Below are 144,179 nucleotides of genomic sequence, written 5' to 3' on the forward strand. Positions count from 1 at the left end.
TTCTCTCTTACTGTCTCATGCTCAGATCCCATGCTTCAGCAATCTCCGTAGGAGAGGGACATGGGGAAAAAACTTGGATGGGTAAAGTCCTAAGGATTTAGCCCCAGCTTCTCTGCCTCAGTGGCCTTGAATTCCAGATTTCCCTAATGGCTCCCCGCTGCCCCCTACCTGCCCACACCTAAAGGTCCCTGTCTTTTCTGCTTTTTTTGTGCTTCCTCCCTCCTTTACTCCTCCATCCAGGGCTCAGTGCCCTCTCCTCTGCAAACACATCCCTCCCTCTCCAGTTCCCTGGGCAGAGCTCTGAGGGGAGGGGCCGGAGACACCCCCTCCTTCTGGTAACCTCTTCTCCTGTCTGTGGAAGGGGGGGGTGCAATGTGACTCTTCCCTCTTTCCTCAACTTGGGGGTATTCTGGAAGAGGGAGAGAAATGGGGTGCTGAGTAGGAGAGGTGCTCTAGAGAGGGGCAGGTGCAAAAAAGGGGGCAGGGTAGGAGGAAGGGTCTGGCTCAGGGCCTGGTAAGGGGTAGGAGAAGGGGGAGGGGGAGAGGGAAGAAGCTCGGGTTACACAGCTGCTGGGGGTAAGGGGTGGCCCGTGCTCTCGGCTTATCCGCTGGCTTCAGGGAGGAGTAGAGCGCATATAACGGGAGCAGCAAGCGGGTGCTTGGAGCAGAGTCCTGCAAGGCTGCTTGGGACTCCCTCCTGCTTGGCCTTTTCCAGCGGGGCCGGCTGCATGAGGGCGCGGTAGAAACCGGGACCAGCACCTTCCTCTGCCGCCTCCTTTACCCTCCTCGGCGCAGGGTCCCGGGTTAGTCATGTTCCACCTGGGGGATCCAAGGACTCTCCTGCTTCTGGCCACTGCCCAGGCGCTGCTGATAGCTGCTGTCCGGTGTCAGGACGTGGATATCCGTAAGTCTCTCCGTTCCTTACCTTTTCTTGCAGCTTCGTCCCAGCGCGACGAGAGTCCTCCTGAAGCCCACTGGTCACTTCTCCCTACCAGCAGGTGGTACAGTAGCAAGTGATACCCGCCGCGGGCCTGAAGGGGATCAGGGACCCAGGACTCTCTCACCAGGCTGTAGTTTTCTCTTCCCTTTTCCCGAAAACTGGGGTGAAAATACCCTGGGGGGCTATCGCAGTGATGTCAGCAGACCCACGAATATTTCCTTAAATTCTGTAGGGGTTATTCAATGGGAAAAAAAAGTTTTCTTTCTGAGAGGGTTTGTAAATACATATTTTCTCTTTTTTCTCTCCCTCTGTCTCTCTTTTTCTGATTTTGTCTCTGTTTCTCTCTCTCTCTCTCTCTCTCTCTCTCTCTCTCTCTCTCTCTCTCTCCCCCCCCCCCTCCCCTAGTTTTCCACACTAACATTAGTTCAGGCGCCTCACACTTCTCGCCTGAACAGTTAGAGGTCAGAAAACGGGTCACAGCCCATCTATCTCTCGCGGAGAAGGGTGGTTAATAAAGCAACCAGGAGCCAAAGGGTTAACTTTCATGGTCTGGTAGGGGTGGGGGTTCAAAGGAAAGCTAAACAAAGAGTATACTCTGAGATAGACTTGCCACAAAGAAAGATTTTGGGGCAGCTTTTAGAGAACTTATTCTCTCTTCTTTAACACCACTGTCAACAAGGTGGAATCAGGACTCAAAGGCAATCTTAAGCCTCTTTCCTGCAGCATCCCAGAAGCCTTCATGGATTGCGCCACCCCCCCCCCCCCCCAACTCTCTCTTCTCTTTCTCTCGGCCACCTGAAGGGTAGAAAGCATTCCAGACTCACCAGGCAATTTACTCCAAACACCCGTTAAAATAGTCGCGCCCCCCCCCTTTCTGGGCTAGAGGTGGGGGTGCAGTACAAAGAACTATTTTGGTACAAAACTGGAACTCTACAACATCAGTGTCAAGAGGGGGTGGAAGGGGAGGCCAGTTGATTATGTCTATAAATCTTTTCAACTCGATGCAACTGGGGGGATCTCAAGGTTTACAAGGTTTAAGCCCAGATCTCCCGCAACCTCCCTTGCAACCCTATTCTGAAAGGTTCTCCAGTCTGGGATTTTAGTCAGGACAAACGAAGCCTGGAAAGTTTATTAGGTAGAAAGGATTTTTTTCTTTTCATATTTTTTTTCACGTGTTTGGGCACGTTTCCTATTGCTGGGATGCCTGCCCCTTCTTTGTATGTTACAGACTGTAAATCAATCTTAGAGGAAAAACTTTAAAGGAGGAAAAAGTCACTCTCCTGACGAGCACTCTCCCTCTTCCCTGAAAGCAGGCGGGGATTCCAGAAAAGATGTGGAATGCCGTCCTCCGGCACTCAGACGGAATTTCCATTCATTAGCTGGGCTGGCTTGCCAGGGAGAGCTGGAGTGGCCAGAGAAGTGCTCGCCATCAGGGGCACTTGGAAGAATAGATCAGGAGATATACGAGGCAGTCCAGTGATGTGGCATTTTCTACACGCAGTCTGAGTAAATTATGGTCTACCTTTGCCTGGTCACCGAATTGACACTTTCTCAAATACTCTTTTCTCAAACCACCCTAACTACCGGTCTCCGAATCAACTGGGCATTTGACCTAGTCTTTGAGAACTCCTTCCCCCCACCCCCCACCAAAAAAAAAATCCTTTCTCCATCTAAAAGTCCTCCATCCAGTGTCTTGAATGGTTTTCTATAAAGGCAAAGGGCTTTCGCTGGAGATGCCTGGGTTGTACCCATAACTTCAGGTTCCTCCACGGAGGCAATTTAGATAATGTTGCCCCAGAGAAGCAATATTGCCCGCGTGTCCTGGCTTATTTTCCGCTGCTCCCTCTGGTCCCAAAGACGTGACGTGGGGAACAGGAGCAGTTTAGAGACACGTCAAAAAATGTTAGAAACCTAGAGGTCGCTAATGCCTCCCCAAGGGATTGAAGAGTTTTTGGCTCGGGTGTCTTTGACCCACATCTGCATTTCAGAGTCTGCGCCTTCTAAAAGCTTTCTTCAGTTCAAGCTAGAGACCTCAATCCCCTATTGTGAAAGGTTTGTTTGCATTTGGGAGATTGGCAGCGATGGGTTCCAGATGGAGTTGAAATGTTGCCCGTATTTATTTTAAACTGATTCCTCGCAGAGACCTGTGAATCGGGCTCTGTGTGAGCTCAGAAAAGGCTCATTCATGAGAGGAGAGGTCCGCTGGGCTCCCCCAGGCTCCCACCCTTAGCACAATGTCCCCTCCCCCCCCCCCCCCCCCCCGCCGCCACCATGGGGGCTCCAGCCCTTCTCTGGATGGCAAAGACAAACAATTCCCAGAGTTAGCTTTTTTATAGGGCTCCCACAAAAGGGTAACATACAGTATGACCATAATTAGGGTAACCTTATAGGGGTCCATTGTGATGCTATCACCAGTCATTTATTAACAGTAATTATGCCGATTAATGGTGCTGAGCTCCTCTGTCCACACTTAAGTTATCCAGTTACTACATTGGCCCAATTTTAAAGCAGCAGTGTTTGTACAGAAGTACACTTCCACAAGTTTCAGGCATAGATATTTACTCTGGCTTTTCTTTTCAATATTTACCTGTGCTCACACTTGTCTGCTTCCTGAGGCGTCAACATGATCCTTAGAAAGAAAAAATATCAACAGTAGAACTATCCAGCTTTTCTTATAGATATCCACCCTTAACACAAGGCTTAGCCCCCTTAGTATTCTTAGAACAATGGATGCCTGATCCACCTGGGACACCAAGGTCAAACTCATCAAGACCAGGAAGCTGCATTCTAGTGTTCCCTTAACAGCTATATTTCACAGCTTCTACATATCACCAAGATTTGCTTACTCAACCAGGACTAGGAGTATTTCTTCTATGGAAAATGGAAAAGTAAAAATTCCTTTATAAATATGGTAATACTGTTTCTTCCAGAGCAGTGAGCCTGTCAGTCTCCTTTCTCTTCTTTGCTTTAGAACCTCTTATTATTCTGTCTTTGATACCCCTACTTTCAGGTTTTTGATGAGAAAACCAGTTCTGAGCTCTCCTGAGCACATGCTGCCAATGCAGCCAGCTCTTTGGCACAGTAAGTTCAGCTAGCTTGTCAACAAAAGGCTCCTTTGCAACACAAATTCCAGATGGAATGGGGCAGTAAGCAGAACTTTGCTTTGCTGTCTCTGTCTTTCTGGGCAGGATTGTCTAGATTTGACATGACTGGACAATCTGTATCCCTACTAGCAGCTGGGGAGCTGAATGTTGTGGAACTAGAAGTTGAGTCTTTCTAAGGAGGCCCAACTAAGTGAGGCATTAGGAACACACATGTTTCTTCCTTCATTCATTCTACAAACACTTTGTAGAAGAAGCTATTATGATGTACAAAGTATTGTTCTAATCACTGAAAGGAGAAGTTAAACAAAAATAAGACACAATTCTTGTTGTTCAGGGAAGGTATGTGTGAGAATTTTTGCTCTATTCTAACTCTTTAACTCCACATATCCTATTCTAACACAAATCAAAGCATTTCTGAGCATCTCCACTCCTCTCCACCCCACCCCCCACAACCTGGGTCCCTTAATAGGCATCTGATATTAGAGACTGTTAGTCTATTTTATTGAATCTCTGTCAGATTCAACAGAATGCCTTGGAGATTATATGTGGTTAGCCAACCCAGTAAAACCCAGAAAAAGGTAGGATAAACCAGACATTTCTCTGTTTCTATAAGAACTACCCCATCTCTCCATTTCTCCTTTGTAAATCACTTTGTGTTCAAAGAAATGCCAATCCTGCAGATCTCACTGGAGTTACATGCTTTCTTTCTCTTGCCTCCCCCACTCTGCCCTCTTTGTAGCCCAGCTACTAGGGAAGGGAGGAATTTCATCTAGTGAACCTTCTTGTGAACTTTCAGGGCCTACTCCCAAGAGCAGCTATTTCCAAAGGGCCTGAGAGACTGCAAGAAAACACCCAGTGCAGACTATTCTACTAACCTCCCTTCTGTTAGCTGTATTACTGGGTCTGGAAATTTCATTGGTGACAATATATTTGGGGTAACTACAAACAAATTCTTTGTTTTTCACTTGGTGGATGTACCTGAGGAAAAAGTGGGCTTTACTGAAGTTGAATTTATTTCTAAGATCTGAGTTTATATTTGATTTTTTGAATTGTAACAACGACTGCTACAACCTGTGCTATTATAACCCTATTTCTCTTTTTCTTCTCTGACTTTCCTCTTTCTCATCCTGTTTCCTTCTACATGCTTACCCTTCCTTCCCTTTGGTACAGAAAATGCAAAGAACTGTGTTCATGAAGGGCAGAGCTATAATAATAAGGAAATATGGAAACCTGAGCCTTGCAGAATCTGTGTGTGTGACACTGGGACTGTCCTGTGCGATGAAGTAATCTGTGAAGACTTGAAAGACTGTCTCAACCCTGAGATCTCCTTTGGAGAGTGCTGCCCCATCTGCTCAGTTGACCCATCCACCACCAGTGGTCGTAATTTATTTATTTCTTGTTTCATAAATAAATTACTTGCAATCAGAGCAAAAGCTTTCCCATGATGACCAGAGCCAAAAAGTAGGGAAGCTAGTCATCCATGGAGTGCCAGCATCTGGGATTGAAAAGAAAGGCTACTTCTTGCTTACCCAAGACCCTTGGGACCATTCCTCTGGCTAGTTGATAGAGAGAGCAACTCTGGCTAGTTGATAGAGAAAGCAAAGGAGTTTTCTCTCTCCCTTCCCTTCTCTACAATACCAGATCGTTACTGGTGGTACTGAAACTTAGTTTATTCAGTTGGCAGGTCATCTAATACCCTCTCAAGAGATCTGGTAATTACTCTATCCACAAAGATCAAAAGCTTTTTAGCCAAGCCACAAATCATGTCCTCCTCAGTCATACTCACCATTATTCAGAGAAGCTCCTTCAAATATAATCATCAGATTGGAAAAGAAAGCTTCTGTTGGCCAGTAAGGAGATCAGTTTTTCCTCTTTTAAGTACAGAACTTGGATGATTTCCTGACCCCTCTTTCCATGTACTTATTCTCCCAATCAAGGACAGTGTTACTAAGCAAAGAAGGAAGTACATTACAGAAGTCCTATGGGTGGAATTGTGTCTCTCTCTAAAGCAGACCAACATCCCCTTTCCTTTCCTCCTGCTCCCCCCACCCACTCATATTTACTCATTTATCTGCTCCATTTTTCCAAGGGAAAACAAGTTCAAGTTTCTTGATGGCCCCTCCATTTTCCCCTTATCTTCATTATTGCAGCATAATTTATGAGAAATAGAGGTGTTGGAGAAGCAAGAAGTTGTCTTTCTGTAACACTTTACCCACACTGACTAAATTGAGAACTCATTAATGAATAAAATTTCCAAATCATTTTTGAGGTGACCAGTGTGAGTGAAGTGTTGCTTGGTAATTACTAATTTTACTGGGGAAAATAATTGGGAAATTGTAATTTGGGATTGTACTGAAATGCTTTTAGTAACATTTGCATTTTGCTCTTTGCTGTGCTTGCTTGGAGGAAACGGGCACCTCTCTAAAGTAAGGCTTTCTAAGTAATCTTTAGCTTGAGAAGTTTGGGGAGGGGGATGGGAAGGGGCTTTCTGACTGGAGGCAAAATTAGACTGAACAAATCCTCCTATCTTGAGTGTTTCCTTTCTTTGTGGCTGATTAACTCTTCTCTTTGTTGCTTCACCACTATCTTACTTTGCTCATTCTGTGCTAGAAACCTTCTCCTGTTCATAGGACCACAATAGCACCCAGAGTCTGAACATCCTGACAATTAGGTTTATAGGAATCACTCAATGTTCTTCCTCACCAGATTCCACCCCCCATTTAATCCCTGTTTGTTGTTTCTTCTTTCCTGTTTTGTGTCCTCTGAAGGGTAATCATGTGTCTAATAAGTTTTATTCATTCACCTCATGATACTTATATTCTGTTTCATTTTTTCCCTTTCTAAATAGGGCAACTGGGACCAAAGGTAAGGTTGCTTTTTGTTTATTTTTAATCAGCACTTTTACTTATATTTTTGGAGAACTATTGTACTTGTTCTTTTTGTATATTCTTTTTTTTATTGGCAAGACAAATTGGGGTTAAGTGACTTGCCCAGAGTCACACAGCTAGGATTTGAACTCAGGTCCTCCAGACTCTAAGGCCAGTGCTCTATGCACTGTACCACTTAACGGCCCCCTTTTTATTTGTTCTGTAAAAAAACATCTCCTACCCCAATACAAGCTCCTAACTCTGAAATCAGAGATGTTTTGTTCATAGTAAACTTGTTTTGACTCTAGTTTGGTGGTGTTCCTGAAGTACAAGTATCTATAGATTTACTTTGCTAGGGTTGATTTATTGTTAATTGTCTAACATAGGGAATATTTTGCATTTCAGGGACAGAAAGGGGAGCCTGGAGATATCAAAGATGTAAGTTGTCAGTTTTCCTCTCCATATAGTCTGTTTCTCAGGGCCAATTGTTGTAAGGGCATCCTGTATGTGCTTTTTTCCCTAACTAATGGCTCTTTGTTTCTTTTTTTTTTTTTGATAAAGGTTATAGGACCCAAAGGACCCCCTGGACCACAGGTGAGAAAAATAGAGAAATGAACTGTCTAGCCCTTTCCCTAATTTAACATGATGCAATTCAACTTGTACAGTGCCTTGGATGTTATCTCACTGTTTCCTTCTCTTTCAGGGGCCTGCAGGCGAACAAGGACCCCGAGGTGACCGTGGTGACAAAGGGGAAAAGGTAAGGAAAAAAAAATCATCTGTTGAGCCTATTTGCTTCTCTGGTCCTTCTGTGGACTCATCACATGCCTGGTTACTTCCCCAAGGGCAACCTGTGGGCAGGTGGTGGTTCAGCCTTAGTCACTGAACACTGATCTCTTTATCTTTATTGCCAAGGGTGCTCCTGGACCTCGTGGTAGAGATGGTGAACCTGGTACCCCTGGTAATCCTGGGCCCCCTGGTCCTCCAGGACCCCCTGGACCCCCTGGCCTTGGTGGAGTGAGTATAGTTATTTGAACTATCATTCAGAGAACTGACCCATAAATGTATATTCTTTTTGGTATACATATTGATCTAGTTGGCTCCCAGGGATTTCCAGCAGTGACTAGATTCATTATGCAAGCTCTCCAGACCCTCCAGACTACAATTGAGTATAATATGATCTTTATTCAGAGTGAGGCTGCTTGATATAACTAGACAGTAGGGTTTTCAGTAGAGTAGAACTTCAGTTATCTAACTCCCCATTAATCCTCAGAACTGTGTGACAGATTGATTCTGGATGTGGGAAAAGTTGTCTGGATAGTTGTGTGCATTGAAAAAAAGAGTGACCAGTATCCTTGCAAGCTTGGGAGGTCGGTGCTCTTATCCAAATTTTACAAATGAAAATCCTGAGTGTTTCCCTGGCATATCCTAAATACTTCCCCTTTCAGATGGTCCCATGTCATTGGGGGAAAAAATCTTGGAATTAACAAATTACATGATTTCATAGCTTCAACATTTGCTGCATTTAAACAAAATTAACCTCAAATAAGTGCATAGAGTTCTACCATCCATTGCCAAAGCCTTTGGAGGTTAGAGACCTGGATTTCTGTCAGATCATTGATTGACTATTAGACTCTGAAGTCTTAAATCACATGAATAGTGTTTTTCTTTTATTTGTAAAATCTCTTATTAATGCACAATTATTTGATAATTTTTAAAAATTTGATTAACCAGTTCATAAAATTGAGTAAACATAGCAAAGGAACTGAAATATTATTGAAAAGGCCAAGGGTATGGTGATACCAAGACTTTAAAAGGCATTTCCAACTCTTTCTGTCCTCAGCAGATACTATCCAGTAGTTGGACAGTATCTAACAAATTTCTAACAAATTTCATTTCTTTTAAGAAATAATACAACTGACAAAATGAAGAAAATCAAGGTAAATATGAGAACCTAATGCAATGGAGTTATTTTACAGAATTTTGCTGCTCAGATGGCAGGAGGGTTTGATGAGAAGGCTGGAGGTGCTCAGATGGGAGTGATGCAAGGACCAATGGTAAGAAAGGCAGACATGAACTCAAATTGAAAGGATCCCATCAGTGAGTCAGAACTAGGGAACCTGGTCACTTCACCAGAAAGAATCCCTGCTAACAATAACGTCACTCTCCATTACTTAACAGAGAGAATGCTTGATCTTAAATGACTTAGTCTTTCTTCAGCTGAGTTCACTCTTTGTCAAATACCAAGTAGTTTAAATGAATTACCACAGGGGGTTGTGAAGTCGTGTTCATGATGGTGGTGGTTTGATGGGGAGGAGGTGTGAGTGTGTGGAGTCATATAGGCTCATTTGTTTAAGGGTTAACCTCTGTTGCTTTTGGAGGGAAGACTAGAGAATGTAGACAGCAGCTACTGTTCCCCAGGATCCCACAAGATTTTTAGCAGGAAATTTCAGCCCTGCGGTTTTACTTGGCACATGCTAAATGAAACTCAGAAACTTTAGTAAACATGGCTGATTTCCAGGAGAAAGTCAGACTGGATTCTCTTTCTGAATGGCTTCTATGAATAAAAATAGGTGGATGTGTAAAGAAGGAGGTCATATGAAAGAAGTGACTGATATTGAGAAGCCCCTGTAGATCCTTCTTCCACTGTAGAATTACCTCCTTGTTTCTTGTCTGGGCTTCTTGGCTTGGATACAACACATTGGATGATGGTGGTTAGGCATCTCTTGCTAAAGACCCTTGTTTTGTATTCCAATGCAGGGTCCAATGGGACCAAGAGGACCTCCTGGACCCTCTGGTGCACCTGTGAGTATAGTGACAGCCCTGATCTTTAATGCTTTTCAAATGATTTTTCAATTCTTTCTATACACTTCATATCACGAGTGGCTAACCCAAACTTTCTGGCTTTCCATTTTAGGGCCCTCAAGGATTTCAAGGCAATCCCGGTGAGCCAGGAGAACCTGGAGTCTCTGTAAGTATTCAAATATGGCCATGTCCCTTGCCCGGGGAATATTCACACAATACAGCATCATTGTCCCAATTACCAACTAGGTTTGGGACTTGCAATCATTTCACTTTCATCAAAGAAGCAAAGTAGAGACCACCCAGGAATGCTATCACAGCACTATCTTTTTTGAATCACTGTTGCTAACTTAAGATATCCCATTACAGTGACAAGATAAAATTGTCACACATTACATAGCAGGCTGAAATCTTTAGGTTCTTGTCATGAAATAAACTTTTGAAGTAATGAGTCACCTAGCTGCCTACAATAATCCCAGAGAACAGATTTTTAAAAGTACACCACATGATCACCAAAGTCAATGACCCGTATTTGAAACTATCTGGGTGAAGATAGTTTCTTCATTTGAAGCCAAAAAAGACCATGATATTTTTCTGGTTGTCACTCTAGAGGTGGCAATATATAATGAAGTAGGGCCAACAAGCCTGTAACCAGCCCTTACTGTGGCAACTGCAAATGCAGAAGAAATTACGCACCTTAAAAATCACCTGTTTTAATTACTTTTCAAAGAATTTGGGACTACTAAATGAGATAAAGGGAAGGATTAATTATGAAAGAGTTGTGATCATATTTGTCTTTCTTGATTCCCCCTAATGAAATCTTAGGAACCTATATTCTTCTTAGTATTATTCTCTTTATGAAACTGGCCCTTAGCAACCTGCTGCCCTGTACTCAGGTCCTATTATGTGACCAAAGATGTTTGCACCCCTTTTGCACCTCACCCTGATTGAACGCAAATATGATGGGGCTATACCTCAGGGTCATATGCTTTGAGCATGGCCCCCACTCTTGCTGGTGTCTATGGGTTAGGTTTATGATTATTCCTTTAACCAGTAACGAGAAGTCTCTGAGCTTCCAAGAACAGCTTTCATTCTCAGCAACATCTGCTCACAAAAAGGCAGTTTTGTATAGTTTTCTCCTACTGCTTTCCAGGAAAATGACATTTGCTTAAGAAGGGAGACAGAGAAGCTTTTTCCAAGTCTCTCTGAGTCCTTCCCCCTGACAATAGTAGTCAGACTCTTTATCAGTCCTTGCTGTTGTCTATTAAGTTGTGGGAGGTATCTGTCAACTAAGTGTGGCAAGTTCAGGATGTTATCTTTTTTTGTTTCTAGGGTCCTATGGGTCCCCGAGGTCCTCCAGGTCCCCCTGGAAAACCTGGTGATGATGTGAGTATAAAATAAAACTCTTATTTTGAGGGGAGGAGGGTGGAAACCTGTAAAAAGTATGCAGATGCTTATGTTATGCTTGTCACATAAACATAAACACCACCTTAATATAAAAGAACCACCATGTTGTTGAGTGCTGAATGCTTGGAAGGGAAAGAAACTGGTATACTTTAGGAAATAAATTATTTGACTTAATTACCTGGTGGGAAGGCAATACATTAAAGATAAGGATTCAAATTATATGGCCCTAATCAGTGATGATTATATTCTACAGTACAATAAATTTAGGAGTTCAAGGGATGATAGTCATAAACTGAGGGCTAAAGAGGACCTTAGAGGTCATCTAGTTCATCTCCTGATTTAATGGATAAGGAAACAAAGGCTTTCCTTAGGTTGTTGCTCCAGATATAGTGGAAAGAAAAATGCTAGTCAGTGGACTAGGAAATGAAAGGAAAAGACCTGAAAAGGAAAAGTGAGGATAGAAAAACACAAAGGAAGAATATGTAGAGAAAGATAAACTGTAATATCCAAGTGAGCCAAACTGAATTTTAAATGTGTTAGAAAATAGGCTGATTCACAATTTAGTAAACTAATGAAAATGGAAAAAATTGTATATATATATATATATATTATCATTTAATTGCTCATTACAGAGAAATGAGTAGTTTCTAGTATACATACTTTATTTCTCAAGAATGAATTCACATACCTGGGGTGATAGGGAGAATGAAGTAGGCATGGTCTCTGCCCTAGCTGAATAGTTAAGATAGATCTTTTGGATGACAAAGACATTGGAGTCAATTGGCAGGGTAAGGTCATGAGGAATTTGCACATTGTGAAGTAGCTGGCAAATAGGAAAAAAGAATTTTCTTTGGATGGTTACAGAGGGACTCTAGAAGTAGTGAGTTCTAAAGAGGAGTTTGAGGGATTAAAAAATATGAGTCAGTAACTGGGCAGAAAACTTCTCCAGACTTTGAAGAGGTGTGGAAAATGCATGGGACTGAAAATAAAAGGGCCATTCTGAGGGTCCAAGAGTGGTAATTATTCTGAAGTAAGCTTAGAGGTAATTCTTGTTCCTCTCAGGGTGAAGCTGGAAAACCAGGAAAATCTGGTGAACGTGGTCCTCCAGGTCCTCAGGTATGTCTGCTACCTTTCCTCATTCTCCAATACCAGTCTTTTCCTTAGAATGAAGTTAAGCTTCTCAAACCTAGGACCTCACTTTAGTTAGTTTATTTATATAAACACTCCAACATTTTTCAGTTAGGAAAAATTGCCTAGAAATATTTATAATTATCCTAACCCAGCAGTGAGGCAATATTTTCCCTATATTTCATTAAAACTCCTAGCAGTGGGAAATTCTACTGTCTCTTTTTTGAGAGACACAGAGAAACCAAATCACATGGTGGGGAAGGGACACAGTCACAGTCATGAATCTGGATTGTCATTCATCCTGGTTGCTTTCATGAGATTTTTCACCATTTCCTCAAAGTATTGTCCAAGATATAGAGTTTGTACCACCCAGAGCCTCTTTATTTCCTTTACATTTTATTTTTGGCTTTCAGGGAGCTCGTGGTTTCCCAGGAACTCCTGGTCTTCCTGGTGTCAAGGGTCACAGAGTAAGTATTTTTCATAAAAGGGGTAGGAGGGTAGTTGAAGGTTATGGTGGGGTAACTGGGGAAGAAAGAAAGAACTGGGGTGAAGGTAGGGATAGAGATAGTAATGCTTCCTTGTTTTCCAGGCATGTGACTGAATTTGCTCTCTCACTCTCTAGGGTTACCCAGGCTTAGATGGAGCTAAGGGAGAGGCTGGTGCTCCTGGTGCAAAAGTAAGGAAATAAAAAAGTATATTGATGCTTTGCAAGGGAACTTTTCCTTCAGTACCAATCTGGAATTTACTACTGCAGGACAGAAGCAGTCATTTCATATTCTGTGGACAGCTTTGTTGACAGTCTATTAAGATAATTCCTCTTCTTCATTCTTAGTAGTGACTTAGTAGAAGTAAAGAACATAGGGAACTTTTCAGCCTATGATGTTAATCTGGAGTATTTGTGATCAAATGGCAGGTTATGCAGACATTGTGTTTTTCCTGGTTTTTGCTTCCTAAGGGATAGATTCACAAATATTAACTTGTTGCTTCTTTTTCCCAGGGTGAAGGTGGATCTCCTGGTGAAAATGGTTCTCCTGGTCCTATGGTGAGTTTGAGTTTCATTTTTCAAGAGCTCTGGAGCTAGGTTTTTCCTAGCACCTGAACACACTGAGAAAAATCAAGCGTTTTTAAATTTACCATTTCATATCCCAGGGTCCCCGAGGTCTGCCTGGTGAGAGAGGACGGAATGGCCCTCCTGGTGCTGCGGTGAGTGTGAAGCCACATCTCCTTCCTCAAGGTCTGGGGGTGGGCAATATCTGGGCCTTTGGTTGACTACTATTCTGGAGGACAGAGCATCCTTCAGTCATTTCAGTTAACTCTATTGCAAAGGTTCCACCTACTCCAATGACATAGGTATATTCATTCTGAACTCAGTTCCTGCTTTGACTAAATGCATCCTGATGAGGATTATTACCCAGAGAAACTTGGGAAGAAACCTTTTTCTTTGATTTACTTCATCATTTGTTATTTTTCACCCAAGTGAACCCTTCTCTAATTCTGTAGTGCTTTCCTTTATTTATACTACCTTACTTCTTCCTCTGAATTTTCTAGACAAGGAATATTTTAAAGTGTTTTAGAGGACCTGAAAAACTCAGTTTGATATTGGCAGACACACTCCAATTAGTGGCATAAGCTTACCATTCCATGTTTTACTTTGCACAGACAGCTTCATAGAAACATAAGGAATTCTAGTAGCAGCTCAGATACCTTGGCAAAAGCTCCCGACTTAAATGGTTGATTCTTCTTCCAACATAATGATCTCTAGTTGAATCATACTATTAGCTATGGATCACATTTATGTGGTACTTTGAAGGGGTGTAAGGCATTTTTATATATTCTTTTATTTGATCTGCTACCTACAGCCCTGGGATTCCAGATTGCCATGCTTTTATTCTTTAAATATTTCAGAGGCTGTAGAGCTGGAAGAGATCTTAGTACTCTCTTAGTACTCTCCTAGTCTAATCTTTTCCCTTCATCATAACTTTAGATCATATTTATATAACAACCTCTGTTTTATAAAGCACTTTCCATGCAACAACCCAGTGAGGTACTACTATTATTTTCCTCATTTTAAAGTTAAGGAAACTGAGAACCAGATTATTTCAGATAAAAAGAGAAGAGACATCTCTGCCCCTTCATTTGGTGAATAGTTGTTACATGCTTGTTATTTAAATAGTATTCCTCAAGGAATTCTACTCTCTTTGCTTGGAAGGCAAATGAAATACTCACGTGGTATATGCCTTATAACTATGTAAGCTATATAAACTATAATCATATAAGCTGTGCAAAAGGGAGTTAATGTTACAAATATAAGTGAATGAGAGAACCAGAAAACAAAAAAACCAGTATGTGATAATGAAATTTAAAATGGAACATACTATGATGTTATTTAGCAAAAAGTTCAGTCACTGGCAAAAGACAAAAAAAGAATAGCAAAACTTCAATTAAAAAATGAAAATGTGGGGCAGCTAGGTGGCGTAGTGGATAAAGCACAGGCCCTGAAGTCAGGAGTACCTGGGTTCAAATCCAGTCTCAGACACTTAATAATTACCTATCTGTGTGGCCTTGGGCAAGCCACTTAGCCCCGTTTGCCTTGCAAAAACCTAAAAAAAAAAAAAAAGAAATGAAAATGTATTCAGTAAGCCTTTACTATGTGCTGGGCATTTGACTTTTGAAGGAATTTTAAAATTTATATGTTAATAATTAAATATGGACAAAAGAAGGGAGAGAATTATAAAGGCAAGGAATTACCTTTGGATGTGTTAGGAAATAAAGAGAGATGAGATTGGATATATTTGGGGGATTTGTTGAGGGAGGGCCTTGTATTCTAGGCTGAGAAGCTCAGCTTGAATAGGAGATCCAATAGGGTCCACCTTAAATGTTTGCCAGGGGGTTCATGGTGTGATGAAAATAGTGCTTTAAAATAATTATTCTTTCAGCTGATATACTTCCACCCCAAAGCTAAGGGATTTCAGCACCCTGAGTAGGAAAGGGATTGATTGCAACATTTCTCTGAGCAGTGGCTAACACTTAGAAATGCCACTGGCTGTACATTTGTATAGGGAAAATTGCCATTCAAAAGTTCATCAGTAAAATAATTAGGCATGACCTTGTTCCTTAGCAAGGACTGCCAAAGGGCATATTTGTAGCAGTGTCACTTTGTGTAAGGAGGATCAGACACTATTTAGCCTTAGCCAAGAAGTACTGCCATCTCTGCCAATTACCAGGATTCTAGCTTGTAGGTATTAAAGAGTACAAGGGATTGCTTTTTTGAAGGCTACAAGTGATGATGGCATTATGCCCTATGACCAGATGAAGAGGGAACTGTACATTTCCTCCCTCTTCTTTCTTGTTTCCACTGGTCCAGAAAAAGAGCCAGCATCCTCTTTTTGCTTCTCATTTCTATAGCACATTAGGATGTTACATTACAGCATCAGGATCTGGTTTCTTATACCTATTGGTATATACCTATATGTGAACTATACAAAACTATAACTCCCTACAGTTTCATCTCTCCTTATTTGGTCCATTTCTCCTAGGTGAACTTTTGGGTTAGAAAATTTGGCTCAGCTAGGTATGAAACAGTGAAAAGAGAAGAGAATAGAGAAGGCATCTCCTTTGCTTTGGACCCTGAAATTTGCCTGATAACTTCAATCTCAAAAAGCCAGTTCTCATACTTTTCCTGTAATGTTTGGCAATACCACAATTTTGATTTATGTCCCCTTCCCCATCCTCACCCCAGTTTATCCTCAGTTCCACTCTTGGGTCTGGGAACACTTTTCTGATTTCCCCCAATCCTCACATTTCTTGTTTCCATTTCCTTTTCCCTAATATTTCTCTGACATTGTCATTTTTTTCCCTATTGAATATCCTTCTTGTTTCACCTGGACTTCTAATCCCATAGTTTAAAATTCAACAAATATTTTATAACTATCTACTCTGTGCTAGCTTTCAAGGACACAAAGAAAAGTAAGTTCCTGTCTTCAAGAGTTTTCATTCTTTTCGGAGAGGTAATGGCAGTTGAGTATAGAGGGAAGAGCACTAGCTGACTCAAGTTAGAAACCCTGGGTTCCTATCCTGTCTTTGATATTTTACTACCTGTGTGACTTTGGGCAAGCCACTTTTCCTTAGTTTCTTCATTTGTAAGGTGAGTATTGGACTAGGAAAACCTCTAATATTTCTGTCCTCTTATAAATTTTATTTATGGGTTAATTTGAAGAAGGCATGGACTCTATCAATAAGGGGAATCTTCCCCTAGGAAGTGACACATGAATTCATCATTGAAGTAAGAGAGAGATCATGAAGGTGAGGTTGGAATGCCTAATAGAAGGAGATGGAATGCTGAACTGAAACAATAGCAAGGAGGCCAGTTTGTCTGAATATGTTAAAGGGAGTGACATGAGATAGGACTGAAAAGTTAGCCCAGAACCAAACTTCTAGGACTGGTCCATTTGGGGATGATCTTTCTGCATCCCAACAGTATTGACTGAGGTAAATGGAACTAATGACTGACCCTGCAGATTTTGCCTAATCACTATCTCCAATGTAGATGACTAGTTCTGTAGAAACTCTCACTAATACCTTTTTGAATCAATGCAACATTTTGCAAGGAGGTACACTATAGTACCAGACACAAACAGAACATGAGCTACCTGTTATTGCTAGAGGCACTAGTATCTTCTGCAGAATAGAACCAAATCAGGGTCTAAATTCATATTCTTGGTTCTAAAGAGAAGTGGGTAAGACCTAGACTTGCTTCCTACATTTCTAGTAGACACTTGCAGGTGCTTTCTTTGTGAACAACCCAGCTGTTTGAGCAAGGGATGTTCTTTATCTCAATTAGAATTAGACAAATCAAAATGTTGCTCAATTTTTTTGCCTCCTATCCGTATTAGGTCTTAGTAGAGGTTCATTCATTCATTCATTTATTTCAATTAATAGGTGTATTTCTTCTTTTCCTCTTTTATCCCTTTCAACAATTGAACAACAACAAAAATAATAAAAGTACACTCTTTTTCATATTTATATGTAATCTAACAAAGCAAATTCCACATTAGCCATCTATACAAATATATTCTGCATTTTGAGTCTATCATCTTTCTATTAGGAGGCAAATAGTATATTTCAACTTTGTTCCTCTGGAGTCATAGCTAATTATTGAATTGATCAGTGTTCTTAAGTCTTTAAAAACTGCTTTTTAAATTTTTTCTTAAAAAATTTTATTTATTTAAGATAATGGGGTTAAGTGACCTGTGCAAGGTCACACAGCTAAATAATTATTAAGTATCTGAGGCCAGATTTGAACTCAAGTTCTCCTGATTCCAGGGCTGGTGCTCTATCCACTGTGCCACCTAGCTTCCCTCTGCTTTTTTTTTATAATAGTATTGTTATTTTATAGATTGTTCTCTTGATTCTGCTTACTTTACTTTGTGTCAATTCATACAGTCTTCCCCAGTTTCTTTGAAACCATATTCTTTCATTGTTTCTTTTAGAACAATAATATTTTCATTACATTCATATTCTATAATTTGTTCAGTCATTCACTACTTGATGGATACCCCAGTAGAGGTTTAACAGTCATGAATTTGGGGGCTCCTCAGAAAAAGAGACAGATGTAGAGAGAGAGGGAGGAGGAGAGAACCTTTTTTCTTTCCAATAAGCCCTGCAGGGACCTATCTCTAGCATATATAGGGATCTTCTCTGGTGTCTCTTATAACACCACTTGTATTCCCCCTGTGGAATCTCCTTTAGAATTTTTTTTATTATTAGAAACATGAAAGAGTTCTAGGCAAACTCTTCCTCTTGTGTTTAAACCTCAGTTGAAATGTGAATTCCAATTAAGGAAAAAACAAAGTCACAAGACAGATGAATTACCTTGAATTTCAAGGATTCAGTCTCTTTAGCAAGTACCACAGTGCCTGATACCAGACAGAACACAAGATCACTTAGTGATTCTCTGTAGTGATTTTGGTGTGATCTAATCATTTTGCAAGGTGGGCTGAACACAGTGTGAATGAAGACGTTTCAAACTCAGAGTCCCTAAATTTTGTTCTGTTTTATGGCCACACCTTCCATTGGTAACATTACCCAAATATCTCCTAAATTCATGTTCTCGGTTCTGAAGAGAAGTGGATAAGAAAACATGCCCTCTGGGAAAATGACTCAAAATGATTGTCTTGATGGTAGTGAGTTGGTATTTTTACCTTTTATAAGTGAAACATATAGCCTATGTTTCTTTTTATTAAAATTTTATTTTAGTTTTACAATTATATGCATTCATCCATTTACAAATTTATGAGTTCCACATTTTTCTACCACCCACCCTTTCCTCCCTTCTCCCCATGGCAGCAAACAGTCCAGTATAGGTTGCATATGTACAGTCCTGTTTAACATATTTCCATATTAGTCATGTTATGAAAGAGGAATTAGAACTAAGGGGAAAGAAAAAACAGTAGAAAATAAAGAAAAACATAAAAGAAGTTTTAAAAAAGTGAAAAGAGTATCTATGCTTTCTTATTCCTAGGAGACTAATAACAAAGCCCAGTTTTATAGTATTCCAAGATTTCCCCCTCCCCCTCAAAACACAATTTGGGGTAGAAAAGCTTTTCCCCTCTTTCTGATGTTAACTGTGATTCCTCAATCTTTGGATATGGCAGTCAACTTCCTAGGACTTATTTCTAAGTTATAGGCATGTAGTCTTCATAAACAACTCTCTAAGGTAGATAGACAATTATTTTATTTATTTATTTTATAGTTGAGATAACTGAAACATGAAGCAATTTGTCCCAGACACATAGTTAGTAAATATCCAAGACAAGATCATAGAATTAGTTATAGAATGACTGATTTTAGAGATGGAAAGTCTTATAAAATTATCTGATCCAACTGTCTCATTTTACAGATGAAGTAACTGAGACTCAAGAGAAGTTAAGTTTCTTATTCAAAGCCATGCAGTTAGGAGTCCTCTGCCTATTTCATTACTCTTTCCATCATGCAGCATTGCTTCTAAGGAGCACAGGAGATAAATAAGATTACCTCTAGGGTTTGGTAATAATAGGTAATGAAAGTGCTATAAGAACCAGGGACAGCTCCATATAGCTCCCCTGAGATGACTTCTGAGCAATGAGGTGTCCTCACAGCGTGATGGTCAGGGTTCCCTCAAAGTCACTTAGGTAAATGTTTTTTTGACAGCAATGGAACACAGCTGCCCAAGGGTCAGAAAGAGCTGGGACTCACTTCTGGTTTGGATACTTAATGGGTGAACCTAGCCAAGTCATTTAAATTTGAGCATCAGTTATTTCATCTGTAAAATGGATTGATAATATTACCTACCCTGTAGGGCTGCTTGGAGTGTTAAATAAGAGAGAAAACACTTTGTAAAGGTTAGCTTTTCTTATTATTTAATTCAGGTAAGGTGTGATGAGAAGATATACAACCCTGGTCCATTTATGAGTTAATGTCGTAAACAGTTCTTGTACACATTGGAAGTGGGGCTCCAGACTGCTTATATCCACAAATAATATACTCTCAGTAACAGGCAGGATGAATTCAAATGGTCCATTGGTCTTTAAGTTTTCAAACCCAAATTGAATGAAAACAGGCATTATTTTCAAATAATATCCCCTTTCCTGTCTAGTTTAAATAATAACTTCCTAAATTCTTATATGTATGTTTGTATGCATGTATATGTTTGTCTGTGTGTTGGGGAAGAGGTAGTCTTTCCTATTGGGGTTTCCAGGGAATTGAATAATAGACTTCTCTCATTGACTCCCTTTTCCTTTTTATTTTTCACAGGGTGCTCGTGGCAATGATGGTCAACCAGGCCCAGCTGGTCCTCCTGTAAGTTGATTCAAAGTCATTTTTTGTTGTTGTTGGGGGAGGGCAGACGTTAGGAAATCACAGGCTTGGGAAAGCTTACTATTTATCATGTTCAGAGTCAAATATTCATTTTGAAGTCTGGAGCTGGGCAAGTGGAGGCCGAGGTGTTTCAGAGGTTCCCTTTAATGAGGACCTCTGTCTGGAGACCCCTGAGGGTATTGGCGTCTGAATACCTGCTGTGTTCTCTTTAACTGGAGACTATAGCCAGAAGTTTTGTAGAGTTCAGACAGGCTAGTGTGGGGGAGGGTGAGTAGAGGCTTTGGAGTTTAGTCCCTTTCCCAGCCAGAGTCTCACTCACTACTTTTCTTTTGTCCATAGGGTCCTGTTGGTCCTTCTGGTGGTCCTGGATTCCCAGGAGCTCCAGGGGCCAAGGTAAGTCTTTGCTGACAGATAACTAAGAATTTCAAAAACATCAATGAATCCTGCCTCCTTCTCCTCAAAAAAGAGGGGTTTCTTGAACCCCTTCTCCTTTTCAAGAAATCTTAATTCCCTACCCCCATTCACTGATATTCCCCATCTAGGAAATGAATAAAGCCAAGAATTTCTCTAGGGTTACCTGCTGGAAGGAAAAGCAAAGATAGCATGATAAACAACTGAAGGTAAAAACTAAAGACTTCAGCAAAGGAAAGGCAAGATAGAAAAATACAGGAGGAAAGGGAAAAGGGAGAGAGGAAAAGGTAAAGGGAGGGAAAGGTAAAGAGATCTCTTTCCACCAGTCTTAGGAGAGGAGTCTTAGGAGAAGCATCAAAAAGTAAAGCAACCAACAGGACCAAGTCAGAGTGGGAGGAAAAGGAATGATAATAGAATGGGGAAGCATCACTCCTTTCTTTCCTCCCTTCTGCTTTATTTCTTGCTTTTTTAGTCTTCTTTCTTTTCTACCTCAATTGGTATTCGTTGCTTTTATGAAACCCTGTTTATTATTTTTGTTTGTTTTGCTTTTTAAGTTTTTGCAAGGCAATGGGGTTAAGTGACTTGCCCAAGGTCACACAGCTAGGTAATTATTAAATGTCTGAGGTCAGATTTGAACTCTGGTCCTCCTGACTCCAGGGCCAGTGCTCTATCCACTGTGCCACCTAGCTGTCCCTACCCTGTTTGTTTTTAAAATAAATTCCATTGAAAAAGCAAACTATGAATTTGGCAAACAGGGACACTTCCAAATACTAAGAAGAATAGAAAAAGAAGTTTGTAGATAAAAACATATATTATCTGCAGTTAATATAATAATAGATAATATATAAAATACTAATTATATGAGTGGAAATATATACAAGTATGTAAATAGCATAATTCAGGAAGTTAGGAAATTACTTCTAAAACTGCTCTATTTATCTCTATATTCTTTCAAACTTTACCTGTTATCTTCTGTGCATTTTTAGAATGTTTTATTGATGCTTTTAAAATTTCTTTCCTTTTTGTCTTTTGACACATTTATCACTAGCTCTCCCTATTCTAACCAGTACCCTTGTTCAAAAAAACCATTATTTTGCATTTCTAGTCCTTGGAGTCTACATTGGTCCTAGACTTGATCAGATTTTTTAAATCTTTCATGACTGATTTCTTTTGCAGTATTGTAGCCATTGTACAGATTGTTCTGGCTCTGCTTACTTTATATGCTCATCTTCCCAGGTTTCCTTTTCTGACAGCACATTCCAATATAGTCATATATCATAATTCATTCAGCCATTTCCCAATTGAAGGGTGCTCTTTTAATTTTCAGTTTTGCTATAACAAACAGATAAATATTTTTGTACTTTGGGGTCAATTGCCTCTTTCTTTGATCCCTGTGGGATATAAATTGATATAGCTGGGTGAAAGGATATGCATGGTTTAATGATTTTTCAAAATATAGTTTCAAATTGTTTTCTAGAATGACTGGGTTCAGTTCACAGTTTCACTAACAATGCTTATCTTCCCATAAAGCCTCTTCAAAACAGTCATTTTCTTCTTTTGTCATCTTTGACAATCTAATGGTTATAAGTTGGAAACTTGTAACTGTATTAATTTATATTTCTCTTGTTATTTGGAGAATTAGGATGTGGTTGTTGATAGCTTACATTTCTTCTTTTGAGAATTACCTGTTCTTTTCCTTTGATTTACCTACAAGGGAATGGTTCTTATTCTTATGAAGTTGAGTAAATTACTTGTATGTTTTGGATAGCAGACCTTTATCTGAGAAAGTTGCTGCAAAGAATTTTTTCCTAGTTAACTACCTTCTCCTTCTAACTGCATTAATTTTGTTTGTGCAAACGTTTCATTTTTATGTAATCAAAATTGTCCATTTATTCTTTTCTTAAGCCTTTAAATTTTTTTTTGGGTGGGGCATTGGGGTTAAATGTTTTGTCCAAAGTTACACAGCTAGTAAGTGTCAAGTTTCTGAGGTCATATTTGAACACCATGCCTCCTGTCTCTAGGGCCAGTGATCTATTCACTGCACCTAGCTGCCCCAATTATCCATTTATTCTTCTGTGATCCCTTCTATTCCCTTTTTGGTCAATAACTCTTCTGTTAGTCATTGTTGTGAAAGTATCTTCTTTGTTTCTCAAATCTGATTATAAAATGACTCTTTCTATCTAGGACATGCATCCATTTGGATATAGTAGGAGATCTTGGTCTAAATCCAATTTTTGCTTTCTAGTTTTCCCAGAAGTTTTTGTCAGTTCTTTCCCCACTAGTTGAAGTCCTTGTATCTATCAAACAGTATGGCAATATGTTCTATTGTTTCTGGATTTTTTTTCTTAGTTTTTGCAAGGCAATGGAATTAAGTGACTCGCTGAAGGTCACCCAGACACAGCTAGGTAATTATTAAGTGTCTGAGATAGGATTTGCACTCAGGTCCTCCTGACTCCAGGGCCAGTGCTCTATCCACTGCACCACCTAGCTGCCCCTGGATCTTATTTTCTACTGATTTATTCTACTGATTGAATTTTTAATTTTTTAACCAGTGCCAAATTAGTTCTGATGCTTATTGTTTCATATTATTATTTAAGACTAGTACTGTTAGACTCCTTTCCTTTCCACTTTTTAAAATTCCTTTAAGATTCTTGATCTCTAGCTCTTCTAGATGAATTTTGCTATTTATTTTTCTATTTATACAAATTTTGGTATATTAATATAACAATGAATCTGTTAATTATATTAATTTAGATAGTACTATAATTTTTATTATACTTGCACAGATGTGGTTAATATTTCTCTTTTTGTTTAGATCTGAATTAATTTCTCTAAAGATTATTTTAGATTGTATTCATATAATTCTTGAATATATCTTGGATTCCCAGATATTTTATACATTTCTATACTTGCTTTAAAAAGAAATTGTTTTTCCTATGGTTCTTTCTGTTTTTGAAATGTTTCATTGACATTCTTTTCTCCTTTTTTTTTCATCACTATCTCTACCCCTCTCCTTATACCTTTCCCACCCCCCCCCTGAAAAACAAACAAATCTTTCTGAGTCATTTTAATAGAGTTCTTCAAAGATTAATAGAGACCAGTGGGAGAGTAGAGTACAGCTCCAGGAAAGGTCTCTGTGATTCAGGAGATAGTCCAGTGTGAAATTTCCTGGAAAATCTTGCTGAGTTTAGGCCAGAAGATGAATGCGGTCAAGTGGAATCAAGTTGCTTTTCTCTCCTGGGGTTTCCATGGCAACCAGACAGTGGCTGAGGCCCTGGGAGCCAGGTAAAGGATAGCAACTATGAAGAGGGAAAGGTGAAAGCATTTGCTTGACTTTTACAAAATAATGATTGAAAATGAAAGAGCTAAAGTTCTGAGAAGAGGAAAAGCCAAACCCAGAAACCTGAGTAGCCTTTGCCCTTCCTTCACATTACTGCCCTGTCTCTCTCCCTGAATGAATTTATTTTTAACAAACATGTTAAAAATTATAATCTTCAGAAAAAAATTGGTTTGTTTTATACTGGATTGCCAGGACTGACCTTGGCAGAAGTCTGAGGATTCACCCAGACTAGACATCCAGGTTATGTGATATCAGATCCTCTAGGCTGATAGAGTCTTTTGCTCCAGGACCCAGATTTACCCCAAACCAGTTTCATCTAGGACTCTGAGCAGCATTGGAAACATCTTAACTCTACCTTAGGGAAATTAATTTTATAAGGTTAGCTGTGGCATTAGAAGAAGATTAAATGGCTTGTTTGTGTGTATGTATTTGTGTTTGTATGGGACCTGGAGTTTCTATAATCTGCCTGCAACTGGCATATAAACTTTACTAGCTTGGTGACCAATTTCCTTCTCTTGTTATCTTCATTTTACTGATGATTCCTTACTTTTTTAGGGAGAAGCTGGTCCTACTGGTGCTCGTGGTCCTGAAGGTGCTCAAGGTCCTAGAGGTGAATCTGGTACCCCTGGATCTCCTGGGCCTGCAGGAGCCTCTGTAAGTGACAACTGCTCTCCAGCAAAAATGGCCTGGGAGGGATAGGGGGTTGGCCCCATGGATGAGGGGTACAAAAGACAATGAGGAGGCTGCTGATCAGATCAGGGCCTACTCACTCTCCAACTCCTTGATCATAGAACTGATCCCCTATCCTGAAAATCTAGAAAACAGGATTCTATAACCCTTAGGAGTTATTGGAATAGGTATTAACGCAGAGAAGAACCTCCAGACAGGAAAGGAAAAGATTCTTACCTCCATAACATCTCTCACATTTGTCTAATCCATCTTCATTTCTATGACTATCATCCTAGTTTAGACTCTTCTTACCTTTCCCCTAGACCAGCAGCAGGGAGCATCTGTATAAGACCCTTGAAATTATTTGGTCTGGTGCTGTCAGGGTAACCTCATGCAGGACTTGAAATTCAATAAATCTAGGAGGATTTTAGGGGTGAATTAATTAAATGTTTGACCAAATACAGCAAATTAATTTTTAAGTTTTTACCTTTGATGGAAAAAAGGTTCCCCATCCCTACCCTAGATCATTGCAATATCCTCCTAATTAGTCTGTTTATTTCAAATCTCTTCTTTTGCTCATTCTTGTTCAATAATACCAATAACTCCATTATACTATATAAAAACTCTATGATAATCAAATGGAGACTCCTCTGTTTGTCATTTAAGGTCCTTTATAATTTAACCCAAGCTATCTTTCCAGTTATATTATTTATTATTCCCTTTCCTATATTCTTCATTTTGGTCAAACTAGCCTCCTTACTGTTCCTCATACAACTCCTGTCTCTATACCAGAACTGTGCCCCAGGCCTGGAATAGATTCCTTCCTCACATCTGTCTCTTAGAATACTGATTTTCTTGATATTTTAGTTCAAACACTACTAAAAGAGACTTTCCTACACCTAGCTTTTAATGCTCTACATTCATTACCCGTTATTTATTTTTTACATATTTATAGCTGCACATATTGTCTCTTCATAAAAAGTAATCTTTCTGGGTCAGAAACTAGCTCATTTTATCTTGTATTCTCCCCATCACCCAGCATAATACATACTACACAAAAGATACCCAATAAATGCTTGATGGTTGATAACTTTCTTCATTGGGTCTAGTGTTTCTGTTTCTCTCACTCCCTTCCCCAAATGAAGATTACCACAGATTCTTTTTTTTTTTCACACTCCTGAACTTCACAGCAAATAAGATGAAATTGGAGTATCTTTATTCCTTTACTCCTAATGAGTCATAATCTATGTCCAGACAACCCTCCAGACACCTCTCCATTTTTACTCTTGATGCATCCTTCTTTCAATCCTAACCTCCTGGAAGTAATCAGCAATTTAAAATTATCTATAATAAAGTTATTTATTATTCTGAGGACAGTAATAGTCTTCAACCTAGCAATTATTCTCTCTATGATTGGAAAGTGGGTTCTTTTTCTGATGCTCCAATAATATCTCTCTGTTTGTAGGGCAACCCTGGAACTGATGGGATCCCTGGAGCCAAAGGATCTGCAGTAAGTGTTGACAGAGGTCCCTTCAGTTTAATTTCATTGCCCTAGGATGGGAATAGTCTAGTGATCTCTGAGTAGTGAGAAGAGATAGGAGAGATGAGGGAATGACTCTCAGGGAAGAGATTCAGAATTTAACTACTCTCTTTAAAATTATAATCTGAGGAGAAGAGATAGTTCTATTGTATATTGTTCACCCCAAAGTGTCTTTCTTTATCTAATTTTTTTGGAACTTGTGACAGTATGATCATTTCTTTTTTAAAAAATTTAAAATTTGAGAAGTTAGGAATTAATCATGGAAACCTATGAGTCCCCCATTTCTTCACCCTCTGGTCAGGGTGAACCTTACAGAGAAGATAGTATTTTAATGTTCCCTTTTCATGAGAGCAGGAGGGTGAATTTAGTACATGGGTTTATATAGTTATTCAAATCTAAACAGTACTATAGAGAGCAGAGATGGAAGTGGGAAGAGGGGAAGAATATGACAGTCTTATTCTCACTCACAAATTCCCTCTTATTTCCCACTCCAAAGTCCCTGGAATGGGGTATACATTCCCCTTTCTCCTGACTATTCTTTGCTTGATATTGACAGGGTGCTCCTGGAATTGCTGGTGCTCCAGGCTTCCCTGGTCCTCGTGGTCCTCCTGGCCCCCAAGGTGCAACTGGCCCTCTGGGTCCTAAAGGTCAAACGGTAAGGGCCACAAGCTTACACTGAGTCCCAAAAGGTTTCCCTTGTCACTGGATCATAAAGCATCCCATTTCTTCATTTGTGAATAATATAAAGAATGATGGATTTGGAAGTAGCAGATCTGAATTTGAAACATTTCCATAAGACCTTTGGACAAGTCATTTAACCTCTCTTAGTTTCTTCATCTATAAAAAGTGAGGAGTTTGGACTTGATAACCATTAAGTTCCCTTCCAGTCCTAAATCTACCATCTTACAATCTTGAGTCAGACCTGATCTACTTTTCAACATTACTGAATTTTGAGTCTTCTCTTCTTTGGAATCCCAAATGGTTTTTCACAGGCACACATACACAGAGACAGACACACATACACACACAAAACCATTTTCATTTTATAATAGATAACATTAAGAATCTTTCTTCCTTTTCCTTCAGGGAGAACCTGGTATTGCTGGCTTCAAGGGTGAACATGGCCCCAAGGGAGAAACTGTAAGTATTTGGAACTGAACCTAGGACCATTTTTTTTCTCTACTACTCTCCCTGTCTTGGAACCAGGAAACTAGTTCAGAACTCATACACTTGATCTTAGACAATCCAATCACCTGGAAACTTATTCCTTTTCTCAGGGCTATTTAGAAAGGTCATGAAGATGGTCCTTGACCACAGGCCAATTTTTGACCACAGTCTAAATTCTTAGGGGAATAACATTTCTGATTAAATTTTTCCTGATACCATAAGGAAAGGGCAAAGATAAAGTTATGTCTTTGCCTTATGCTTGAACCTTGGACACATTCCTACTATTTAGGGGGAAGATCAGGATGGTGAGGCAATTGGAGAATATAGTAAATAGAGAATAGAGGACTCAGGAATGAGTTGATAGCCGTCTTTAGGTTCTTGAAGGTCTGTTATGAAATAGAGGGTTTAAAGTTATTCTCCTTGATAGAGCAGAATGATAAATGGCAGACAGGAAGATTTAGGTTTGAAATCAAGAACAATTTAGCAACTATTGCTATATCCAGGAGAAAAATTGGCCATCTTGAGAGGTCATTATCTCCTCTTCCATTTTGAAACTAGCTGATTAGTTTGGGGCATATTGTAGGGGGAGTTCTTAAGTTATGTTGGATAAACTCTGAGGTCCCTTCCTGAATTTAGATTTCTTTAATCCTATTACCAAAATATTTCCTGGAAATCTAGGAATGAGGAACCCTAAATTTATGGTAGTTGGAGATTTTGAGTTTCATATCTGAATATATTCTATATTCTTGATGATCTAGTCTACTTACTCAAACTATAGAGGAGAAGTAAGGGTATCCTGGAATAGTGTAATCAGCCTCTCTCTCTCTCTCTCTCTCTCTCTCTCTCTCTCTCTCTCTCTCTATATATATATATATATATATATATATATATATATATATGTATATATGTCTGTTACATTAAGTTCAATGTCCTAGAATGTCTTAGAATCAATAAGACTTTGGTTCAGATGCTACCCCACCTCACTCCCCATGGTGGGGGTAGATGATAGGTAGATGGGAAGTCATATTGATTTAGAAAACCACATATCTGTGTTCTATTATATTTTTATTTATTTTGTTAAATATTTCCCAATTATATTTTAATCTGGTGCAGTCTATATGCAGAAGTGTTGCCAGGTACAATATAGCCAGAGGGGAGTTTGAAAAAGCTGAGTTAAGACACCTCACCTCTGGCTCAGATTTTATATTGCAATAAATGAACTGAGCAAATGGAATCGAGACAATGATTTATCTGTGGCAATTGGTCTTGGCCTCTTACTGTGGTACCATTGTGGAGATAGGATTAGGACCTTTCTTCCATAATTTCCAGGGATCCTTTTCTAACTTACGTTTATGGTCTAATTTTTTATTATATGTCCTTGTTATTTAGATAAATTCACTTAACAATTTTCTAAATGCTTTCTCTTTCTTTTTAATACCCATGGTCAACAATGTCTTAGTAGACTTTGACCTTGGCCCTCTCCTTCATCTTTCCTGTTCTGCATAAATTGAACCTTTGGATTTTTTTTTCTGGTTACCATATATACCATGGAAGTGTTCCATGTTCCTCTATGTCAAGTCCTAATCCAGTTTGGTGGAAAGGGTCTTCTCAACCAGTTAAATTATCTCCCAGGGATGAATTTTATCAGGACATCTTCTGTTCCCAGGAAAGGATATATGGGCTGAATAGATTTACCCAAATGACTACTACTATCCCTCCCCCCCCCCATCCCTGCCAAGAAGTATCCAGATTCTTAACAGTTTTTTCTTTTGTGTTTTCAACTCAGGGTCCTGCTGGGCCCCAGGGACCTCCTGGTCCAGCTGGTGAAGAAGGCAAGAGAGGTGCCCGTGGAGAGCCTGGTGCTGCTGGACCTGTAGGTCCTCCTGGAGAGAGAGTAAGTAGAACCTATTTACTTAAATCATGGAATGTGTTGAAAAAGCCACCAGACTGAAAGCTAGAGAGTTGGTTTCTAATTCTGGCCTCAACAGGGATTTTCTTTTGGGTGAATCTCCTTGACCTCTTTGTTCATCAGTCTCCCCTTTATTCCTTATCCCACAACAAAAACTGTAGATAATGATTTCTGCATCATTCTATGTGTGTCCATGTGATAATATACATGAAACTCTTTGACTCTCTCAATGTGAGGAAATAGGCTCAGAGTGTCATTTTTAACACCTTACCATGATCTACCCCTAGCAAGATAGAAGTCAAAAGAACCTTGTTGCTGGGCAGATACTCTTTAGTTTCAATGACCTGAGTGGCATCTGTTCTCACTTCTTCACCTTTCTTTTTTCTTCCCAGGGTGCTCCTGGAAACCGTGGTTTCCCAGGTCAGGATGGTCTGGCAGGGCCCAAGGTAAATATATTCTACTTTATCCTGAAATTTATGTGTCTAGCCTCAGAGTTTATTTGCCCATTCTGCTTTGGCTTCAGGATGAATGTTGTATAGATTTCCTACTAATTTCATCTTTTTTTTTTAACCTCCCCTTGGACAGGGAGCCCCTGGTGAGCGTGGACCCAGTGGTCTTGGAGGTCCCAAAGGAGCCAATGGTGACCCTGGCCGTCCTGGAGAACCTGGCCTCCCTGGAGCTAGAGTAAGTTCACTGACCTCTTTGGGCAAATGTTTCTAAGACACAGATATGACTTTCATACCCCTGAATCAGAGGTCATAGACCTCTGCAAAAGAGGTTCGTTAGAAACTTGCAAAACAGACAAAGACCAGAAAAGATGATCAGTGCCATAGTAATTGTCAGAAGGACTCAGTAAAATGGAATAATTTGCTTCTTCCAAGTCTGTAGAGACACATATGTACATTCTTCCTTTCCTTGCTCACTTCCACATCCTTTTGCAGATAGGATCTGCTCTCCAGAGTCTGAGTGATGCTAAGCAGCAGGGGAAAAAGGAACACCTAATCCTAACATCAAAAGCTGGCATTCAGGGGTGACTCTGGATGTGGGCTCCTTCTATTCCAAGAAGGCTATTGGAGTCAGATGCTCATTCTTTTGGACTCTGACCTTGCCACCTACCTCTTCTTTGCCCTATTTGGATCTAGTGATTAATTACTTTGGAATTAGAAATCTTGTTTCCATTGACTCCCCTTCTTCCCCTTCATGACCATCCTCTCTCAAGATTGTAGGAAGGACAAGGGGAAATATCATTTTACTTTGACCTCCTGATATCAATATTCTTTCCTGTACACAGGGTCTAACTGGTCGCCCTGGTGATGCTGGCCCTCAAGGCAAAGTTGGTCCTTCTGTAAGTTAAGTGTCCTTATTTTCTTGGGTTGATGACTGAAAGTTAGGAAGGAAGACTGATGTATGTCAGGAGAAAATACATTTGGGAATTTTGGGTAGGAATAATAAGTTAGGTATGGATGAATGGGTTGGGGGGGCAGGGTACAAATTGTGATAGACTAATTGACTGGTAAGACTCATCTAAGTAGCATATTCAAGAGTTATTTATTAGGATTTTGAGTGCTAGGTGCTGTGTATTGAATGGAATATGTGGGCCATGAGGAAGTTAATTAGCATTGAAAATATATTACTCCAAGGAAATTGTCCCTTTTCTTGGGGAAGGAGAAAGTCCAGGATATTTCCTTTTAAGATTAGGGCTTATGAGGCAACTATTCCAGCATGTGATTAATATAATAATTTTGAAACTAGAAAAGTCTTATGCTGAGCCCTTTATGGTTAAATATTGCTTGCTAGTTAAGGTTCTTGGCCCTTACCTGGTGTACATAGACTTGGAGGGACAATTTCTAGTGTCTGAAGTTGATGTCTTTTTTTCAGGGAGCCCCTGGTGAGGATGGTCGCCCTGGGCCTCCAGGACCTCAGGGAGCTCGTGGGCAACCTGGTGTCATGGGATTCCCTGGTCCTAAAGGTGCCAATGTAAGTCATAGCTTGCCTTTTCCCCTACCCATGTGAAATTAGCCCTCCCATCTTGTGTTCACTGCCATTTCTAGTTCATGAACTGCTAATCTTAAGTGATGGAAGACATAACTTTTTAAAAAAAAATTTATTTATGGCAATGGGGTTAAGTGACTTGCTCAAGGTCACACAGCTAGGCAATTAATGAGTGTCTGAGACTGGATTTGAGCTCAGGTCCTCCTGTCACCAGGCCTAGTGCTCTATCCACTGTACCACCTAACTGCCCCAAAACATCAGTCTCAATGTTATATGTAGTCTTCATTTTGTGCCTTCCATAACTTCTATGCTACATGAAGCCACTGAACCCCAGGTCTAGTGACACAATTATCCTTAGATCTATCTGTTCTTTAGATCAATTTTAATTTTCAGTGGTCAAGGGCATGACACTGAAATGCAGTGGGAGATTCTTAGACTATCCCAATCTATCTCCTAATTCAAACTGGATATGGAATTGCCTTTTGGGAGAATATTGTTCCACTGTATCAATCTCCCAAGAAGTTGACTTGACCAAATTGTTTTGGCTTAACTCAGGCCACCTGTCTACAAGACTTTCCTTTCTTTCTTTTCTTTCCACTAGGGAGAAGCTGGCAAGGCTGGTGAGAAGGGACTACCTGGTGCTCCTGGACTAAGGGTAATTACTCTCCCTTTATTGATTACCCCCACAGCAGTTGTGAGCGTAGGAAGGCAAAGAGGAGAAAATATTTCAATAAATATCAAGAAAGGAACAGATTGAGAAGGCATCTTTCATTTTGGCTATTGGTTATTTTTTTCTTACTGAGCCCCACATTGTGGTGGGACTCAAGAGAAACCTTCTGAAGGATCTGGGCTTTAAACATTGTCTACTTTAAGATAGTGGATTGGGTTATATACTTTCATGCTGGGAGAAGGATATGAAGATTAGGGAAAGATGTTGAAAGCTTAGCATTGTTAAAGAAAATTGGTGTGGCAGGAGAATTAATTTCAAAAATACAGTAACAAGAAAACAAATGGAATTGAGAAGGACACATTGGAGTTCAAAGAAAGAATAGAAGTAGAAACAGAAAGAGATAGACTGAAAAATGTCAACTGCTATAAGGGATGCTGAAAAAACATGAAGTTTAAGGATAGTTTATTGTTATATTATTGGAAAGTGGATTTTATTCATGGAATTATTAAACAAACAAAAAAAGAGACAAGGTCAAAAGATTGGAGATGAAGAAAATATACTTAAATCTGAAATTAAGCCTAGTTATATGGAGGAAGAAATGCTTCTTGAAGTCACCTGAGCTCACTTAACTAGCTTTTCTTTCCTTTTTTTTAGGGTCTTCCTGGCAAAGATGGTGAAACAGGTGCCTCAGGACCCCCTGGACCAGCGGTAAGCATTTGTCTGATCTCTCATGGATATGAGTATCAGGTTTTGAGTTTAGAGGAGGAAAATGTCACAGTCCAGCTAGAAATGTTAGCATATTTTGACCTGCACAGTTCCAGACATATAAGTCCTAACAACATCAATCACACCACACATGGCCATTGGGGGAATGGCTAGAGTATGAACCATTAGGCTCCTCTGAATTCCTTTCAAGGTTGACAGTGGTATAAGCTTCTAAATAAAGAGAATTGAAGCTTCCTTTTGGTATACATACCATACCTGTATATGCATATCTTCCCCCCCCCCCCAATACTGGAAAATACTGGAATTTCCTGGTTTCTACATTTTCTTGCTGTATTCTTTAATTCAAGGAACTGTCCTGCTGTGACTCCCAGCTGTTCATTAGTACATTCTATTTACTATTTTTCTTATGTCCTTCAGGGTCCTGCTGGTGAGAGGGGTGAGCAGGGTGCTCCTGGACCATCTGGCTTCCAGGTAAATATCAGATTCACTCTTTTTCCCAAGACTGGAATGGGTTATATGAGGATTGTTTCAGGACTACAGTGTATACTGTCAGAGGGAGATAGCACCTACTGGCTGCTGAGAGGGAGAAAAGGTTGTCACTACATTCTAGGCTCTAAGAATATTCATCTTTTGTTAGAGCCTGAGCCAAGGAAACAGATGGAGAGGCCTCATATTGTTTTGGGGGCCAATCCAGTCCTTTATCCTGTGTTTAATAAGTATCTCTTTGATTTCTAGGGACTTCCTGGCCCTCCTGGCCCTCCAGGTGAAGGTGGAAAACCAGGTGATCAGGTAAGTATCTACAAACTACTCATCTAGAGTTCTTTGCACTCCCAACAAGATATGTGAGGAGATATGTACCCTAAAGATGCTCTGTGATGAGAATTCTATCAAAACCCCATTTGACTGAGGCATGCTAGCATCCCTTCCAATACAGAGGCAAGCAATGTTAAACACCAGGCTTCCCCAGTTTCCCTGAGTTCAAATCACTCTTGGAGTCTACCTCTATGTGTCCTGAAGCAAACCACTACTTTAGTACCCATTCCTTATAACTTTTGGAAGCATCCTCCCCAACTTACATCCTTCTGTTTTTCCAGGGTGTTCCTGGTGAAGCTGGTGCTCCTGGTCTTGTGGGTCCCAGAGTAAGTATGATGTCTAATTGAGTTATGTTATAGCATAGCCCTGGCCATTTTTTGAACTATCTCCCTAGGACTTGAATTTCCCTTTTATCCAACTCTGAATCAGAAATTCTACTCAGTCACTCAAAGTCTGCTCTTTTTTTCTTGATTAATGCTATCTTGGTTAAGTGCCCCTGATTGCACCCTTCTTTATCTCTCCTCCTAACCCTCCTCCCCCCTTTGTAATGGGGGTGATATCCCTAATCCTGTTCCATACCCTGATCTTTCTTTGATTCTTTTCTACCACAGGGTGAACGTGGTTTCCCAGGTGAACGTGGCTCTCCTGGTGCTCAAGGTCTTCAGGGAGCTCGGGGTCTTCCTGGAACACCTGGTACTGATGGTCCTAAGGTAAGTGGGTCCTGAGGATTTAGGGGCAGGGTCTTGTCATGTTACCCTGAGATGTCACAAAGGTTCTACTTCTTCTTTCCGGAGGAAAGGATGGAAAAGAGTCCATAAAGGATAGAGAGCTGGAAAGAGTAGGAAGGGATAGAATGGGAAAAGGTAGTATGGGCAGAGAAAAGACTATGAAAACAAGTGAGAGAAAGGAAAGGAAAAGGACTCCCTTCCTGTGGAGTCTGATTGTTGATGTTTTACATCACAAACTCTTTCTGTTTAACTAGGGTGCTACTGGTCCAGCTGGCCCTAATGGTGCTCAAGGTCCCCCTGGTCTGCAAGGAATGCCTGGTGAGAGAGGTGCAGCTGGTATTGCTGGGCCAAAGGGAGACAGAGTAAGTACCAGTTCTCAAACATGGATGTGGCCCCTCTCTCTACCTCTCTATTCTAAATCATATCCCTGCCTAGTTCTTAAATATACCCCGGGGAGGGGTCCATTGTTGAGAAATGGAGAGCCTAGAATAGCAGCTTTCCAATATGACACCTTGGAAAATGACTCAGTGGCCTCAGAATGGGAAGGGATAGTGTCTGGTGATTAGGAATCTAGAAGTCAGGTCATTTGGCTTTTCATACCCACTTGGACACAAACTTGAGTGTATATGAACCTGAGCCAATTTCCCTGGCTTTGAGATCCAAGTAATGATGTTTCTTCCTCTTTGGAGGCCTTGGCTATCCTTTGAGACTTCTAGAGGCTATATAACTAGGATTTCCCTGAATGGAAGTACTTTTCCTCTCCTCCTATCATTGACCACAATTGAGATTATTCTGAATTTCCAGTAGCTTCCTTTTTCCCCATCTTCTTGATGAATTAAGAACAAGTCTCTGTGCCCCAGTAATCAATCACCTGCCCCTTGCTTCTTCCACACCTTCCTCTCTCTTTGAGTCACCCATGGTGCTCACATATATCTTTCCTTGGTTCCATGCTTCATGATGCCACTTCTCTCTGCCCAAATAAGCATCTTCTTCATCACTACCTCTACCCTAAAAATAGTCCCTTTTCCTTGCTCCCTAGATTTGCTCACACTCTTTAAGAGGGCCTCTCCATCTGTTTCCTCTCCTCATTTACACAGCCTCTTCTGTCCTATCTCCTTTCCATTTTACTGCATTCTTTCCAATTAAGCAAAGGACAGGGTTCCCTTATCAGCTGGAAATAAAGCTCTTCCAGGGCAGTCTAAAAATCCAGTCTGATTGTCAGTGTGAACAGTCTCCTTGACCCTTTGACCTTCTCATTGAATGCTTGGTCCCTTCTTCCAAACTTGGTCATCTCAGTAGATAGAAGTTGGGTCTGGGCATTGCAAAGGAGTACTCAGGCTTTACTTAAGAAAAAAATTGCAGTGGAGTGGCATTAAATTTTGTCTTCATTGTCTCAGGGTGATGTTGGTGAAAAAGGTCCTGAGGGAGCTCCTGGCAAAGATGGCGGCAGAGTAAGTAAAGGGAATTATATCAGATGACAAAATGTGGGAACAATCAGAGGGTATGATTGATATTGTCCCTGAATATTCAATCTCTTAATATTTAATCCCAGGGTATGAGGACAGAAGTCCAAAAGCTTTGGGGTGGTTAGTCCCTGTTATGAGTTAAGCAAAGTTAGAAACATTCTAACTGTGAAGTGGGATGCAGAAGAACAGACTGGAGCAAATAGGAAAGTTGATGAAGTCTGGGGAGTTCAAGAGAGTCAACTGGTTCATTAGCTGACTCTTTATGGAGGGCCTATCCTGTGTCTCGGAAGCTGTCCCAATATCCCAGAAAGTCTCACTTCTCTTATTTTATCTCCCTTTACCCTAGGGTCTGACTGGTCCGATTGGCCCCCCTGGTCCTGCTGGTCCTAATGGCGAGAAGGTGAGTTGTGATTAATTTATCTCCCTCAGGTAATATGTCAGTGTTCACAGGTGAAGGTCCCCACTCCAAATCAGGAGATTCTCCTCTGCATTTCCTCACTTTAAGCTCCCTAAATACTTATACTTTTCTCCTTGCTCATCACCTATGACCCTTCTGTCCCTTTGTGAACTGAAGTCACCTCCAAGGAGGGGATATTATTTAGCAGGGGCCATTAGAATGAATGATTGGGATATAATATGGAAGTTTCTATGAGTTATGGTGTCACAGGGTTTCTCTAAGTACCAATCACTGCAGATTCTCCATTTCCCTTCATCTGATTCTTTGTCTTCTTTCTAGGGTGAATCTGGCCCTCCTGGTCCTGCCGGAACTGCTGGTGCCCGTGGTGCCCCAGTAAGTTATTATTCCTATTATTGAGAAGAACTCTTCCCTGATCTCCTGCTCACTTTAAACCTGAATTAGCACTTCCACTCCCCTGGGAACTTTGGAATCTTTTTTCTATCTAACTGGTTTTTGGGTCTCTGAAGGTTGACTAGTAAATGTGCACTTTTCCTTCTTTCTGGGCCTGGGTGGGAGCTTGGAGGAAATGAATGTGATAAAACTGGATACTTGAGTTTCCTTGGTCATGGTGCTACTTGCTACTTATGACCTAAAAACTAGATTGTGCTGAAATATGCTGAAATGTGCTGAAAACTGGATTTGTTCTTTTGTCAAAGGACTCTGGAATCTTTATTTTATGACGTCCTTTAAAAGAGACCTTAGACAAGAAGTTCTTAACTTTTTTTGAAAGATGCCCCCCTTCTCTGAATAATATTTTTAAATGAATAAAAATAGATCTGATTATAAAGGAAATAAATTATACTGAAATATAGTAATAAAAATAGTAAAAACCCCAAGTTTATGGACTTCTTGAATATGTTCACAGATATCTTGGGGGTCTATGGATCCTTGGTTAAGAACCTGACTATAGATCTCATCCTTAGGACATGTCAGTGGAATACAGAGATCATTGCTTTAACATAAATTTAAATGGGAACTGGTCAGAAAAAAATTTACATTTAAGAAGTCTTAGTCAAAATGTAATTTTGTACCAACATATTGATCAACATCTTGATCAACATATTATACAGGACTGACAGTTCAGGTTTCTCATTTTGTCATCTGGGGAGAGGGTGATGCTAAATCCCAATTAGCATTCTCCCTTTTCTGTGGATTCCCCTCCCTGGCTAGTCTGGCCTCTTCTTGTCTTTGGGTACCAGGATGGGAACTAAGGCAACCCAATTTTGGAAACTTACCTACCTGCTCATTGGGACTCCTTGTGTTATAGGGTGAACGTGGAGAGACTGGACCCCCTGGCCCAGCTGGATTTGCAGGTCCTCCTGTAAGTAATTTCATCTATCCCAGGCATCATTGGATATTTGTCATTCAGTTCACTATGACCTCCAGAAAGGGATGTGGATTAACTTTCCAGGGCCTCTCTAGGCTCTCCTCTGTAAGATTAATTTTTTTCAAGACCAGACAATAGCTCTGGTTCCTTGAATAAACTCAGGGAGCATTTTTCAGGACACAGAATCTGCAACCTCAAGGCCAGAAAAACCTCTGTCTCTCTTAATCCTGAGCTTTCATTAGAGTTCTTCTGGTCTAGGTAGCTTAACCTCTCAGAAGGATTTTCATGCAGTTTCTTTGAATGGTTAAAAGAGTGATAATTATATAATGAAACATCCTCCCATTTCAATAAAGCCCAAAGCCTGTGGACCCACATGGTTTCATTCCTCTATAATTAACTTTCTCTCTATCATGGATGTGATATGGAGAATGTTTTAGTAGGCTTGTGTATTCTGGCACTTGTTCTGTAGGAGATGAGGAAGCAGAATAATGACAGAAAGACTTGAATAAAATTTTAATCTTTCTATTTTTTCCTCTCTTTATGTTTACTTGGTCTATGGGGTACTTTCTAATAAAACACACACACACACACACACACACACACACACACACACACTTTACACTGGAGAAAGGGTATCAACAATTTTCCTTATCTCTTATTCATGTTTCTTCCCTTTTATGAAACAGGGTGCTGATGGTCAGCCTGGTGCCAAAGGTGAACAAGGAGAATCTGGTCAGAAGGGAGATGCTGGTGCCCCTGGTCCTCAGGGTCCATCTGGAGCACCTGGGCCTCAGGTGGGTGACATATTCATTTCCAGGGCTAGAAATAAGCATCTGGATTGGGTGAGGATAAGCTGGGCATAAAAAGTCAAGGTCATGGCTACGGGGGAGGTTGATGCTGGGAAGTAGCTGCTACCTCCAGAACCTCAGCTAGTCTAGATGTACACTCCCCAAAGGAATCTCCATGGGATTGAGTCAGGTTTCCAATCAGAAATCAGTTTTCTTTTTCTTTTTTAAAAAATTTTTATTTAAGGTAATGAGCTTAAATGACTTGCTCATGGTCACACAGTTGGCAATTATTAAGTGTCTAAGGCTGGATAGTTGCCCCTCAGGAACCAGTTTTCTAAGATAGTTTGATCCTTTCATCTATACCTGGGGGTAGCCAAAGTTAGTATCTTGGTATCTGTATTTCTGAATCTAAAGGTGAAGCTCCTGGAAATATCAGTGGGAATCAGAGGAAGAGGTGTGTGTGCGTTGTGTGTGTGTGTACAGAATCAAGCAGAGACCAACTATTTTCTTTGTCTACAATGTATAGAACCAATTACTGCATCTCTGTAGGAACAGGGGTTGGGGTGATATAGCAGGTAAAACTTCCTTTTATTGTGGAAATCAAAAACTAGTAAAAAGATGAATATTGAAAATTCCCTTTGCATATAATTGGAAAATAAATTAATTAAAAAAAACTAAAACAACTTCTTGGAGCTGTAGCTTTGTGAGATACTGGAGATACAGAGATCTCCAAAATAAGAGATGCATATCTATCTGGCCTTTCTGTACTGATTCTCACGCTAAACATTCAATATTTATGAATCCATTGTCTGCGTCCAGAATTTTCCCTTTTCTGATTTCTGGTCCCTCAAATGAGGATCCTTTAAGATATGCCAATAAGTATGCCAATCTTACTTTCTCCAATTTACTTACCTCTTTCTTTTCCCACCCTAGGGTCCAACTGGAGTGACTGGTCCTAAAGGAGCCCGTGGTGCCCAGGGTCCTCCTGTAAGTATTATCCTGTCCCTTTTCTTTCCTTCCTTCCCTAACTCAGAAACTGGAGGGAGGGAAAGCTTGGAGAAGATTTAGGAAGTAAGGGAGAAAGGTCTGGGAAAATAAAGAGACATTTCTTAGCTCCGAGGAATCTCTGTTAGGCTTTGAAGTCACATGAAGAACCCCTGTAAGCATTTGGACGAGATGGAAAGGAATGGCTAGGTCTTGGGTGCTTGTCCTAGGGACAGAGCAGTTCTGTTATTCTCATTTCTGTTCTATTTATGTTCCTCTGTTTTGTACTTTGTCCTTGGGTCCTGCCAACTCCACAAAAGCAGGTTAGCAGTTTCATGATGGGGATTGGGCCTGTGTCCATGAAATAGCTCATGGTATCTTTTGGGAGCCTGCTCTCCCTTACTCTAGACTGCCTTTTCCTTCCTTTGTTCATCCACCCCTTCCCCAGGTGGGTGCAATTTTTGGGGAGCAGGCTGAGAATCAGAGCCCAGTGACTGGGCTCAGTGAGGTGTCTCTAATGGCAGCACTTGGGCCAGCCCCATGGACAGAAAATCTCCCATGTTCTGCCTTCTTCCCTCACAGCCCTGGGACCCCAAGCACAGGAGATTAATTCTCCAAGCTTATTCTAGGAGAGTCTTCCTAGGTCATAAGTTCGATGACTTCTCTTTTCTTACCTAGGGAGCCACTGGATTCCCAGGAGCTGCTGGTCGTGTTGGACCCCCAGGTTCCAATGTGAGTAATTCATCCTGATTGGTTTTTCCCTCTGCTTCCCAGGATGTGTGTGTTGGGGGTGGGGTGGAGTGAGGAGGGTGGTAGGACTGCATAGGCACCATAGATTAGAACAGTTCACCTACATCAGGCAATCAAAGAACTCACACTGAATCACCTTCTCTTTTCCTTTGTGGATATATGAACAGACATAGGAGAATAGAACAAGCAGGAAATATCTTGGTTGTGAAGACCTGCTCCCCTTAGAGCAAAGCCAACCCAACATAAACAGCTGTGGAAAGGAAGAGGAACTGACCCTTAAGTGGGGGGACATTTGTGCCTGATCCTTACCTTCTCCAATAGCTAGGGATAGCTCCCTCTAGAGAGTTTGAGACCAAATTCCCAATATGGAATCTACAAGTTCCTGATTCAGAGAGAAGAGTGGACTTAAGAACAGAGAAAGTTCATTCTTCATGGGTTGGACCAGATAGACCAGACCTGACAGCTTTCCCTAACTCAGATTCTTTGATTTATCAAGTATCTATATTTAAGGACTATGTGAATTTGGGGGAAAAAACCCAACCAACAACACAAGATGTGATCTCCTGCCCATAAAAACTTTTACTATCTAGCCAGAAGACAAGTGCATACAAAAAAGTTCATATATAAAAAAAAACTAATGCTACATAGCAGTAACTGAAAATGTCTCATGTTTTCAGTATTTTCTGATGGTACAAACTTACAGAAGTCCAAGGAGTTTCTAAAGGTGTCTCTTGAGAGAGAGAGAGAGAGAGAGAGAGAGAGAGAGAGAGAGAGAGAGAGAGAGAGAGAGAGAGAGAGCTCCCTCTGATGGACTGAATACTCCTGGCCAATTTCACAGGAGCCATATGATTTTAGGTTGGGTCTTGAGAGGATAGATAGAATTTAGGCAATTAGAATAAAGTCCTAGAGGCAGAAAGTAGACCATTCAAATAAGGGATAGTAGAAAAGAAGGCTGGAAAGCATTTTAGGGCCAGATTACTTTACATTGAGAAATAAGGAAGGCAGGGCTGGTTTTTGCAGGTCTTCTGAGTTTTCTGCTTAGGGAGCTGAAGGTATATTACATTCTTCCAAGGTCACTGATGACTGGAAGTGAGAAATCATGGAGACTTGGTCCTCATTGCCTATGTTTTCTTCTTAAGGGTAATCCTGGCCCCCCTGGTCCTCCTGGAGCTTCTGGAAAAGATGGTCCCAAAGGTGCTAGGGGAGACAGTGGTCCCCCAGGTCGGGCTGGTGATCCTGGGCTTCAAGGGCCTGCTGGAGCCCCTGGTGAGAAAGGAGAACCAGGAGATGATGGTCCCTCAGTAAGTCTTGTGACCTGATTTTCCTCTTTTTTTCTTGAATATGGTCAGTGTTTGACCCCCAAGGACTCAATTCAAATGTTCCTGCTCTGTCACTGACTCACTTCTATAACCAATAAATGGGATAGTTATTGGACTAAAGTGGAAAAGGGGAAGTGGGAGGGAGGATTTTTTTTGAGGGAGAGAAAAGAAAAGAACCATAATATTGGAATGTGTTGAACCCTAGTTCCTTGTGAAGTTATTCTAAGAGGATAGGTGTGGATTTGCTTCCCTGGATCAGCTTTAACTTTATCTCTTCTTCCTCTAGGGTCCTGATGGTCCTCCAGGTCCCCAGGGTCTGGCCGGTCAAAGAGGAATTGTTGGATTGCCTGGTCAACGTGGTGAAAGAGGCTTCCCTGGTCTTCCTGGCCCTTCAGTAAGCATTCATCTCTCTTGGTTATTGAATTAGACAGTAGCCCAGATGTTGGTGTGGAGCACTAACCAGAACCAACCATGTTTCTGGGATCCCATAGAATACGTATCAACCTCTTTCCCTAGATAGAAATTCTTTCCAAGGTTTCTTCCTACTTGTCCCACCTCCAACTGAGGGGATTCCTGATATATCCCTTTATTATCCTTTTCACTGAACTAACCCAAGTTCCAGTGTCTACAATAGAGGGTTGGGGAGAAGAGTGAAGAGAGATAGCTTCTGCTCGGGGCTCAACCATGAAGATTGACTCAGACTGAGACTGGCCTGGCCAACAACAACCCTTGGTTATTAGCTTTCCAGATCTTTTACAGCAATCAAAGTGAAAGACCATAGTCCTCTTGCAGAAAACTATAAGGGAGACTATGAATTCACCATCTATCTTCTTGCCCTTTCTCTAGGGTGAGCCTGGCAAACAGGGAGCTCCCGGAAGTTCTGGAGATCGTGGCCCTCCTGGTCCTGTGGGTCCTCCTGGCTTGACTGGTCCTTCTGGTGAACCTGGGCGTGAAGTAAGCAATGGAGCAACAGGAGAATAATCATGCTGTGGAGAAGGCAGAATTCCAACACTATCTCCTTTCTCTGTTCTAGGGCCCAATTTGTAATAGAAATAGTCATTAGGAGAGGTTATTAGGATAAATTAATTGTTGATTCCTAAGTAGCCAAGACTATAGATGGAATGGGAGGAGTTAGCAGTAGAGGATGACTGAATTGAATAGGACTAAAGAGGAGAGGGTGCACAAGTGCTCAGGATTAAGAGAGAGAAGGATTAAGAAGAAAGAAGGAGGCAAAAGTAAAATGAATGAGAGGAAGAAGGGGAACTTGAAAGTAAACCGACATGCAAGATCCATTCTTGAAAATTTGCTACCTAAATATCCTTGAGTGGGCCTGTGGAAGGACCAGCTCCACTACAAAGAATAGATATATTTCATAAATGTTCTATCAGAGGACATCTCAAACGACAGAGTACCAGGTCTGGGGTAGATAAAACTACAGGAGAGGGGAAAGAGGGGAGAGAGTGACTGGGAGCTCATTTATGTTTTCCTTTACACAGGGAAGTCCTGGTGCTGATGGACCTCCAGGCAGAGATGGTGCAGCAGGAGTCAAGGTGAGTGACTTTCCCATGAGGGTTATAGGAAAACAAGTGCACACAGCTCCTTGCCATCTATAACCACCTCTTAAGTACTTTTCCTCCACTGGGGCTCAAAGTATCTGCTTCTTGGTTGTAGGAGACCAAATTAAACTCAAACCTTGCACTGGTCTTGAGAAAATTGTTATCTCCTTATCTCTTCTGGGAGGAGGTGGGGAATGGGCCCTGGCTCCCCTTTGGCTTGTTTGGGCTGTAACTGATAACAGAGAGTGTCCTTTGAAGAGTCTTGAATTAAGGGAGGGCTTTCACTGTTCAGGACCTGAGTGTGGTTTTTCTCTCCTGGCAGGGTGATCGCGGTGAAACAGGTCCTGCTGGTGGTCCTGGAGCCCCTGGACCCCCTGGCTCTCCTGGACCTGTTGGACCAACAGGCAAACAAGGAGATAGAGGAGAAGCTGTGAGTGTCTTTCTTTCAAAGCATATCTAAGTTTGGCTATGGGGAGCCATCCAGCCACCAGGATGCAGGCATACCAAAGATGGGGACTATATTTATTGATGATATCCTGTCCTGTCCTGTCCTGGATTCTCACTTCTGGTCCTAGGGACCAAGACATCTTTTGGAAGGGTAGGGACTGAAAATTAGTTCTAAGTTACCTCAACTCAGCTGAGTCAAATTGAATGGGCCATGATAAACCTCAGTTCTGATACCTTTGCCCAAAGTCACAGGTGGGAGGTGAGGGAAAAGAATATTCTGACCTCTCTCTGATATTGTTCTGTTTTTCTCCCCAGGGTGCACAAGGACCCATGGGTCCCTCAGGACCAGCTGGAGCAAGGGGAATCCCAGTAAGTGCCTGAGAATCCTGTAATGAGACTTGCCAGGGACAAAATAGGGCCAAGCTTGCCTTTCCCATTTTGCCCTCCTGTCCAACTTTGGCTCACACTCCTTTGTTTGGTCTGTCTGCTTTCTAGGGTCCTCAAGGTCCCCGTGGTGACAAAGGAGAAACTGGAGAGGCTGGTGAGAGAGGACTGAAGGGACATCGTGGTTTTACTGGTCTTCAAGGTCTCCCTGGCCCTCCTGTGAGTACCACTGCTAATGGCTGTCTGCCCAGGGTCCACTTACCTTCTCAGGACCCACTTGGGCTTTTTAATGTCCTATAAAAGTAACCTGGGATCATCCTGGTTCAGACCCAGAGTTTCCTAAAGTTTGGAGGAGAGATAGAAGAAAAGGAGAATTCAGGGGATATTCTTGATGTAGGACACTTACTCTTACCTACCTATTTTGGTTCAAAGAGGGGTGCTCCCCTAACGACAGAGTCCTATCTATGTGCTGACTTCTGATTCTCTCCAATACAGGGTCCTTCTGGAGATCAAGGTGCTTCTGGTCCTGCTGGTCCTTCTGGTCCCCGAGTAAGTAGACTGGGGTTGTGGAGAAGGGGGGGAGAAAATGGGCTCTTTGCCAGATTTGTAACAAAAGAATCTCAAATGAGAAGCTAGATATTGCTGGGATCCTTGGCACATTAGACTCAATTGGATCTTACTTTTTCCCCGATCAGTAAGTGACCATGGTCCCATAAGTGTGTCCCTTTTCTCTACACAGCAGATGCCAATCCTCTGTCACTAAGTACATTCCAATGTTTTTTCCATTTCTAATTCTCTTTTTAACCCTTTGGATAATTATGACATCAAGCTAGATTTAGATAAGGAGGATCTAAGGCTGTGGTGAAGTTAGTTACGAAAAGAAGCCAAATAAGCCTCATTGACACAATTTGGGATACCATTAACCAAGTTTAATTATAACCAAAAAGGATCAAATGGTTAGTGGTTCACCAACTGAACATGAGGTAGTACCTCAGTCCTTTTTAAAAAATACTAATTAAGTATTCATATTATAGTAGGATTATTGATGTGTATGTGTATGTATGTATGTATGTATGTATGTTTGCCTGCCCCAGTTCTTATTATTTGCAGGACAGTCTCTTAGCAATTGGAGTGATATCCAATTTTGAGGCTTCTCACCATTGTTTTTCCTTGGTCTTCAGGGTCCACCTGGCCCAGTGGGCCCTTCTGGCAAAGATGGATCCAATGGAATCCCTGGCCCTATTGGTCCCCCTGGTCCTCGAGGTCGTTCTGGTGAAACTGGTCCTGCTGTAAGTGTCCCATCTCCATCATTATGTTCTAGAATTTATCCCAGGGAGTTTTCTGGAATCATAGCAATCATTGGGTCCTTACTCACCTGCTGCACTAAGTTTCCTGTGGTTTCCTAGGACCTTGGAAGGGCTCAAAGTTGGTGGAGGGCAAAGGTATGAGGAAACAGGGTAAACTAGATCCTGGCCGGTGTCAGCTACCATTCTGTTTTCTGGAGATGAACCCTCTCAGAACTTGGAAGAACACTATTTTCTTCTTTGTCTCTACCTAAAAGGGATGGGCTCAAAGAGAGCTGATTTTTTTCTGTTTGGTTCCTTGTTTTCTATGATAGGGTCCTCCTGGCAACCCTGGACCCCCTGGACCTCCAGGTCCCCCTGGCCCTGGCATCGACATGTCTGCCTTTGCTGGCTTAGGCCAGAGAGAGAAAGGCCCTGACCCCTTGCAATACATGCGAGCTGACGAAGCAGCTGGTAATCTGCGGCAGCATGATGCTGAAGTGGATGCCACCCTTAAGTCCCTCAACAACCAGATTGAAAGCATCCGAAGCCCTGAGGGCTCTCGCAAGAACCCAGCTCGCACTTGCCGAGACCTGAAACTCTGTCATCCTGAGTGGAAGAGTGGTGAGTATGGAAAGCAGGGACCATAGAAACTCAGAAAGGGCCAGGGTCAAATTTTATGGCCCTGAGGTTGCTATAGATCACTCAAAAGTTCCAGAGTTCCACTAAGCCCCAGGTATCTTGTTCTTGCCCCACCTGCAGGACTTCAGTAGACCCTGTTCCAACAGTCAGGACCTCCTCTTATGTGATCCTCTGCATGCTAATCTCTGCTGGGGTCAATTTGGTGGAAGATTAGAATCCAAACAGTTCAATTACTCCTCCTAGGTCACACCAACATTTTTTTCTCCATGACTTACTTTGAATTCTTTCTCATGTACCCTACTTGCCTTCCTTTCTCTGCATCCACCAGCATCCACTTTTTCTTTACTTGCCCTGACCTCCTCATTCTTGCTTTATTCTCTACCTTCTCCTTATGGTCTCTGTGGCCCCTACCTAGTTAGCTTCAGTCTAACTATTTCTGTCCCATGCTCACTGTAGTATTGCAAACTGCTCTGAGATCAGGTCTGATGCCAGCAGCCATCTTTTCTTGCAGGAGACTACTGGATTGACCCCAACCAGGGCTGTACCTTGGATGCTATGAAAGTTTTCTGCAACATGGAGACTGGCGAGACCTGTGTCTACCCCAACCCATCCAATGTCCCCAAGAAAAACTGGTGGAGCAACAAGGGCAAGGAAAAGAAACACATCTGGTTTGGAGAAACCATCAATGGTGGCTTCCATGTGAGTGCCTCCCAACTCTTTTGAGATGATTCATCAGAATTTTTATTCCCCTTACTCCCCTAGAAGTTTATTTTCTCATTTGTTTTGACCTTCCATTGGTCTAGGCTTAACAGCCAGGGAAAGGCAGGAATGATTGTCTTCAATTAAGAAAACCATCACTGGAGCTCAGACCTTCAAGACACCTGTTCTACCCAATGTCTCCTTTATCCTGAAACCTGAATACCCTTTCCCATACCCCAAAACTTCCATGATATGATGAGCCTCCTGACACTGATTTCTATCCTAACAGTTCAGCTATGGAGATGACAACCTGGCCCCCAATACTGCCAATATCCAGATGACCTTCCTACGCTTGTTGTCCACTGAGGGTTCCCAGAACATCACCTACCACTGTAAGAACAGCATTGCCTATTTGGATGAGGCAACTGGTAACCTCAAGAAGGCCTTGCTGATCCAGGGCTCTAATGACGTTGAGATCCGGGCTGAAGGCAACAGCAGATTCACATACAGCGTACTGAAGGATGGCTGCACGGTGAGGGTCCCCCAAATAAACAGAGTCAGATTGGTCCTCAGATCCTCCTTTAAGGATCCTCTTTCCATTGGAATAGAAGCAAAAGGTCTAAGGCTAAGTCTGGAGTAATGAAGGGAATTGACCTCAGATAAACTGTATGTAATTCAAAGTTCTTAACCAAGCTATCAGATATACTTTTGAGATACATGAGCACATATCAGATGTGCTTAGAATAAAAAGCACAGGGGCAGGAAATGTCTGACCTGTGGGCAGTATGACGTCCATGAAATCATTTGGTCTGGCATTGCCATGGCAACTGTAGGTGAGACTTGAAATTCAGTAAATCCAGGAGCTTTTTAGGGGTGAATTATTAAATGTTTGACCAAATATAACAGGCTAATTTTAAATTGATAATTTTGTATCCAAATGGCCCTTGACAGAAAAAAAAGTTTCCTCACCCCTGGAATAACATATAGGAAAAAAAAGGTATGATGGAAGGTTGGGAGAGATCCTCTATATTCTTCTACTTTTAATGCCTTTCACTTTTTTCAGAGGAACTAAGGATTTACATACAACTAGTGCTAAGGTTCTAAAGGTCTTCCTAGCCTAAAAGAGAGTCTAATTAAGAGATAAATGAACCCCACTTTCTGGGATCATTAAGTCTTAAATGAGACAAAAGAGAACTGGAGCAAGCAGGTGGGAGAAGAGTCTCCTCCTTGAAGACAGGGAATTTAAATGTAGAAGGCTTTCAACAAGCTAGAAAGGGGGGGGGGAGGGGGAGGGTTTGGATTTGACTAATCCCTGCCTAGAACAAAGAAGTCTTTCTATTGGAACCTTTTACTCAGAGAGCAATTAACACATCCACTAAACTTTATCTTTCCCTCCTCTCTTCCAGAAACACAATGGTAAGTGGGGCAAGACAGTTATCGAGTACAGATCACAGAAGACCTCCCGTCTCCCCATCATTGACATTGCACCCATGGACATTGGGGGAGCTGATCAGGAATTTGGTGTGGACATCGGCCCTGTCTGCTTCTTGTAAAAACCCAAACCCAGAAACAATCCAACACAATATGTACCAAAACCCGAAGGACCTGAGTACTTTACAATCTCCAGTCACTCTAGGACTTCTGCACTGAATGGCTGACCCCAATGGATGCCCATTCGTCCACATGCTTACATTTTGGACATTTTCCCCCCCTCCTATTCCAAGAGGCCAGAACTGGGCAGACCTCAAAGTAAAACCTCGGTGATCTATTTATTTATTGTCTTCCTGTAAGACCTTTTGGTCAAGGCAGAGGCGGGAAACTAACTGGTGTGAGCTAAAGCCCCCCAAGTGGCTGCCCCCAGCCAAACATGAACCCTTCAGGTGCCGGGCAGATGCAGGAGTTGTGTGTATCATACACAATGGTGCTATTCTGTGTCAAACACCTCTGTATTTTTTAAAACCTCAACTGATATAAAAAAAACCTTGTTGGAAAGTACAAGTTGATCTGAGCTTTGTTCTTTTATATTCCTTCAATCTCTCTCTCTGGAGGGATGGCCAACCAACAGTCTTTCTAACCTAAGACCTGCCCCACCTAAGTCTTGTGTAGTAGGTTTTTGTTTTTCAACCAAGATGAAGGAAAATGAGGACATACCAGCCTCATGCTTCCCTTGTTTAAGCTACCTCACACTAAAATGAAGCCTGTTTCTTCTTGTCAATCTTGGAGCCAAACAGAACCCAGTAGCAGAAATATACATTTAAATGGGATTTGGGAAGAGCCCTGTTTTGAGGATGACAGCATGGAACCCCCAAATTCTGGGTTTTCCCTCCTGGGGAAAGTTTAGGGGGAAAGGAGTGACAATTACAGCTTGTGCTTTGGGGATAAGAACCAAGTGTGGGCTACTGACCCCTGGGTAGGAAACATCAGGGAAACTTCTAAGAGAAGGGCAAGGATGGATGCAGGAAAGAAGCCAGGGGCAGTAGATGCTTAAGATACAAGTGAAGAATAGACTTTGGTAAGAGGTAGGAGTCCCTGCCTCTCCATTTCTGTTTTCCCCAGCCAGGCTTATGGATCAAACCCTATCCTCTCTCCTTGGCCTTTCCTCACCATCAAGGTGCTCCTTGCTTTCCAATGACATTTTGGGGGGGTTAACTAGAGAATAAAAATTGTCGGCCCTGGGGGTAAAGAGGGAGGCAAGGCAATCTCAGAAGAGCCGGGACCAAGGACTCTGCACTATTTTGTAAAATAAATTTCTAAAGATATTTGACAATGCCAATTTTAAGTGTCCTAGACTAGAGATCCTCAAACACACATATAACACCCTCTCCATGGATAGTTCTTGTCCTATCTCTGCCCTTTCTCCATTCCTTCTCCCTACTCTCTTCCTCTACAGTTAAAAAGTAGACCAATTTTCTTTTAAAAATAAAAACAAAAAGACACCTTTGTTGGATTTGTTTGTGTATTAATTTCCACTCTATGATGTAATCTTTGTTGAATGTTTATCTTACCTGGGATATTCCATGACAAATCAAATAAGACAAATAAAAAATGTTCATTAAAAACCAATAAATAAATGGCTCTTATTTTATGATAACCCACTGGCAACAAAGGCATCTAAATAAGAGGAGGGGTAGGACCCCTAAAAATAACCTATGGGGAAAACAAAAAACAAAAAGTCTTAATTGGGTCAGGAAAGCCCATATTGGACTAAACCAGACAAATTACAGAATTTCATGACCTCCTCCCCTACCATACTTCCAACAATCTGTCATATCTATTTCAGAATCAAGCTCAGAACCAATTAAAGACCATGCATTTTACCAATGAGAAGTGGCCACAATTGGTATTTGAGCCTAGGTCATACGATCCTAGTTTGTTGTCATTCTCTCATCTCAGGGGAAAAGGTGATTCATTTCAACACCCATCCTAGTCTGTGGTCCCCTTGATTGAATTCCTAGTTGCCTAGTACAAGAAAGAACAACTGATAACTCTTCCATGTGGGGCTGAGGAGTAAAACAGAGGATAAAATGAACAATCATTCACCAAGAAACATTTATTAATAGTCTCCTATTGGGCTAGACAGTGTACTAAGTGCTGGGTTATAAAGAAGGAAAAATATAGTCCTGACTCTCAGAGAGTTCACAGTCTAGTAGAAGAGGCAATATGCTAAAAATTACATACCAACAAAGTATAGAATAAATTTAAATCTACCAGCAGAGGGAAGACTCTAGAATTAAGAGGGATTTAAGAAGAGTTCTTAGAAGCTGGAATTTTTGCTGAGACTTGAAGGAAGCCAGGAAAACCAAGAGGCAGAGATGAGGAATAAGAGCCTTTCCTGGCATGGGGGACAGTCAGTGAAAATCTCAAAGATGGAGTGCCTTTTGAAGGACTGGATGTAGGAGATGAAAAAGAATGAGAAATCATGGATGATACATAAGTTGGATATGTGGATACTGACCACAAAAATATGTACAACTACTTATTCTATGCAACTATGGTGCTATGGATAGCATGTTAGACTGGGAACCAGAAGACTTGCATTCAAATTTTACTTGACACTTGATAGTTGTTAACCATAATCAAATTACTTATTTCTTTATGCTTCAGTTTCCTGGTCTGTAAAATGAGGGGATTGATCCAGATGGTTTCTGAGGTCCTTTCTATCTCTAACTATGATTCTATGGTAGTTCATTGGATAGAGTGCTGCACCCTGGAGATAGAAAGACTTAGCTTCCAAAAGTTCATATCTGGCCTCAGACACTTACTATATGATCCTCAGCAAGTTACTTAATTTTGTTTGCCTCACTTCCTCATCTATAAAATGAACTGCAGAAGGAAATGGAAAACCACTCCAATACCTTTGCAAAAAGAACCCCAAATGGTGATACAGAATCAGAAGTGACTGAAACAACTGAACAACAACAATAAAGTTTTCCTACAAATTTCCCATAGAATATCATCCTCCTTCAATATTCTAGAAGCATCCTAGACAAAAACTTCTGCCTCTATAGAAGTGAAAACCATCATTACAAAATCTCTTAGAAATCTTAAGAAGATTTTTCCTCTATTGGAGAAATTTTGGGACCTAGATCAAGAAGTTTTCTTGGATGCAAAAATAGAGGAAAAAAAATTTTTAAGCTTCAAGAATGATAAGTTCTGGAAGCAGTCAAAATGGTAGAGCAATACTATTTTTGCTTAACTCATATTACACACCTCTTTTCCAACAACCTAGAAATGTGCTATCTTGGATTTGGATAAAGATAGTCAAGAAAAAACTTGAGAATTACAACCTGGGAAGATAGAGAGGTGTACAGATATTGGAATGGTAGCTGAAAATGTGCAGGCTCCTAGGCAGAATTGTGAAAAGAGCAGAAGGACATAAAAAGATCAAAGTTCAAGTCAAACTTCCCTTTACCCTAAGTGCAGCAAACTCAACAGTAACAAAACAAAGTCAATAAACAGAATGGAAGAATAAACAAACAAAAAACTTGACCATCAAAAGTTCTTATGTTGACAGAGAAGTTCAAGACTCAAACACTTGAAAACATCTTCAAGTAAAACTTCCAAAAAAAGGTACAGATTGGACACAAGCCCTACAAAAATTTTTAATGGCTACAAATATATTTTAGATCCAAATAAATATGGGAGAAGAAATACTGAAAAAGGATGAGTCATTCAAGAAAATTATGAAAAGAAAACAACTTGGGAAAAGAGGTGCAAACAATTTAAGAAAATAATTCTTTAAAAACTAGAAATAGTCAAATTGAAGCTAATAACTCCATGAGACATCAAGAAATAATAAAAAATGGAAGAAAATGTGAACTAACTCAATGGGAAAAAACAACTATTTTGGAGGAGAGATAATTTAAGAATTATTGAAATGTATCTCCTGAATCACCTGAAAGCCAAGAAAAGCAACAAAAAGAACTTATACATCAAATTTCAAGAAAGTATAAAGGAAAACTATCTTAGAACCAAAGGATAAAATAGAAATGGAAAGCATTCATTTGATAGCTCCTGAAATAAATACTAAATTGTAAACTTCTAGGAATTTTGTAACCTAAATCTACAATTTTCACATCAAGGAAAAGCTACTGCAAGCAGTCAGAAACAGTTTAAATACCCAGTTACCATAATCAGGACCACACAAGGTTTAATAGCTACCACTTTCAAAAAAAAGGAAGGCTTGGAATGTGATATTCTGGAAGACAAATTATCTAAGATTACAACCAAGAATACTCTATCCATAAAAAATATAATATTATATAAGGAAAATGGATATTTAATGAAATAGAGAACTTTCAAAAATTTCTGATGAAAAGATCAGAGCTAAATAGGAAAATTGATATTTAAACCCAGGACTCAAGAGAAGCATAAAAAAAAAGGCAAACATAAGGGAGAAATCATAAAAGATTAAACAAGATTAAACTGTTTAGTTTCATCTCCTAAGATTTAAACTGTAAACATGTTTACAGTGAGAGGATACATGAAACCTTTCAGAACATTATAATCACTAAAGCTCTTAAAGGAAGTCTAATTAATTAGACAGAGGACTTGGATATGATTCTGTTTATATTCAGTACCAATGACCTCAAAAGAATGGAAGGATAGGGAAGAGGAATACATTGGGAGAGGGAGAAGAGGGCAGAAGAATAGGGAAAAATACCTTACATATTGGCATGTGAGGAAAAGTTCATACATGGAACAGGAAACAGAACAGGATTGGACCCTGAAACACTTTTATCAGAACTGTTTCAAGGAGGAAAGGATAAACATGCACACATAGTTGAGTATAAGAACTCACCTTATCCAATAAAGAAAAGGAATAAACTAGGGAATAAATAAAGTAGGGAAAGGGGTTAAAATTAAGAGTGAGAAGAATGTATATGTATAGATCAGATATATATATATATATATATATATATATATATATATGTGACTATGTACGTATATGTCCTCTTTTCCCCACTTTTTTAGCCTTATAATATATACATATATATATATATATATATATATATATATATATATATATATATATCATTCCAAGTACTCTTCAATCAAGTGACATTGGTCTTCTTATACTTCTCAGTTCCTGCCATTATCACTGACTCTTTCCTAAGGCTAGAATGCACTCTCTCCTTAACTCTATCTCTTCATTTCTTTGATTTCTTTCATGTCCCAGGTAAATATGATCTTCTTCTGGAAGCCTTTCCCATCTCTTTTCATTCTAGTACTTTCCAACTGTTGATTATTTCAGTCTGTTTATTCTTTATTATTAGGTTTTGTTTTGTTTTTTTGCAAGGCAAACGGGGTTAAGTGGCTTGCCCAAGGCCACACAGCTAGGTAATTATTAAGTGTCTGAGACCAGATTTGAACCCAGGTACTCCTGACTCCGAGGCCGGTGCTTTATACACTACACCACCTAGCCACCCCTGTTTATTCCTTATTTAGCTTGTTTGCACATTTGGTTTTGATTTTGGGGTTTTGTTTTGTTTTTTGCATGCTGTCTCCTCCATTAGATTGTAAATTTACAATCTCAAAGTCAGGGACTGTCTTTAACTTTTCTTTGTATCCCCAGAACTTCATACATCTGGTACAAAATAGATACTTTAAAAATGTTAGTTCATTGATGTCTGAAGTTACACTGAAGTATGTGTTAGGCCTTTGATGCTATTCCAAAAATAAAATCAGTCACTGTAGCTATACAGAAGACAGTCTAAATATTTACTCAGTATCTAGAACCAATTCACACAATTTTCTGGTAGTTTCATGCCTTTGGCTAAAGAATCTGCAAATATGAAATTAATGCATAGAATGAAGCACAATTTGACTATTAATAATAGTATCTACATTACCAGATCCAAAGTAATTCATAGGAATGATTCTTGGGGACTATTGTGTTCCAGCTGGCTAATCTATTACTTGCAACTATTGTAACCTATTGCTTAACTCAGTCCAGCTGAAGTCAAGTTCTCAGACGAACATTGAATGAGGTGGGAGTCCAAAGTAATAAGTTCTCCATCTATTTAGCAGCAAGCAAGAGTTTAAATACAGTTTTTAGTTCCTAGTTTCCTCCCATACACATGACATTCTCCAAACAGCCCACCAAACAACTCTTCTGTGCTCATGGACAGTAAATGATCAGTGAACTGAGAAAGTATACTTTCTCAGGCTTAGTGTTCTCACACAATGTTCTAGGAGTTGCCAAACAGGAGGAACAGATAAGAAGATCTGGAGAACCAACCCAAAAAATTAGGCCAAGGGTGTACGTACCTAGGCAAGAGGACCACTAGGCCATTCCCAGTCATATGATGACCTCGCTGTGACCCTCAACAGTCCCTTACACTTCCCCCTTTTTGTTTTTGAGGCAAATTTCCTGTATGCCATCCACAAGATGGCAGATATTGTATGAGAAGCACAATGATATTATCATCACTGAGACACCATGCACAAGAAGGTTCTAAGTGGTTGTGGGACTTGGGAGTTTAATCAAACCAAGCAATAATATCTTGCTCAGCATGATCAGTAAGGAAATCTTGTTTTGCTTAATAACACACAACAATCAAATTATTTCAGATCTGAATTACACACACACACACAGGTACAAAGACACAGAAACAACTCTTTTGTGTAAAAATTACCAAGCTGAGAGGGATACCCTGGCTGATACCAGATCTCAGAGTATAGAAACATTTTTCCCACCTCTCCAGACCAGTAGAGAGATATGAAAATGTCCCATTGATTTTTTTTTTTTTAGTTTTTGCAAGGCAATGGGGTTAAGTGGCTGTCCAAGGCCACACAGCTAGGTAATTATTAAGTGTCTGAGGCCAGATTTGAACTCAGGTACTCCTGACTCCAGGGCTGGTGCTCTATCCACTTCATCACCTAGCTGCCCCCATTGATGTTTAATTACACATACACACTTTTTTTTATATTTTTGAATGAACCAATTAAGACCAGAAAAGAAAAAATAACTTTTTTAATCAATGAGAATTTCTTGAGGAACCTCTTATATAAAATCATTAAGATTTTGAAATAGCCAATTAATAATCAAAATTAAATATATTCTTAAGAAATCCTATAAACTTCTATTTTAGCTGCTCTAATACAGAGATATAGTTATAAGCACAGGCTTCATTAAAAGATGAAATCTAAATTTCCTAGTCCCAGAAAAAGTCTTTCCCCTAAGTTGCTACCCTAACCCAAGGAGTTTGCACAAAATAAATCCAATATTGAGTCTCATTAGTCCCATTCATCTCATCCATAAACAGCTGACACAAAATTTCACAATAAAAGAATCAGTTGGATCATTTAAAGTTCATACCTTTTTTATGTTCAATGCAGGAGGCTTGATTTTTATGGTGGTGGAATCTACTTGAAAATCTAAATATTGAAAAGAAGGGTGCTATAACTAACCCAAATCCCTTCAGATCAGCTATGGTATCTTGTAGCATTTTTTCCAGCACTTCACTACTTTCATGAGATGCCAAGATGTCATCCATATAGTGTAAAAAATATGCATCTTTATATTTATTCCTAACCCCTTTTAATGCTTCATGAACAAAACACTGACTTATATTCAGATTATTTTTCATTCCCTGTGGTAACACCTTCCAATGATACCTATCATATGAAGCTCCAAAGTTCGTGGTGGGAATGGAAAAGGCAAATTTCTCTTAGTCTTGTGGGTGAATAGGAATAGAATAAAAACAATCTTTTATGTCAATTATCCACAATGGTTGCTCTCTGGGAATCATGTTGGGAGAAGGTAATACTAATTGTAAAGCACCCATATCTTTCATAGCCTCACTGATCTTTCACAAATCTGTTAGCATTCTCCATTTTCCTGATTTCTTTTTTATTGCAAACACAAGGGAGTTCCATGGGCCATGACTCTTTTCAATATGCCCTTGTTCTAATTGTTCCTTAACTATATCCTTTAAAGCCAAAATCTTTTCTTCTGTAAGGAGCCACTGTTCCACACATATAGGTAGTGGATTCTTCCATTCTAATTTAACAATCGTTATATTAATCATTCCCAACTCAACAGCAACCAAAATTCCATGCTAATTTTTGCCCCTAATTGACATATGTCTCTTACCCATAATATTGCAGGAAGCCCTTCAACTATGAAAGGAGTGATCATTCCTGCCTTATCTTCTTTTCTCCATTTCAAAGTTTGACAAGAAATTTCTGTTTCCTATTGACCCCCAATGCCTATTAGGCTAGTATAGGCAGCTTGTTTAGGCCAAGTTTGTGGCCAGCTCTGTATGGGGAACATAGTCCTATCTGCTCCAGTGTCAATCAAACCCAGAAAAGCAATACCTTCTACTTGAATAACACAAAAGGATTTCTTTGCAGAAATCATAGTAGTAAACATAGTTTCTGCATTGTTTTTCATTTTTAGTCTCTTTATCAACTCCTTTCCCTTCTGATTTGCACAAGATTCTGAGAAAACAAGTAACTGAGCTATACATTGGTTCTCATTTATGTAACTATCATTAGCATTAGCATTTACTATTGCAATAGAGAAAAATTTCCCCCTCACATGCCTTACCAAAGGTATGATGTGAGCATATTCTAGATTTGGTGGAGCCAAAATGATTGCAAACTCCTTATCTATTAATCATAAAAGGTGAATAGGCACCTCAGTACAAGCTGCATACTGATTTTTCCAGGCTGTCCCCTGCTGCTCCTGAACTGTCATACCCCAGGACTGTTTTTGAGGGGCCCCTGGGATAGGGCCCCCTTCCCTGTTTAAATTTCCCTGTTTACATTCTGATGTCCAGAGTCTTATCCTTTTACACTTTGGGCATGGAGTTTTTGAACGATGTGCCCTGACCAACAACAATCTTTCTTTAAATGTCCAGGTTTTCCACAAGCAAAGCAAATCTGTTTCTCTTTATCCTCACCTGCACATTAGCAAATGTTTCTGCCATCAGTTCTGTACCTGAGGCCCTACTCTGTGACATCTTTGAATCTTCCCCCCACCTTCCTTTTAAATGACCTTCTGTAATGCTGAAGTTTCTCCACTAGATGGTGGTGTAGGGGTAATCCTAAACCTTTGTTGATATTACCTATTTGTTTCTTTTTCTTTGGTCTATGGAGAAGGAAGATAGACCCTGCTTTTACTTTCGATTTCCTCCACGCTTCTTTGTTCTAACTCCCTTAGATTAGGATAAATACTCGGTATTTGATACATCCTTGGTGCTGAGCCCAGACCTCTATCTTTTTTCCTCCCTCTCCAAAGATTCTTTTTTTTCTGTCAGGAGTAGTCTGTGTTTCTACAGAAAATGACCTATTTTCCTTTAAAATAATAGGAGTGCTCAAGCCCATTTTATAAGATTGTACATAGTAAAAACTGTAAGAGAAACTTCTTATATATTCTGAAATTTTCCATCTGTCTGGATCCAGACTCCCCTCTTCATGTAAACAAAGGGATACTTTTTCTGCTACTTCTAGGAATCCTCTAATCTTTTTAAGGGTTACCAAGCACGCTTGTCTTTTTATAAATTTATATATATAAATCTATATATGATTCCCTTTCAGAGACCCCTAATGTTTGCCCCATGATAACAACTAACCTGTTACCTCTCCGAAGGCTTCTGCTCTGGAATGTTGCCTAGAAGCTTTGTCCCCTCACTTGTATGATGGCTCAGTCTTGGTCCTTTGATGCATGGTTCTGCTTGGTCCTTTAACTGGACTCTGATCAGATGGTCCAGAAATCAGCTTGTTTCATTCAGCCTTTGAGCCCCACACTTGAGTGCCATTTGTTGTGTTCCTGCCGGTTAATCTATTACTTGCAACTATTGTAACCTATTGCTTGACTCAGTTCAGCTGAAGTCAAGTTCTCATGAGAACATTGAATGAGGCGGAAGTCGAAAGTAGTGAGTTCTCCGTCTATTTAGCAGCAAGAGTTTAAATACACTTTTTAGTTCCTGGTTTCCTCCCATACACATGACATTCTCCAAACAGTCAACCAAACAAACAATGTTTGGGTGCTCATGGACAGTAAATAATCAGTGAACTGAGAAAGTATACTTTCTCAGGCTTAGTGCTTTCACACAAAATTCCAGGAGTTGCCAAACAGGAGGAACAAATAAGAAGATCCATAGAGCCAACCCAGAAAATTAGGCCAAGGGTGTATCTGGGCAAGAGGACCCCTAGGCATTCCTAGTCACAGGATGACCTCTCTGTGACCCTCAACAGTCCCTTACAGGGGACCTCCCAATTCCTTTAGTGTCAGAGAACATCAAAATCTGGTTTTCTCAAGAGTCCCTCAGATCCAATAGCAAACAGGCCTACAAAGACAAAATTATTTTGGAGTTTTTTTTTAATTGCAATAATGAACATGGAAAGAATCTGTACTATAACTTTTAGTTTTCCCTGTGTATTTCATTTAAAGAGGAAAGACTGAAAGTAGGTGTGTCTCAGTGAAAAACTGTAACCCTCCATATCAAAACAGTAACAGGTATCAAAAGGCACTCTATTCAAGTGATAAAGAGCTTACCCTGGAGGACTACTTTTCAACTGCAAGGAATGACTCTCCCTAGTCTCAGGTTAGGACATAATAAATACTGAGCAATAAACACATATTGTTCACCCATAGCAGGGCCTTACAAATATGCTATTTACTGACTCCTGGACAGCAAGAAAGGTTATCCATTCAACATGCATGTGTACCTTTTTTTTACCTAAAAATATTTCTTCAAAAATGCCTTAGAAGAATGTCTTCAAGTTTAGTCTTCATAAATCTATCTTCAGGTTGTATTTTTCCATCTCTTTGTCAGGCCTTTGCTCAGCCAGGCCACTTTCCATGATACTCTGTGAATTCTCACTGAGAATGAATTGAGTCTGGAATCAGAAAATCTGTGTTGAAACATCAACTCTGCTACTTACTCTATGACCTTGGACAAGTCACCTTTGGTCTGAAAACATCCTCTTCAGCAAAATGAGAGGAAGTTGACAAGAAAGCCTCAAAGGTCCCTTCCAGGATATTTTCTGATATGTTGAACCATGATTCCTATCTATGATGATCATGCCTTCACCTTCCCCCTCACCCCCTGCCTCCAAATCATAGATCACCAGCCCTAAAAGAAAAGTGAAGGGGAATAGAGAAAGGTTTATGGTCAAGCTTCTTATTCCAAATTGAATCCCTGAAAGCCTTGGGAATGGAGAAGGAAAAAATGAGAGGGACAAGGCTCACAGCAATCCCCAGTTTCAAATTTCCAGCTCCCAAGGGGATCCTTCTCCTGTTCTTAAACCTCAAGCTAGGAGATATGGTATGGAGCCCAGGTTTCCAAAAAGTCTACTCTGGTCTGGAGCTTGGAGCCAACATCAGAATATTTGTAAAGCACTCTGCAAATCTAAAATCCTTACATAAATGCCAGTTATCCTCTTATTATCTAAGGTCACCAAGCCTCCAGTCTGATGATGATTCCCTTCCCAGTATCTGAGCTCAAGTAATGTTTATAGAGCTATACAAAGTGGTGCTGGGAAATGTTTAATAGCTGGGATCCCTGGGGAGAGAAACCTATGCTTTCACTTTCAAGTTTTTCTGTCCTATCAAATGCTTTCTTTAGTCTAGGCAATCAACAAAACAATAAATCAAGTCCTCATCTCTGGCAATTGCCAATTAAGAAGAGAGCTAACTCCAATCTGACTTCAAGGGGAGCTGTGAGATGTACAATGTACAATGGTTAGCTTGCTGTTCTCTAGTCAGTCCTTCTGTCCCAACCTGTGTGGCCTCTACTGTCCTAGCAGAAGACCCCCCCTGGCAAGAGTACCTAATAATATTGGGGTGCTAAGAAGATATAGAAAATGTAGTTTATTGGGAACCTAGGTAGGTACAGATGATAATATTTAGAACTGGGAAAATACCTTGAAGATGGAATCAGGAGGGAGAGGATTTGAGGTCAAATCTGGTCTCTGTGGACAGAATGCTTACTTAATCTTTTTTCTTCATTAGTAAAATGGGAGACTAGAAGCAAAGAATTTTGAGCTGCAAGGGATTTTGGATCTCATTTAGTAAACCACCCATTTTACAGATGATGAAACTGAAGTCAGGAGAGATTAAAGTGGTTTACTCAAGGTCTCAAGCAGTAAGAAGTAGCACAGATTCAAAGTGGAAGTTCCTTGGGCTCAGTTCTAGTTTTTTTACAAAATTTACTTGCAAGGTAGGGAGCAACTAAGTTTGAAAAGTCTTTCAGTTGTACTTTGTATAGTGTACATGGTTAAAGTTGAATTGAAATGCAGTAGGAAAATTTTAGATTGGACTCTGAAAGAACCTCTTCCAAAATGATAAGTCCTCATTTGTTGGAAATAAATATGTGTTAACTTCCCCAGAGTTTGTCCTAATTAGGGACAAACATTACCTGAGGTTTGAACAAAATGAAGTTATCAAGCATATTTATTGATATTTCTCTAAGTTGCGGACTTCATCAGCATGTGCGTGTGCGTGTGTGTGTGTGTGTGTGTGTGTGTGTGTGTGTTGCATGCATGCACCAAAAAGGTGGAGGGGTCTAGCTAGAGTCAGACCCCTCCCCAAAATGGAGGCCTAATGTCTTTAAATAGCTTTGTCCATCAAGCGTGTGATCTGAAATGGCACCTCTGGCTTGTCTAATCAAAAAAGGCCCCTCAAAGAAGGATAAAGCTCCACAAGATAGGATGACTTCACGAGGCAAGGAAAGAAGAGGCAGTGGGCAATGGGGATAGCTAGAGGGTCTGGATAGTTCTCTCTAAGCAAGCTTTTTAATTGTCAAATTGACTTGTTCAAAGATATCTAAGTGAAAATTGAACCTCATTCACCCCTCTGTTCTTTTAATCCAATCTTTTTAAAAGAAGACATTATATGAAATGTGAATTTCCAACCATTTTTGTAACAGAAATATAGGTTTTGCATACACACACACACACACACACACACACACACACACACACACACACATTTATTAAAGGGCAAAATTCATTGTTCACAGCTCAGAAAAGATCTTCCTGACCACTGAAGCACTCATCTTGGGAGTCAGATAATAAGTACTCTGAATTAAATAAAAGATTTTTGTGGCAGCACTTAAGATTGGCATTCAGCCTCTGGGTTCTCTGCTTTGATTATGATTTCTTTGTAATATAGTTTATATTTCATATATAAAATCTATTTTGTATGAAATATATAATATTTGATTCTATTTTATAGAAAGAAACCTAGAAAGAAATTATTAAAAATCTAGAAAGAGAAAACTCAGCAGGTTCCTTAGTTAAGCCAGGAGGTTCAGAGCTCCTAACTAGCCACAATGCCCTAGCAGTGGAAGAATCAAGTCAACAAGAGTTTTCTTAACACCTACTTTGAAACTGCACTATGCTAAGCAACAGGTATAGAAAGAAAGGCAAAGGATAGTCTGTTCTACAGGAGCTCAGTCTAATAAGGAAGATAACAAATATAAACAAGATTTAAATATGTTTATATATGTATATCATATACATATATGTATGTGTGACACATATCATTTAGATATAATATGCATATTATACACAAACATGCATAACATGCATATTATTTGTGTTAACATGCATGTTATGCATGCACACACAAAGAATATTATACATAGAAAACAAATACCCTGTGTATTTAACACACTATACAATTCATAACGTGCATTTCATGTATGTTCACTTGCATGTTATATATGTAAACATGCTGGTGTACATATACACATACATGTGTGTTTATGGTATGTGTGCACACACGTGTATTTCATTATGCATATTGTACATGAATGTATGGCAGTCAGGAGTATCTGAGTTCAAATCTGGCCTCAGACAATTAATAATTACTTAGCTGTGTGGCGTTGGGCAAGTCACTTAACCCCATTTGCCTTGCAAAAACTAAAAAAAAAAAGCCAAGGACGAAATAAGGAGTCACTGGAGTTTATTGAATATGGAGAGGGATAGACTTCCAATTTAGGAAAAAAATCAGTGGAGGATGGACTGAAGTGAGGAGAAATTTGGGCTAGGAATACCAACTAGGAGGCATGAGGCAATGGAGGTCTGCAACAAGGGGGTAAGGGACAGATGAAGGAATTCCAAGTCAAGGAGAACACTTCCAGGACTAAGCCTCTTGAACCCAAAGGAAATCTTCCTTGGCATTGTTAAGTTTCTAGATAGAGGCTCCTAGGAATACATGACTAGCTAAATTTGCCAAGGCTCATCTTTAGAACACTGATAATGTAAGACTGATCTTTTCAGTCATGGCTGAATTTAAGAAAGCAGGGATTCTCAAGTTTTGAAGTCAGTATTTGTTGTATATTACATATTCTAGAAAGAAAGAAATCTAGAAAGAAGATTCAGGGGGAGAAAAAGGAAGGAATCTAGAAAGAAATCAAAAGAAATCAGGGGGATCTAAGCTGCTGCGATGAGATGACAAGGGAAAGAATTAAGCAAAGCAATTTCTGATTTGAATTTTTTATGTTGGTGAGTGATCTGTGTCACTATGTTATCGTGTTGTTAGCAAGATCAGCTAACAAGATATTAATTGGGGAGTTGACTGCTGTACCCTGGAGGTATTTGAAAGAGGTAGTTATTTAGTGTGCTGCAGAGAACATTTAATTCATTACTTTTTTTGACCTGAATGATTGGAAGCATGGTGCTTTAAACAGGTAAATTGTAAAAGAAATAGGTGTGGGTAGAGGTGCAGGAGAAGATAATGGGCTCTATTTGGGACATGTGGAATTTGAGGTGCCCATAGAACCAGTTCTGAAATACCAATAAAAGAGTTGGTGAAGTGAGACTGGAATGCAGGAGAGAGTAGAGCCAGATCTATAGAAATGGGAATTACCTTCTTAGCAATGACAGTTAAACTAGCATGCCATTCTGTAGCAAGGGAACGCCTTCAGCCTAGCGGTTCACATTAAAAAAAAAAACCCTACAATACAATTCTCTTCCTTGTCTTTATGAAAGATCTGTCTTTGGATAGAGAGGGGGTTTCAAACTATTTGGGGGATACATGAAGCCAGGTCATTCAACCATGAATATAATGCTCTATTTGGAGTCAGAAAAATCTAGGTTTGATTCTTATAGCACTTACTATCTTTGAGATAATCACTGAGATCTGTCACTTACTGTCTCTGAACCTCCATCTCCTTAACTGTAAAATAAGGTGTATAGACTCAATGACTTCTAAAATTCTTTCCAATTCTGAATCTATGATCTTATATACTTTGTAAACAGCAAATACTCCCCCACCCCATCATCTTCCCCCCGCCACACACACACATACACACACACTAACAAATCACACAGTAGCCTGGAAACTGTCAATACTCAGGCAAAGAAATCTCTGGATCTTCCTGTCCTCTTATTCTAAGGGCTCATATTCCTGTAAATTTGGAAGTATTTCCTATATCTTCTTCTTGCAATTCTTACTTTTAATAACATTAAGAAAGAGAGAAAAAAATTGATCATCCATTGCTGTCAGATGATTCTTACAGAGACCTGAAAACTTGCTTTCAGGAAACTCTCTCTACCATTTTTTCCTTCAAACTGAAATCTTTTCACCTTATTATCTTGCTTGCTTAACAAGTGAACTTCTGGACTTGACTACATTTTGGCATATTTTGAGAGGAAGAGGAAAATTTCCCTAAGGCTCACACATTCTCCAGAACAATCCCACACATAGCCACCTCCCCCTCCAAGAAACAGAAGGGAGGCATTCCAGAATCACCTTCCTCCCCCTCATCACCTAGGGGTGCTTTTAAAAGAGTTTGGACATCTGCCAGTTTGGCTTAGGGTAGCAGCCTCCATCAGGGAGGTGGTTTTAATTGGACACTACATTCCTAAGGAGAGGACTGATCTTTTCTCACCTCTATCTTACTCTAGGTTTGCTTCATCATCATAGTTACAGCTAGTTTTCTTACAATAGACATGAGCTCATCAATGCTCAGGGGTAGGCTAGGGCAGAGGCAGGCCAGCTGTATTACCACCGCCTCTTCATCTTCCCCATTCATATTATCTACCTTATGGAATTATATCCATAAAATTGGGTTTTGGAAAGAACTTCAGGAATCATATGGGGCAGAATGAATTGTGTTATCACTCACCCCTGTCCAGTTCTGCCCAAGTATTTTATTTTTCTTGTCTCCCTTTTTTCCTGTTTTTCCAAATAAAAGCTTAGATCACCTGAAAGAAGCAAATGGTACTATATCTATGCCAGCCTCCTCCTCTCCATTAAAGAGCCTTTAAAGTATAGATTTAAAAGTAATTGGGGGCGGCTAGGTAGCATAGTGGATCAAATCCAGCCTCAGACACTTAATAATTACCTAGCTGTATGGCATTGGGCAAGCCACTTAACCCCGTTTGCCTTGCCAAAAAACCTAACAAAAAAAACAAAAAAAAATAAAAGTAATTGGAGGGCAGCTAGGTAGATAGTGCACCAGCCCTGGAGTCAGAAGTACCTGAGTTCAAATTTGACCTCAGACATTTAATAATTACCTAGCTGTGTGACCTTGGGCAAGCCACTTAGACCCATTGCTTTGCAAAAACAACAACAATAAGAGTAATTGGAAACTAAAATTTAATCCTTAAAAAAGAGTGGGTTAATAAACAGATCATAGAAGCAATCAATAATTTCATTAAAGGAAATAACAATGAGACAACATACCAATTGGAGATGTAACCAAAGCTGAAGTTAGGAGGGAAAATTATCTCTAACCACACATGAATAGACAGAGACAGAGATAGAAACAGAGAGAATTAAAAAATTAACTGTGCAAATAAAAAACTCTATATAACTAACAAATTAAAACCCACCAACTAAATAACAGAATAGAAATCCTAAAAATTGAAGAAGAAATGAAAGTTAAAAGTTAAAAATATTGAAGTAATAAAACCAGAAGTTGTTTTTTAAAATGATAATAAAATAGATAAGCCATTAGTTAATTTGATTTTTTTAAAAGAAGAAAAACCAACCTTCTAGTATCAAAAAGGAAAAAGTTGATTTCACCAATGAAAAGGAAATAAAAACAAATAATTAGGATTGATTTTATTCAACTGTGATTCGATAACATTAACAATCTAAATGAAATGGATGAATATTCAGAAAAAATAAATTGCCAATATTGACTGAACAGGAAATAGAATACTTAACTCTTGTTGACCAAAAACCCCCCAACAACAATAAAAAGTAAAAAAGAAAAGAAATTGAACAAGCCACAGATAAGCTTCCAAAGGGGAAAAAAAAATAAACAAGGATAAGATAGATTTACATGCAAATTCTACTAAACATTTAAAGAACAATTAATTACTACATTAAACTTTGAAAAAAATAGGTAAAGAAGAGAGTCTTATCAATTTCCTTCTATGGCATGAATATTATCTTGATACGTAATGAAGTGAGAGAAAGAGAAATAAAATTATAAACCAATTTCCCTCATGATTATTTTTTTTAAGTTTTTGCAAGGCAGTGGGGTTAAGTGACTTGCCCAAGGTCACATAGCTAGGTGATTATTATGTGTCTAAGATCAGATTTGAGCTCAGGTCCTCCTAACTCCAGGGCCCGTGCTCTATCCACTGTGCTACCTAGCTGCTCCCCTATGATTTAGTAATGTAAAAAATAACATCACCGAGAAGATTATAGCAATATATTACAAGGATAATACACTATAATCAGTATGAATTTATACCAGGAATGTAAAACTGGTTCAATATTTTTAAAATAATAAACATAATATATCATAATAATAAAATAACTAAAATTATATTATTTCAATAGATGCAAAAAATAAGCTTTTCACAAAAATATAAAATCTGTTCCTGTTAAAAATACTAAAAGGCATAGGAATAAATGTAGTTATCCTTAAAATAAGTGGTATCTATCTAAAACCAACAGCAAACAATATCATAATAACTACAAGCTATAAAACCTTTCCATTAAGATCAGGAGTTAATCAAGGAAGTCCATTTTTATCATTACTACTTAATATTAAGTTAGAAATGCTATTTTTAACAATAAAACAATAAAAAGAAATTTAAAGAAAAAATAGGAAAGGGAAAATAAAACTATTATTTTATGCATGTGATAAGATTGTTCTCTAAAGAACCAACCTTAGGGAGTCCAAAAACTAAAAAACAAAAACTAAAACTAATTGAAACAATTAACAAATTCAATAAAATTGCAACATATAAAAGAAACCCACAGAAATCATCCACTTTTATCTATATTACAAAAAAAGTACAAAAAAAAGATAGAGAAATTTCATTTAAAATACCTATACATAGCATAAAATACTTGAAGTTTGCCTGCAAAGATGCAGGTAGGAAAGGAACTATATGTATGGAACAAATTATAGAATATTCCTCACACAAATAAAGACAGACTTAAATAATAGCTGCAATATTAAATGTCCATGGGTAGGCCAAGTCAATATAATAAAAATTACAACATTACTTAAAATTAATTTCTTATTTAATGCTATAGCAATCAAATTAGCAGTCTGTAATAGACCTAGAAAAAAATGGCAAAATTCATCTGCCAAGAACCTTAATGAAAATAAAATGCAAAAAAAAAAAGAGAGTCAAGCAGTTCTAGATTGAAAACTATACTAAAAAGTATAATTATCAAAGCAATATGGTGCTGGATAAAAACAGGGAAGTTAATCAGGGGAATTAATTAGTCACACAATATTGATAAATCCAAAGATTCAAGCTATTGGGGCAAGAACTCACTATTTGTTAAAAAAAAAAACTTTTAGAAAAACTAGAAAATATTCTGGCAGAAAATAGATACAGACCAACATCTTACTCCAAATAAGTTCCAAATGAGTACACAATTTAGACATAAAGGGAGGCATCATAAGCAAATTAGAAGAATATAGGAGAAAATAGATTATGAATGAGGAAAAGAACTCATTACTAAACAAAGAAAGAAGTTAAGAGGTAAAATGGAGAATTTTGATTACATAAAATTAAAAGAAGTTTTATATAAACAAAACCAATGAATCTCAAATTAGAAGAGAACCTGGAAATTGGGGGAAAATAATTGCAATAATTTCTTTAATAAATGTCTTGGGGGTGGCTAGGTGGTGTAGTGGATAAAGCACCGGCCTTGGAGTCAGGAGTACCTGGGTTCAAATCCGGTCTCAGACACTTAGTAATTACCTAGCTGTGTGGCCTTGGGCAAGCCACTTAACCCCATTTGCCTTGCAAAAACTAAAAAAAAAAACTAAAAAAAATAAAGGTCTTGTTTCTTTTTTCATTTTTTAAATTTGTTTTATGTTATTACAATAACCTCGTTGTGAGAGTAAACATAACCCCCCCAAAAAAGAGAAACCTCAAAAACAGTGAGAGAGAAAAAAATGTGTACTTCAGTCTGTGTTCAGATTAAAATGGCTCTGTCACTGGGATTAGTTGCCTTCTTTATCATAAGTCCATCAGAGAAGTTGCTTCAATATTTTTCCCATAGTTGTTATTGCTAGCTATATTTCCCTCCACTCTATTCTTCCCCACTCTCATTTATTCTATTCTTTCTTCTTTCACCCTGTCCCTTTTCAGAAGTGTGTTATATCTGAGTAATGTCTCCCATGTTCTTTCCTCTCTTTTATCACCTCCCCTCTTCCCTCTCCCCATTCCCCTTTATCCCATCCCTTTCCTCTCATTTTTCTCTTAGGTAGGATAGGTTTCTATACCCTATAAAGTATGTATGTTATTTGCTCTCTGAGCCATTTCTGATGAGAATGAAGGCTCACTCATTCCCCCTCACCTTCCTCCTGTTCCACTCTATTGTAAAAGCTTTTTCTTGACTCTTTTATGTGAAATATCTTAGCCCCTTCTTCCTTTCCTTTCCTTTCCTCCCCATACTTTCCTTTATTACCCATTGAGTCCACCTTTTTACTATATTATACCATACCATTATATTCAGCTCCTTCCTATGCTTTGTTTATATATGCTCCTTCTAACTGCTCTTCTAAATGAGAAGGTTCATATGGGTTATCAGTATCATCTTTCCATGCAGGAATACAAATGGTTCAACATCATTAAGTTCCTCATAATTAGTCCTTCTCGTTCATCCCCTCTATGCTTCTGAGTTCTGTACTTGGAGAGCAAACTTTCTCTTCAGCCCTGGTTGTTTCAATAGGAAAGTTTCAAAGTCCCCCCCGTTTCATTGAAAGTCCATCTATTCCCCTGAAAGAGAATGTTCAGTTTTCCTGGGTAGTTGATTCTCAGTTGTAATCCAAGTTCTTTTGCCTTCTGGAATATCATATTCCAAGCCCTATGAGCACTGAATGTAGACCCCCACCAGATCCTGTGTAATCCTGGATATAAAGCCATGAATTGGGAGTTTTGGAATTTAGCTATAATATTCCTGGGAGTTTTTCTTTTGGGATCTCTTTTAGGAGGTGATTGGTAAATTCCCTCAATTTCTATTTTACCCTCTGCTTCTAGGATCTCAGGACAATTTTGCTGTATTATTTCTTGAAGAATGAACTCTAGGCTCTTTTCCTGGTTGCAACTTTCAGGTAGACCAATAATTTTTAAGTTATCTCTTCTGGATCTGTTTTCAAGGTCAGTTCTTTTTCCAATGAGATAGTTCACATTTTCTTCTAATTTTTGGTTCTTTTGGTATTGTTTTATTTCTTCCTGATTTCTTGAAAAGCCATTGGCTTCCTTTAGTTCCATTCTACATTTGAAGAAGTTATTTTCTTCCAAGAGCTTTTTTAATCTTCTTTTCCAGCTGGCTAATTCTGCTTCCTAAGGCATTCTTCTCCTCATTTGCCTTTTGGGTTGCTTTTTTTCCATTAGGCCTAAACTGGTTTTAACGTTATTTTCTTCAGTATTTTTTTTGTATTTCTTTCACCAAGCTGCTGACTTGGTTTTCATGATTTATTTGCATCACTCTCATTTCTCCTCCCAATTTTTCCTCTACCTCCCTTAATTGCTTTTCAAAGTCTTTTTTGAGCTCATCCATAGTCTGAGACCATTTTCTATTTCTCTTGGAGGTTTTGGATATGGAAACTTCAATTTTGTCATCATATGAGTATGTGTTTTGATCTTCCATGGGACTAAATTAATTCTCTATGGTCAGATTCTTCTTTTATCTGTTGTTTGCTCATTTCCTCAGCCTATGACTGATTTACCACACTTCAAGGCTTTGGGGTTTTTTTTGGGACACCCTACAGGGAGGGACCTTAATTCCTCTAAGGTCTTATGAGAAGCTCTGACTGCTCCTTTGTCTGTGCTCTGATCTGTGGATGACCATAGGCCTTCCCCTCTGCCTGTGAGAAGGGTCCCTGCTTGGCTATGGCAGTATGGGGGCCCAAACTGCAACTTGGATCTGAGTGTGGGCATACAGCAGAGTCCTGCCCCAGGGAGAAGAGAGAGAGAGCTCTGCAGTCTCCCTCTGACCCGCTTTACTGTCTGGGAGCTGGGAGCTCTGGAAGTGCTGGGTGGATTCCCTGATTCTCACCCCTAGGCTGCTCTGAGGCTGGTGCTCCACTCTGTGCTCACTCTGGTGGGACAGAGGTCCCTCACCAGCCCTTCAGGCTGTCCCCGGGCCAAGAGGTCTGGAAACCAACCCCTCTGCCACAGACCCAGGTGCACCCAAGGACCCATGCATCCAATGGGCTGTTCCTAGAAGGCTGGAACTGGTTTACTCCAGCCCACTGCACTGAGCTCTGGCTGTACTGAGACTCTTTACAACCCCTGGTCCAGTGAAACAGACCTTCTCTGTGGAACTTCTAAGTTTTCCTGGACTGGGAAATTGTATCACTCAGTCTTTCTGAGTGGGTTCTGCCCCCTCTAAATTTTGGCTAAAGTCATAATTCGATAGTTTTTAGAGTTTTGGTGAAATGAGTTTTTGGAAATTCCTGCCTTCATGTGGCCATCTTGACTCTACCCCTAAAGGTCTCATTTCTAAGATATATGTTGGAATGAGACAAATTTATGAGAATAAGGGTCATTCCCCAATTGACAAATATTTGAAGAATAGGAATAGAGTTTTCAGAAGAAGAAATCTAAGCTATCAATAGCCATATAGAAAAAAATGCTCTAAATCACTAATAATTAGAGAAATACAATTTAAATCTACTCTGAGGTTTCATCTCATATCCATCAGATTGGCAAAATTGGCATAAAAAAAGAAAGTGATAAATCTTGCATGAGTTATGGGAAATTAGGTACGTTAATGTACTATTGGTAGAGGTGTAAACTGATTCAACCATTCTGTAAAGCAATTTAGAACTGGGCCCAAAAACTATTAAATAGTTTAAAAGACATACCTTTGACCCAGCAATACTGCTATTAGGTCAATGTTGCAAAGAGATCAAAAGAAGATGAAAAAGACCCATATGTACAAAAATGTGGCAGATCTTTTTTGTGGAAGCAAGGTTTTGGAAACTTGAGAGATGTTTATCAATTGTGGAATATAACTAATTATGGCATATAAATGTGATGGAATACTATTATTCCATAATAAGTCATGAAGGGACTGATTCTAGAAAAAACTGGAAAGACTTGTATGGACTGATGCAGAATAAAGTGAACTGAGCCAGCAGAATAATGTATTCAATTACAAGATTGTAATAATAATAAACTTTGAAGAGTGACACTGATCAACACAATGACCAGTCCCAATTCGAGAGGACTAGTGATATTAACTCTCTCTAGATAGAAAATTAATGTATTTAGATTACAGATTAAAGCATATTTTCATTTCTTTCTTTTTTTGTATCTTCTTTTTTGAACATATCTTATAATTTTTTTTAGATGATTACCTATTTGTAATGAGTTTTGTTTTTCCTTACATTCTCAGTGGGTAGGGGAGGAAGGAAAAAGAGGATAAGAAAGAGAATTCAAGATTTTTTTAAAAAAATTGAATTTAATGGGGGATTAGGACACTGCCCCTCCTGATCCCTCAGTCATATGATTCTAAATTTTGGGGATAAATTTTGACTTCTTTGGAGTTAAAGATGCACAAATGCATAATTCAAAAGTCCAAATTTAATGACCATTGGGCCTAAAATTATATAGGGCATATAAAGTAGGTAGAAAATATAATACTTTTTCTAAGAAAGTCTGTGATTGGATGGAATCACCCCTAACATCTTCCATACACAAATGTATAATGTTATAGGGAAGTTATATAGAGAATGTCTACATGCAAGGAAGCTATAGTTGGATTGTTTTCTGTTAAAGGTTGGCTCCTAGGAGGAGAATATTCTAGAAGAATGGAATTTTAAAGTAGGGAAATACTTAACCTAGGTAATCTCACATAATTTATCCCATCATTCCATATCAACCACACATTGAGATGGTCATATCCTTGATCCTACTTTTACCCCCAAATGCAAAGATTTCCATGTTCATGAACTCTGTTATTGCCTTATTTGATCACAATATTTTTCATTTTACCTCTGTCCCTCAACCCCAAATTCTTTTCCTGCATTCTCTATCCCTCAGTTTTTTCCAAGTTATTGCCCCTATACTAGCTACATTCTCCTCCCTTCCCCACTCTTAGTGAATGAGTTCAAGTCTATACTACTCTCTTTTCTTTGAGATCCTTGTCATCTTGCATCAAAAAATCTTGCCATGTTAAGCCTTAGCCTTGGCTTACTTTACTATCCATTATCTTCACTCCTATCATTATCCATTGTCTTCATTCCTATATATATAATCCTAGAATGAAGCTAGAGAAAATCTCAAAATTGTGTTGACTGGATAAAGTACAAATTTCTAATATATAACAACTGACACTTCATTGCTGTTCCCCCCCACCCCCACATCCTTAACTCACTATTCTAGTCACCACTGTAGCTCTTGCAAACTTTTTTATCTCTCCTCAAACCTTCAGTGGCTCCAACTTTGTTAGTTTAGAGCCTTACCTCATATTTTACTGAAAAAACTGAAGTTATTCACTGAGGACTTCCTCTTCTCCCCTCCTCTTCATTTAATGTCACTCAGATGTTTTCTACCTCTATATCTTTGATCTTCATTCCTCTCTTACATAATGAGGTAGCTATTCTCTTTAGCACAGTAACCCCCTCCTCATGCACAATGTGATCCCATTCTACTCTGAATTCTCCAGGCAGTTGCCACCTCTCTTATCTAAACATATTTTCAATATTTCATCTATTCTTTCTCTCTCTACTCTTCTCTACTGCCTACAAACATGCTCTTTCTCCCTCATCTTCAAGGATCTTCATTTGATCCATCCATTGTCTATAACTATAGATCCACATCTCTCCTTTAAATATTTCTGCTCTTAGGGGTGGAGCCAAGATGGCAACTTAAAGGCAGCATTCCCCAAGAACTTCAACCCCCCAAATCCCCAAAAAACAAAGGATGACTTTAGCCAAAATTTAGAGGGGCAGAACCCACAGAAAGACTGAGTGATACATTTTCCCAGTCCAAGATAACTTAGAAGTTCCATGGGAAAGGGTTGCTTCACCAGGACCAAGGGTTGGGAAAAAAGCCCAGCCCAGCCCAGAGATCATCCACAACAGCTTGAAGGGACTGTGAGAGAACTCTTCTGCACCTGGGTGGGTATGGAGTGAGGAGCACAGACACAGAACCTGCAGCAAGAATTGGGAGAAAGCAGCCTGCACCCCCAGAGAGGGTAAGGGAAGTCTACAGAGATTTCTCTGCTCTCCCTGGGGTAGGACTCTACTGTTTGCTTACACTCAGACCCAGGTTGCAGTTTGGGCTTCCATACTAAGATTGCAGGATTTTCCTTATAGTCCCAGAGCAGAGGGAAGTACAAGGGTCATCTACATATCAAAGCACAGGCTAGAGAACATAAGACCTTGGAAGAATAAAGGTCCCAGTGGGGTGTCCCCCCCTCAAAAAAAACCCCAAACCTTGGAAGTACTGTCTTGGGCTGAGGAAATGAGTAAACAACAGAAAAAGAAGAATTTGACCATAGAGAGTTACTTTAGTTCCATGGAAGATCAAAACACATACTCAGATGACAACAAAATCAAAGCTTCCCTATCCAAAACCTCCGAGAGAAATAGAAAATGGGCTCAGACTATGATTGAGCTCAGAGAAGACTTTGAAAGCAATTAAGGGAGATGGAGGAAAAATTGGGAGGAGAAATGAGAGTGATGCAGAAAAATCATGAAAACTAAATCAAAAGCTTGGTGAAAAATATACAAAAAAATACTGAAGAAAATAATATATATTAAAACCAGTTTAGGCCCATGGAAAAAGCAAAACAAAAGTCAAATGAGGAGAATGCCTTAAAAAGCAGGATTGGTCAGCAGGAAAAGGAGGTAAAAGAGCTCTCTGAAGAAAATAACTCCTTCAAATTCAAAATGGAACTAAAGGAAGCTGATAACTTTGCAAGAAAGCAGGAAGAAATAAAAGTCTTCCCAAAAAACCCCCCAAATTAGAAGAAAATGTGAAATATCTCATTGGAAAAACAACTGACCTTGAAAACAGATCCAGAAGAAATAATTTAAAAATTATTGGTCTATCTGAAAGCCACAACCAGGAGAAGAGCCTAGACTTCATTTTTCAAGAAATGATACAGCAAAATTTCCCTGAGATCCTAGAAGCAGAGGGTAAAATAGAAATTGAAAGAATTCACCAGTCACCCCCTGAAAGGGAACCCAAAAGAAAAACTTCCAGGAATATTATAGCCAAATTCCAAAATCTGCCAGAAACAGACAATTCAACTACTAAGGCTCCATAGTCAGGATTACACACAATGTGGCAGCATCTAAATTAAGGGCTTGTAGGGATTGGAATATGATATTCTGGAAGGCAAAAGATCTTGGTTTACAACCGAGAATCAACTACCCAGCAAAACTGAACAACTTCTTTCAGGGGAAAAGATAGATTTTCAATGAAACAGGGAACTTTCAAACTTTCCTAATGAGATGACCAGAGCTGAACAGAAAGTTTGATCTCCAAGTACAGGACTCTGGTGAACCACAGAGAGAGTGGAAGAGAGGAACTTGATGATGTTGAACTGTTTGTATTTCTGCATGGGAAGAAGATATTGATAATTCATATGAACTTTCTCATTTATAAGAGCTGTTAGAAGAAGCATATATAGACATGACATAGGAATGAGCAGAATATAATGGTATGATGTGGTAAAGTCAATGGGCAATCGGGGAAAGTACTGGGAGGAAGGAAAAGGAGATGAAGAAGAAGCTGAGAGATTTCACATAAGAGTCAAGAAAAAGCTTTTTCAATGAGTGGAGGGAGGGAAGGCAAGTGAGAATGAGTGAGCCTTCATTCTCATCGGAAATGGCTCCAGGAGGAAATGACATACATACTTAAAAGGGTGAGGAAATCTGTCTTGCCTTGGAGAAGGATGGGAGGAAAGGGATGGAATGAGGGGAAATGGGGGGGAGGGAAGGGGAGAATAGGTGATAGAAGGGAGGGAAGATTGAGGGAGAGGGTACTCAGATGCTACACACTTTTGGACAGGGCCAGGATGAAAGGAGAGAGAGAGAGCATAGAATAAATGAGAATGGGAAGAAATAGAGTGAAGGTACAGAGCCATTGAAATCTGAACACAGACTAAAGTACATTTTTTTTCTCTTTCTCTATTCTTGAGGTTTCCCATCTTCTTGGGGGGGAGGGGTTTATGTTTATTTTTATGTTTACTCTTATAACATTCAATTTACATCAATGTATGGCGTAGAAACAATGTAGAGACTGTCAGACAGACTTCTTGGGGGGGGGAGGAAGGGGGGAAAATTGTAGAATTCAGAGCCTTGACAAAAATTGATGGGTACATATTACTATTGTATATAATTGGAAAACAAATAAAATGTTAAACAAATAAATATTTCTACTCTCTTTTTAATTCTCTATAAGCTGGCTTTGAATCTCATCATTTAACCAAAATTGTTCACTTCAAAGTTGCCAATGATCTTATGATTGTCAAATTTAATGGCTTTTCTTAATCCTAATCTTTGTACATTCTCCATTAAAAATACCTAGAACAATGAAGACTCATAAGTGCACATTAAAAAAGACAAAGCAAAATGCAATAACCTATGATTTCTATTTTATATATATATATATATATATATATTTTACTTTTCCAGAAGGTGAAACTTTAAAAAAGACAAAACAAGAAACATTTAGTCAAGTTTCTTCTCTTTTTAAAATAAAATTTTTTTATGTCTTCTTGTTTTAACATTGCTATAATTTCCCTTCTCCCCTCTCTCTGAAACCTATCTCATATATCAGATGGTATTTCTTTTAAAAAATTTTTATTTTATTTATTTTTCAATTACATGCAAAGATAATTTTCACCATTCATCCATTAGCAAGTTTATGAATTCCATATTTTTCTATCACCTTCCCTTTCCCCACCTCCCCATGGCAGTGAATAATCTGGTATGTTGTAAATGTTTACCATATTTCCATAATAGGCATATTGTGAAACAGGAATTAGAACCAAGGAAAAAAACCATGAAAAAGAAAGAATAAACATAAAAGAAAATTTAAAAAGTGAACATAGTATGCTTTTCTCTATATCCAGATGTCATAGTTGCTTTGCTTTTGTTTTTTTTTCCAGGGATAGTGTCATTTTCACAACAGAATTCTCATAATTGTCTTTAACCTCTGAACTGTTTAGAGGAGCTGTGTCCATCATAGTTGATCCATCTCACAATATTGCTGTTAATGTGTGCAATTTGTTAATGTGTGCAATGTTCTCCTGATTCTGCTCACTTCACTCAGCATCAGTTCACTCCACGATATTCATATTCTATAACTTGTTCAACCATTCCCCAATTGAAAGATATCCCATCAATTTCCAATACTTTGATACTATAAAAATTGCTTTAAATATTTTTGTACATGTGGGGCTTTTCCCTTTTTTATGATATCTTTGGGATATAGATGTAGTAGTGGTATTGCTGTATCAAAGGGAGGTACAGTTTTGTTGTCCTTTGGGCATAGTTCCAAATTGCTCTCCAGAATAGTTGGATCAGTTTACAACTTTACCAATAGTGTTCAGTTTTCTCACATTCTCTTCAACATTGTTTATTTTCCTTTTTTCATTTTAGCCAATTTGATTGGTGCGAAGTGATACCTCAGAGCTGTTTCAATTTGCATTTCTGTAATCAATAATGGTTTGGAGAATGTTTTCATATGACTATATACATCTTTAACTTTTTCATCTAAAAACTGTCTTTTCATATCCTTTGATCATTTATCAATTGGAGAATGACTTATATTCTTATAAATTTGACTCAGTAGCATTTCACTTTTATCTCAGCTCTTTGTTGTCTGAAAACTTCCTCAAGGTCCATGTGACTCTTCCTCCTGTCAATTGTCATCTTCTCCTTGAGAAGCATTGTACAGGGTACATTCATCTCCTGCAATGCAGCCAACACCATTTCAGACTTGGGAGGTTGCTTCCCAGTCAGGATACATTCATTTCAGAATTGTTGTTTAGTTATCTATGCCCAGAGAAATAACTACAATATAGAAGAGTTGGCCATGACCTTGAGAGCCTAGCTCAGGCTCACCCAGATGAGCACATGTTCTAACTACCATATGTTAACAGCTGCCATTGATGATGGAAAATATACCTCAGAGTCCTCACACAGTTGGCAGATGGGAAGAAAAAGTATACTAGAGGATTAAGTCTAGCAAGTGGCTATTCTTTTTGGCTCAGTGAATAATTCTCTTGAACACGGGCATACTTTCTTATCTTCTTGGGGGCCAAGGGACCAATAAAGGAATTAAACATCATCATAAATGGCTGCTTTGCCATGGAGGAACTTTCCCTATCTTACCCTGGAAAAATATTAATTCCTTAGACAACATTGAAAGATAAATAATTAAATCCATCAATCGGAGTCCATGTTATAATTGACACAGGTGAAATAGGGATATGGTGAAGAAGCCAGAGAGAATTATATGTCTATATAGGTACCTGGCCAAAATCAGGATAGGGTGGGAATGCATAGGATTATTAGACACAGCTATGAAATAGGAATTCTGGTTCAGTGACTAATCACTTCTTAAACACAGCTAAACTAAAACCTGGCCCTGAAGTTATTTCAAAATCCTAAGGCCCTTAGCCTCTACTCACTGGTTCCTCTGGCTCTTTCTAAAAAGTTGTTGGTTCCTCTTTTTTGAAAAAGACCAAGGATAGCTTGGATGATCCTTGATTTCTGAGAGAATTGGTTTCAAATGAGACTGGATTTTGTAATGTCATTAGCTTCACTCTCTCTTCCTGAGTCATTGAAGTATAGTGATAGGACAAAAGTTAGGAAGACTGGTAATGGACCTGGATGCAGTGAATGACCTTGATGTCTTTGGTATCTGACCCAAGGTCTCCACAGTGCCTGCTTCAACCACCTTCTTGGCTTTGGAAGAAATCGTTCTTACCTATCCATTCTGCCTGGGGAAATTCACATTTGGCATAGATATCCCCTAACTCACCAATGAGTTTGCAACCTATCAGTTATCCTCAACCTGGTTTAGCTGAAATGGTTTATTCGGTTGTAACTTCTGCACATACTATAATGTGTTACTGGCTTCAACACAGTAAAACCAAGAGTCAAGATCATATGTATTGTGGTTAAATTAGAGATCATTCTAATAATATCCAGGACAAATCAAGGAGATTCATTTCCACCATTTTTGTTGATATGATGGTAGTAAAGATGGTGGTAGAAATAAAATAAGAAAAAGAAATTAAGGAAGTAAGCATAGCAGCAACAAAGTTATCACTTTTTTGCAGATGAGATAATGGTGTGTTTGGAGAATCCTAGAGTCAACTAAAAAGTAGAACAACGAATAATTTCAGTAAAATTGCAGGATATGGAATATATCTACAAAAATCATTAGCATTTCTAAATGTCACCAATAAAACCCATTAGAAGAGACAGAAAGATATACCTGTAGAAGAATGGAAAAAGAAAGCCAGAGCAGTACCTCCTAGATGAAATTCTAATCTTACCACTAGGTGGTGGATTTGATTTAGGAGCCACGATTTTCTAGGCTGTTGCCAACTGGGCTGTGGGAGGTAAGGGAAAGTGGAGATAAATAGATAATGGGTGTTCAGCATCAAAACCCATGTGTGGCCTTCTTGAGCCATTCTCTTCCACCCTCTCTTCTCATCCCACAAAACAATTAAAAAAAAGGAAGGAACCCCTCCCCCAAATGATTATATCTTCTATAATAAAAGTCTTGGCATAACAAGTTGCAGGACCCCTAGAAGAAGGTGGAGTTGATTCACAATCTAGACAGTGTCTCTGACAGATTGCCCCCCTCCTTGACTAAGTGGATGGACATTTGGGGTAGGTGGAAGTTATAAGCCTAAGGAGAGTTGGTCTATAGCCAGAAAAATAATTTTCTTGGTTCAAATATGCTAGATGAATGGGACAAGCTGTGATTCTTATGTAAAGTATATGTAGAGAAAGTAGACTTGGAATTTTATGCAAAAAAATGGTAAGTAATGCATACCCTTTGACCCAGCTATATCACTATACCCAAAAGAAACAAAGAAAGAGGAAAAATTCATTTATGTCCAAAAATCTGTAGTGGCAAAACAAAATAAAGTCCTGGAGACTTCAGTAAATATACAAGTGAGGAATGGTTAAAGAAGTTGTGGCATATCATTGTTAAAAATATTAAAATTGTTGACAATCCTTTTAAGAAGTGCTTGTTCATATCTATTGAGGAATATTTTTTGATTGTACATAATATATATATGTATAAAAACATATGTGTATATTCACACATAGAGACATATACCTATCTATGTGCATGTATAGAGGTAAATATATATGTTGTCTATATATCTCAGATATCAAAATTTCATCTGAGTAAATGGTTTCAAAGATATTTTTCCACATTTGATTGCTTTCCTTCTTAATCCTCCTGACTCTAGGGTCAATGCTGTATTCACTGCATCAGCTGCCTACCCCTTTCCTTCTTAATCAATATGCATTTATATTGTTTTTTCAGAAGTTTTTCAGTTTTTATACAAAGACATCTATTTTGTCTTTTGTAATGCCTCTATCCCTTGTTTGTTTCAGATTACATATTCTACCATTAGCTATGAGACCCATACAATCTCCTTTTCTTTAAAATTTTTATTGCATGATTTAAAAATTTTTTATATTAGGGTCATGAATTCTTTTGAATGATGAAGCACTTTTAAAATACACAGAAAGGAAAAGAATGAGATTTAGAGAGAAACAGACAATCAGGGATAGATTTTGGAACTAACATTCTATATTTAGTATTTACATTATTAACTCCCCAAAATAAAAACAATATCCCAACAGTAACAAGTTTTATGTAATGAATTTCCCAGTTTTTTCCTACAAAATTCTTTTTTAAATTACCATTTGTATAAGAAAACATTTAGGACTTTTGGTATAGTTCAAGTCAAAATATTAAAACATTTTTAAAAATCATCCCAATAGGTGGTATGCAAATGGCAGTGAGTATTTGATCCTCACACTAATCTTCTTTTGTGCTTCTTGTCCTAGTCCCACACCTGAACCTGTTGCCCAAGGACCTCTTCTTTATTTTTTCTCAGTTACATTACTGACCTTGAAGATATTGCCTTCATCTTTCCCATAACCTATGGGGATCAAGTATTTAAGGAATGTCCCCTGGCATTCTAGAATTGAAAGGAAGGAGATTAGGCAGGTAGAAGTTGTTGGAAAATGATTGGATAGATACCCCCCCCATGTGAGAATAGATTGCTAATTTTCTTTACAACTTTGCAGTCTATTTAAACATGATTATGGTGGATTGAGTGACTATTACAAAAGTGTGGAAGGGAGGCATTGAGAAGGGACAGTTCAGGTAAAGAGTAGGAGTGAAGTCATATACTTTTCTTTAATTTTCTTTTAATTCTGGTCCTATTTCATAACCTTTTGGTCTTAATTTGGATTCTGGTCAAGATCAAGTTTAAGTTGCTCATGAAAGCCACTTGGCTGTATGGGAGGCTTAGGAACCTGCAATGGAGATACAATTTATACATGCAGTATTAGGACCCAATTGAAACCCCTTGATGGGTCTCTTGAGTATATTGCCACCTGGTGGATGAGTTAAATATCATCCTTCATTGCTTAATTCATTAAGTGACATTGTTTTTCCATAGTCTCAAATGTCTCATAGACCCTCACCATGAACAGATATAGTTTATATCACCTCATATGCCTATTGTATATGTGTGTTATGTCATTTTCAGTCATGTCCAACTCTTTGTAACCCTACTTGGATTGTGTTTGGGCGGGGGAGGGGTTAGCAAAGATTTTCCTTCTCCAACTCATTTTGCAAATGAGTTCCCAAATCTCCTCTTATTGGTGTGCAAGTAAAGCTCAAAGAAGGAGACAATGTCATTGGTCACTCCTACTCCCTTCTTGACCCATATTATTATTATTATTATTATTGGCCTAATTATGTATACTGGCTACAATAGGACCCTTGACTTTCGTATTCTCTCTCCCTACAGGTAGAATGGGCCCCTCCCACTATGTTGACCATATGCCCTCACATTAATGCTATCCATCTGTTCAGTTTGTATCTGCAAGTTTTCATCAATTGTAAAATGAGGAAAAATCAGAGCACCTAGCTCCCAGATTTTATATGAGAACTATATAGGGCATATTTGTAAAGCATTTAACAGTGTCTATCACATAATAGACATTTCCAAGATGCTTATTTCCTCACACGCTCTCTCTCTCTCTCTCTCTCTCTCTCTCTCTCTCTCTCTCTCTCTCTCTCCCAGCTTCCTTGTGCTCTGGTGCCACTATTAGAAAGGAGAGGACTGCCCCTTGGACTCAGCAGAACAGAGATTTGAACTGAACTTGATATGGGATATAGACATTGCCCATGTAGCTTTCCTCTTTGCCGCTGCCTAGATCTTTAGAGATGTTTTTTTAATACCCATCCATTCCTCATCTATGCCTCCCACTGCATGCCAATGGATGCTATGGAGAGAAACTTGGGGGCTGAATTTCTCTTCCTCCTAAGTGTATTCTGGCAATTTCCTCTGGCAACTACCATAGTCTGGGCTAACTTTAGGGTTGGTTTCCAGCAGTGGTTGGAGTTTTTAAGTTAAAAAATATTTTAAGGCTATTGGTGAGGAGGGAGCCCAGGGATGGGCAAAGAATAATAAATATGCTTGTGAAAGGAAAATTGTCTGAATGGGTTGTAGTTGTCATGGTTCACAGGCTGGCCTCTGGGTCAAGCCAGCGACTGGGGAACCACCAAGCAACATGGATTGGGAGAGCCAGTCACTTTCACCAGCCCAATAAGAAAAAAAACCCAATATTCATGGAGAGAAAAACCTTTTCCCCTTGTAGTTTATTTGGTTTTTTGGTCTTCATATTTAGAACTCAGCTTAAGCCTCACCTTTCCCAATCCCCTGAAACCATTAGTACCCTCCTTGCCAAGCTACCATGTATTTTTTCTGAATATAATCATGCACATATGTACTTGTTCTTTCCCTATTAGGGTTTTAAGTTCCACAGACATAGGGCAAACCCTCTGTTTCATTTTTGATCTTGGAAATCCTAGCAAATAGGACTTTGCCTGAAACATAGTAAGTTCTTAATAAATATTTATTGATTGATTGCTATTTGCTAAGGTCATAGGTCAGAACAAACAAGAAAGAGATGGATAAAAGTTAAAAAGTCAGAAAGGACTCCTATCTATCAAAAACTAGGATATTGTTTGTTTCTATCTTAGGTCCCTTTCCCCTGCAGTTCATCTTCCTTCCCAACTCTGGGAATATCAAAGGGAAGGGGAAGAAGAGAAAAGGATAAAATATTTATATAGCATTGACTATATGTTAAACCTCCTATACCTACCCCATTTGATCCTCATTTGACCTAGAGAAGAAATTCTTAAACTGGGCTCCATGGTGGGGGTCTGTTGAATTCAGGAGGCTTGTGAATTTAGATTTGTAAAACATCAAACCTTTATTTTCATTGACAGTTAAAGGAAATTTAGCATTTCCTTCAATTATTTAAAAATCATTATTCTGAGAAGAAATTGCCAAAAAGAGACACAAAAAAGGATAAAAAACAACAAAAACAACCCTGCTTAGGGAACTGACCTTCTTCCTTTTTCCCCCTATAGTTCTATTCCCAGCCCTTTTAGCTGGGAATTCTTTATTGTTTCCCAGACACTCTCTCTCTCTCTCTCTCTCTCTCTCTCTCTCTCTCTCTCTCTCTCTCTCTCTCTCTCTCTCTCTTTCTGTCTCTTTACTTTTCCTCCTTCCCTCCTCTCTTTTCTTTCCCAAGTCTCTTTCTCTCAGTCTCTCTGTTTGTTTCCAGGTCTTTTATAGTCCTCCTGGGGAGGAGAGGGGAAAATGTGTATACTGGGGAGTGGGAAGGGTGAGAGGTAGGGCAGAAGATGACAAAGGACAGAAATAGGCCAAGCACCTCAAGTTTTATGTGAGGTTAACACTGTCAGTATTTGGGATGAGGAGGATAAAAGAGACAGAAGATGTATATGCACAGAAACAGATGGAGAGAGAAATCGATAGTAAGAAAGACAAAATCAAAGGCAGAGTCAAAAAGAAACAGTGAGGAATAGAGATCATAAAGCAGTCGCTCCAGTCAGGCCCACACAGACATTCCTGTGGCCTGTGATCCTAGGGTAGGCCCAGCATAGCAGAGCAGATTTGGCTCAACATCAGACGTGTGCTAGAGATAAAAAGACTCCCCTTACCCACCCCCCACAATCTCCATCACCTCTCCCACCCACCTCAGGGATTTCAAGATCTAGGACTGGAAGGAACCAGAGAGAGATCATGGACTCCCTTCTCCTTATTTCATACCAAAGGAAACATTGCTTAGAAGATGAAATGATTTACCCAATATCATAATCATATTAAATAGTAGAGCTTTGATTTTAATCTAAGTTCTCTGACTCTAATTGGGAAAATCTATTCTTCCTTTACAAAACCTTCTCTCTTTTAATCTTGAACAATGGATTTAAGCAAATATCATGGTAAATGTTCATGTAGTTTAATTTAATAGCAGCTTTAAATGATATTGAAATAAACATAAGATAACTAAATTCAGGCTACAGTATTTGTAACCAGAGAAATAAATTTCTTTCTCATGCACATACCTCCTTCCACTGCTCAGAGAAGAAACAGGAAGTAAGATGATTGGACAAGTGAAGGGGATCTGGGTTGTTTTTCTTGGGTAGTGCCCCAGGGAAGAGGGGAGAGAAAATAAAGGATGATAATGATATTAAGGATTCTCAACAGATTCAAGTCACCTGAGGAATAGCTATTAGCAATGAATAAAAGTTCCAGATGGGATTTTAAAATCAAAGAAAAACATAATTGATATTCTCCCTACAATAAAGGACATCCCAAGGACATGGGACCTAAAGGAAGGGCAGTTAACATATTCAAGACCTCCAGAGAGAGATGGCATAAGGAAACCAGAACATTGTCAGCATTCCAGGGTCTGTGCCAACTACAGTGGGGCCACTCTGGGGGTGGAGTTCTAAGTAGAAAAACTGAAGCCACAGACCACTGGGTAGGTGACTGCCCAGGGAAATAAGAGGTACCAGCATAACCACAGGTCCTGGGATGTCCCAGAGAAAAAGGACTAAAAACCAGTTAATCTGGGTCAGCTTGCCCTACGGGTCTTCTCCTGAAGTGCCAAACCTCCAGTGGGTGACAGTTCAAGAAAAATGACAAAATCCATGCTATGGTTGGGAAGCCCCAGAAGACTGAGGGATAGCTACAGGCTGTGGCCCTGGGTGGAGTCTGCTCCTATGGTTGTAACCAGAACTCTAATCCCAGACCAGAGAAGTGGAAGAAGGCAGCCTGGATCTAGGCAGTTTCCCACTCAAAGACCACAGGGAAGCAATCTCTAGATTCTAGTAGAAGCAGGATAGAACAGGATAGATATAACTTCATCTCATGCAAGATAGCCAGAGACAAGACCTAAACTTCATCATTTTTTCTAATCTAATATTACCTGCAGTGGGGGTGTGGGGTGGGGGGAAGAGGAGAGAACAGAACTTGGCCTTGACACAGTCTTAATTCAAGAACTGTAGCTACAGTGCCTCAGGAAAGAGGGGAGAGAAAATGAAGGATGATGATATTAAGGATTCTCAACAGGTCTCCTGAAGAATATCTATTAACAATGAATAAAAGTCAAAGATGGGACAGGAAAGCAAATAGGGAAAAAAACCCTCTAACAATAAAGAATACTGTGTATTAAGGGATTCTAAGATAAAATCCCAGAGGAAAAAAAATATCCCCCAAATAACCACAGTAACCTCAGGAAAAAATTAGAGACCCCCAAGAATGGATAGAAGAAAAAAATGGAGGAGATAAAAACTGAATGAAACATTTGGAATAAGAATAAATGACTTGGAACAAAAATTGAACAACCTTATTCAAATAGTTGGCACCATAAAGATATTGACCAGAATAATTAATTCAGTAGTTCAATGGAGCAATTAGGAATGCTAAAACAAAATAAAAAGAATGAAAAATTAGGACATTTTTGATATCTACTATTAAAAAGAGTTGACTGGGATAACAGGACTAGAAGGTTAACTTAAGAATCATTAGACTTTGAAAACTATGAACAAAGAAAAAACTTTAATATCTTAAAAAATCATTAAAGAAAACTGGATTGATTAGAGTTCGAGGACAAAGTGAAAATAGAATATACTCCTCACTTCTGAGAGAAACCCCAAATTAACACACCTAGGAATATCAAAGCTAAAATCTAGAGTTTTCAAGTACCCAGGAAAGAAATTAATAAGTATAACCAACCTTCCGCTCAAACCTGGGGTTACTATATATATATATATATATATATATATATATATATATATTTATATGGGGTTTTATGTGGTATTGCATATAGGAAGAAAATTATAATTCCTGAGTGACGAGTCGAATAATGATTATAATGCTGTATGTCTATATAAGAGACATACTGGATTGTTTCAAGAGACTCTCTGAAATATATAAAGAAAAAAGCATCAGGGAGGTTATGGGAAGAGGAAAATCTTTGGAATGATAGACAGGCATGGGAAGTTATCTCTATCACATCTTTAGGCTTGCTAAAAATTCTAGACACCACCAAGAACAGACCTTCCCTAGAGTCTTATCTTGCTCCCAAATGATCTCATTCACCCTTGTGTATTATGTAGTATGTTGTGTAATTTTTCATGAGCAAATAGGTGGCTCAGTGGATGGAGTGTCATATTTAGAGTCAGGAAGATTCATCATCAAGAGTCAGACATGGAGCAGCTAGGTGGTGCAGTGAATAGAGCACCGGCCCTAGAGTCAGGAGGACCTGAGTTCAAATTCAGCCTCAGACACTTAATAATTGCCTAACTGTGTGACCTTGGGCAAGTCACTTAACCCTACTACCTTGTGGGGGAAAAAAAGTCAGACATGACTGAAGAACTATTGAATAAGAAGAATATAATTTTTCCAATATTTGTTTGCTATTTCCTCAAATAAATGGATTTAGTCACCATTTGATATATACAGAGGTCTTTTGTATATTTATCATTTGGTGGGTAGGGGCAAAGTTAGTGAGTTTAGCCAAGTATTACCCTCTCCTTTAAGAGCAATCAAGAAAACAGTTTTTATTCTGAACCTAACCAATCCTTAGACTAGAGATATTTGAAAGACGACAGATGGATACAATTCTAGTCTGACACTTCTCTTAGAGATTGGACAAGTGGGGGATAGAGCCAAGATGGTGACAAGAGAGGAACCTCTCTTAGGTGCTCTCTCATAAAACTTATAAATTTAGGACTCCAACTAAATTTTCGAGAGACAGAACCCACGCAGGGCCCCAGTGAGGCAGTTCTCCTACTCACGGTAACCTGGAAAAGAGCAGAAAGGCTCTGCTCCCCGGGGTTGGAGGGGTGGCCCGCCAGAAGGCAGCAGCGGGGGGAGTCTCCTAAGCTACAACCCGAGGAGCACTGAGCACAACTTGGGGGAACAGCGGGGGATTTCTGCCTGAGTGAGCACTGAAGCCCAGCCCTCAGGGCACACAGCAAGCAGCCCAGATCCAGGAACAGGAAGCAAAAGCTAGTAAGCAGGAGCCTCCAGGGCATGCATGCAGAGCCTAGGGAGGGAGTGGAAAGAGACTGCAAAGCTCTGTCCTCTGCCCCTGGAACAGGACTCTGGGGTTCTGACCACATTCAGATCCTGATCGCAGTCTAGGTCCCCCCATAGAACAGCAGCCCTACCCCCACCTCAGCCCCGTGGCACAGGGGGCACTTATGGTCATTCACAGACCAGGAGAGAGGACAGAGCCTCACACACTGAGACCCATGTGGGAGTGTCCCAAAAGCTCAAGAAGCACCCCTAAACCAGGCTCAGGCTGGGAAAATGAGTAAGCAGAGAAAAAAGAGGAGCACCATTGAGAAATATTTTGCCTGTGAGCCCAAGAAGGATCAAAACACTCAGTCTGAAGATGAGGAAGCACAAGCTCCTGCATCTAAAGACTCCAAGAAAAACAGAAATTGGGCTCAGGCTATGACAGAGCTCAAAAAAAGACTTTGAAAATCAAATGAGGGAGATAGAAGAAAAACTGGGAAAAGAAAGGAGAGAGATGCAGGAAAAACATGAAAATGAAGTCAGCAGCTTAGTCAAGGAAATCCAAAAAAAATGCTGAAGAAAATAGCATGCTAAAAACCAGCCTAGGTCAAATGGATAAAACAGTTCAAAAAGTTATGGAGGAGAAGAATGCTTTAAAAAGCAGAATTGGCCAGATGGAAAAAGAGATAAGAAAACTCTCCGAGGAGAACAAATCCTTCAGACAAAGAACAGAACTCAGGGAGATTGCAATTTACAAGAAATCAGGATTCATTACTTCAAAACCAAAAGAATGAAAAATTAGAAGAAAATGTGAAACATCTCATTGAAAAAACAACTGATATGGAAAACAGATTTAGGAAAGATAATTTAAAAATTATTGGAATACCTGAAAGTCATGATCAGGAAAAAAGCCTTGACATCATTTTCAAAGAATTACTACAGGAAAATTGCCCTGGTATCCTAGAAGCAGAGGGCAAAATAGAAATGGAGAGAATGCACCGATCTCCCCGAGAAAGAGATCCAAAATAAAACAACCCCCAGGAATATTATAAGCCAAGTTCCAGAACTCCCAAGTCAAAGAGAAAATATTACAAGCAGCCAGAAGGACACAATTCAAATACCATGGAGCTGCAGTCAGAATTGCACAGGACTTAGCAGCAACTACATTAAAAGCTTGTATGGCTTGGAATATAATATATTGGGAAGCACAAGAGCTTAGAATGCAACCGAGAATCAACTACCCAGAAAAACTGAATGTCCTCTTCCAGGGAAAAAGATGGACTTTCAATGAACCAGGGAAATTTCAAATGTTCTTGTTGGAATCGCCAGAGCTGAACAGAAGGTTTGATCTTCAAATACAGGACTCAGGTGAAGGATAGAGAGTAGAGGAGAAGGGGAAAATATGAGGGACTTAATGATGATGAACTGAATGTATTCCTGTATAGAAAAATGACACTGATAATACTCATATGAACCTTCTCAACTAACAGAGCAGGTAGAAGGAGCTTTTATAGATGAAGCACAGGAGAAAGCTGAATTTGAGGATACAATATGGTGTAAAAATGGAGTCAATAGAAAAAAGGAAAATGTAATAGGAGAAAGAAAAAGGAGAGGGGGGAATAGGCTAAGATATTTCATATAATAAGATTTTTTCTTTATTACAATGAGCTATTGCAAGGGGGGGAAGGCAAGGGGGAATGAGGGAATCTTCACTCTCATCAGAGGTGGCTAGGAAAGAAACAGCATATATACTCAATGGGGTATAGACATCTGGAGTGAGAAGGCAAGGCAGGGGAAAGGGGGAAGGGGTGGGGATGTGAATGAAGGAGGAGAGGATGGACCATGGAGGGAGAGTGGTCACATATAACACATTTTCTTTTTTACTTCTTGCAAGGGGCTGGGATTGCATGGCCTGTCTGGAACCATAGGGCCAGGTGGATGCTGGGCCTAAGGGGTGGTATGGGGGCTTGTAGCCTCTTGGCCCCAGGGCCAGGGATCTGTCTGCTGCACCACTCAGCTACTCTACAGCAGAGTCAGAGTGAAAGGAGAGAGAAAATATAGTACATGGTAGTGGAGAAATACCAAAGGAGGGAGTTGCAATCATCAATGGCAACAGTGGAAAAATATGGAAGTAATTTTTGTGATGGACATATCATAAAGAATGTGATCCACCCGTGACACAGTTGGTGGTGTTGGAACACAGACTGAAGCACATTTTTTATTATTATTTTTTGGTGGGGTGCAGGGCAAATGGGGCTGGGTGGCCTGCCTGGGGCTGCATAGCAGGGTGATCGTTGGGTGCCTGAGGATGGATTTGGACCCAGGTGCTCCTGGCTCAAGGGCCAGTGCTCTGTCCACCACCCAGCCACCCCTACTATTATTACTATTTTATTTTATTTTGGGTCTTTTTTTTCTTTTTTTGGTTTTTGCAGGGCAGTGGAGTTGGGGTGGCTTGCATGTCACATAGCTGGATGATTCTTGGGTGTACAGGCCCAGATTTGGGCTTGAGTGCTCCTGGCTCCAGGCCTGGTGCTCCATCCACTGTGCCACCTGGCCATACCTACAATTATTACTATTTTTTTAATTTTAATTTTAATTTTTTTCTCTCCCCTTTACTTTATCACTCAAGAGAGTCTATATTTTTGGGAGGAGGGGGTATTTTGTTTACTCTTAAACAAGAATATTTTATTAATGTATAAAAAACATTATTTGTACAAAATGAGAATAAATAAATATTAAATAAAAAAATAAAGATTGGAGGAGTGACTGCTCAGCCTTAGCCAAACTTATCTTCCCTCCCTTTTTCCTGCCTCTTTCCCTACCTGCACCTTCTAACTGATCCTCCTCATATTCTCTAATGGAGAGGGCAGACCACAGATCATAATTATCTAAGTCACCCTCAAGGCATGATATTTTAAATTTATATATATATATGTGTGTATATATATATATATATATATATTTATATTTAGACAATTCACACATACCTAATCTCATATTTACATACATAAGGAATCATAATCAATATCACAAAAGACTTAGCAGTCAGTATGAGAATATTGGAATAAGTTACACCAAAAGAAAAAAAATGATTTGCTTACAACTAAGAATAAAATGTATTACAAAACCAGAGAATAATAAAATAGAAAACTTTAACTTTTTGTTATGAATTAGAAAAACATTTGTATACACAAAGAAGGCTAGAAAAACAGGTTATTAACATGAAATCATAAACTGATCATATAGTTTGTTTTTAATAATTAAATTATTAATTTAAAATATTAAATTTAAGATGGTAGAACCAATATTGCCCTGCTTTTCTGTATCTTCTATAAAGTTCATTATGCTGCCTTCTATGTATTTAATAAAAATGATGTGATGCTCTTTTGTTTCTTTTCTTCTTTTTTTTCCATTATTATTATTTCCCCCTATATTCTCTCCCCTGACCCGTTCACCCCATTCACCTCTCCTTTTTGTTGGAGTCTTGGTCAGATTCAGGTTCCAAACTTCAGGTTTGAAACTGGAATAAAATGAGATACTTATAAACTTTTAACAGAAGGAGGCCTTGTTAGCCATCATGGAGAGGGTGCTAGACAAAGTGAAAGTCTTGATTTTGCTAAGGAACTTCTCCCTGCCTCTGTATTGTGCACACTGATCTGTTATTCATACCTGAGGAAGAGCTACCATTATTTCTTTTTCTTTCTTTCTTTCTTTTTTTTTAAGGTTTTTGCAAGGCAAATGGGGTTAAGTGGCTTGCCCAAGGCCACATAGCTAGGTAATTATTAAGTGTCTGAGACTGAATTTGAACCCAGGTACTCCTGACTCCAGGGCCAGTGCTTTATCCACTACGCCACCTAGCCGCCCCAAGCTACCATTATTTCCTGGGCTAGTATTGTACACAGGTCATTAAGAAAATAAGTAAATGGTCAGAGTTTTTAGCTCTCTGAACTATTTAAGTTTCTAAAATGGTTACAATGCTTTTAATTGATTCATTCATTCATTTGTTGATTACAAGGCAATGGGGTTAAGTGACTTGGTCAAGGTCACACAGCTAGGCAATTATTAAGTATTTGAGGCCAGATTTGAGCTCAGGTATTCTTGACTACAGGGGTGGTGCTGTATCCACTGTGTCCCTATAATGCTTTTTTAAAGGACCTGAAAGTCTAAACTATGTCTTGGTAGGGATAAACCAGAGGGAGTTTTTGTGAAAGTCTGAAGTAGGTCTAGTGTGCAGTTGACCCTCCAACCTGGTTATAGGGTCAGGAGACTAAAATTTTCTTGGAATTATTTCCCTCTAAAGTTTCCATCCGGATAATTGGGTTCAGTTGTAGGAAAGGGCTGGTGTCCCATACTGCTTATCCAGCAATTATCTCAGTATATCAGATGATCTTGACTTTTTCCTAATCTTTAAATAGGTTAGAAGTCTGGCTAGCTGTCATAGAGCCAGGTGTGGAGTGGGAATAGTTGGTATAACACTTCATTTTAACCAAAGTGATGCTGCAGGATGAACCAAGTCAAGGTACCCGATGATGCCCACATTCATCAGAGTGTAGAAAGTATGTTGACCAGAGATAAAAAAACAGAAAGTTATTGTGGAAATAAAAATCCACTGTGGAGTATGTACCTTTCCCTTGCTAAATGAATTAGCCCTGAGAATAGAAGGAAGACACTGTGCTAAGAGCTCTGCAAATGTATCATTTGATCCTCACAATCACCCTCAAAAGTAGGTACTATTACTTACTCTTATTTTATAGCTGAGGAAACAGAGGCAACCAGATGCTAAATGACTTGTCCATGGATATATAGCAAATAAGTATCCAAGGTCAGATTTGAACTTGGTCTTCCTGATTCCAGGACCAGAACCTTATTTACTCCACCACCTAGTGGATTCTGGATGGTTCCAGATTAACTGTACTTTGCAGATTTTTATCAAGAAAGGAGAGATACTTCCCAAGACCCCTTGGAAACCTAGGAAGAAGGACTGGGAGGAGCAACTTTTGTACCTAATTCAATGGGAAGCTACATCTATCATCCTGTATTGTGTATTTTGGACCTCAAAAATCCATTGGAGAGCAAATCTGATGCCAGCAGCCACAGTAATTACAGCTCCAATAGTGTACATTAAAGTTGATGCAGTTAAAAGCTCATAGTTGGATCATGGAATCGAGCTGGCTATCCACTGAGAAGTGAGCCACTGTCTGTCCTAGCCCCTGCTTCTCTGTGTCCCTGCAATACTCTTTAGCTGAGTGGCCTTCCTGGCCCAAAGTGTTTATTATGAAAAAATTAGTGTTCAAAGCAGGCCTGAGTCACCTGGATACTATCCCCAGCTAGGAATGATGGAATAGGACCCCAATTCTATTTTGTGGGTTTTTAGAACTGATTTCTGAAGGGGGACAGCTGAATATTTGCACTGTGCTACTGGAAGTGAAATTCTTGTACCTACTCAAGACAGATCAGAGAAAAATCATTTGATAAAATGTTTACATAAATCAAGAATGAAAGTTGGAGGTTTGAATCAGATATCATCTCTCATTCTGTCCATAAATAATGCTGACTAATAATCTGGAAAGAGTTATTTCCATGACCTGCTGGGCAGTCCAGGGAAAGTACAGTTGCAAAATTGAATAGAATAAAGACCATTATGAAACACATTAAGATATTTTTACCCTGTTCTATACATTGGCTGTACCTACTGATAAAGTGATATATATATAATACATATATATATATATATATATATATATGTATATATATATATATACATATATATATATATATACATATATATATATATATATATATATATGGCAGATCTTGTTCCAATCACAACTTGTTTCAAATGACTATAGTCAAACAAAACAAATTTGTTTTGCATCAATTGTATCTGATTATGTCTGTGTTTGTCTCATTCTGGACCTTCAGATCCTCTCCACAAGAAATAGGAACTATGCTTCTTTTTCAGATTTCTAGTTATAATTGGTCATGGCATTGATCAGTGTTAAGTCTTTCAAAGTTGTTTTCATTGTATAAATAGTTTTCCTAGGTTTGCCTACTTCACTCTGCATCAGTTCATACAAGTCTTCCTTCCCAGGTTTCTCTGAATCTCTCCCCTTTCTTATTTTTCTACAGCACAATATCTTATCACATTAGCATACAGTTTATTCAGACATTACCCAATTGATGGATGCTCATTTTTTCCAGTTTTTTTTGTAAAACAAAAATGTTGTTATAAATACTCTTGTGTATATGAGTATTTTGCTTTTGATATGTATTAGTGATATCATTGGGTTAAAGAATGCCAATAGTTTAGTGATCTGGGGTAGGAGGAGCTCTTTCTGAGTCTCTGCACCACCCAAGGAGACAGCCTAGGCATGATTGCACTTTGAATTCCTGCAAATGGATTCCCTATTGCTGTAATATTTACTGTTACCACCCAGAGGCCACAATTCCCTTTTCCAGTCTTTCTCTTTCCTCCTGTTCCCACTCTTTTTTCCTCCCCTTTTCTTCTGCTTTTGAAGGTTTTAGGATTTGGGAAACTGCTATTCTCAGCTCATGAAGGCTCAAGGAGCTGAGGGCATGGACCCAATCTGTATTAGAAGGATCCCTTCTCTGGATAGTGTGGTACTAAAATATGCAGGTACCTTTACAGCTGTGAAGGCTGTCTGGTGAGGGAATCTCCTAGAAGTTAAGCAAAGTTTGCATGAGACATTTCTTAAGCTCTCCCAGGCCAGTGGGTTGGTTGGCATTTTCCCCTGCTCAGCTGGCAGTCACCTGCCTTCCAGAAGTCATCATTAATGGTCATGATCCAAGGCAGGCTCAATGTTCCTGCTCTTACACAGGTGTCATGGAAAATTTGAGGCCTTGATCTTTGTTCTTGATTGTTCCTCCCCTATTTTTTATAACTGGAAACTTTCGGTTGCTTTGTTCTCATTAACTAGGAAGGGGTGGGGTAAGAGTGGCCTGAGTCAGCAGGTGAGGGTAGAGGCACCTGCTACTTCTGTTCACCCATCACACACACACACACACACACACACACACACACACACACACACACACACACAGAGTCCTGGACAGACAGTCATACTGCATTTGTAGACATATATGCTGTAGTGATATGTGTGTATATATTTATATAGAGACAGGGTCCTCAATCCTTCAATAAGATGTGTCACCCTCTACCTCAAAATTAAACCCCTATAGCTTCACCTACCTGCCTACTAGTCCCCAGCACTCTGGCACATGATTTCCCCATTCCTCTTCTTCCACTCCTGCCATCTGATATCCGCTGCTTCCTTCCAGCCCCAAGGGTAACAACATTTCTCCTTAAAGATCCCAATAAAAATTTATGATCAAGAAACAACTTAAGAAATTGCTTCCCTCCACTGGGTCATGGCTCCTCCTTATCTCCACCCACCTCTAATCATTTCTTACTTTACTTTGGTCCTTGCTAAGGGTTCATGGAAACTTTTCAGGTGACTGGTTCTCTCCTTCCTCAAGGGGAATAGGACCCATCTTCCTTACATCTTCCCCCTCACCACCCCTTCCTTTAACAGAAATTCTAATATACATAGTTCCTTCTTCCAAGCAATTCCCAAGTCTTCTCAGAGACACCTGTTTCCACATCAATGTAGTGGGAATAAGTAAAAAAATAAGTAAAGAAAATGAAGTCTGTCCATGCCACCTTACAAATAAGAAAATAGGTCCTGAGAGGGATCATGACTCAGATCTAAGATCAATACAACATGGTTGGTTTAAGACTAGAATTTGAGGTTCCTGGTCAGTAGCTACTATTAGCCACAAAGACTGAGATATGAATTGGAATTAGTGAGAAAATCCACAATTACAGAAGATTGAAGACAGATAAAAATATTCTTATATACTGCTAAGGAAAGAATGGGGAAGGCTATGGAGTTCCTTTTCTTCCAACGAGTTCCTTTTTTCCCAAACAATCTTGCTGGGCTTACACTCATACATTCACTCACAACTATATAAAGCACCAACTTGTCTACCATTGTGTAGACCCAATGAGACTTGCAGAGCTATGGCAAGGTCCTTGGTCTTGAGAAGTCTGGTTCAGGAGATAAAAAATTTATGCATGAAATAAAAGTAAAGAATCATTTGTGATTAAGTACTTAATTATAGCATAGTCTATAGAAATAGAATTATGTAGGAATATGGCTGTGGAATTCAACCACCCTGTAGAAGTAAAAGTTGCAGGAGAGGGCCAGGGCTGAATACAGACCCAGATCTGCATGACCACCATCCTTTATGATTACCTCTGCCTTCCTCTTCCTACTGTGACTTTTACCTTACATCTGCTGCTCATTACCATCCCTAAGACTTCTCTCCTATTTATCTTCCTACCACTGTATTAATCAATCACCTGCCATGTGGTTGCAAACTATTCCTAATTCCCACCTCCAATTCTTTTACCCACATCTTCTACAATTCTACAACACAGAATGGTTCACTCTAACTCCACTCTTCCAATTCCTTTCATTTGTTCTCTGAATTCTCACCCTGGACTTCTTTTTCCTTGTACTCCACCAACTAATCCTCAAAGAGGATTCCCCAAATGATTCCCCTAACCTTCCTCTCTAGAGTCATACTTTCCCCCAAACACTAGTCCTAGAGGAAAGATTGGAATTTTTTGCTCCCCTAATTACTTCTGGACCTTCTTTTTACATCTCAGCTTTTTTTTCTTTTTTTTTGTTTTAGATTTTTTTTTCAAGGCAATGGGGTTAAGTGGCTTGCCCAAGGCCACACGGCTAGGTAATTATTAAGTGTCTGAGACCGGATTTGAACCCAGGTACTCCTGACTCCAAGGCCAGTGCTCTATCCACTGCTCCACCTAGCCGCCCTACATCTCAGCTTTTAGGCTCTTGGTAACCCTCTCCTTTGAAGTCTACTTAAAACAGTTTTCTAACCAATCCAAATCATGGATAAAAATGAATATTAAATAAATAAATGACATAGAAATCAATATTCTTCAACTTCAATTGGGCCCTCTATGTCCTTTTATTCTTCTCTAAGGAATTCCCCGGTCATTTCCAAATATTCTCTATCCTCCTCAAAACTCCTATATGCTACCTCTTCTCCCCAGCTATAGAAACTTATCTTTTACCGAGAAAACTGAGGATATTCAATATTTTGTTCCTTCTCCTTGACCATACTCTTCATATCAAAATTCCTTGATGTCTCCTCCAACTTTCTTCTCATTTCTCCCAGTATCTGACAAAGAGATGATCTTTCCCTATGTCAAGACCAACCCAATATTTATGCACCTGATTTCCCCTCCAAAGGTTGCCATTATTTGAATCTTTAATATTCAGATATACCTGTCTTCCTATCCTTAAAAAAATGTTCACTAAACTCTATCATCCCTTCAAGCTCTTGCACTGTTATTGACCACCCTCTCTTCTTGATTACTTCTTCCTCTCTGGATTTTTGTGACACTTTCTTTTGGTTTTCTTTTTACCTGCCTGACTATTCCCTCTCCTTTGATGAATTAGCATTTCTGTTCCATCCCCTAATCATAGCTGTGATCTAAGGCTATCTCCTAGAGCCTTTTTTCTTCTCTCTCTACACATTCTCAGTGGTCTCAATAACCATGGGTTTAATTGTCAGCTCTCTACAGATGACTCTCAGATCTATATATCTAATCCCATTCTCTCCCCTGAACTTCAGTTTCTCATTGCCTTTCCAACTGGAGGTCCTGGAAATATATCAAATTCAATATGTCTAACACCAAACTTATTATCTTAATTTTTCCACTCCAACCCTCCTTTCTTCCAAACTTCATTAGTTCTGTCAAGTTACCATCATTATTTCAGTTTCTCAGCTACATAACTTCAGTATTATCTTGACTCTTCACTTTTCTTCATTCTATATAGTCAATTAATTGTCCAATTTTTTCTTTTTCTGCATTTATAACATTTCCTACATTTGACTGCTTCTCTGTACTCACATGGTCTCTGCTTTAGTTCAGTTTCATATTGTCTGGCATCTGAATTATTACAACAGCCTCTGACTTAATCTCCCACCTCAAGTAGCTCCATATTCCATATTCTAGTCCATCCTTAATATTTTTACCAAAATAATTTTCTTTAAATGCAGATCTCGTGATGTGGTTCTTATTATATCAGCTCTAATGACTTAATATCTCTAGGATAAAATATAAGCTTTTCTATCTTTCCAGACTCATGGCCATTACCTCTCTCCTGATCCAACATATTGACTTTCTTTCTGTGTCTCATACATAACACTCCATCTTTTGTTTCTATGTATTTGCATTGAATATCTCCCATTCCTGGAATGTATTCCCTCCTTATCTACACTTAAACTCCTTCACTCATAACATAGCTCTTCCTTCAATACACAGATCAAACTCCACCTTCTACATGAAGTCATTTCTGTTCTGTTTCCTCAGCTGCTAATGTTTTCCCTTCCAAGTTCTTGTATTGCTTTCATTCACTTTATATTTATTCTACATAAATATATCCAGTCCATACACATATATAAATGCATATGTTTATATGTGTGTATATACATATACTCATTATAAATACATTTAAATACATATATGTATATATGTATTACATGTACACTCTGGATGAAATCCTCCAAGTACCACTCTCACTAGTAGGTCAGGTACCCATGGCACAATGGACAGAGCACTGGTTTGGAATCAGAAGGATGGGAGTTTGAATTCAGCCTCCGACACTTACTACCTCTGTGGCCTTGGGCAAGTTATTTAACCCTGATTACCTCTCATCCAGGGTCATCTCCAGTTGTCTTGAATCATGTCTGGCCACTGGACCCAGATGGCTCTCAAGGAGAAAGTGAGGCTGGCGATTTAGCATAGCAGCCCCTCACTCAAATCCAATTCATATGCTTTTCATGGCATCACCTCTCTGATGTCATGGTCTTCTTAGAAAAGGAAGGACACACGTAACTACTTCCTTTAGAAAAGTGCCTGTAGAAGAGTGTGTGTGTGTGTGTGTGTGTGTGTGTGTGTGTGTGTGTGCCTTTTCTGTTGTTTTATCTTAAAAGCCCTCACTAGAGATGGGAATTCAGGGAAGCCTAGAAGGATTTGCATAAACTGATGCTGAGCGAGATGAGTAGAACCAGAAAAACATTGTACACCCTAACAGCAACATGGGGGTGATGATCAAATTTGATGGTCTAGCTCATTCCATCAGTGCAACAATCAGGGACAATTTGGGGCTGTCTGCAATGGAGAATACCATCTGTATCCAGAGAAAGAACTGTGGAGTTTGAACAAAGACCAAGGACTATTACCTTTAATTTTGGGGAAAAAAATGATATCATATTGTTTGATCTTGCTATCTCTTATACTTTATGTTTCTTCCTTAAGGATATGATTTCTTTCTCATCACATTCAGTTTGAATCAATGTATACCATGGAAACAAAGGAAAGACTGACAAAATTAGGGGAAAAATCGTAAAACTCAAAAACTCCTTAAATTCTCTCCCAGAGTCCATGGAAGGGGGTGGTGACCTGGGAATGAACCAAGTCCCTCATTGGAGATTTTGCCTCTTGGGGGGAAGGTCTCTTAAATATTTGAAGACTTCCTTCATGATTTTCCCTTTTCCCCAAGTTATACAATCTGAACTCATTCATGGATCCTTCTGTGGCATGGTTTTGAGTTCCTTCACCAGCTTTTGCTAGAGTTGTCCCTCATATGATGCTCTCACTCCTCTTAGAATCTCTATTTTTCATCAAAACTCAACTTGGGGGTGGCTAGGTGGCACAGTGGATAAAGCACTGGCCCTGGAGTCAGGAGTACTTGGGTTCAAATCGGTTCAAATCCAGTCTCAGACACTTAATAATTACCTAGCTGTGTGGCCTTGGGCAAGCCACTTAACCCCACTTGCCTTGCAAAAAAAAAAACAACAAAAAAAAAAACTCAACTCAAATACTACCTCTTACATGATGTTTTTTTTTCCTGGTTCCCCTATAACTTTCTCTTTTCTTTCTTTTTTTTAGTATTTATTTATTTATTTTAAATTTTCTTTAATTTGTTTACACATTACTAAAATATTCTGGTTGTAAGAGTAAACAATACCCCCTCCCCCCACAAAAATATAAAACCTCATAAGAAATATGATGAAAGAAAGAGAAAAAATGTATTTCAGTCTGTGTTCTGATACTATCAGCCTGTCTTGGGGATCACATTATTTATCGTAAGTCCAACATAGTAGTTACTTCCATATTTTTCCACAGTTGCTGTTACTGATTGTAATTCCCTCCATCCATTCCTGCCCACTACCCTACCATCTATTATATTTTCTCTCCTTTGACTCTGTCCCTCATAAAATGTACTGTGGGGCAGCCAAGTGATACAATGGACAGAGCATCTGGGGCCAAGAGTCCCCAGGCCTACATCCCATCCCAGAGAGAGACCCAGCAACCACCTGACCCTATGGCTCCAGACAGACCACCCAATCCCAGCACCTTGCAAAAAGTAAAAAAGAAAATGTGTTATATCTGACTATCCTCTCCTATGATCTACCCTCTCCTCTATCATCCACACCCCCCTTCCCCTCCCTCTGTCCCTCTTTTCTCCTTTTTCTTTTAGATTTCTATACCCTATTGAGTATGTATGCTGTTTCCAATCTGAGTCATTTCCAATGAGAATGAAGGCTCATTCCCCATCACCTTCCCCCTCCTCCTCCACACCATTGCAAAAGCTATTTCTTGACTTTTTACATGAAATATCTTGGCCTATTCTACCTCTCCTGTCTCTTACTAGTACATTTCCTTTTTTACCCATTGACTCCATTTTTATAATATATTATACCTTCAAATTCAGCTCTTTCCTGTGCATCATCAATAAAGGCTCCTTCTAACTTCTCTATTAAATAAGAAGGTTCATATGAATATTATCAGTATCATCTTTCTATTCAGGAATACACACAATTCATCATCATGAAGTCCCTCATGATTTACCTTTCTCATTCATCCCATCTATGCTTCACCTGAGTCCTGTATTTGAATATCAAACTTTCTGTTCAGTTTTGGTAATTTCAACAGGAACATCTGAAATTCTCCTGTTTCATTGAAAGTCCATCTTTTCCCTCAGAAGAGGATGTTCAGTTTTGCTGGGTAGTTGATTCTCAGTTGCATTCCAAGCTCTTTTGCCTTCCAGAATATCATATTCCAAGTCCTATGAGCCTTTAATGTCGTTGCTGCCAAAATCTGTGTAATCCTGACTGTAGCTCCACAATATTTGAATTGTGTCCTTCTGGCTGCTGGTAATATTTTCTCTTTGACTTGGGAGTTCTGGAACTTGGCTATAATATTCCTGGGGGTTGGTTTTTTTTGGATCTCTTTCCAGGGGAATTTGGTGGATCCTCTCAATTTCTATTTTACCCTCTGCTTCTAGGATATCAGGGCAATTTTCCTGTAAAAAATTCTTTTAAAATAAGGTCAAGACTCTTTTCCTGATCATGACTTTCAGGTAGCCCAATAATTTTTAAATTATCTCCTCTAGATCTGTTTTCCAGCTCAGTTGTTTTTTTTCAATGAGATATCTCACATTTTCTTCTAGTTTTTCATTCTTTTGGTGTTTAATTATTGTGTCTTGATTTCTTGCAAAGTCATCAGCTTCCTTTAGCTCCATTCTACATTTGAAGGATTTGTTTTCCTCAGAGAGTTTTCCTTTGCCATCTGGCCAATTCTTCTTTTTAAAGCATCCTTCTCCACATTAACTTTTTGAACTGTTTTATCCATTTGACTTAAACTGGTTTTTTAATATGTTATTTTCTTCAGCATTTTTTTGGATCTCCTTGACTAAGCTGCTGACTTCATTTTCATGTTTTTCCTGCATCTCTCTCATTTCTCTTTCCAATTTTTCTTCTACCTTCCTTACTTGATTTTCAAAATCTTTTTTGAGTTGTGTCATAGCTTGAGCCCAACTTCTGTATTTCTTGGAGTCTTTAGATACAGAAACTTGGACTTTCTCATCTTCATAGTCTTTGTTTTGGTCCTTCATGGGACCAACATAATTGTCTGTGGTCAGGTTCCTTTTTTTTCTGTTTACTCATTTCCTGAGCCCTGGTTTTGGGGTGCTTTCTGAGCTTTTGAGTATTATTGAGATACCCCTACAAGGACCTCAGTTCCTTCAAGGTCTTATGTGAGGCTCTGACTGCTCTCCTGGTCTTTGAATGACTACAAGCTTACCCCTCTGCCCCAGGGCTGTACCAAAAGGACACAATTCAAGGATCCAGGCTCTATGGGGACCCCAGACTGTGACCAAAGTCTGAATATGGTCAAAGCCCCAGAGTCCTGTCCCAGGGAGAGAGGACAGACCTCAACAGTCTCCCTCCACTCCCTCACCTTTCATGGGCTAAGCACTCAGGGAGCAGCTGCCTGGCATCTCGCTGCTGGGCAGATCCCTGCCGGGCAGCTGCACAGGCCTGCTTCCATTTCCTGGGATCTGGGCTGCACTGAGGGTCGTGGCCATGCTAAGGAGGGCTATACTGGACTGGGCTTCACACTTGCTCTGGCAGAGGATCCCTCTCTTTCAAATTGTGCTTGGTGTTCCCTGGGGTGGCAGATCAGGAAACTGCTTCAGCTGCCAGGAGTCAGGGCTCCCAGGGACCCAGGCATCCTGGGGCTGTTCCTAGAAGGCTGAAGCTCCTTCACTCCAGCATGCTTCCCTTCCAAACCCATGAAACAGTGATTTCCCATTATATTCCAAGTTACCTTGTGCTGGAGAATTGCCTCACTGGATCTTTCTGTGAGTTCTGTCTCTCGAAAATTTAGTTCAAGTCATAATTTTAAGGTTTTTGAAATGTTTTGGAGAGAGTTCCTAGGAGAGCCTGTTCTTCTGCTGCCATCTTGACTCTACCCCACCCCCATACCTTTCTCAGAGAGTTACACAGTATTTACTTTTAGATACTTCTCTTATATTTGCACATGTCTCCATCTATAGAATGTAAACTTCATGAGGTCAGGGATGATTTCATTTTTGTCTTCACTTCTCTAGCACCTAGAACAATGCCTAGCAAATAACAGGCACTTCATAAATGCTTATGAATTGACTAACCAACTAATTCTATTCTTCTAATCATTCTCTAAACTTGAGGTTGCCAATGTCTTTCCTAAATGAAAAGTCCATAATGAAGCATATTTCTTCAAATATAGTCTGAAAAGACCAGAATACAATGGAACAGTCTCCCTACAAGCAACATTTCTATTAATATAAACTAAGCTTACTACATCATTCTGTTGTGGTCAGGTAAAATCCAGGTCATTTTCAAATGAAATGTTGTCTAGAACTCACATATTTACTTGTGCATATGAACTTGTTCAATATTTTAATAAATCTGTGATCTCATCATTGTGGGTAGTCCCTCCAGTAGTACAAATCATGAACTATCTCTGCCTTCATGTCCTATTTAATTTTTGAATTCTTTTCTATCATAATCTTCCATAAGAAATCCGCTCAATGTGATAGAGGCCATCCTATGGATTTGCAGCTTGTGGATATCAGAGAAGCATTCAAACTGATCAATGGTTTCATTGTACAATTGACCCACATCTCATACACATTTTTTACTCTTTCTACTTCATTGATAATATCCTTGGTTGGATGGTTGCAAGGGTTTCAACTGATAGCTCACCACAGACATCTCCATTGATGGTGCCTGAAAATGTGAATTCTCCAAAAATTGTGCCATTTCACAATTTTTTGCCATTCATCCCCATCAGAAGAAAATTGATGTTGTCCATCCAACTGCATGTCATAATCTGGAAAAAACAATAGACATTCTTCATCTACTTGGTTTTCCTATCTAGATGGGTAGGCTGAACATTTTTGAGTAATTATAGATCTCCTTTAAAAGTCTGCAATATTTCAGGCCAATGTCATCTCACTGATCTAGCCATCTATGGGGAATCCTTTCATCTGCACACTATGTTTGGCATACTCTATAATTGTATCAAATGCTTTAAACTTCAACAATGCACATAAAGTCTAACGGATATTGGAGGTCAGGGTGTTTAACATGGATGTATGAGTATATGCATTGGTTTACTGTATATAATTATATTCACAATTATATTCACAACTTTATTTGCTATTGACATTATTTACTAAATTTTTGCTAAATTTGCAACTTCTGCCAAAATCTATCTTGTAACTTGAATGATTTGATTTATCTTCCTGAATTCATCAAGCTAAGTAAGACCATTTGTTTAACCCTGTGCTACCTTCTTGTCAGCTGCCTTGACCAGATATCATACCCTGGAGGTTTTAACTTTGTTAACTCTAGATTTCTGGATAGAGGCATTAATGTTCTTGGCAAATACTTCTCTTGGCCCATTATTTCAGACAATCCCAGCCAGAATTCATTTTGCTTCCTATTTGCTGGCCATCTCTCACTTTTCAATCACCCAATATCCTCTTCCCCGTACCCTCCTTCCCCAAACCTTCAGTTCTGAAACCTAAAACAAGTTTTACCTTTCATTGCTTCCTGAGAAGTATCAATCTTCTGTATTCTCATTCGCAATCTCTGTACTTTTCCCAACCAAAATATTCCTCCTTGGCCACTACTTCCTTCGCTGTACTAGTTCCCCTTATTAGAAAGTAAGTTCTGTCAAGTCACAGGCTGCCTTTTCTTTTGTATTTTTAATCCCAGTGATAGCAAAATCTTGTCAGATAAAGTGTGTTCAATGAATGCTTTTTAAAATTCACTTATCTTTTCCCTTGTGCTAGGATGATATTCTCTGAAAAAAATGTACAGTTTTCTATAACTATATGCAGTAAACCTATTTTTATATTATGTATTTATCAACTATTTGTGAATTATTTCTCATAATATAGTGCATATTGTATGACTGTGTGTTACATAATATAAATATATATTTATATATTATATCATTTATGTTTTCAACTAAGGGAATGCCATAGCACTGGTGTCACAGAAGACAATCTGATCTGGGGTACAATCATGAAGGAAGATAGACTAGTATACTCCTCAAACTCTGACCCTTGTACCTACAAGGGTTAACAATTTGGAAATTTTACCTCCAGTAAAGGGACACTACAGAAATAGAACCTGGGAGTGGTTACCCAAAGATGGTTATATTTTGAAGGAACTTAGAGGAAGCATTCCTGTTGAGACAAAGTCCTTATTATTACATACTAGATATATGGCTATGCTCAGTTATGTGTATACAGATTGTCTATGATCAGTCATCCCAAACCATGACTTAATAAATTACAAGTCCAAGTATGTCAATGAATTTCGGAAAATTATTGGGCAGTACTGGCTAAAAGACCATTCATAGGAACACAGGAGATGCTGTGGAGTGATTGTTCTTTGATTTGTCTTAGAAGCTAATCAGTCTTTTTCTTAGCTCCCACGAGGTTGGGTTAAGATAGCAATGTCAAGTTTGCTGAAAACATGCACACACACACACACACACACACACACACACACACACACACACATTCTTTTCTCCCTCTACCTAAAACAAAAGAAGAGGAGGGAAAAGAACCCATGACAGGTTTGGTCCAATTTCTCTTATAATATTGTTTCATCAAACATTTCTGAGCAAAGGAGTCAAGCCGACAACACAACAACAAATCAAAAATGGCTGAAGAAAATGGCCAAGGCCATTTAAGGAATCCCCATTTTTTTTTAATTTGCTATGCAGCAAATTAAAAAAAAGCTTTTATGGGGTTAGCAGAATGGTACAAATTACAGACTCTCTATCAAGGTTTCACAGTCTCTTTAAGGTACATGTATTATACATACTCATCTCTCTTTTGGAAGGCAAAAATCTCCCACATTGGGAGAAAGACAGAAAGGTGTGGTAGGTATGTTGTCAGTCCCTATATATAATACCAAACAAGTATATAATACCAAACAAAAGCAAGGCATCATTTGTTATTCTCTCTGTTATCTGCTGGTGTGTGCTCAGCAAATGTAGTCTAACCTAAACTTAATCTGGAAGGCAAACCTTCCCTAAAACTCAAAACTTGCAATGGATCCCACAACCAATTAGAGATGATTTCTTTATTTTATGATGTTTTGACTTTGCCATGTTGCTGTTCTCCTCTACCATCTTGCATTACAAAGAATCAACTGAATATTACATTTTATCTTTAAAATATTCTTTACCTTTTAATACTACTGCTGCAGTCAGTTATCCCTCTGCCTGGACAGTCCCGGATGAATAACCCAATATATAAACAGCATTTTTTTCCTTCCATTCATAGAATCATAAAATGATCATCCTATGAATCATCATAGGGTGGTTATTCTTTTCTTTGTCCTGAAAGCTGTTATTTGTAGGAGCAAATGCTGATTCAATTCCCATCTCTGATTGCTGGTCTGCTTAGCTGCTACTCTTATCCTGAACTCCACGTGCTTTACAACTGTGCCTGGGGCAGCTTTAAAAAAAATACTCTGCCCTCCCTGTCAGTGGACATCCTGTCTCAGCTCACTCAACAATTATGGCCACCATTAGATTAAATAGTTAAGAAGGTACAGATTGTTTTTACTACTTCTTCCCCCCTCAGGCAACCAGCACCTATATCATTTTTTCAACTTTCTAAGCAAACTTGCTCTCAGTGAAGGATCAGATAAACATAGTCATCTGAGGTATAAGTGGTTAATAAAGCTTAATTTATGACCCCTCCCAGGAATATTTATATTTTCATAGAAGCTCAAGTTCTAGTTTGACTTAAAGCAAAGGATCAAAGCTCTAATTATGACATTTTTTGATTTTGAGTCATGTCAGGGAAAGGGCAGTATGAAGAAGAATTAAGAATGGTGGTAAAGAGAGGGCCTTCCTTAAGTTCTGGTACTGAGCATTCTTATACTATTAGCCATTCTGCTCTTGTGATCTGAGCAAGTGGATACTAGTGACTGAGATTCTATTTTCCAGTCACAAGTGACTCTTATGAAATAGACCCAGGTGCAGCGTCAGTGGCTGATTTAGGTTGAAATAGGTTGAAAGTTCACTGCTCTTGTAATCATCTATTATTCAATTTAACAAATACCAGGTATTTGTTATGTGTAGTCAGCATGGCATAATGAATAAACAGAGCCATCGGAACCAAGAAAGCCCTTAGTTCAAGTCCACATACTAGCTAGGTACCCAGGACAGGATCCCTTGACTCTCACATCTCTGGAGAACTTTCTAAGTTCTTTTAATTGTGGAAAAGATACTGACTGGCATAGGTAGAGAAAGTTCCTTACCAGGAACTACCTATACCATTGAAATCATGTCTGATTGAGTTTGACCTTAGAACTCAGTATCTATTTTTCCTTGTGATACATTGTTAAAATTTTTTCCACTGGAGTCTTGTAATTTGATGTCCTATATATCTATATCTATATCTATATCTATATCTATATCTATATCTATATCTATATCTATATCTATATTTATATCTATATCTATATCTATATCTATATCTATATCTATATCTATATCTATATCTATATCTATATCTATATCTATATCTATATCTATCTATCAATCTATATACCAAACTGATTAATTTAACATTAACTTGGGGGTCATACTTAACTTTTTTTAGGAGAGAACTCAATGGGTTTAAGCCTAAGCAGAATCTCAAGAAACTCAGTGAAAGATACCACATTTTACTAGCAATTGTTTTATTAGCATACTGTAGAGAAGTTTCCCATTTTTATATCATTTATGCTAGCATTCTAACTCCATTGGTTCTATTTTACTTCTCTAAAGATCACAAATAAATGAGTAAGGGACTTATCCATTATATGTGACAATAATGAGAACACTGATAACTTTAGAAAAGGGCAATTTCAGTTGAATGATGACAGGAGTCAGATTGCAGAGTATTTGGAAGAGAATGAAGGAAGTGCTGAGTAGACATATTTTTCAAGGAGCTTAACTATGAGAACTAGTAGAGATCTAGGAGAATTTCTAACATAGATGATAGGATTAAGTAAAATATTCTTTTTTAAGATGAATGATCATGTGTACGTTTGTAAGCAAGAGGTAAAGACCCAGCAGATAGAGATTGAAGATTTGAAAGTGAGTATGATGAAGAGGTAATCTATAGAGAAATTAGTGTAGTTTGCTCATGGAGAGCAGTGATTCTCAAACTCTTTGGTTTCAGGAGCCCTTTATAGTCTTAAAAATGATTGAGAATCTCCAAAAGAACTTTTGTCCTTGAGAGTAATATCTGTCAATATTTACTATATTGGAAGTTGGAGCAACTAATTATTATTATGAAACTTGTTTTGACCTCAAAGACTTCCTGAAAGGTCTTTCTAGGGACAGACCACTAACTCAGACCAGTTGAGAACCACTAACAAAGAAAGTTTGATTTTGGCAAGTAAAAGGATGACCTATTCATTCAAGATCAGAATGAAAGAAAAGTTCTTGGGGGGGGGGGGATTCTGAATACTGTGAGATGAGGAGAAGGGGAAGCACTTAGTGATTGGCATCAATTATTTTGGTGAAGTATAAGATGACGTCTCTGGCCAAAAGTGTAAATGAAAGGTGACATGGGAGACTTAAGAAAGGCAAGAAGATTTGGAACAGCCTTTGTAGAGAGTGGGATATCAAGTTGATTATAGAAAAATAGAATACTTGCCTTGTTGTAGTAAGGATTAAATTGAGATTAATACATTAATTTGTAATGTAAATAAATTTGTAATGTACTTAGAAGTTCAATTTTAAGATTTCCTTCAGCTCCATTCAGGAGCATGTGAATTCATAAATAAAGGAGGATGGTGGTAATAATTCAGAGTTTGTGAAGAAAAACAGTGGTGTTAGAGAACATAATTCAGAGGAAAAATGAAAGCTTACTATCATATACAAGAATCTTGGTGTTTGTGGGGAAAAAGTAGAATAAATTTGAGTAATAACAAGATCAAAAATATGACTGTTTCTGGGTATATTTGAGGTGGAATGGAAGAATAAGTCACGAAAATTGAATAGTTTGAGGAACTGAAAAGTTAGGGTATTTGGAAGAGTATCAGTTTGTATGTTGAAGCTCCCCTACAGGAGCTGGGAATGAGAGAATGACTGGAACTAAACTCACTGAAGAAAGAAGGAGAATGCCCTGGAGGCCAACAGATATTGTTGATACGTTTGGGTTCCCTGAACTTCAAAGGAAAATAGTTATTTAACGACAGAGGTAGAGGTAAAATATGGAAATGACAATGGGGATCAAAGAGCATTTCAACTCCACTACAGTGACCACTGAGTGGATATGTGTCAGTAGTGGGAGTGAGATTTGAGGGAAAAAGATAACTGGTAGTGGAAAGGAGAGAAATGGAAGCAGTATCATCAGAAGGGAACTAAATCTCTTTAAGGGTCAGAGAAGGTAATGAATGAGAAAGCAAGAAGTTTAAGATGAAAGGAAGCTAATTTATTATGGAGTGGGCATTACAAATAGCACAGGAATGAAACATTGGTAAAGGCATTAGGATTGAGTTTGACAGGTTAAAGGGAACATTGAGTTGGGGATAGGAAAAAGTATTTAGATATTGGCAGTAGAGTTCAGAATCACAAGGATGGAGCAAATATAAGTGGCTGGGAGTATGCTAAACATAAATGAGTGAGTCTGGTAAGAGGAGCAGTAGTTGGATAAAGATCTATAGAAGGAAGTATATACTTAGATTGTACCAGGTACACCCTTGAGATTTAATCTTGTGGTATTTTCTGTCCTTTGAAGTCCCAGAAAACTTGTCTCACAGCAAGCAAGGACAGTCAGAGGTATAGGAGCCTAGTCCGACTGCAGTGTCCTGCCTACCCTATAGAAGACCCTAGGATAGGTATGTTTGTGTTAAAGTTTCTTGTCCCCAGAGGCCACTCTGGTGTTAGAGATGGTCCTGGGGTAAAAAACACTGATCCTTGGTTTTCTTTATTGGAAATTGCTCTGGGGGAAGACCCAAAGGGAAGCAGGAGAACACCTAAGTAGTAGGAGTTTTGTTGCCTAAAGTAGGACCTGAATGTAGCCCTGAGATATAACCCAACAGGAAGCCACCAATAAAAAAGTTACCAAACATCTCTTAATTGCCAGATATGATGATCTTTTTGTCAACTTCTGAATCTATTGCATTTGACACTGTTTACTCTCTCTTCTATGGATTTCATGACTTTACTCTTCTACTTTTCTGCTTTCCTGTCTAGCTACTCCTCAGACTCCTTTACTGCTTCATCATCCAGATCGCAATACCTATGAATATTCTCCAAGGCTCTGTCCTAAACTATTGAGGTCTATTGACCTCAAATCTACCATGAGTCCTTTGGTACTGAAGAGGACCACACCAACCAACCAAATGACTGGATCATGAGTTACCCAATTATGTTTATTATAGTGAGAGGTATGCTGTGAAAGGCATCCTTCTCATTTGACTTTACTAAAATTGTTCTAAAATCCATATTGATTTATAGGAAACAGGACTCTTGCAGGAATCTCTAGGCCTTAAATGGTTTTGATTCCTCCCATATCAGCAAGGCACAACAATTTCAAGCAAGCACTAGTCTGTGCTATGTGGTAGCAATGCAATAAGGTACATTCTCACCTATATCTCAGTAAGCTAATCATCAGTATCTTTCCTCTCAAACTATTCATCTTTGAATTGTGAGCTATCCATCAGTATGATAATATTGACAATAGCTTTAACACTAGGACAATGTTAGCTTGCCATTCAAAGGATTTGCCCTCCAAAGGATCCTCGGTAAAAGATTTAAAGTGTATTCATTCCAATTACAGGGCCTCAAAAAAAGTTCTGTATTGTTACTTTTCAACACTACCTCCTCAGGTTGGGAGTGGTAATTTGCATGCTGCTGTCTTCCTTGGATGTGGTAGCTATTTCTCAGAGCCTCAAATCATCCCTATGCCAATGACTTCCAATTCTATGTATTCAGTCCCAGTCTCTCCCTTGAATTTGAACACTCTATTACCAACTGACTATTGGACATTTCAAACTGGATATCCCATAGATATCTCAAAGTTAACATGTTAAAAACTAATCTTATCTTTCTACTACATCCTACCTTCCAAACTTCTATTTCTGTCAAAAGTATCATCAATCTTCTAGCCTCTTAAGTTTGTAACTTTAGCATTATCCTGGATTCTTCACTTTCCATATCAAAGAGATTGTCATGTTTTGTCATTTCTGTCTTCACATCTCTCTTGTCCAACTTCTTTCTCTCTGCTACCAAAGCTACCACTTTAACGTAGGCACTCATCACCTTCAACATCATCTTCAATTTGGAGGCAAAATGAACATTTTTAGCTGCTCCTTTTGTGGTAGGAAGGAATTAAAAGCAGAAAGGGGAATTTCATCAACTGAGAAATTTCTAACAAGTTGTAGTATTTGAATGTGATGGAATTATTGAGCTACAAGAAATGATGAAGGATATAGATTCAGAAAAACCTGGAAAGACTTGTATGAATAGATGCATAATGAAATGAAAAGAATTAGGAGAAAAATTTAGATAGTGAAAACACTATGATGACTAATCATAATTTCAGGGGACTCAGGATGAAACATGCTACCCATCTCTTTACAGAGACGTAATGGACTCAAAGGGCAGAATGAGTTGGGTTTTAGTTGTTGCTATCTTGTTTTGTTTTGTTTTGCTTTTGACATAGCCAATGAGAGAATTTGTTTTTGTTTGATTATACATGTTTGAAATAAGGATTTGTTTTTCTTGCTTTATAAATTGGAGAGGGAGGAATTGGGGAGATGGGGTGAATCTTTTTTAAATTTATCTTTTTTATTTTTCCAATTACATGTTATGAAAGTTTTTCAACATTCAATCACTTGCATATTTATAAGTTACACATTTTCTACTCCCCTCAGCTGTGAACCTTCTGGTAAAAGTTATACATATACATTTGTGTTTTACATATTAGTTATTTTTTAATGAAGAATTAAGACTAAGGGGAAAAGAAAGAAAACCATGGAATAGGAAGAAAAAATATGAGAAGATTTTTTTTAAAGTAAGCATCATGTCTATTCAGATTCTGTGGGGTTTTTTTGTTTGTTTGTTTGTTTTGTTTTCCTTTGGATGTGGATGGTATTGTCCTTAACAGGTCTCCCAGGCCAAGATCTCTGAATTGATGAGAGGAGCTGCATCCAAAAAAGCTGGTCATCTCACAATGTTGTTGTTAATATGTACAATGTTCTCTTGGTTCTGTTCACTTCATTAAGCATCAGTTTATGTAATTCTTTTCATATTTCTCTAAAATCCAACCATTCATGTTTTCTTATAGAGCAATAGTACTCCATAACATTCATATATCACAACTTGTTCAGCTATTCCTCAATTGATGGGTATTCCCTCAATTTCCATTTCTTTACCACTACAAATAGAGGTACTATAAATAGAAAGTTGGACTTTTTGATGGAAAAAAGGTTAATATGAAAAAAACTTCCATTTAGCTTTTAAAGTCCTTTACAACATCTCCCTAACTCATCCTTCTGAACTTTTTGTGCATTGCTCTCACTCTTGCATTCTGTGATCTAACTAAACTTACCTTCTCTCAGTTTTTCACATTCAAGACTTCCTTTCCCATCTATAAGTCTTTGCCCCAGCGATCTGGGCAGCCATGCTAGGAATGTGCTTGCTTTTCACTCCTATCTCTTAAAATTCCTCTCATCCTGATAGAAGCAGTTCAGGGATTACTTTCTGAATGAAATCTTTTCTGATTCCCCAACTGCTATTACATACCCTGCCAGAGAACCAGTTATGAAATAATTTTATATATACTTTATCATTATTTTGCATTAGTTATGTCTTAACTCTATTAGAATATAATGAAAAGACTATAAGAATATTCACTAGGAGGAGGGATTATTTGTATTTGTATCTTCAGTATCCAGCACAGTGGACATTTAGTAGATATTTAATAAATACTTGTTGATTGTTTGCTTGATTGTCTTAAGTATCCAATATGACCAAACTTCTATTAATACAGAGAAAAATACAGAAGACTGCACATGTAGACTATAATAGTGTAGAAGTCATAAAAAAAGAGCTTTTCTCAATGGAACCCCATTTGCTTCTTTCCAGATGTTTCTGGCATTTCTTTATAACTTCTTGGCAAAGGGGACTGTGCTTTCTGCACCCTTACCCCATGGCACCATATCTTGGGGGAAGCAGTGGGAACATGAAGTCCACAGAAAGCACCCAGTTACCAGTCCCACTCAAGTAGGAAAATAAAATCTAGAAATCGACCTGTGTAGGTGGCTCTCTCCTCATGAACCACAGTTAGGGTAATTGACATGATTACCTTGACTCCTTACATAAGGTGCATAATTGCTCTGAACTGAAGAAGAACCATAGAGCTTGGGAGGATCAAAACTGAGTTGTTAAGGGTTGGGGAGATGCTGCTCTGCAGAGTTTCTGAGGAAAGACCCCACTTAGAAAAGAACCAGAGGAGAATCTTTGATTATAACTTGAGCAGTATGGGTTAGGAATAAGGGCAGAGAGTATAGGGACAGGGCAAGATGGCAGAAATGCCAAAGGGGACTTGGCATTTGGTGGATATAGAGATATGACTGAGGGCTAGGTATTTATGTTAGGTACCACCAGGGTAAAGGGGGACAGAAGATCAGCTGGTCACAACACTCTTGTTTATGTTTAGCTTATGTTCCTTCAGAGACTGCACATACAATACAGCAGAATGGTCTCAGACTCAATTCCCAATTCTGATCATTGATCATTGGGGTCTTTGTTTTGCAAATTTCAGAAAAGGGACTCAGATGAAGAGAATTCCTCCAGATCCAGGGGGGAATCTGGGTCATAGTGTACAGAATAAGCATACTATGTCCCTAAAATACCTGGTGTGACCTGGTAAAGGTAATAGCTGATTTCTTAATGTTCAGGCTTGAGGACTTCAGTGCATGATTTCACTTCTCTCTTCTAAGATTTTGGGGTTGGACTTTGGAATTAGTTATAAAAACACAGGAGTCCCTACCATACAACAGATAAATGGTGATTGTTTTTGTTTGCCCCATCCCAGATGGAATATCAAATAGGTACTCTGACCCATATTTCTTTGTTGTCCATCACTGGCAGCATCCTGAAGAACCTTTTCACTTTCAGACTTAGGGGTCAGAAAGAAATACTACAGAATCAACAATAACTGTGAGAGAGGTGTTCTGAATATTTCACCTTCACCAATCAGTGGTGGCCGTCAGTTCTTTCTTGTACAATCTGAGGAAAGGTCAGAGGAGAAGAAAAAAGCAAGGGAAAAGAAACTTTGTGTAGAGGCAAGAAATGTGGAAAGGGTGGAATGAAATGTGGAAAGAGGAGAAATCCTGGAGTTGTTCAGAAAGGGAAGTGGGGAAATGTTGCTATTGAACCTGAGAGATGTACTCTAAATCTTTGAGACAGTCTTCTTATTCTGATAGCTTTGGCCTGCATTTGCTCCTTAGGCCTTGCCCCAATCCATTTCTAAGTTTTTTGCTTTGGAATTGAGGTCTCTTTGGTCAGAAACTTCCTCAGGCTCATTCCAGGCCTACCAAAGATATTCTAGGAAAAGGAATGTCCTTCCTTAAAGTTGAAATAAGCATGATTCTTGCCATTACTGAGAATTTATCAGTAGAATTTATCAGTAGTTTTATTTGCCCAAAAGATAACAAGATATGATTTTTAGATAATAGGTTAACCACATTCTTCCGAGGCAAAATCCTTTTGAGTTCTCCTCCCCTTGAAAATACATCCTTATATCCCTGACAGATAGGGTCAACTCAGTCCACAGATCTTAGTGCATCTCTTTACCATTTTGATATCTAGTTCCAGATCATTCTACATTCCTCTAACTCTACCCTCACCTCATTTTGGGCAGCTTTTGATGCCCTTGTTAGGTTTGAGAGACTTCAATATGACCCAAGGCATCTTTCAGCCTTACCCAGTTCCAGTAACAAAAGGAATGGCAGCGAATGATAAGAAAGGTTATAGAAATGAAAGGATCAAGACTTTCAAAGGATGTTCTTTAGTATTAAAAGTAGGAGTTACTAAGTGACAAAATGGTTGCGAAGGATCTGTCCTGGCTTGATCCAGTTGAGGCACTCACCAATCAAGAAAGCAGATCCTATAATGATCATTGTTGGAAGGGTTGTGGGAAATCTGGGACACTATTACATTGTTGGTGGAACTGTGAACTCATCCAACCTTTCTGGAGAGTAATTTGGAACTATGCCCAAAGGGCAACAAAAATGTGCATACCCTTTGATCCTGCAATACTACTACTGGGTCTATACCCTGAAGAGATGATGAAAAAGGGTAAAAACATCACTTGTATAAAACTATTCATAGCAGCCCTGTTTGTAGTAGCAAAGAATTGGAAATCAAGTAAATGTCCTTCAATTAGGGAATGGCTTAGCAAACTGTGGTATATGTATGTCATGGAACACTATTGTTCTATTAGAAACCAGGAGGGATGGGAATTCAGGGAAGCCTGGAGGGATTTGCATGAACCAATGCTGAGCAAGGTAAACAGAATCAGAAAAACATTGTACACCCTAACAGCAACATGGGGGTAATGATCAACCTTGAAAGACTTGCTCATTCCATCAATGCAACAATCAGGGACAATTTTGGGCTGTCTGCAATGGAGAATACCATCTGTATCCAGAGAAAGAACTGTGGGGTTTGAACAAAGACCAAGGACTATTACCTTTAATTGGGGGGGGGGGACTGATATCATATTGTCTGATCTTTCTACCTCTTATACTTTATGTTTCCTCCTTAAGGATATGATTTCTCTCTCATCAAATTCAATTTGGATCAATGTATACCATGGAAAGAATATAAAGACTGGCAAATTGCCTTCTGTGGTGGGGGAGAGGGAAGTAAGATTAGGGGAAAAATTTTAAAATTCAAAATAAATAAAATCTTTATAAAAAAAATAAAAAGGAAAAAAAGAAAGCAGATCCTAGAGTAGGAGTTGCAGAGTTGAAAGGCTACAAGCCATGATCTCTGGTCTGGATGTAGAATAGATATATCAATGCCATCATGATAAAGCATGAGTTCCCATTGTAGTATGTAGATCCATGAGACCAGATAAGATTCTTTTGACAAAGAAAGTCCTACTTTCCCTCTCTGGTGCTTCACTTTTCCCATATTTCCTACAATTCTTGGGAATAAGTCTTAAATTTCAGTCTGCTGCACTTATCTTAAGAGTTAGTAATTCCACATCACTTTAAACTCAGCCAACCACTCCTTAAAGAGGATAAAAAGAGGTCTGGTATTTCAGGGAAGGGAATAATTCAAGCAGTCTTGGTCCTTTCCCAACTACCTGGTCTCCCATATGCATGGCATGTAATGTTATTTAGCATGACACAGGCAAGAATAATATATGGAAACCAAACCATTATAATGTACAACAATTACAGATGTGATACCCTCTCCAGAGATTGGTGCTTTTATTTATTTTATTGAGTCATTCATTCATTCTTTCATTCATTCATTTGGTTTTTTAAATTTTTTATTTATTCTAGACTCAATGATTTCTGAGAGAATGATGGGTTTCCTTGAGAGAGAGAAGAGACTTGACTTTGGGAGTCAAGGACAGTCAGGAGAAATTATAATTACATAGGTTCATAATGGCCAAGAAAGGAGAACGAGTGGCATTTTCAACTTTACAATGGACAACATCATTTAGTGGAAGGACTGATAGAGTCTAGCAAAGCTGTCCCAAGATCAAGATATGACCCTGGTGATCTAGAGAAGAGACAATAAAGCTTGACTTGTATAGGGAATAAAGCAGATTGTTCTAGCCTAAATGGCAAAGCTTTCCCTACCCTACCCTACCCGCCACCCCTTGATTTCCACAGCTCCCAGAAAGAGAAAATAGTTTTGCTATCTCTCAATGACTGACTTATTCCAACAGTGTTTTGAGTACTGTATGTCTAAGTATTACCTTAATTCCTATGCTATTAAAAGTCATGGTTAATTGTTAAACTGGGTATACAAGTGCTTAGATATGGTGTTAAGGGAGGCAATGAAGAAACCCAGAAGGGAAGGAGTTTTAAATTACTGTTTTGCCAGCACCTGCTGATTGTGGCCTCATATATAAAGAGAAAAGGAAAAGTTATTGATTTATTTTAACAGCTTCCCAAAGTAGACTAATTATGACTTCACTGGAGGATTTGAGGGAAGCAGGTGCTCCTAGGACTTGTCAATATTTATAGCAGTTGCTTAGGTAGCTTCCATTTTCCCTTTGTTTCTATAGTGTTTGAAAGGAAAATGAACCTCAGAAAGGAAGGAACTGAGAAAGTGTCTAGAAAGTCTTATCTCAAGGAAGGATTAAGTGGGTCCAGGGTTAACTTTTTCCACACAAAGGTGATTTACAAATAAAGTGATAAATAGCCTGCTGGTCTGATCACCAGCCCAGGAACAAAGTGAGAGCTCCTCCAGTGTACTCCTTTTTTTCTTTTTTCTCAGCTTTTGGGATTTTGAATTCTATTTTATTTCTCCCTTGTATTTATATTTCTTTTAACGAGATTTCTCCAGCATTACTCCAACAAACAGCAGACAGAGTTTTTTACTTTGAATTTTCATTATTGAACTTTATTTTTCTTGAGTTCTTAAAGGGTTTTATTGTTGCTTTTTTGTTATTGTTTGTCCTTCATTCTTCAAAAGGACATGAAATCCGGGAGGTAATGGCAAGACATGCAAGAGAATTGGATTTAAATCAGGGGAGGGCTGTGCAAACTCACTAGTATCATTTTTTCCTCTGGAGCCATCCACATCCTGTAGTCAAAAATGAATCAGGACAAGAGATGGTCCTGGATGTAATGGGAGACTTTGGCCCTTATATGGGAAGGAAGAAGGAAGGAGACATATTTGGAACAGAAAACAAAAGTAAATGTAGGGGAAACAATGCACACAATGAAAATAACAATGTGAATGCCTAAACAATAACAAAAAAATCAAAACAATTATCTAATTCTGTTGATCAAACATGCCCCTGAGGGCATTATGATGTACTTCCCTCCCTTCTAAACACAGGAAGGAGATTATGGCTGTAGAATTTGTGTAGTATTGGACTTGATAGATGCATTAATCAGCTTTTGCATTTGCTTTTTTTCTTTCTATTTTATTCTTTAACTAAAAAGGATGGTTCTCTGGAGAGAAGGTATGTTAGGAAATTAATATATAAAATCAAAATATATCAATAAAAATTAAAACACTTTAAATATATAAAAATCATTTCATTGTTTTGTTTTATTTATTCCTTTGATACTTTTTACTTTTAAACTGAATTGATATTGCTAGTCTTCTGGAAGATTTTTTTTTTACTTTTCTTTGTTATAAAAACAAAAAAATTGAAAAAAGTTTTTGATGCATTCTTTTTTCTTTGAAACATGTTTATTTTGCAGTTGACAATTTAGAAGATGATTTTTTATTTTATTTCTTATTTTGATTGTGTCCACTTTGGATTTTATTATTTGTATTTTTCTTAATCACTTATGGGTATTCTATCTTCATTGATTCTTTTGCATTCCTATGGTAAATATAATTACAAAAATTTGCTATACCATGCTACTAACAACATAATAAAACTGTGTGCTGCTGAATCTGTACAAGTAGATTTTATTTGCATGATATGGTTTAGTATATCCTAATTATTTGTTTGTGAATGTGGTTCTTCATTGATACTAATTGCATATCTGTGGGTATTTCATGCTTCATTCCTTCTCTATGCTACTTATTTATGTTTCATTTTTAATGTGTAGAGTATCTGTTTCTTGAGTACTGTCCTTATGGAATACTATTTGTCCTGTTATGGGTATAGAGACATATACGTTTTGCCTGATATAGGTACAGACTATAAATATAAACATAATGACATTTTGAGTATTTTGAAAGTATCTGTAAGGAAATTCAGAAATTATAAGATATTCATACCAAAGTTAGACCAAGACAAATCATTAAAGAAATGCTTTGAGAAGAATACTTTGGGAACTGACTTTCAAAGCTGTTTGAGATAAAAGAGTTCTATAGGAAAGATTCTATAATTCTATAATTTTAAAAGTTCTATAGTTTTATAATTTAACCTTAATGAACAAAGGGAGTGACTAGGAAATTTGGAGGCTTACTTAGGGCAGAAGTAGAAGACTCTTATGCAGATAAACAAAGCCAGATCCCCTAAATCTGAAATAGATTTATCTATGAATGGGGGTGGGGAGGAGCAATGCTGCAATATCTCCAAGGTCAGTAAGAGGTGTATCATGTATGGACAAGACTAGGGATAAATCTAAGGTGATCCATATTCTACTAGAGAGACTTGTCTAGCCCCAAGGTAGGATTCTTCTCTGGAAAAGAACTTTCTATATCTTGTTGAGGAGCAAACATGAGAAGCTTGGATTTCTCAATTGCTCAGTTTTCCTGTTATTGTTTACACTTCAAAATTGTAAATATTACAAATCAAGGCTTGATTTTTTTTATGGCAATGGGGTTAAGTGACTTGCCCAAGGTCACACAACTAAGCAATTATTAAGTGTATGAGGTCAGACTCCAGGGTCAGTGTTCTATCCACTGCACCACCTAACTGCCCCTATTTGTTGTTTTATTGATTGCTAACCCTAAGAAAGTGATGGAGAAAACGTTGATAAATTCAGATTAAAATTCAAGTGTGTTGTATATACTTCCCCCCCTTCCCCCATCTCACCTGCCAGAGAGTCAGTTGTTAAACATTTACCAGCATACTGCTGAATATTGGGAAAAATTTTGATAATGTAAACATAAGATATAAAAAAAGTTTTTCAAAACAAATGTGACCACCAACAATCCAAAAACATAAAAACATTCATGTTTCGTAAATTTGCAAAGTTGTAAGAAAGATCATAGACAGAATAATCTCTAATTATCATTACTCCTGATTTCCCTTACTTCTGGAATACAGTCTTACCATTCAGCTCTCAAAATTGTAGTCAAAGTCTCTCAAGAATACTTATTTATTCACAAAATAAAAGTAAAATTTAGTTCTCTTAGGGATTAAGTTATTCTCTCTGACCTTTCAATCTCTTTCAAGTCATGTCAAGTAACTCTCCAGAATGACAGCTAAAATTACTCTTTATATTCTTAAAGGTTCTTCAAGGAATTCTTTTTATATTATTTCTTTACAGCATAAAAAGTAAAGAAGAATTTAAACAGTTCTTTCAGGGAAGGAGTTTTCTTCTTTTTATTTTGCTCTATCTTTTCATAATTTCTCTCAAGGCAATCTAATTCATTGATTCTTCAGAATGACAGCTAAAATGAATCTTTACAAATAACATCTTACAATTTCCTCATAGCTCAAAATTAAAACTCACATGCTACAGATGATATATATATATATAGAGAGAGAGAGAGAGAGAGAGAAAGAGAGAGAGAGAGAGAGAGATTCCTCAAGAAATGACAGACAGCTAAACTGTTACTGTTCAAGATTTTAAAGCCTCTATATACAGTGATGATAACTATGATAACTATAATCCTTCTAAGAGAGGTTATTGAAACTACTGTTACACAAAAACTGAAGAGGTGCTTGATGATAGTGACATACAAAGATGATGGCGAAAATTGAAAATGTGAAATAAAACACTATCCTGGGCAGTGGCTATCAAGCTGTCATCATATCATCAAGTCTTTGATCAGAGACATGGGAGAAAAATAACTTTACAGACTTTGAAAAGGGTAAGTCTTGATGGAATGAATGATGAGCTATATCTGGGAAATATTAGATTTAACTTGGAATATGTTGGTTTCAGCATGAAGTTAGATGAGCTATCCAGATCCACTAAGTATTTCAAGTGTTACTACTGATTAGAATCAATAACAACCTATCTCAATTATTAGTTAGGATGCTATAAATGAGTCCATACTTAATTCCTGAGTGTTTTGATTATCCATGAAAACCATATAGAAGGATACAGGAGAAAGAAGCATGTGGTGGCAGCACACATGAGAAAACTGATATCTCAATCTCAGAAGTCAAGTTTGAGAAATCTGATTTTGTGGATTCTCTAGCACCAGAAGAATAAGAAGATCAACTGAGACAGAAGCTCAGAAGATTCTGTCATAATTATGGAAGACTTCAGAATATACCTTAAAGGACTATTCGAACTTTTAGTAGCCAAGATGACAAAGAAAGCGCCAGAATTCTCCCAGATTCATTTCCCAACAATTATAAACTAGCATTTCAAAATGAATTATGGAATGTATATAGAAAAGTAGACTTAAAATTAAGTGAATCAGTATACTATGACACAGGTTCAAGATGTTTTAGGCAGCTAGCAGTTTTCAGTGTTGGATTTATTCTGTGGATACTAGTAGATTCTTATGGCAGAAGAAAACATGAATAAGATAGCTTTTTCTTTGGGGATCTGGATTTTACTATTTTGAAATTGTGTCTCAAGGCATTTTTTTTAATGAATAATAGACAATTATATTGGAAACATAGGCTCCTTGTCGGTTTTAGGGTACCTTGGTGAACTCACAGTCTTTGGAAAGATACTGAAAAGGCTGATGATAAAGTATGCTTTTTAGTGAAATGATTTATGCAGAATGAGATATCCATTTTCCAACTGACCAATGTGTGAATTTTTTTTGTTTGACTATATTATTTGTTTCAGGAAAGAACTTTTTATTTGGGGGGCTATGGAAGGAAGATGGATAAGTAGTGATAGTAATGCAAAGAGGAACAAGGAGCAATACTATTGATAAAATAATTTTGGGTTTGGTTTTTTTCCTTTGGCAAAGCAATGGGGTTAAGGATACCCAGCTAAGTATTAAGTGTCTGAGGCCAGATTTAAATCCAGTTCCTCCTGACTCCAGAACTGGTGTTCTATTCACTGCACCTCCAAACTTCCCCAAAATAATTTTTTTAATGGAAAGAAGAGATTAGAAAAGTTCAGATGGGACACACATGGTTAGTACTATTGCTCCATTCATGTTAAATTTACTATATTCTTTAAATAAGGTATATCTAATAGAGATTCATGGTTTCAGAAATAATGGTTTTCTTTGTTTTGGAAATGCTCATATTTGTTTATGTTTATCAAAGTCATAATAAAAAGGGAATTTGGGGGCTTAACATTTTTATTTAATTTTTTCCCCAAGTATACATAAAGGTAGTTTTCAACATTCATTTTTTATAAGATTTTGAGTTCCACATTTTTTTTCTTCTCTTTCCTCCCTCCTCTCCTTGACAGCAAGAAATCTGATATGGTTTATACATGTACAATCACGTTAAATATATTTCCCTACTAGTCATATAGTGAAAGAAGAATCAGAATAAAAGGGGAAAACCATGAGAAAGAAAAATATACAACAAACTTTAAAAAGTATTCAGACAACATAGTTCTTTCTCTGGATATCAGTGGCATTTTCCATCACAAGTCTTTTAGAATGGTCTAAAAAGGGAATTTTTTAAAGAAGTAAGATAATGAAAAACTGTGAGGTGAGACTTAGGAAAGTCTGGACAGATTAGAGGAAGCTGATCTAAATTTCTAAATTGACAAATACTAGGTTTTCAGAATTCTCTTCAGAATAGTATCTCAACAGGATATGATCACTGAACTAAAGAAGATAAGAAAATTTGTGCCACATACACAGAATTTCGCAGATCTAAAGATCTTTTGAGAATCCGGCAGTTATTATAACAAATTTGTCAAGAACTGTGCTTCCCTTCTTAACCATTGAATGACCTCATGTATTTACATGGTTGAAGAAAACCAGAAGGAGAAAGGCATTAAAGACCAAATTGTTAAAACCCACAAAGCCCTTTGGAAATAAATGGAGAGACAAACATGAATAAACTTTCAAAGGCTTGATAAACTGCCTTATATATTTATTAATATTAGTTTATGTCAATCCAAAAAACCCTATTGTTTGAATACAAATGCCAACCCAGAGGACTTGGAACAATTATGTACTAAGTGCATGAAATACACCAGAAACCAGTTGCATTGGCCATGAGAGGGCTTAGTGATAAATCAAATTGTTGTCAATATGTGATTTGGAGTTCTTGGCTTAAAATTAGGGAAAAGGTCAAAGAATTTCTGCATGTAGTACAATTGCAAGGGTAGTCTGACCACAACCCAGTGGCCTATTTTGCACAATGCTAAGTAAAAAAATCCTTGCCAGTGAGAGAAAACAACATAAACTATGACTTTAGCATATAATTCTAGTTAAAGGCAGTTAATTTAAATGTATCTGTTTTGCCCTGAAAGATGCTATCTTGATGCCTAAAGAAGGCCTAAAAGATCTACATGTAGCAGCAACCAGAGTGTTAGGCTACAAACAAATGTCCGTACAACACATATAATCTATATCAGATTACTTGACACCTTGGGGAGGGGGAAAAATGTGAAATTCAAAATCTTATTTAAAAAATGAATGTTATGAACTTGCTCATCTCAGCAGTACAATAATCAAAGACAATGGTAAGAGACATGTGATGGAGAATGCCATCCACATGCAGAGAGGGAACTATGGGGTCTCTATGCAGACCAAGGCTTACTATTTTTATGTATTATGCTATTTTTCTTCTCATGTTGTTTTTCCCTTTTTGATTTGATTCTTTTTTTCACAACATGATTAATATGAATGTATGTTTAGCATAGTTTTACATATATAACCTATATTAGAGTGCTTTCTGTTGGGAGAGGGAAGTGAGGAAGGAAGAAAAATGTGAAATTCGAAACTATAAAAATGATTGTTGAAAAGTATCTTTGTATGTAATTGCAAAAATAAATGAAGAGGGGTGGCTAGGTGGTGCAGTGAATAGAGCACCAGCCCTGGAGTCAGGAGTACTTGAGTTCAAATTTGGCCTCAGATTTGGTAATAATTACCTAGCTGTGTGACCTTGGGCAAGTCACTTAAAAACTCCATTGCCTTAAATAAATAAAATTTAAAAAATAAATGAAGAAAAAATGATGAAAAAAGAAAAAAATGATGTTGAAAACTGTCTTTCCATGTAAATGGAAAAAAGAAAATACAAAAGAAAACACAAAACAAATGTAAATACTACTGAGAGTTTGGAACTTCCACAAGAAAAGATGCCATAAGGATATAATTGATTTTACTAAACCAATTTTCTTTGCCTCAGTCATTTGTGGATGACTACTACCTAGATCTAGTGGTTAGTGAACTGCTCCAAGAAGCAGGGAAGTACTAATAAAAAAAAAATTAACATTCCCATTTCTAGAAGGCACCCTGCTGTCAAGACTGCAGAAGGTAGAATCACTATATAGGACTACTTTTCCATACTTTCTATCAATAAGCAGATGGTGCTACCCAGTACATATTTCTCTATGGCTGTAAATGCTTTACATGTTGACTTTGGACACATGGCTCTGAAGAAAACACTAGGTAGGGAACAGATATACTTGTCCCAAATGGTAGATATTGCTAAGAAGTGTGAAGCTTGTGTTTGTTGTATACAAAGAAAAATACTACCAACTAGTGTAGCATATCTAGAGAATAGAAACCCTAGAAAATCTTTAAATATTTTTATCTTCAAATGAGATAGTAAGAGCATATTAAGTCATATCTTGGCAATGACTAGCCATTTCATAAGATAAACAACACAATTCTATGGTTGTTGAAATGGGGGAGTACTTTTCATGTCTGGATTTTCTGTCTGAATCTATTCTGGTCGAGAGAGTTGAGATTTTGAGATATTCAAAAACAAGATACTCATAGAAATAATAGCTTTGGCTGATATCAAGAATCAAGAATGATAGCTTTACACCTGATCATCCCCAAGGAGACCTATAACTTGAGCTCTTCAACCACATTCTATCAAACATGTCAAGAACACAAAAATGGAAAAAAGAACACAAAAATGAGATAAATCTCAGTGAAGTAAAAATGGGACATTCCTCATATGTGCATGCAACTCTACTGAGAATGATGCCACAAGTTGTCCATTGGACTTGGTGATATTTAGATAGGAACCACATCCAGGAGTGTGATAGGACCAGCTGGAAAAACTAGAGGGAACTGAGTGTTAAATTTTCAACTTGAGCAGTTATACCACAAAAATTGGCAAATGCTTATAAATCAGGACTTGATGAATTGTCCTGTTGATTGTTTCTAGATCTAAGAAAATGACAGAAAAATGCAAATAATGCCAATTAAACTTAACTATATATATATATATATATATATATATATATATGTATGTATGTATGTATGTATTTCTCCCCTGAGAGCCTGTTGTAAAATATTTACCACAACAACTCCAGGCCATATCTACCTACCTATGTGTGCTTTGGAGGGAACTACCCTCACTCAGAAGCAATGCATTTCTCAGTTCAGAGAACTTCAGAATTCTGACAAAACAAATGACAGTATGAAGCTGTTTGATGTCAAGATCTTCATAAGTTTAACAACTTTAGAGCTCTAAATAGAAATGTTGGAGCAGCTAGGTGGCTCAGTGGATGGAACATTGGCCAGGAAGTCATGAGGACCTGAGTCCTCATGACATCCAGCCTCAGACACTTAATAATTACCTAGCTCTGTGATCTTGGGCAAGTCACTTAACCCCATAGCCTTGCAAAAAACCTAGAAAAAATGTTGGTGCCCTTGGAAAGCATACGATTTAGGAAATAAAATGGAAAATTCCCAACTATGGAGAGGCTGGTCAAATTGACTATCTAAAGTGGTGGCAGTGGTTAAGACAATTTTCATCACACCTATTTATTGCTCATAGGAGAGTTAATTATACTGTCTAATTAGCAAGATGACAATAATAGACACCCTGTCTAGTTGATTATAAGTAAAAGAGGTTGTCCTCTGATTGCACAAAGACTATATGAACAAGACAGTTGTTCAAAAGATAATGCTCCAAGTGAAAAGATACTGCATGTTATTAAGACAGCTTCTTTGTTACCTAAAACTTCAGCTGTAAGGACTTCAAGAGTGCAAAGACACTCACAGAACTTGATAGCTATCCTGGACCTTCAAAAAGTTCAGATTTAATAATGCAAATCTGTACTTATGATGATTAGAATGATCAGTCCATACCAGCAATCATTCTGGTATAAGAGTAGACAGTTCAACACTTCTTAAGAGAATTCTATATTTATTTGACTTGCTTGTTCCACAAACAGAAGTTCATATATTCAGTGATTCATTTATTAATTATTTCATGTTTGAATAGGCTCTTTTTATTATTTTGTGTCTATCTGCTGATGTTCTAGTATCTATCATGTGTGCTATGGATCTGTTTACTATCTATGCATAGTTTTGTTGATACATATTTTGTTATTATGTAGATCCAATGGAATTTTTATTGCTCTGTTTTTTGCTATTTATGCTTGTTTGCTTGCATATTATAGATATGTGGGCACTATATCCTGCACATATTTTAGGCTTCTAGTTGCTAAAGCAGTTTGTTGAAATATATTTGCATTGTGCTATTTTTACTGAATGTACTGGTGACGTGCATATTATCAAAATTGTACTATGGAATGAGGAGAATAGTCCTTTTCTGAGGATAATAGTTTTTATTATCTTAAATGTTAATATTTGTTTAATGCCTGTGCTGTTTGCATGTGTTAAATGTATTCCAAGTTTTGCAAGAATTTTAAGAAAGTTAGAACTGACTGCAAAATTTCTGACCTCAGGGAGTAATGTAGTATACTTTCCAAAGATTGGCAGTTGGTGGACAAAGACAAAGTGTGATCATTTTCTTCTCTTGCTACTTCTAGTACAAAGTGATTTCTGGAAAAGTGATGGAGATTCCATAAGTGGGGTTAGGGGACGAATTTAGCACAGAGAATAAGGAAGCAATGGAGTAAAGGACATCCATGAGAGATTGTGTGTGGCCAGAGAGGTTTGGAATGACTTTGTTGGTAGTGGAGAGGTGAGGAAAGAAAGGGACATAGAGACAGAAGCAGAAAGACAAAGAGAATAAAAATCTCCTGTCTTTAACAATGTGGAGCAGTGGACAGTGGAAGCTGGTAGGGGTTAATCAGAGGGTAGCAGAATAGGACCAGGGTACCAAGGCAAGATGGTGATACAGAGAAGAAATGATGGATCATTATTCTAGTCCAGAACACAACATCCCACTACCTCCACAAGGTACCACTTCTCTCCTGGGAAAGACAGAGCAATCTTGCTATTTCTTGTATTGTTTGAAAGTTATAGGTGGTTGCAATTTCATGTCTATGTTTTACCTTAATTCCTATGCTTTAAAAACTGTGATTAATTGTTAAACTGCATGATCTAGTGTTCAGGTGCAGTGTTGAGGGAGGTAATCAGATGGAAAAAGAGAGAATTTATTGATTTAAGAGCTTCCCAAAACAGAGGAATATATTCAACAAGGGTTTGGGAGGTTTCTCCTAGAATTAAAATGAGTCAATAATTACTATGATGGCTAGCTGGGTCAAGTTAGGCAACTATAATTTTTTTTTTAGGTTTTTGCAGGGCAATGGGGTTAAGTGGCTTGCCCAAGGCCAAACAGCTAGGTAATTATTAAGTGTCTGAGATCGGATTTGAACTCAGGTACTTCTGACTCCAGGGCTGGAGCTCTATCGACTCTATCTTGGCTATATGACCAAGTCCAAAAGGAAACCTTACACCCAAAGGGAGTGACTAGAGAAAGAAAGTCACAGCCCAAAAGAGGAGTGAGTCCAGTAGTGAGTCCAAATTCAAACAAAGTCTTTCCAACTTAGATTATATAATGACAAGAAATTATAGATCTAGAAAATTGATAAGTTTGACTCTCTCCAGTTTAGGAATTGTCTCATTTAGAGTCTTCTCAGTTCTAAAGATCTAGACTCTTTCAGATTCAGGTTCTTTCAGCCCCAGATGAAAGATAGAGAACATCTAGAAAGTCTCATTTTCTTCTTATTTCTTTCTCTCTCCTAATTTTAAACTAGTGCTCTCTTAAGTTTTTTAGACACTGAAGAAATAGATCTGATTTTCTATCCAAGTTCAAATATCGTGAAAAAAAGCATTGAAGGGCCTAGGTTTAGATCCTAACTTTATTAGCATAACTAAGATCCTCATCCTCTCTGAGGGTCAGTTTCTCATTTTTTAAAAAATTAAAAATTTTAATAACAAAGTTGGCATCAACAAATATGAAAATTTCAGTATGCAAACAACAAGAGAGAGGATTATACATAAAATGAGAACTTCTGTTATGTAGTTTGTTTTAAGTGATTATTATTTTTAACATAGTAGTTAAAAAAATTGATCTATTTATGTTTCTTGATATTCATTTTTCTTTCCTTCTGTGTACTTTTATAAGTTTATTAATGCTCTTTTTTCCCCTGAATCTCTATCACTGCCTCTTCTCTCTCTCTCTCTCCTTTCCTCTATGTTATTCTCCTGTTCTATTAAAACTATGGTTAATTGTTTAGCGTTTACATTTTCTTCCCATTCTCTCCATTCTCCCCATTCCTCTCTTGTAATGAACAAGTATAGTCAAACAAAATGTTTTGATATATTATCCATGAATGAAAATGCAAGTCGTACTCTGCAATTCTGGTTCATCATCTTTCTACCATGAGATAGGAGGCATTCTTTGAAAGTTATTTTCCTTTGCACTATATTTATGTCTAAGTTTTGCCTTAATTCATGCACACACAATATATCTGTATGTATGCACATATATACATATCTGTGTGTAGTGATCATCTTTTAAATTCTTTTGTTGGTACTTTTCATTTTAGTCTAGATTAATTCATTCAAATCTTTCCAAGTATCTCTGAAATTGTCATATTCACCATTTCCTAGAGAGCATTATATTCATATACTGTATTTTGATCAGCTGATCCTCAATCAATGCATAACCACTTTGTTTCCAGTTCTTTGCCACAACAAAAAGTGTTTCTATAAATACTATTGTATCTTATGGATTCTTTATCTCGATCTCAGTTAAATGAGGAAGTTGGAATTACATCTTCCAGCTCTAAAGTCTCTTTTACTTCTAAATCCTATGATCCAATGAAATCTCATAATTCATTGACTTCTAACCTCTTGCTAACATTATACTTCCCTCCTCTCCACCTCTACTATACAGTATGGATCTACAACTTTAACTGTTTCACAGAGTCATAACTAAAACGTTGGCACTCTGGGTAAGCAATAGGAATCTTACCTAGGGAAGCAGCACTAAATGCACTTTCAAATCAACTGAGATCGGTTCAGTCCAGATACTCCATAGAGCAGCTCCTATCATGTGAGAGGTACAGGAATGTCAGTACCTTCCTAGAATAATTGATGATTCGTGCTAGTTTCCAGTTTGCACAAGGAGTAAAAGTACTGTTAACATGTAAATTAAAAATTAAAATTATACAATCTCTTGAAGTCATTATTTTAAATTTTTATACAGTCTGTATTTTGATGTTGTAGTGAGTTGATGTGAGAAGATTCATTGAGGGCTATGAAGAATGTGAATGGCTTCAAGTTTGTCTAATATAACCTGGGTCCCAGGCACTCTTCATTTTGAGACAAGAATCACAGAATATAGGTGATTTAAATGAGCAATATATTGACTAAGTCTGCTATTAAAGCCATAGATGCCACATATACACTGTCTAACAGAGCAATCAAGTCACAAGACAAAGACTCACAAATACCATGAATACACCATGGTGATAATAGAGGAGAAAAAGATTGAAGACATTTGTTGAGGCATAGTTTTACTGAAAGACTATGGTGTGGTCAAAAGATCACCAAAATTGGAATCATATATGGTTTGGTTTTAAGTCTAGCTCTGTTCCTTACTAATTGCTTTCTACTGCTACTTAGAGACATTCATTTTTCTTGAGCAGAATGATACCAGATGCCCAATCTCTGTGTTCTAGGGATATGAGGGCCACACATGTCAGCAATATAGGGTAAGGCAATCAAGGCCCAAGGGAAGAACTCTCCTGAGGAAAGAAAGTGTGGAGAGAGCATGGTCATGATGAAAGGGATCAAATCAGGAGTTGTGCCTAATTGAATTAGAGTTAATCCAGATCCTAAATCCAAAGGCCAAATCAAGGGGAAGGAATTGGAGTTTAGAGCAGGGGCCTAAACTTGGGGAGTTATCAGCATCCCTGTGAATGAACCTACTAAAAGAGAAGCAGTAGGCTTCAGTAAAAGAGTGTTTGTGCTATATGACTTCCCTGCCCCTGGTAGGATATTTTTTATGGAGATGGATTGCCAGATACTATCAGTCAAAGCTTCCTCTGTCCACAGCACTGGGATTGTGGAGGCTAGAACACTGATTGCCGGGCATGCTTCCTTGATCGTTTGCATTAGTATTGCCCTAAGACCAAATGCCAACTGTGGAAGGAAGAAACTAGAAGACTGATTTAAAGTCAGGTTGACAAATTAAACTACTAACTTATAATGAGTTTGTATACCACTAAAATCTCCTTACCCTTTTCACATGAATATTGTTGTCTAATCATACTTCTTTTATACCTGTATAACTTTATCTCTAGTAAAGAATAAATTTACTTACAAATATTGTGAGTATATCCAGTCCATTGTTGTTGTCTTCAACCTCCCAATACAGAGGGCACAGCCCAGTTTGGGAGGTATAATGGCAGGTGGTTCTGATATGAGTATTTGCCATTGTTCTTTTCTCAGCTTAGTCCTGAGCAAAAGAGTCAGGTTTTTAATGCAATGCAATAAAAGGCTTATCCTTAGCAGAAAGTGCTACAAGATGTTTGTTTTTTATACACACTACAAAAGAAGAGCAAGAAAGACCATTGTGAAACTTTATTTTCTTTTTACTCCAATCATAACTGCAAGGGCATCTTTGACAATTTGTGAATAGATTCATTCAAAGAGTAGTAGGATAGAAAGAGTACTTGTGGAACAGATGACCAGTTTCAAGTTTTACTTCTTTCACTTACTGACTTCATTTGAACAAACTGATACTTTTGACTTCTTCCTAAGAGAGATTTTCTAGCCACAGCCATTCTCAACTTGGGGTACTTCCATCTATCTATGGAAGACCCACATGTCCACCCAGCGGCAAGTTCCATCTCTTGTCTCAGTCCTGGGATTTGGCTGGGAGGAATAGTCTTTTCCATATTTTAATTAAATTCATTGACCTATTAGGATTTTAATTATCTAATTAAAACAATTGAATAAAGTGTGAATGGGGAGAGGGATAAACTTCTCCCTTCCAGAGAAAATTGTGTTTTAGAAGAGTGGCTTTACCTAGAAGAATCTCTGATTGGTTGTTTTGGATATTTCTTTTTTCTGAAGGAGAGAGCTTCTGCTACCTTCTCTGTTCCTCTGAAATCCAGAGAAAGGACAGTACAGTTCCATTTACTTCTTGGCTCGCATTTTCCAAAGAAACAAACTGTTTCAAAGTTAGCCCTAGTTACTATATGATGTGTTGTACTCTTTCTCCCTTGGATCTAAGTATCTTAGTAGTAGTTTTCCATTCATAAATGACTATGTTGTGGTTCAATTAGGGTCTAACATAGCAAGTCTTATATAGAATAGAAGAAAAGAAGTTACAAGAGAGTCAGATTTCAGCTCCACATAAAGCAAAACTTTACAACTGGAATTGTTCCAAGAAAGAACAAAGTGACCTGCTTATTATTGGAGTCGGAAAATAAAGGTGGGAATGTTGCAGAAGGTATCTACCAGGGCTTAGGCTACATGAACTCTGAGATTTCCTCTTATTCTAAGATTCTGTGATTTCCAAATGGTACAGTTGTGAAATTTTGGGCAAGTCCCATAACTTTTCAATCTCAGTTTCTTAATGTACAAAAGTGAAGCTTTTCTTTGTGGATAGAGGGAGAGAAAGAGAGACAGAGAAGGAAAGAGAAATAAAGAGACACATAGATAGAACTTTAGTATAGGCTTGAAGTTAAGGTTAGATCTATTAGAGCTTCCACTTTCTCTTTCCTCATAGTGTGGTCCACTCTTTTATTGTCATCACTTGCTCAAAATGCAATAAAAACCAGCTTGGAGGGAAAAAACCCATTATAAAGGTACAGACAATAAATAAATAAAATTTTAGGGCAAGCAATGTCAGTTTACCAGAAGGAATTAGGGGAAAGAGAAAGTGGAGATGGGATAAATTCATTCAGCTTTGGAGTGGAGTAAATGCTGTCCAGGCAAGTAATTCCATAAACAAGTCAGTGGGGCCAGGCAATACTTCAGCTATTCATGAATATATTAAATTTCTGGTGGCAGCACCTTTCCCATGCAATTGTCTGGTTATATCCAAGTCATATCATCTCAAAGAGGATTTCACTTGTCTGGTTGAGGTTTTACATCTCAAGATCCTTCAATTCTTCCATACAGAGGAGGAAAAAACATATATTTCTAGTCACCTTGCTAATAAGGGACTAGAAAAATGATTATATAAAATAACTCAAAACGTGATTATGAATGTTACCTGTGCCTACCTTGACTATTTTCTTTTTGAATTATTATTTTTGTCTTGGTCCCAGTTGATGATGATTCAGGGAAAAAATGGTTAACAAAGTAGTTTCTGATGACCTTGATATACACAAAGATTATTTATTACCCTTGATCCCTCACTGAAAATCTTGGGGAATATATACTTTCAATGGGCTACAAGTTGTGCAATGTGATTGAGGAGTACAGGTTACATGATGGAATTCAGATTTGTCTACCTCTTATTTCTTCTGTTGTTCCTGAGATCTGTACTTCCCAATTTTCAGATGGTGATTGGTCAAATCAGTCACAACTTCAGACTTCTAGGCTTCCAGGGAACAGATGGAGAGCTGGAAATCATCAGTGTGAAGGAGACCCAGGTACTGAAGCAGAAACAAACTACATTGAAAAGAGGAAAGATCTAAAGTCCTGATACTTGTAGCTCTTATAATTTCCTTTAGACTGAAGGGGAAGCTTGATTTCTCTCATTCCTTTACCACCTGCCTTGTTTTATTGTAAGTACTGATTTTGAGAAAAGGTCCTGAACACATCACTTCCTCGCAACTCTGAGTTGTAGGTGTAGGTAATTTAGGAATTCCTCCCCTATTTCTCAAAGATCTGGGAGGGCAAACAGGAAGGGATTTGAGAGATGGCTGTAGACTATATAGGAGTCCTTGACCTATTACTTTCCATTTTCAATAAGTTCAACTAACCATGTGATCCAAGCATTTTAAAACATTTGATTCCAACAGATGTAGGGGAAAGGGAAGGACAGAAAAAGAGAAATAGGAAAGAATAGATCAGACAAGGAATGGAGGCTGTAGAGTTGTATGTGGAACACAAATTTTATATTTCAATATTTTTACTACTAGTCTATTTCATCCTTTAATTCTGGATCCAGTCAATACTACCACTGAAGCCAGGAGTTTAAGGGTTTTAGGGGCAGTATTCTAGGCATCTAGAAGTTGATCTCTCTCCAGAGAATATTGCATTCTTTTAGATAGGCTATCCACATGTGCAAGAGAAACTCTTAGGTTATGTGCTGCACTCCCTTATAGATGAGGGTGATTCCCTCCCTTCCAAGAGACTTAAGAAAGTCATCAATTGTATTACATGGCCCCAAGACACCAGAGAAGAGGCTACAAGTATCATAGGAAGACATTAGAATGAGATACTCTACATACCCCTAGATTTTAACCACACAATGCTAGGTAAATGTAAGATATTGTTATTCAATGATGTGGATGTAGATGTTTATTGGCTAAGTACAACTCCAACAACATAAAGTGAAGCACCAGTGTGATAAGAAACAGTTTCTAAAATATTGCATATCTGATTAAAGAGGCTTAGATTCAAAAGAGATCAGGAGAGAGAGAACTGCCTAAGTTTATCTTCTAATCTGTACAGCCTAGAGAGGTGCAGATACAACACAGGAGGAAGAAGAGCAGTAAAAGGGTTCAGTAATAAACAGGAGGCAAAATCTAGGGAAGGATCTAGCAAAATGGACTCAAATAGCTCTACAAAATCCATGAACTATGAGTAATAAGCAAGATCAGAATGCAGGAGGCACATCTGGCCTCATGGTAATCATTGAGATATTGTGGAGTATAATTCATGCCTGGAACAAGACTTTAGAAGGGAATTCCTTATTCAAAGAGAACAGAATTTGTCACCTGGCCAAGATGAACTACTTCCTCAGATACTGAAAAAAACGGAGAGATATGACTGTTGATACATTGTTCAAGTATCACTTGATATTGGGAAGATTACAGAAAACAAGGGTTAAAGGTTATTCTAAAATTCAAAAACGAAGAGATAATAGAGTCTACAAAGCGTAGTGTAGAAAAATGCTTTGGATTCCTGAGGAAATTCTGAAACAGATTATGATCATGATTATTAAAGAGATGGTTGGTGAAGGGAAGGTCTAGAAAGAAAAGTGGTGATTAGAAATAGCATGACTTCATCAAGAGCAAGTCACACTAGTCTAATCTCAATTCTGTTATTTATAGGATACTAATAGGTGGGCATATGCTTAGCTATATTTTACTTAGATGTTATAAAGACTTTTGATAAATAATTTATTCTAATCTTGTGGAGAGGTTAGAGAAAAATGGAAAAGATGATAATACAATTATATGAATTCATAATTGGTTGAATGGACATTCAAAGAATACTTGTTAATAGTTCAGTGACAATGTAGCAGGAACTCATCAGTGGAATACCTTAAGATTTTTAGTTTGCTCTGTGCTATTTAATATTTTTAAAATTATTTGATAGACAGCATGCCCATCAACTTGGCATGTGGAGCATCAGTGATAACTGATAACACTAACAGACTAGGTAAATATCAATATAGAAAAGATAGATAAGACTGTGAATGACAGAAACTGGACTTCAAATAGATCCTGACAGGTTAAAACATAATTTCACAATACAAGTTTAGAGAGGCATGGTTAAAAAGCAGTTATTCTGAGAAAGACCTAAGGATTTTAGAGAATTTCAATTTCAATATGAGTCAGCAATGGGATGTAGCAGCCAAAAAAAAGCCATGTAATCTTAAGGGGCAGAGCTTCCAGGAATAGGGAGTTGATAATCTCATTTTTTCCTCAGTCTTTGAAAAACTTAATCTGAATTATATTCAGTTCTGAGCATTTCAGTTTAAGAAGGCCACTGACAAACTAGAGATAGTCTAGGAAAAGGTAATCAGAAAGGTGAAGGAATGAAGGTGAATCCATTTCTTTTGAGTATTTATTTGTTGAAGGAATTGGACATAATGAGCCTTTTGAAGAGAAGACATGATAGTTACTTTCAATTATATGAAGCACTGCTAGATTGAGGAGTGATTAGATTTGTTCTGTTTGTTTCCAAAGGGAAGAGTCACAATGGATTAGAGTCACAAAGAGACAAATTTAAACTTGATGTCAGTAAGAAATGTTCTAACAATTCAAGTTATCACAAAGTAAACTTTAAGAAGAAATTATTTCCCCCTTCTTGGAGGTCTTCAAGCAGAAGTTGAATCACTACTCTATGGGGCATATTTTAGTGGGGATTCCTTTCAAATATGGGTAGCTACTAGGTCCCTTCTAATTCAAATTCTATGATTCTTTGAGACAAGAAAGGGGGGGTTGGCAGAAAAGCATCATATATTAAAAAAATAAACTTGTGAGGAAATCCAGAAATCAGAAAGAGAAAGCATGTGAGAGAGAGTATTTGGGCAAAAATAAATGGAGGGAAAAACAAGTGATATTATCATGGAATAAACTATAGAGCATATGATAGAAGGAGGAAATAGATAAGGTCAGGAATTATTAGAAACCTGAGACAGAAGCATGAGAACAAAAAAGCATTTAATAAGACACCTGCTTTATTAAAAGCATCTTCCTCTGACCATCCCCCCCTTCCCCTCCCCTCCCTTTTTCCCTCTCCCTCTCTTCCTCTCTCTCCTCTCTGTTCTCTCTCTTTCTTCCTCTCTCTGTCTCTGTCTGTAGATCTCCATCTATCTATCTATCTATCTATCTATCTATCTATCTATCTATCTATCTATCATATATCTATTTCTCTATCTGTCCTAAATGCAGAGAAGCTAATAAAATTTTTGACATGCCTTAAAGGTAATTTTTTTCTTTAAAAGATATACCATGTGACAAGAAGAATTTCTATTCTAAATCACGTTCTTTTTTAAAAAAAACTTTATTTATTTAAGGCAATGGGATTAAATGTCTTGTCCAAGGTTACACAGCCAGGCAATTATTAAGTATCTGAAACAGGATTTGAACTCAGACCCTCCTATTTTCAGGGCCGGTGCTCTATTCACTGCACCACCTAGCTGTCCTTCTGGCCATACTGACCAAGGAGGTATTGAGCTGCTAAAGTAGAGCACTGAAGAGCATTTTGTCTTAGTATTTATGATACAGGAAAGGAAAGCCCAGAAATGGATATGTGTCAGTCTCAATTTAGGAAGAGCAGATTTCAAAAAGTTAAAAGCAAATAGAGAAAAGGATTCTATGGTATAATATTTTATAGAGGAAGTCAGCCCAAGGACAATGGGAAACTCTCAAAAATGAAATTCCAAAGGCATAAATATTAAAAACTGATATGAGGAATAAAAGGGGGGAACTATCTTAAAAGATCAATAAGGATGCCTAAGAAACTCATTAATTGACTTAGATTTTTATAGGATAGAAATAAAGGCTTGTACTTAAGTATGAAAAAGGGAATATATATTTATTAAGTAATTATTATGTTCCAGATATTTTGGTAAATGATTTACAAATGCTATCTCATTTTAAACTTAAACCAACCCTGAGAGGTAGGTGCTATTAATATCCCCACTTTATAGTTGAAGAAAATGAAATAGACAACTTGCCCAAGGTCTCACTTCTGAATGAGATCAGATTTGAGTGTCTGAGACCAGATTTGAATTCAGGTCTGCCCTTTATCCACTATACTGTACCATTTTACTATATAGCACCTAGATGGCTCTGTATACAAAAGCATATACTAAAAGAATGATGTTAGGAGACTAAAGTTACTAATGAGCTGAGTACAAGTGAATCAATGAAACAAACAAAAAAAGATCTTTAGATAATCTAGGTAAAGGAGAAAGATCAAAGGGCTTCTTCCTTAAGGAAGGGATAGGATGGTAATACTTTGTTTCTATTTCCTTTTTTTTAACAATTTTTAAAAATTATTTATTTTTTATTTTATTTCTTTTTTAACCCCAGTTACATGCAAAAACAAGTTTCAACATTTACCTCAAAAACCTTGAGTTCCAAATTCTCTCTCTTCCTCCCACCCCACTGCCCTCATTGAGAAAGCAAATCATTTGGTATGGATTAAAAACATATACCCATGAAACACATTACTACAATAGCCATCTTGTAAAAGTAAACATAACTTCCCCCCCCTCAAAAGAAACCTCAAGAAAAATAAAGGAAAAAAAAGTGTGCTTCAGCCTGAATTCAGACACCATCAGTTCTTTCTTTGGGATGGATAGCATTCTTTATCATAAGTTCATCAGAAAAATTGCTTTAATATTTTTTTCCCCACAGTTGCTTTTGCTAGCTGTATTTCCCTCCATCCTATTCTCCTACCCCACCCACCACCATTTATTCTATCCTCTCTCTCCTTTTACCCTGTCCCTCCTCAAAAATTTGTTGTATCTGACTACCCTTTCCCACAGTCTTCTCTCTCTCCTATCACCTATACCCCTCTCCCCTCCCCTGTCCTCTTTCTCCTATCCTTTTCCTCTTCTACTTTCCTCTAGGGTAAGATAGATTTATATACCCAGTTGAGAGTGTATGTATGTTGTTCCCTTGATATACCTAATTGAGAGTCTATGTATGTTGGTCCCTCTCTGAGCCACCTCCAATGAGAGTAATGCTCATTCACTCCCCCTCACCTTTCCCCTTTTCTACTCCATTGAAAAAGCTTTTTCTTACCTCTTTTATGTGAAATAACTTACCCTCCTTTCCCTTTGTCCCAGTGCATTCCTTTCTTGACCATTAACTCCATCTTTTTAATATCTTATACCTTCAAATTCAATTCCCTCCTGTTCCATCTATATATGCTCCTTCTAACTACCCTAATAAATGAGAAGAACCATATGAATTATCAATATCATCTTCTCTTACAGAACACAAGCAGTTTAACATCATTAAGTCCTTCATGATTAGCACTTCCCTTTCACCTTCTCTATGCTTTACCTGAGTCTTATTTTCTTTTTTTGCTTTATTTTTTTATTTAATATTTATTCTCATTTTGTACAATTAATGTTATTTTTACATTAGTAAAATACTCTTGTTTAAGAGTAAATGAGATACCCCCTCCCCCCATAAATATAGACTTGTTTCAGCAATAAAGTAAAGGGGAGAGAAAAAAATTAAAATTAAAAAATAATATTAATAATTGTAGGTATGGCCAGTTGGCACAATGGATGGAGCACCAGCCCTGGAGCCACGAGCACCCGAGCCCACATCCTGCCACGTACACCCAACAATCACCCAGCCGTGTGATATGCAAGCCACCCAAATCCCACTGCCCTGCAAAAACCAAAAGAAAAAAGAAAAAAAAAGACCCAAAATAAAATAAAATAGTAATAATAGTAGTGGTGGCTGGTTGGTGGCCAGAGCATTGGCCCTTGAGCCAGGAGCACCCGGATCCAAATCCGGCTTCAGACACCCAAGGATCACCCTGGTATATGGCTCCAGGCAGGCCACCCAGCCCCATTTGTCCTGCACCCCCCCCAAAAAAAATAATAATAATAATAATAATAAATGTACTTGAGTCTTTGTACCAACACCAACAACTCTGTCATGGGTGGATCACATTCTTTATGATAAGTCCATCACAAAAGTTACTTCCATATTTTTCCACCATTGCCATTGCTGATCACAACTCCTTCCTTTGGTATTTCTCCACTACCATGTACTATATTTTCTCTCTCCTTTCACTCTAACTCTACTGTAGGGTAGCTGAGTGGTGCAGCAGACAGATGCCTGGCCCTGGGGCCAAGAGGCCCCAAGCCCACATACCACCCCTTAGACCCAGCATCCACCTGTCCCTATGGTCCCGGACAGGCCATCCAATCCCAGCCCCTTGCAATAAGTAAAAAAGAAAATGTGTTATATCTGACCACTCTCCCTCCATGGTCCATCCTCTCCTCCATCACTCACATCACCCCCTTCCCCCTGTCGCCCCCTCTCCTTCTCACTCCAAATGCCTATTCCATTGAGTATATATGCTGTTTCCTCTCCTAACCACCTCTGATGAGAGCGAAGTTTCCCCACATTCCCCCTTCCTTCTTCCCTTCCATATCATTGCAATAGCTCATTGTAATAAAGAAAAATCTTATTATATGAAATATCTTGGCCTATTTCCCCTCTCCGTTTTCTTTCTCCCATTACATTTCCCTTTTTTTCTATTGACTCCATTTTTACACCATATTTTGTCTTTGAATTCAGCTTTCTCCTGTGCTTCAACTATAAAAGCTCCCGCTACCTTCTCTATTAACTGAGAAGGTTCATATGAGTATTATCAGTGTCATTTTTCTATACAGGAATACATGCAGTTCATCATCATTAAGTCCCTCATATTTTCCCCTTCTCCTCCAATCTGTATGCTTCACCTAAGTCCTGTATCTGAAGATCAAACCTTCTGTTCAGCTCTGGCCATTCCAAAAGGAACATTTGAAATTCCTCTGGTTCATTGAAAGTCCATCTTTTTCCCTGGAAAAGGACATTCAGCCTTGCTGGGTAGTTGATTCTCGGTTGCATTCTAAGCTCTCTTTTGCCTTCCGGTATATTATAATCCAAGCCCTATGAGCTTCCAATGTAGTTGCTGCTAAGTCCTGTGTGATCCTGACTGCAGCTCCACAATATCTGAACTGTGTCCTTTTGGCTGCTTGTAATATTTTCTCTTTGACTTGGGAGTTCTGGAACTTGGCTATGATATTCTTAGGGGTTGGTTTTTTGGGATCTCTTTCTCAGGGGGATCGGTGGATTCTCTCCATTTCTATTTTGCCCTCTGCTTCTAGAATATCAGGGCAATTTTCCTGTAGTAATTCTTTGAAAATGATGTCAAGGCTTTTTTCCTGATCATGACTTTCAGGTATTCCAATAATTTTTAAATTATCTTTCCTAAGTCTGTTTTCCATATCAGTTGTTTTTTTCAATGAGATATTTCACATTTTCTTTTAATTTTTCATTTTTTTTTTTGGTTTTGAAGTATTGATTCCTGATTTCTGGCAAATTCATCAATCTCCCTGAATTCTATTCTTTGTCTGAAGGATTTATTCTCCTCAGAGAGTTTTCTTATCTCTTTTTCCATCTGGCCAATTTTGCTTTTTAAAGCATTCTTCTCCTCAATAACTTTTTGAACTGTTTTATCCATTTGACCTAAGCTGGTTTTTAGCATGCTATTTTCTTCAGCATTGTTTTGGATTTCCTTGACTAGGCTGCTGACTTCATTTTCATGTTTTTCCTGCATCTCTCTCCTTTCTTTTCCCAGTTTTCCTTCTAACTCCCTCATTTGATTTTCAAAGTCTTTTTTGATCTCTGTCATAGCCTGAGCCCAATTTCTGTTTTTCTTGGAGTCTTTAGATGTAGGAGCTTGTGCTTCCTCATCTTCAGACTGAGTATTTTGATCCTTCTTGGGCTCATTTGCAAAATATTTCTCAATTATGTTCCTCTTTTTTCTCTGCTTGTTCATTTTTCCCAGCCTGAGCCTGTTTTGGGGGTCCTTCCTGAGCTTTTGGGACACTCCCACAAAGGTCTCAGTGTGTGAGGCTCTGTCCTCCCTCCTGGTCTGTGAATGACCATATGTGCCCCACTCTGCCACAGGGCTGAGGTGTGGCGGGGGGGCTGCTGTTCTATGGGAGGTTCTAGACTGCGATCAGGATCTGAATGTGGTCAGAGCCCCAGAGTCCTGTTCCAGGGGCAGAGGACAGAGCTCTGCAGTTTCTCTCTTCACTCCCCTCCCTAGGTTCAATGGGCTCATGCCCTGGGGGCTCCTGCTTACCGGCCTGTTCCTGGATCCCGGCTGCTGAAAGACCAAGTTACTTGATGTGTGCCCTGAGGGCTGGGCTCCACGTGCAGAGGTCCCCCTCTGTTCCCCCACTTTGTGCCCAATGCTCCCCGGGGCATAGGTCAGGAAACTGCCCCCGCTTTGGCTCCCAGCACCCTGGAGCTGCCTCCAGGAGGCTGAAGTTCTTTTGCTCTGGTGGGCCACCCCTCTGGTGGGCCGCCCCTCCAACCCCGGGGTGCAGAGCCTTTCTGCTCTTTTCCAGGTTACCTTGAGTAGGAGAACTGCCTCATTGGGTCCCTCTGTGGGTTCAGTCTCTGGAAAGTTTAGTTAGAGTCCTTAGCTTATGGGTTTTATCAGAGAGCACCTAAGACTCGATCCTTTCTTGTCCTTTACCTGAGTCTTGTGCTTAAAAGATCAAACTTTCTATTCAGCTCTGGTCATTTCATCAGAAAGTTTGAAAGTCTATTGAACATCCATTTTTCCCTTGAAAAAATATGTTTAGTTTTGCTGGATTGTTGATTCTTGGTTATAATCCAAGTTCTTTTGCCTTCTGGAATATCATATTCCAAATCCTACAAGTCCTTAATGTAGATTCTGCTAAATTTTGTGTTACCCTGACTGTAGCTCCACAGTATTTGAACTGTTTCTTTTTAGTCATTTGTAATATTTTTCTCCTTGACTTTGAACATCTGAAATTTGGCTATAATATTCCTGGCAGTTTTCACTTGGGAATCTTCTTCAGGAGGTTGATCAGTGGATTTCTTTTCAGTGGATTTTACCTCTGCTTCTAGAATATCAGGATAGTTTTCATGGATTATTTCTTGAAAAATGAAGTCTAGGGTTTTGGGGGGGTGGATATGACTTTTGGGTAGTCTAATAATTTTTAATTATCTTTTCTGGATCTGTTTTTCAGGTTAGTTGTTTTTCCAATGAGATATCTCATTAATCTACCATCTTGGTTCTTCCCCTCTTTTGCTGCTTGTTTTTCCCTGACAAGAAGGATGATCTTTGGACTGATAAGGGCAGAAAAAATGATTTAAAAGGATAAGATAATAACATCATAAGATGATATCTAGTTGCCATCAATAGGTTCATGTTACCAGGCATATGTATGAAAAGAACTTTCCTTTGAAGCTGCTGAGCTACTGTCAGTGATCTCAAAAGGATCATGGAGAATGGGTTCTATGGGGCTGCTAGTTGGCGCAGTGGATAGAGCCCTGGAGTACCTGAGTTCAAATTTGGCCTCAGACACTTAATAATTACCTAGCTGTGTGGCCTTGGGCAAGCCACTTAACACCATTTGCCTTGCAAAAACCTAAAAAATTAGAATGGGTTTCATAGTGCTAGAGAAGATCAAATGTCTCAGTTTTCAATAATAGGAAAAAAGTAAATTCTTCAGTTCTTATCCATGTTATAATTCTAGAACCTATTTGTAAAGGAAATGTCTTTGAGCCTTTGGAAAGAGAAGCAGTCATCATCACTGAATTATCATAGACAGGCCATTTCAGATTAACTTCATTTCCTTTTTTAAGCAGTAGGTCTAAACTAGTAGATCAGGGGAATTTTGCTATTTACCTAGATTTTAGCAAAGCAATTGAGTAAGTCTCTTGGGCTATTATTGCAAAAAAGATGAATAGATTTAGTATAGATCATAGTCTAGTTAGATAGATTTCATTCACAGATTTAGAACTGGAAGGAACTTAATTTTTATCACTCCCCTCCCTCTCTTTTTATAGATGAGGAAATTATGGCACCCAGAGAGGTTGAGTGATTTGACAAAATCCAAGATCACACAAGTAATAAGTAAGCAAAGCAGGCTTCACAACTCAAAAATGTAATAATTAAAATATTAAATGTCAATTTTTGGAGAAAACTATTAGATAATAGTTTTAAGATCCTAGAACCACAGACTGGGTCAAATAAAATTAAATTTAAATGGTATACATGTCTAGTCTTTCAGAAAGATTCATGAAACCAATTCCACAAGTACAAATGTGGAAGGAATGACAAAACAATAATTTGTTTTGGGAATTATCCATTCCTTTCTGAGGACTTTGGTCCTCAGAACAATATGGGTCAATAGGTAATAGGATATATAAAGAAAAGTATATCCCAAACTTAGAAAGTTCCTAAGTGTTCTGTCCTAGTCAGACTACATCTAGTATTCTGCTCAGTTTTGGATGCTCTTTTGTTTATTTAGGAGGACAACCAGGTTAAACCTCAAAGTTATATACACACAAGCATCTGTTGAAGGAAATAAGAATGTCTATCCTGGAGAAAACTCTTAGGGAAACTTGAGAAAAATAGCAACAACAATACATATTTATATGGCACTTTCACACTTACAAATTGTAATTACCCTGTGAGGTGGATAGCACATTATATCCTTTCACCATTCTATATAATTTGGTGACAAATTCCTATCAGGAAAGCCATGGTCAACTAAAACCTATTCTATTTGCCAGTAAGGGACTCACTGGTATCCTCTATTCCATTTTAAGATGGAATTCCTCTCTTTGAAATGGATTATCAGAGGCTGTGTATACAGAGTTTCACTTTAAAACATGAAAGAAAATCAACATCTGGATCTTGGTTCAGGTCCATGACAAGGTGCTAAGTTGGACACCAGCTAGAGTGGGTAATTTAAGGGTTAGTTAGTGTAAAGTAAAGTAAAGGTTTATTTAGAACAAATGTGGATTGCTGATTCAAAGACTCTGTGACTTTGAAATCATAATGGCTCCTATGGGGATATATTGAAGACAATCCATGAAATGAGGACTACAGAGCTAACACCAGGAAGTAGGCAGAGAGATTGGGACTGCCTCTGAAGAGCATGCTATCTGTGGAAAATTTGTAACTTTGATGATGGAGAATTGGTAGCAAGCTCAGCTGAGGTATGGAGATCTACAAGCAGCTAGGCTGGCCAATAGCTAAGTCGTCAAAAGATATGAATCACATGTAGGATAAGGGCCATCTTCTTACTATGCCATCCAGTCAATTAGTCGGTCAATAAACTGGCATTTCTTAAGCACCTCCTGTGTTAGCCATTCTAAGAGTTGACTTGAATCTGAGGGGGAGAATACCATGAATCTGAGTCTAACATATAAGTGTGAGTCGCATGTATAAGTTCCATAGAAACTGCCGGGTAGGAAACCAGTAATTAATAGGCAAGAGGAATAGAGGAGCAGCTAGGTGGTGCCGTAGATAGAGTGCTGAACCTAGAGACAGGTAGATTAACTTTTCTGAGTTCAAATCTGACCTCAGACACTTATTAGTTGTGTTACCCTGGGTTTAAGTCCGTTTGCCTTAGTTTCCTTATCTGTAAAACGAGCTCTAGAAGGAAATGGCAAACCACTCTAGTATCTTTGCCAAGAAAACACCAAATAGGGTTATGAAGAGTTCAAAATGACTGAATAAGAATAGAAGAGTCAATAGATAGGCCATCTGGATTTTACTGAGTCACCTTTCCCTTCTTTCACCTTTTAAAAGAACATATAATATAGACTTTCTTTAAGTCTGACCTATTCTTCCTAAACCTTCATCTTACCTTTCTATCACAGAATTTACCTTCCAAAAAGAGAAGATTGATTTGCTTTTGATGAGCATCCCAAAGTTGAGCACAAGCTTCTTTGGGCTCAATCAGGATAGAGCTGCAGCTTGTAACAATTTAATTGAGCCCTTATTTCTGTAAAGATGGTTTTCCCCTACTCTGAACTATTAAGTCAATTTAGAAGCTTTTAGCAAAACCATCTTTACAGTAAATTAAAATGATTCAAATTGCTTGTAGTTCATTTAAGATGAGACTGAGATGGTATTTTAATTCCCCAGATAGCAATTGACTTATTTTCCCCACCTCTGCTTTTCTTATTCTTGAGGTTCACTTATTTCAACCTAAACAGGGTAGAAATTTTTTAAGGCTTCAAGGAGGACTGAGGGAAGAGACATCATCCATGCTTCCTCCCAAGGGAGAGTGGGCAAAAAAAATCTTCCAAATGTTTTCCTCTGTCACCCTCTTCTCAATTCATCATCTGATGGATGAAACAATATAACAGATTATGGAGATATTCATGTATGGAAATAACTATAATGTTAGAGAAGCAGGAATCCACAAATGCCATTATCACTACTTACATACTAATTTACATGTTAAAATGCAATTTAGAAAGCTTATTTAAGTTAGATTTTCAAAAGGAAACTTTTCTGGTTACATGATGAAGTTTCAGCATAGGCAATGGAGTCTGAGTGATGGATATAAATTGCTTTAAGCAGAACCAGAGTTTTGGGGAGCATGACCAGTGTTAGGGGAAACTGTGTAGAGGACAAAAACTTTTAAACCCCAAGTTCCTCTGTTCTTTGGCCTTTTCCTCCCATTGGCATCACCTATACTCCCACGATGCTTGATTCCACTTGAACAAAACTACTCTTAAGGTGCCAAAACTGATTTACAATGAATTAGTAATTACTAATGTCTAGTATTATTTAATACAGGGGATTTACCTGAGTTATAGCAGCTACTCTATAACTGCCTTTCAGTCTCCAGGGAAACCTTATTGGACCCTGAGGTAGCTGGTCACTTCTACTATTGATGTCCAGGCAGCTATCACCAATCAAGGGCATTAAAATGATTGTATATAAAAGCAGGAACAGCCTCTCATCTTTGAATCTTGGATCATAGATCTAGAGTTGGAGAAAAAAAACTCAGAGGCCATTGAGTTGAGCCTATTCATTTTGCAAATAAAGATCTGAAGCCTTAAAGAAGTAAAATGACTAACCTAAGGTCACACAGGGAATATAATTGGAGATGGGATTTTAGCCAGGTTCTCTGATTCTATGACCAGTGATCTTTTCATTTTACCACACCATTGTAACAATGACAGTGGCAAGACCTGACCAGAAGAGAATTGCAACAACTCTTGCTCATCCTCTTCTTCCTTAGCTACTTCTGCCAATGCCACCCAAAGTACAGGCATTGGGGAAGCTTTACTCTTTGGTAGACTTTTTGGGTCAGCCCTGCCCCCCTGTTCCAATATGGAAATGTCAGAGCTCTAGTAATCAGCTCATACAAGTCTTCCCATTTTTTTGGAAATGCTCATACTGTTGTACCCAAAGAGTGAGACAGAGACCAGAATTTAATAAGGTTGGAGATCTTTAGTATTCCCAGGGACTGTGTGGGGGATTGAGTACCCAAATCAGACAGTACCTAAGTGTTCAGGGCATAGGGTTTTTATAGTGTTTGGGGGGGGAGCGGTACTGAGAGCAAGCAAAATACAGAAAAAGCAAAGACAGCAGTTAGATATATTATCTTAACATATACATATGTAAATATAGGGTTCCATATAGATAGGGGTGAGAAGGGGTCAGGGTCTTTGTGTAATGTTTAAACATATTTTCTGAGATGGAGGGAGTCAGGAATTTACTATCTTCTGGTTCCAGCCACATCTGGGGAAGCAGTCCTGGAATTTAACAGATACAGCAAGACATTTAGGCTAACAAGGGTACTTTGTAAATCTTTAGACAATTTTATGGTATATCTATGACTCCTTGTGTCCTATCAGACTTATTTTCAGACCCAAAGGCACCTAGCCAAAGTTATATTTCTAAGGAA

At 38.5% G+C, this 144,179-nt stretch overlaps 1 protein-coding gene across 1 annotated transcript; it reads left to right on the forward strand.

Moving 5' to 3' along the window:
• The first annotated feature begins 619 nt into the window (after positions 1-619).
• Positions 620-49,221, forward strand: COL2A1 (collagen type II alpha 1 chain). Its single transcript, XM_074225661.1, has 54 exons — positions 620-904; positions 5,215-5,421; positions 6,893-6,909; positions 7,317-7,349; positions 7,473-7,505; positions 7,615-7,668; positions 7,824-7,925; positions 8,888-8,965; positions 9,669-9,713; positions 9,826-9,879; positions 11,043-11,096; positions 12,180-12,233; positions 12,659-12,712; positions 12,868-12,921; positions 13,243-13,287; positions 13,395-13,448; positions 20,037-20,081; positions 20,439-20,492; positions 24,406-24,504; positions 25,985-26,029; positions 26,616-26,714; positions 27,146-27,199; positions 29,013-29,120; positions 29,528-29,581; positions 29,721-29,819; positions 30,427-30,480; positions 31,014-31,112; positions 31,729-31,782; positions 32,452-32,505; positions 32,941-32,994; positions 33,259-33,312; positions 33,618-33,662; positions 33,948-34,046; positions 34,319-34,426; positions 35,462-35,515; positions 35,877-35,930; positions 36,267-36,320; positions 37,255-37,308; positions 38,001-38,108; positions 39,036-39,089; positions 39,765-39,818; positions 40,976-41,137; positions 41,442-41,549; positions 42,002-42,109; positions 42,652-42,705; positions 43,034-43,141; positions 43,474-43,527; positions 43,654-43,761; positions 44,038-44,091; positions 44,724-44,831; positions 45,161-45,449; positions 45,979-46,166; positions 46,456-46,698; positions 47,573-49,221. The coding sequence occupies exons 1-54, from the start codon at positions 811-813 to the stop codon at positions 47,717-47,719; spliced, it is 4,473 nt and encodes a 1,490-aa protein (XP_074081762.1). The 5' UTR covers positions 620-810; the 3' UTR covers positions 47,720-49,221.
• Positions 49,222-144,179: the final 94,958 nt, after the last annotated feature.

Source organism: Macrotis lagotis, chromosome 2, assembly GCF_037893015.1.
Source record: "Macrotis lagotis isolate mMagLag1 chromosome 2, bilby.v1.9.chrom.fasta, whole genome shotgun sequence".
Lineage (NCBI taxonomy): Eukaryota > Metazoa > Chordata > Mammalia > Peramelemorphia > Peramelidae > Macrotis > Macrotis lagotis.

Bases quoted from the DNA above. Each gene is read 5' to 3' on its own strand.
- COL2A1 (XM_074225661.1), top strand. From the start codon at position 811: ATGTTCCACCTGGGGGATCCAAGGACTCTCCTGCTTCTGGCCACTGCC. The intron at 43,142-43,473 runs GTGAGTGTCTTT...TTTTCTCCCCAG, and splicing joins AAGGAGATAGAGGAGAAGCT to GGTGCACAAGGACCCATGGG. The intron at 43,528-43,653 runs GTAAGTGCCTGA...TCTGCTTTCTAG, and splicing joins CTGGAGCAAGGGGAATCCCA to GGTCCTCAAGGTCCCCGTGG.